This window comes from Bufo gargarizans, chromosome 8 (genome assembly GCF_014858855.1).
Source record: "Bufo gargarizans isolate SCDJY-AF-19 chromosome 8, ASM1485885v1, whole genome shotgun sequence".
NCBI lineage: Eukaryota > Metazoa > Chordata > Amphibia > Anura > Bufonidae > Bufo > Bufo gargarizans.
This window is the reverse complement of record NC_058087.1, coordinates 168,485,713-168,629,891: the sequence shown is the minus strand read 5'-3', so window position 1 is coordinate 168,629,891 and position 144,179 is coordinate 168,485,713. Positions and strand designations below refer to the sequence as shown.

Genomic DNA, 144,179 nt, shown 5'->3' with positions numbered 1-144,179 from the left:
CATTTTGGGGGGCACTAGGGGGGAGAGGAGCACTATGGGGGCATTTACTGGGGTCACTATAGAGGGGTATTTTATACTGGCACATTATGGGGACATTAGCTCAACTGGGGGCATTACAGGGGGGTATTTTTTGCACTGACACATTATAAGGAGAATTATTTCTACTGGGGGGGGGACATTATGGTGGGCTTTATTACCCCCCCCCCCCCCCCCATGGTATGACCCCCTAGTAGCAGCACCGGCCTCTCCCTGCTCTGCTCTCCCTCTGCCCCTTCTCCAAATCCTTATTATGAAATCTTTCTCATTAGGATAAAACACAACATCAGCTCCGCCGAGCCCCCGGCCAAAGTGTGGAAGTGGCGTCCGAGATCCCCAAGGGCCAAGCCAAGTAATTGTAAGTTTTCATGTGAAATATGTTTGTTATACAGTATACCGCTACACCGTGCCACACAATATACAGTATACCTCTACACTGTGCCCCACAATGTACAGTATACCGCTACACCGTGCCACACAATATACAGTATGCCTCTACACTGTGCCCCACAATGTACAGTATACCGCTACACTGTGCCACACAATATACAGTATACCTCTACACTGTGCCACACAATATACAGTATACCGCTATACTGTGCCACACAATATACAGTATACCGCTACACTGTGCCACACAATATACAGTATACCTCTACACTGTGCCACACAATATACAGTATACCTCTACACTGTGCCACACAATATACAGTATACCTCTACGATGTGCCACACAATATACAGTATACCTCTACACTGTGCCACACAATGTACAGTATACCGCTACACTGTGCCACACAATATACAGTATACCTCTACACTGTGCCACACAATATACAGTATACCGCTACACTGTGCCCCACAATATACAGTATACCTCTACACTGTGCCCCACAATATACAGTATACCTCTACACTGTGCCCCACAATATACAGTATACCTCTACATTGTGCCCCACAATATACAGTATACCGCTACACTGTGCCCCACAATATACAGTATACCTCTACACTGTGCCCCACAATGTACAGTATACCTCTACACTGTGCCCCACAATATACAGTATACCTCTACACTGTGCCCCACAATGTACAGTATACCTCTACACTGTGCCCCACAATGTACAGTATACCTCTACACTGTGCCCCAAAATATACAGTTTCTTCTGTAAAAATCATCAAGTGTCATGGGGGGGGGCCCCCTTATTGTTTTTCGCCCCAGGGCCCCATTTCACCTAGAACCGGCCCTGACAATACGTTCGTATTGGAACAAAGATATTTTATATCACACCTCTCTTCACTGTCTTGCCATGCCCCGGGCCCGTTTCAAAGCTCTTCTAAGATTCCTACACTTCAGCAAAAATAATGAATGCCCACCCCCAAGCGACCCCAGTTATGACAGACTCTTTAAAATTAGGCCAGTGGTTGACCACTACAATTCCGAATTTGGTCAATTATATACCCCCCAAAAATGTCTCTCAGTGGATGAATCATTGGTCCACTTCAAAGGCCGATTACATTTCCACCAGTACCTGCCCAATAAAAGGGCTAGGTATGGTGTGAAGTTGTATAAGGCCTGTGAAAGTGTATCCGGGTATACACTACGCTTTCGTATTTACGAGGGAAAGATTCCAAAATTGAGCCACCCGATTGTCCCCCGATTCTGGGTATAAGTGGGAAGATATTATGGGATTTAGTCCACCCCCTGCTGGATCACGGATACCATCTGTATTTGGACAACTTTTACATTGTGTCCCTCTCCTGAAGTGCCTTGCTGCCAGAGGCCTAGGCACATGTGGCACCATTAGAAGAAATCAAAAAGGCTCCCTAAATCCTTTATAGATCAGACAGTGCGTCGTGGGGAAAGCAGGGCTGTTTGCTCAGAAAATTTAATGCTGCTGAAATACAAGGACAAACGGGATGTTCTTGTGTTGACTACCATCCATGCAGATCAGTCCACCCCAGTCCCAGTCCGAGGAACCACAGAGCAGAACATCAAGCCTGTGTGTATCCAGGATTACAACAAGTTCATGGGTGGAGTGGATTTTTCAGACCAGGTACTACAGCCCTACAGTGCCTTAAGAGAATCTAAGGTGTGGTACAAAAAATTAGCTGTGTACCTAACCCAAGTGTCACTATATAATGCCTTCGTCATCCACAGAACAGCTGGTCATAGGGGGACCTTTTTGGAATTTTAGGACAAAATAATAAAAAAAATAATAGATTTTTAGCGTTCAGGAAGGAGAGGGCAGTTTTTCATCCAGCAGTGCTTCTGGGGTATCAAGAATAATACGTGGGCAGCATTTCCCTGGAGTACTTCCCCCCACAGAAAAAAAAAGGCGACCCCAAAAAAGGTGTAGAGTTTGCTCAGTTAAAGGGATTAGGAAAGACAGCACTCACTACTGTCAGACCTGCCCCTCTAAACAGGGCCTCTGCATTGGAGAGTGCTTTCAAGTTTATCACACCTCCACTGATATCTATTCAGTCCATTTCACTAATTTCTTAATTAATCCATGGCAAGACATTTTCAGTTGAGCATTTTTCCATTTGGCAATTCAATTATAGCTCCCCCAAAAAATAAAAATAAAATAAAAACCTTAAAAATTCCCATTATACCCCTAGATGAATACATTGAAAGGTGTCATTTTATTAAATGAGGCAATTCTTCAATTTCCTTTTATGTTCTAGCACCCCTAGAGCCTCGTTTTGCAGTTTTTTACTGTTGGGTGCCTCAGAGTGTCTTCAAATGCAACATGGTGCCTCCCATTCTGAGCCCCGCTGTGTGCTCATACAGCACTTTACAACCACATATGGGGTGTTGACGTACTCAGAAGAAAATGGGTAACAGATTATGGGGTGCATTTTCTCCTGATACCCCTTGTTAAAATGAAAAATATGGGCCTAAAGCGAGATATTCTTGTAAAATATGAAATTTTTCATTTTCACTGCCAAGTCTTTCTAAATTCTATGAAACTGCTATTGGGCCAAAATGCTCACTGCACCCCTTAAAAAATCCCTTGGGGGGTGTATTTTCCATAATGGGGTCACTTTGGGGCTTCTTTCACTGTTGGGGTGCCTCAGGGTTTCTTCAAATACGACATGGTGTCTGAAAATTATTCCAGCGAAATCTGCCTTCCAAAAGCCACACGGTGTTCCTCCCATTCTGAGCCCCGCTGTGTGCTCATACAGCACTTTATGACCACATATGGGGTCTTTCTGTAAACTTAAGAATCAGGGTAACAAATATTGAGGTTTATTTTGCTGTTAACCCATGCTGGGTAGCAGGAGAAATGGATCTAAATGGAAAAATCTGCAAAAAAAGTTAAATTTTAAAAATTCACCTCCATTTTCCATTAATTCTGGTGGAACACTTAAAGGGTTAACAATGTTTGTAAAATTCGTTTTGAATACCTTGAGGGGTGTAGTTTCTAAAATGGGGTCATTTTTGGGTGGTTTCTATTATATAAGCCTCACAAAGTGACTTCAGACACAAACTGGTCCTTAAAAAGTGGGTTTTGGAAATGTTCTGAACAAACTTTAAAATTTGCTTCTAAACTTCTAAGCCTTGTAACTTCCCCAAAAAATAAAATAACATTTACAAAATGATGCAAACATGAAGTAGACATATGGGGAATGTAAAGTAATAACTATTTTGTAAGTTACCACAGAATTTTTCCAAATTTTCAGTACATTTTAGAATTTTTTATAAATAAAGGTGAAACATATTGACTCAAATTTACCACTAACATGAAGTACAATGCGTCACGAGAAAACAATCTCAGAGTCGCTCATATAAGTAAAAGCGTTCCAGAGTTATTACCACATAAAGTGAAACATGTCAGATTTGCAAAATGTGGCTTGGTCCTTATGGTGAAAACTAGCTTGGTCTTGAAGGGGTTAATAACCGATCAACCAGTTCCATTTTTCATCCTCCAGTTTCAAAAGCCAGAACTTTTTATTTATTCACCATCGTAGTTATATGAAGGTACATCTACTGTGTATAATAAAAATCAATGGTTGTCTATTTGTCCTCTGCCGGCATCCAAACTCCTGAACCGTTGGACACCAGATGTGGCACATAGGTACGTTGGGTGTCTAGGAAGATATTCATAAAGGTCTCAGCTCTCCAGGTTGTGCAGTTTTTGATATATTCCACAAAAATGCAAATATGGCACCATCACATGACAAATATTAGCCAATTGGTTGCTATGGGCAACTGAGCCAGTTCTACTTTACACCAGTTTTGATCAATCTTCCCCTGTATTTAAAAAAAATCCTATGTCTTTGTGTCACTAATATCCTCAGAGCCATAATGTTTTTATTTTTCCCCCAACACAGCCACGTGAGGGTTTTTTTTTTTTTGGGGGGGGGGGGGGGGGATTAATGGACGTTATCATTGGTACCATTTTGGGGTACATATTATTTTTTGGATTGCTTTCTTTTCTGCTTTTACAGAATTTTTTATGGAATTTTCCAGTACATATAAAAAATTAGATAATTTAATAGGTCTCTACTACTGCTGCGCACTCTGCATTTTGATTTTCAGGACCAGGCAGTGTAAATGTGATCACGTCTTGCCCTGTCAATCAAAGTGGAGAGGGTGCAGAGACAGCAGAGCCTCTAGGTGTAATGTAACGCCCCCATTGCTCCTAGAGGCTCATTTGCATATAATAAAACATCATTTTTCTCAGTAATGCGGGCACATATGAACATGGGGCCAACACAGATGCCTTCAGCTGCCAAGTGCACATGTAACAGGTCAGACAGTGTCATAGGCACAAAACTGCTGACAGATGCCCTTTAACCACTTCAACCCCCCTAGCTGAAACACCCTTAATGACCAGGCCACTTTTTACACTTCTGCACTACACTACTTTCACCGTTTATTGCTCGGTCATGCAACTTACCACCCAAATGAATTTTACCTCCTGTTCTTCTCACTAATAGAGCTTTCATTTGGTGGTATTTCATTGCTGCTGACATTTTTACTTTTTTTGTTATTAATCAAAATGTAACGATTTTTTAGCAAAAAAATGACATTTTTCACTTTCAGCTGTAAAATTTTGCAAAAAAAACGACATCCATATATAAATTTTTCGCTAAATTTATTGTTCTACATGTCTTTGATAAAAAAAAAATGTTTGGGTAAAAAAAAAATGGTTTGGGTAAAAGTTATAGAGTTTACAAACTATGGTACAAAAATGTGAATTTCCGCTTTTTGAAGCAGCTCTGACTTTCTGAGCATCTGTCATGTTTCCTGAGGTTCTACAATGCCCAGACAGTAGAAACACCCCACAAATGACCCCATTTCGGAAAGTAGACACCCTAAGGTATTCGCTGATGGGCATAGTGAGTTCATAGAACTTTTTATTTTTTGTCACAAGTTAGAGGAAAATGATGATTTTTTTTTTGATTTTTTTTTCCTTACAAAGTCTCATATTCCACTAACTTGTGCAAAAAAATAAAAACTTCCATGAACTCACTATGCCCATCATGAAATACCTTGGGGTGTCTTCTTTACAAAATGGGGTCACTTGTGGGGTAGTTATACTGCCCTGGCATTCTAGGGGCCCAAATGTGTGGGAAGTAGTTTGAAATCAAAATCTGTAAAAAATGGCCTGTGAAATCCGAAAGGTGCTCTTTGGAATATGTGCCCCTTTGCCCACCTAGGCGGCAAAAAAGTGTCACACATGTGGTATCGCCGTACTCAGGAGAAGTTGGGGAATGTGTTTTGGGGTGTCATTTTACATATACCCATGCTGGGTGAGATAAATATCTTGGCAAAAGACAACTTTTCCCATTTTTTTATACAAAGTTGGCATTTGACCAAGATATTTATCTCACCCAGCATGGGTATATGTAAAAAGACACCCCAAAACACATTGCCCAACTTCTCCTGAGTACGGTGATACCACATGTGTGACACTTTTTTGCAGCCTAGATGCACAAAGGTGCCCAAATTCCTTTTAGGAGGGCATTTTTAGACATTTGGATCCCAGACTTCTTCTCACGCTTTAGGGCCCCTAAAAAGCCAGGGCAGTATAAATACCCCACATGTGACCCCACTTTGGAAAGAAGACACCCCAAGGTATTCAATGAGGGGCCTGGCGAGTTCATAGAATTTTTTTTTGGCATAAGTTAGCGGAAATTGATATATTTTTTTTTTTCTCACAAAGTCTCAATTTCCGCTAACTTGGGACAAAAATGTCAATCTTTCATGGACTCAATATGCCCCTCAGCGAATACCTTGGGGTGTCTTCTTTCCAAAATGGGGTCATTTGTGGGGTGTTTGTACTGCCCTGGCATTTGAGGGTCTCCGCAATCATTACATGTATGGCCAGCATTAGGAGTTTCTGCTATTCTCCTTATATTGAGCATACGGGTAATGAGATTTTTTTTTTTCGTTCAGCCTCTGGGCTGAAAGAAAAAATGAACGGCACAGATTTCTTCATTCGCATCGATCAATGTGGATATAAAAAAACTCTGCCAAAAAAAAAAAAGAGGGGAAAGGCATCTGCCAGGACATAGGAGCTCCGCCCTACATCCATACCCACTTAGCTCGTATGCCCTGGCAAACCAGATTTCTCCATTCATATCAATCGATGTGGATGAATAAATCATTGCCGGGATTTTTTATATTTTTTATATATACAAAGTGTTTGCCAAAGCATATGAACACCACCGCCCCCTCAGCTCATATGCCTCGGCAAACGTATCTTTTACTGCAAAGGAGAAATCTCGTCTTGCAGCGCCGCATACACCGACTTGCGTGTAATCTGACAGCAGCGCAATGCTTCTGTCAGAATGCACATCGGTGCTGCAGCTAGTAGATCGGTTGGTCCACCTGGAAGGTAAAAAAAACAAAACAAAAAAGAAAAAACTAGGCCGCAACGCAACAATTTTATTAACTTTATAATAACTTTAGAACAGAACATATAAACTTTATTTAACTTTTGAAACTGAACGTTAACTTTTTTGCTTACTGGTGTTTTTTTTTGTTGTTGTTTTTTTTACCTGTTTTTATAGGACAAACCTCTCCTTCCCCATGGGACAATGTGCAAAGCGCAAATCGCCCAAAGATGTGGCGAAGTACATTATGCACTTTATCCCAGGTGAAAGGAGAGGTTTGCAGCAGCAGTGAGTGAATGGGCCCTAATAGGCCTGTGTGCCTGTCCTGGTGAGATGTAATCCCTATGCTAGGTGTACCTGTGTGTGGTACTTCCGGAAACACTCTCCAAAGCATAGGGCAGGGTGGTCAGGGCAGTCAGGACAGAAATAGCGGGTGTCACGCCTTATTCCACTCCTGCTACAGACACGACATCTTTTTCGGGGTGACGGTTGGGTTGAGGTACCAGGAACGACACAGGGGAAATGTCGCTCGTGTAGACGGCTAACTACACTGGTGGATGAGGCCACGGAACCTCCTGGGTACAGGAGGTTCTCGATGATCTCTTCCTGCTCTTCCTGAAATTTGAGGAAGGATCCTGTTCTCCCGGCCTTACTGTAGAGAACAAAACTATTGTACAGAGCCAATTGAATTAAATATACAGACACCTTCTTATACCAGCGTCTGGTGCGTCGGGAAACTAAATACGGAGACAACATCTGGTCATTGAAGTCCACCCCTCCCATGTGAAGGTTATAGTCGTGGACTGAGAGGGGCTTTTCAATGACACGGGTTGCTCGCTCAATTTGTATTGTCGTGTCTGCGTGAATGGAGGAGAGCATGTAAACGTCACGCTTGTCTCTCCATTTCACCGCGAGCAGTTCTTCGTTACACAGTGCGGCCCTCTGCCCCCTTGCAAGACGGGTGGTAACGAGCCGTTGGGGGAAGCCCGCGCTACAGCAGCCAATCTGTTCTAGAAACAAATGCCTGAAGAGGGCCACACTTGTGTAGAAATTCTCCACATAAAGATGGTACCCCTTGCCGAATAAGGGTGACACCAAGTCCCAGACTGTCTTCCCACTGCTCCCCAGGTAGTCAGGGCAACCGACCGGCTCCAGGGTCTGATCTTTTCCCTCATAGATCTGAAATTTGTGCGTATAGCCTGTGGCCCTTTCACATAGCTTATACAATTTGACCCCATACCGGGCGCGCTTGCTTGGGATTAGGGATGAGCGAACTCGAACTGTATAGTTCGGGTTCGTACCGAATTTTGGGGTGTCCGTGTTTCGTAAAAGTCCGGGTTCGGGTTCGGTGTTCGTCGCTTTCTTGGCGCTTTTTGACGCTTTCTTGGCGCTTTTTGAATGGCTGCAAAGCAGCCAATCAACAAGCGTCATACTACTTGCCCCAAGAGGCCGTCACAGCCATGCCTACTATCGGCATGGCTGTGATTGGCCAGAGCACCATGTGACCCAGCCTCTATTTAAGCTGGAGTCACATAGCGCCGCCCGTCACTCTGCTCTGATTAGCGTAGGGAGAGGTTGCGGCTGCGACAGTAGGGCGAGATTAGGCAGATTAACTCCTCCAAAGGACTTGATTATTGATCGATCTGCAGCTGTGGGTCATTGAGCTGCTGATACTCAATTGCTCACTGTTTTTAGGCTGCCCAGACCGTTTGTCAGTCACTTTTTTCTGGGGTGATCGGCGGCCATTTTGAGTCTTGTGGTGCGCCAGCACAAGCTGCGACCAAGTGCATTTAACCCTCAATGGTGTGGTTGTTTTTTGGCTAAAGCCTACATCAGGGTGAAGCTGTCACACCAAGTGCATTTAACCAGCAATAGTCTGTTTATTTTTTGGCCATATACTACATCAGGGGCAAGCTGCGCCTGTCACCAAGTGCATTTAACCCTCAATGGTGTGGTTGTTTTTTGGCTAAAGCCTACATCAGGGTGAAGCTGTCACACCAAGTGCATTTAACCAGCAATAGTCTGTTTATTTTTTGGCCATATACTACATCAGGAGCAAGCTGCGCCCGTCACCAAGTGCATTTAACCCTCAGTAGTGTGGTTGGTCAAGCTGTCACACCAAGTGCATTTAACCAGCAATAGTGTGGTTATTTTTTGGCCATATCCCAGTCTAATTCTGTCAGTAAATCTATACCGGTCACCCAGCGCCTAAATACTAGGCCTCAAATTTATATCCTGCTAAATCTGTCGTTACTGCTGTACTGTTCTGGCTGGGCAAGTTATTTAGTGTCCGTCAAAGCACATTTTTTGTTCTGGGTTGAAATACAATTCCCAATTTAGCAATTTCATAATTTAGTGGTTTCTGCTGTATCAGAGCTATTTGAAATCTATCCCTAAAAGGATATATAATATTCAAGGTGCACATAGGGACATTCAGAATAACTTCACACACACGCTACTGTGCATTTCCAAGTCTAATTCTGTCAGTAAATCCATACCGGTCACCCAGCGCCTAAATACTAGGCCTCAAATTGATATCCTGCTAAATCTGTCGTTACCGCTGTCCTGTTGTGGATGGGCAAGTTATTTAGTGTCCGTCAAAGCACATTTTTTGTTCTGGGTTGAAATACAATTCCCAATTTAGCAATTTCATAATTTAGTGGTTTCTGCTGTATCAGAGCTATTTGAAATCTATCCCTAAAAGGGTATATAATATTCAAGGTGCACATAGGGTCATTCTGAATAACTTCACACACACACTACTGTGCATTTCCAAGTATAATTCTGTCAGTAAATCTATACCGGTCACCCAGCGCCTAAATACTAGGCCTCAAATTTATATTCAGCTGAATTTGAATACAATACATTGGGCCAAATAATATTTTTGTTGTTGTGGTGAACGATAACAATGAGGAAAACATCTAGTAAGGGACGCGGACGTGGACATGGTCGTGGTGGTGTTAGTGGACCCTCTGGTGCTGGGAGAGGACGTGGCCGTTCTGCCACATCCACACGTCCTAGTGTACCAACTACCTCAGGTCCCAGTAGCCGCCAGAATTTACAGCGATATATGGTGGGGCCCAATGCCGTTCTAAGGATGGTAAGGCCTGAGCAGGTACAGGCATTAGTCAATTGGGTGGCCGACAGTGGATCCAGCACGTTCACATTATCTCCCACCCAGTCTTCTGCAGAAAGCGCACAGATGGCGCCTGAAAACCAAGCCCATCAGTCTGTCACATCACCCCCATGCATACCAGGGAAACTGTCTCAGCCTCAAGTTATGCAGCAGTCTCTTATGCTGTTTGAAGACTCCGCTGGCAGGGTTTCCCAAGGGCATCCACCTAGCCCTTCCCCAGCGGTGAAAGACATAGAATGCACTGACGCACAACCACTTATGTTTCCTGATGATGAGGACATGGGAATACCACCTCAGCATGTCTCTGATGATGACGAAACACAGGTGCCAACTGCTGCGTCTTTCTGCAGTGTGCAGACCGAACAGGAGGTCAGGGATCAAGACTGGGTGGAAGACGATGCAGGGGACGATGAGGTCCTAGACCCCACATGGAATGAAGGTCGTGCCACTGACTTTCACAGTTCGGAGGAAGAGGCAGTGGTGAGACCGAGCCAACAGCGTAGCAAAAGAGGGAGCAGTGGGCAAAAGCAGAACACCCGCCGCCAAGATACTCCGCCTGCTACTGACCGCCGCCATCTTGGACCGAGCACCCCAAAGGCAGCTTCAAGGAGTTCCCTGGCATGGCACTTCTTCAAACAATGTGCTGACGACAAGACCCGAGTGGTTTGCACGCTGTGCCATCAGAGCCTGAAGCGAGGCATTAACGTTCTGAACCTTAGCACAACCTGCATGACCAGGCACCTGCATGCAAAGCATGAACTGCAGTGGAGTAAACACCTTAAAACCAAGGAAGTCACTCAGGCTCCCCCTGCTACCTCTTCTGCTGCTGCCGCCTCGGCCTCTTCTGCTGCTGTCGCCTCGGCCTCTTCTGCTGCTGCTGCCTCGGCCTCTTCTGCTGCTGCCGCCTCGGCCTCTTCCTCCGCCTCTGGAGGAACGTTGGCACCTGCCGCCCAGCAAACAGGGGATGTACCACCAACACCACCACCACCTCCGTCACCAAGCATATCAACCATGTCACACGGCAGCGTTCAGCTCTCCATCTCACAAACATTTGAGAGAAAGCGTAAATTCCCACCTAGCCACCCTCGATCCCTGGCTCTGAATGCCAGCATTTCTAAACTACTGGCCTATGAAATGCTGTCATTTAGGCTGGTGGACACAGACAGCTTCAAACAGCTCATGTCGCTTGCTGTCCCACAGTATGTTGTTCCCATCCGGCACTACTTCTCCAGGAGAGCCGTGCCTTCCCTGCACAACCAAGTATCCGATAAAATCAAGTGTGCACTGCGCAACGCCATCTGTGGCAAGGTCCACCTAACCACAGATACGTGGACCAGTAAACACGGCCAGGGACGCTATATCTCCCTAACTGCACACTGGGTAAATGTAGTGGCAGCTGGGCCCCAGGCGGAGAGCTGTTTGGCGCACGTCCTTCCGCCGCCAAGGATCACAGGGCAACATTCTTTGCCTCCTGTTGCCACCTCCTCCTACTCGGCTTCCTCCTCCTCTTCTTCCACCTGCTCATCCAGTCAGCCACACACCTTCACCACCAACTTCAGCACAGCCCGGGGTAAACGTCAGCAGGCCATTCTGAAACTCATATGTTTGGGGAACAGGCCCCACACCGCACAGGAGTTGTGGCGGGGTATAGAACAACAGACCGACGAGTGGTTGCTGCCGGTGAGCCTCAAGCCCGGCCTGGTGGTGTGTGATAATGGGCGAAATCTCGTTGCAGCTCTGGGACTAGCCGGTTTGACGCACATCCCTTGCTTGGCGCATGTGCTGAATTTGGTGGTGCAGAAGTTCATTCACAACTACCCCGACATGTCAGAGCTGCTGCATAAAGTGCGGGCCGTCTGTTCGCGCTTCCGGCGTTCACATCCTGCTGCTGCTCGCCTGTCTGCGCTACAGCGTAACTTCGGCCTTCCCGCTCACCGCCTCATATGCGACATGCCCACCAGGTGGAACTCCACCTTGCACATGCTGGACAGACTGTGCGAGCAGCAGCAGGCCATAGTGGAGTTTCAGCTGCAGCACGCACGGGTCAGTCGCACTACAGAACAGCACCACTTCACCACCAATGACTGGGCCTCCATGCGAGACCTGTGTGCCCTGTTGCGCTGTTTCGAGTACTCCACCAACATGGCCAGTGGCGATGACGCCGTTATCAGCGTTACAATACTACTTCTATGTCTCCTTGAGAAAACACTTAGGGCGATGATGGAAGAGGAGCTGGCCCAGGAGGAGGAGGAGGAGGAGGAAGAGGGGTCATTTTTAGCACTTTCAGGCCAGTCTCTTCGAAGTGACTCAGAGGGAGGTTTTTGGCAACAGCAGAGGCCAGGTACAAATGTGGCCAGCCAGGGCCCACTACTGGAGGACGAGGAGGACGAGGATGAGGAGGAGGTGGAGGAGGATGAGGATGAAGCATGGTCACAGCGGGGTGGCACCCAACGCAGCTCGGGTCCATCACTGGTGCGTGGCTGGGGGGAAAGGCAGGACGATGACGATACGCCTCCCACAGAGGACAGCTTGTCCTTACCCCTGGGCAGCCTGGCACACATGAGCGACTACATGCTGCAGTGCCTGCGCAACGACAGCAGAGTTGCCCACATTTTAACGTGTGCGGACTACTTGGTTGCCACCCTGCTGGATCCACGCTACAAAGACAATGTGCCCACCTTACTTCCTGCACTGGAGCGTGATAGGAAGATGCGCGAGTACAAGCGCACGTTGGTAGACGCGCTACTGAGAGCATTCCCAAATGTCACAGGGGAACAAGTGGAAGCCCAAGGCCAAGGCAGAGGAGGAGCAAGAGGTCGCCAAGGCAGCTGTGTCACGGCCAGCTCCTCTGAGGGCAGGGTTAGCATGGCAGAGATGTGGAAAACTTTTGTCAACACGCCACAGCTAACTGCACCACCACCTGATACGGAACGTGTTAGCAGGAGGCAACATTTCACTAACATGGTGGAACAGTACGTGTGCACACCCCTCCACGTACTGACTGATGGTTCGGCCCCATTCAACTACTGGGTCTCTAAATTGTCCACGTGGCCAGAGCTAGCCTTTTATGCCTTGGAGGTGCTGGCCTGCCCGGCGGCCAGCGTTTTGTCTGAACGTGTATTCAGCACGGCAGGGGGTGTCATTACAGACAAACGCAGCCGCCTGTCTACAGCCAATGTGGACAAGCTGACGATCATAAAAATGAACCAGGCATGGATCCCACAGGATCTGTCCGTCCCTTGTCCAGATTAGACATTAACTACCTCCCCTTAACCATATATTATTGTACTCCAGGGCACTTCCTCATTCAATCCTATTTTTATTTTCATTTTACCATTATATTGCGAGGCTACCCAAATTTGAATGAACCTCTCCTCTGTCTGGGTGCCGGGGCCTAAATATATGCCAATGGACTGTTCCAATGTTGGGTGACGTGAAGCCTGATTCTCTGCTATGACATGCAGACTGATTCTCTGCTGACATGAAGCCAGATTCTCTGTTACGGGACCTCTCTCCTCTGCCTGGGTGCTGGGCCTAAATATATGACAATGGACTGTTGCACTGGTGGCTGACGTGAAGCCTGATTGTCTGTTACGGGACCTCTCTCCTCTGCCTGGGTGCTGGGCCTAAATATATGACAATGGACTGTTGCACTGGTGGCTGACGTGAAGCCAGATTGTCTGTTATGGGACCTCTCTCCTCTGCCTGGGTGCTGGGCCTAAATATATGCCAATGGACTGTTGCAGTGGTGGCTGACGTGAAGCCTGATTCTCTGCTATGACATGCAGACTGATTCTCTGCTGACATGAAGACAGATTCTCTGTTACGGGACCTCTCTCCTCTGCCTGGGTGCCGGGGCCTAAATATCTGAGAATGGACTGTTCCAGTGGTGGGTGACGTGAAGCTAGATTCTCTGCTATGGGACCTCTCTCCAATTGATTTTGGTTAATTTTTATTTATTTAATTTTTATTTTCATTCATTTCCCTATCCACATTTGTTTGCAGGGGATTTACCTACATGTTGCTGCCTTTTGCAGCCCTCTAGCCCTTTCCTGGGCTGTTTTACAGCCTTTTTAGTACCGAAAAGTTCGGGTCCCCATTGACTTCAATGGGGTTCGGGTTCGGGACGAAGTTCGGATCGGGTTCGGATCCCGAACCCGAACATTTCCGGGAAGTTCGGCCGAACTTCTCGAACCCGAACATCCAGTTGTTCGCTCAACTCTACTTTGGATGTATTGTTTGAAGCCAAGGCGCCCGGTAAAATGTATAAGGGACTCGTCTACGCAGATGTTTTGCTCAGGGGTATACAAATCTGCAAATTTCTGGTTGAAGTGGTCTATGAGGGGCCGAATTTTGTGGAGCCGGTCAAAAGCTGGGTGGCCTCTGGGACGGGAGGTGGTGTTGTCGCTAAAGTGCAGGAAACGCAGGATGGCCTCAAATCGTGTCCTGGACATGGCAGCAGAGAACATGGGCATGTGTTGAATTGGGTTCATGGACCAATATGACCGCAATTCATGCTTTTTGGTTAGACCCATGTTGAGGAGGAGGCCCAGAAAAGTTTTAATTTCGGAAACTTGGACGGGTTTCCACCGGAAAGGCTGGGCATAAAAGCTTCCCGGGTTGGCGGATATAAATTGAGTGGCATACCGATTTGTTTCTGCCACGACTATGTCCAAGAGCGCCGCAGTCAAGAACAGCTCAAAAAATCCCAGGGCCGAACCGATCTGAGCTGTCTCAACCCGAACTCCAGACTGTGCGGTGAAAGGGGGAACTAATGGTGCGGCTGAAGTTGGGGACTGCCAATCAGGATTTGCCAGCACCTCAGGGATTCTAGGGGGTCTACGGGCCCGTCTGTGCAGTGGCTGCGACGGGGTAACTACTGCACGTGCCACCGTACCAGCTTCAACTGCCCTTCTGGTGCTCGCCACTTCACCATGTTGTACGGCAGTGCTGGTACTAGGTCCAGGGAGGGCTGCGCTGCTGGTGTATGCCTCACCACGTAATCCGACAGCGCCAGCCCCACTCTGCTGTCCTTGAAGCGGATCCCGCGCAACCTGCGGTCTAGCGACACGGGGCCGGGTACGCCTAGTGCTATCAGGGACCTCAGCCTCCTCGTCCGAACTTTGGGTCAGAGAGCCACTGCTTTCTACAGGTTCATATTCTGACCCACTGGATTCGTCAGATGAGGGTTCCCATTCCTCATCCGACTGGGTCAGAAGCCTGTAGGCCTCTTCAGAAGAATACCCCCTGTTAGACATTTGGGCTACTAAATTTAGGGGTATTCCCTGAGACTACCCAAGAAAAAAAGCAAGCCTGTCTTACAAATGGGAGGCTAGCGAAGTACCGGAGGCCGCTGCGGTTGATAAAAAAATATCAAAACTGATTTTTTTATCGCCGCAGCGCGTGTAAAGTGATTGTGCAGTGATCAAAAAATATATATTTTTTGTCACTGCGGCGGGGCGGGTGTGGGTGAACGCACGTGTGGGTGACCGATCAGGCCTGATCAGGCAAACACTGCGTTTTGGGTGGAGGGCGAACTAAGGTGATTCTAATACTATTACCCTGGGTTCAGACCTGAGCGTTTTACAGGGCGTTCCTACGCGCTGTAAAACGCACAACAGGCAAGAACCAATGATTCCCTATGGGAATGGTTCTCACCTGGGCATTTTACAGCGCGTACGATCGCGCTGTAAAACGCCCGACGCTCAAACAAGTGCTTGAGCTTTTTTTTGGACGTTTGTCGCGCGTTCCCGCACATAGATATTCGGGAACGCGCGACAATGTGTGCACGCCTGTCTCTGTATGCGCGATTGTAAACGCCCGTACAATCGCGCATACAGAGCGCTCGTTTCAGAACGCTCAGGTGTGAACCCCCTGTTATAGATCTGACTGTGATCAGTTTTGATCACTTCCAGATACTATAAAAGTACAAATGCTGATTAGCGATACGCTAATCAGCGAATAACGGACTGCGGTGCGGTGGGCTGGGCGCTAACCGATCACTAAACTACCTAACCAAGGGGCCTAAACTATCCTAAAACCTAACGGTCAATACCAGTGAAAAAAAAAAGTGACAGTTTACACTGATCACTTTTTTCACTTTCACTAGTGATTGACAGGGGCAAGAAGGGGTGATCAAGGGGTTAAATGGGGTGCAGGGGGGTGATCTGGGGCTATGTGTAGTGTTTGGTGCTACTCACTGTGAAGCCTGCTCCTCTGCTGGATCCAACCGACGAAAAGAACCAGCAGAGGAGCAGGGAAGCCATATAACAGATCATATTTACTAATATGATGTGTTAGATGGCTTCTGATTTTTGATTTTAAAAATCGCCAGCCACGGTCATTGGCTGGCAGGCTGGTGATGTGACCCCCCTCTAACTTTTGCCGGCCCGCGATGCGCATGCGTCTCGCGAGATGACGCGTATATGCGTGACTGCGCAGCGCTGCCGCCTCCGGACCGCGATCCTGCGTTAGGCGGTCTGAGACAATTATTTTAAGGAAACCCATGGGGTTAAATTGTACTGACGGTGATGTAAATGTAGAAATACCCAACACATTGATCCAATATATTCATACTGAAATCTATGTAATGAGCCTCATATATACGACTGTATTTTCGGGCCGTGTCTGATCCACATTATTTACGGATCCCACATGGACTTATTAATTTCTATGGGGCTTAAAAAAATGGATGTCCTCTGCGTGGCCTTTTCTCGAATTATAGAACATGGCCTATTCTTGGCCTAAGAGGTGATATTTTTGAGGGATGTCATTGATGTTAATAGACCACGAGTCTATGGATCTATAGCTTTATATCATTTAGCTCAGGATTAACAAAAATGCAAAAATAACCCTATTCCTAAAACATAAATGAAAAATGGTGTGTTTTGTCTGCCATCTAGTGGTAGAATCCATTATTGTCTCTGGTCTGACGCTGATTTTTGCTCTCTGAGTAAAGAGTTTTTTCTGTGCCATGGACTGCCTCTTTCTTAACCCGGAGATTTTTTTGACTTTGGAGTTTTCGTTTTTCGCTCCTGAAACTGCTATTGGGCCAAAGTGCTCAGTGCACCCCTTGAAAAATTCCTTATATTTTCCATAATGGGGTCACTTTGGGGCTTCTTTCACTGTTGGGGTGCCTCAGGGTGTCTTCAAATACGACACGGTGCCTGAAAATTATTCCAGCGAAATCTGCCTTCCAAAAGCCACACGGTGTTCCTCCCATTCTGAGCCCCGCTGTGTGCTCATACAGCACTTTATGACCACATATGGGGTGTTTCTGTAAACTTAAGAATCAGGGTAACAAATATTGAGGTTTATTTTGTTGTTAACCCATGCTGGGTGGCAGGAGAAATGGATCTAAATGGAAAAATCAGCTAAAAAAGTGAAATAATAAAAATTAACCTCCATTTTCCATTAGTTCTGGTGGAACACTAAGGGTACATGCACACGTTCAGGATTCATGTGCGGAGAATCCGCACTGAAATCCGCAGGTGTTCGCAGGCAAATCTGTGCGGTCAATCCGTATTAATTGGTGCGGATTTGCATGCGGATTTGCGTGCGGATTTGGTGCGGATTTTCCGCCTGCGGATTTCACTAAGTGAATGAAGAAAATCCGGTCAGGAAAAATAAAATAAATTGACATGCTGCGGATTTTAAAATCCCCACCGCCGGTCAAAATCCGCGCAGAAAAAATCAGCATCATGTGCATTGAGAATTTCAAATTCTCATAGAATACAATGTACATGACCTACGGTGCGGATATTCCGCACGCAAATCCGCGCGGAAAATCCGCACGCAATCCTGATCGTGTGCATGTAGCCTTAAAGAGGATCTTTCACTAGAAAAAATTATCTAAACTGACTATACAGACGTGTAGAGCGGCGCCCAGGGATCCCCCTGCACTTACTGTTATCCCCGGGCGCTGCTCCGTTCTCCGGTTATAGCCTCCGGTATGTTCATAGTTAGGCTCCACCCAGGGGAACCTGCCGCGGTCTCCTTCTCCTATGCTGTAGCGCTGGCCAATCGCAGCGCTCAGCTCATAGCCTGGATATGAGCTGAGCGCTGCGATTGGCCAGCACTACAGCATAGGAGAAAGAGACGCTGTTTTTATTTAATTTTATTAACTCTTTCTAGGGGGGACGTAAAAGGAAAAAAAAACTGCAATTTGCCACATTGGAGATTGATCAAAGCTGATGTAAAGGAAAACTGGCTTAGTTGCCTATAGCAACCAATCAGATTCCACCTTTCATTTTCAAAAGGCGCTCTTAAAAATGAAAGCTGTAATCTGATTGGTTGCTATGGGCAACTAAGCCAGTTCTACTTTATGCCAGTTTTGATCAATCTTCCCCTCTATTTAAAAAAAAATCCTATGTCTTTTATCCTCAGAGCCATAACATTTTTAGAGCCCAACACAGCCACGTGAGGGCTTGTTTTTTTTGGGGGGGGGGGGGGGGGATTAATGGACGTTATCATTGGTACCATTTTGGGGTACGTATTATTTTTGGGATCGCTTTCTATTCTGCTTTTACAGAATTTTTTATGGAATTTTCCAGTACATATTAAAAATTAGATAACTTAATAGGTCTCTACAACTGCTGCGCCCTCTGCATTTTGTCATAGGTACAAAACTGCTGACAGATGCCCTTTAAATGGGTTGTCTATGCTGAGACAATTATTTTAAGGAAAGACATGGGGTTAAATTGTACTGACGGTGATGTAAATGTAGAAATGTCCAACACATTGATCCAATATATTCATACTGAAATCTATGTAATGAGCCTCATATATACGACTGTATTTTCGGGCCGTGTCTGATCCTCATTATTTACGGATCCCACATGGACTTATTAATTTCTATGGGGCTTAAAAACATGGATGTCCTCTGCATGGCCATTCCTCGAATTATAGAACATGCCCTATTCTTGGCCTAAGAGGTGATATTTTTGAGGGATGTCATTGATTTTAATAGACCACGAGTCTATGGATCTATAGCTTTATATCATTTAGGTCGGGATTAACAAAAATGTGAAAATAACCCTATTTCTAAAACATAAATGAAAAATTGTGTGTTTTGTCTGCCATCTAGTGGTAGAATCCATTATTGTCTCTGGTCTGACGCTGATTTTTGCTCTCTGAGTAAAGAGTTTTTTTTCTGTGCCATGGACTGCCTTTTTCTTAACCCGGAGAATTTTTTGACTTTTTGGAGTTTTCGTTTTTCACTCCTCGCCTTTCCAGAACCATAACTTTTTTTTAAATATTTCCATTCACATAGTTGTATGAGGACAAGTTGTACTTTCCAACGCCACCATTTAATATTGCATAGATTGTAGTGGGAATTGGGAAAAAAATTCTAAAGGTGGTGGAATTTTTTTTTTACGGCGTTCATTCTGTGGTAAAATGACTAGTGAAATTCATTCTCTAGGTCATTACGACTCCGGCAATACCACATATGTGTACTTTTCCTTGCATTTTGATGCTGAGAAAAAATAAATAAAAGACTTGAAAAAAAATTTATTTATTTTTTTGCTGTCATATTCTGACCCCTATAACTTTTTTGTAGTTAGGTGTGCGGAGCTGTATGAGGGCTAATTTTTTTCGGGGTGATCTGTACTTTTCATTGATACTATTCTGAGGCGTGTACAACTTTTTTATCTTTTTTTATTTAATTTTTTGGCAAATTGACCATTTTGACCCCTTTTTTTAAAAGTTTTTGGCCCCCTTTTTTTCCATATGGGATTAATACTTTTTTCCATATGGGATTTAATATTTTGATAGTGCAGGTGTTTTCACACACGGCGATACCCTTGATGTGTATTTGAGCTTTTTTTATTATTTTTATTATTTGTAAAAACTTTATTTATTTTTTTACCCTTTTTTATAGTTCCCATAGGGAACTATAACAAGCAATCATTTGATTGCTGTTATCATAGACTTCAATGCACTTGCATTGAAGTCTATGATGATTTTTCAACTTTCCAATGGAGCCCATAGGAAACACTGTGCAGTAGCCCCTGTCATACAAGCTCCGGCTACTCCGATCACTGCACGGGGGAGCCGGAGCATCACCGGAAGCGCGTGTTTTCAGCGCGCTCAGATGACGTAGTCAAGTTTGACCAAGGCATCCGAGGGGTTAAATGTCCGCGATCTGCATTACCGCCAGTCGCGGACATTAGCTGCGTGTGTCTGCTGTAAGAAACATAGCAGGCATCTGGTTGCTATGGCACCCGCTCTGCTCAGGAGAGGGCACCATCTTTAAAGACCTAACATGGGATGTAATAGTACGTCACATATCAGGAAATGGTTAAAATAATTGGGCCTCATTTATAGTAAAACTGTCTGTCGCCCATAGCAACCAATCAGAGTTCAGCTTTCATTTCTTAAACTGCTCTGAAAAAATAAAGGCTGATCTCTGATTGGTTGCTATAGGCAACAAAGACAGTCTTAGTTTTGATAAACGAGGCCCGATAAACCACCGGACAGGAGGGAGCAGAGGAGAGCCGATAACTGGGGGAGGTTTGGTGCTATTGGTACGGTTAGACTGTGGGCCTGGTTTCCGATAGGAGAAAGCTTGTTCCCCTGTGGAGAGGCAGGAAAGACTGGAGGTGGTGGATGGGAGGTCGGTCGGGGCTTGTGAAGGAGGTCTCCTATAGACAATTCTGAGGGGGGAGCAGTATGGCTACTTTGCCAAGTGGGGCCTGGTGTGTGGATCATAGAGTAGACTGGGGAATCTCCCAAGGGAGGAAATCCTATGTCACCACCTGGTATCTTTTAAGGCCTCATGCACATGACCATATTTTGTATCAGTGCCCAGGGGTGCACCACCAATGAGGCCAGGTGAGGCAATCGCCTCAGGCAGCACCAGGTAGGGAAACCTATAAACGGACACTGAGAAATGCTAAGCTATAAAAATATTATTTTATTGAATGCATAATTAAAACATACAAAGGAGCCGACAGACAAATGCAAACAGTGCGGTACAGTCCTGGGAGAATTTTGCAGAGTACAAGAGTATAATGAAGCAAGTGACCTAAACACAAGAGCCTGTAAACGAAAAAACTGCTATATAAGATATATATAAATAGATGTCCACAATCCATGAGAGTGCAGATAATGTCACCAAGTATAAAGTGCCTGTGCAAACTGCGGGATAAGCAGAAAAACAATGGCAACTCTCAGGTGGGAGTCTTTAATTAGATATATATCTATTCAATCAGATGGTAAAGTGCATGTGCAAGCCACATAAAATTGGCAAAGAAATATGGTAAACGTTTGTTCAGGAGGCTCAAACCGCAATAAAATACATCCAATAAGCGGGAAAAAAGGTAACAAGTCCACAGGAAGACCGCACACCCCGACGCGCGTTTCGATTGAAATAAATGGGGCATCCCAATCTCCACCCCTGGGAATGCCTGGAAACACCCATGTGTGGGTGGGGTTAAAGTTAGCCCCACCCATGTTCACCCAGAGACTGCCTGAATTTGCCAGGACTGACTCTGAAATTCAGTAACAATCCCTGCAAATTTAGGACAGTTGGCTACTATGCAAGACCATACTTATCGGCATTGTATTTGTTATATTTGAGGCATGTAAGCCCCGCCCCTGGGAATGCACCGGAACCAACCCAGGACTGCCCAATTATGGGTGGGGCTTACATAGGCACCACAGATTTTCAACCCAGGATAGCCCAAAATTCCTGTAACAGTCCCTGCAAATTTGGGACTTTTTGGCAACTAGGCAAGACCCACTTTTGTGTCATAAAAAAGTTTATAATTTGAAACTTTTTGTGCTTTTCAAACGTCTTCCTCGGCCTGGTGGATTTTCTATATTTTATGCCAAAAACTGGAGTAAATTACGGCTCAGATAGATGTCAAATTCTGGCGCACAAACTGCAGGAAGATGTGTAATAAATTTGGCGCATTGGGCTATGGACTTTAGGCTGGTGTATGTAATGCCAGGCTTAGGCTTAGTATATCTGCCCCCACATCGTCTATGTGTAAGAACCAAAATCTTCACGGCAAGTCCTCTGAATGCATTTATTACACATGATAGAAATAGCCATTAAAAAAAATTATAGAAATAAAATTCTGCAATTCTAACAAATTTCTACAACGGTCATATACATTAACATATAGCACTGGATTAAACGAAAGATCAAATAGAAATTGAAAACATTAAAGAAGTGAAAATTAAAACAACTAAATAATAATCAATGATAATGTTATTCCATCGGTGGCAGCGCCTTGGTCAGAGGCTGGAGAGTTCAGCACTGCCATAGCTGGTTGAAGGGGACCAAACCTCCAGGGAATTCGGACTTGGTTCCGTTTGACCAGCCATAGCAGCCTGTAGGCCACCCCTGGAGAGCTCCACAGATTCCTCCACTCAGACGAGCAACCTGCAAAACACAAAAAACAAAAGTGATACCAATGTGGAGACCTAGGCTGAACGGTGGTGAGAGAGCGGCAAACAGGACACTGACAATGAGAAGAGGGGAAGGAGGAAAAAATACACAAGTTATAAACCATCCAGACATCATTAGTGCATGAGTAATGGTGGAAAAAGTGAAATGGAAGATAAAAAGATAGAGAGATGGATAGATAGATAGATAGATAGATAGATAGATAGATAGATAGATAGATATGAGATAGATGGATAGATAGAAGATAGAGAGATAGATAGAAGATAGAGAGATAGATAGATAGATAGATATGAGATAAATAGATAGATAGATAATAGATAGAGAGATAGATAGATGATGATAGATAGATAGATATGAGATAGATAGATAATAGATAGATAGATAGATAGATAGATAATAAATAGATAGATAGATAGATAGATATGAGATAGATAGATAGATATGAGGTAGGTAGCTGTATAATTGATACATACAGTAGATGTTTGAAATGAACCTCCACATACATATGGTGCTGTCCTCTATTAGCAATATCATGAGAAAGTCTTAAGAAGTGCTGGATTATCACACTTTCTGGACTATCGGATGTTGGATTATTCTAGGCTGCCGGTCACACTCTGCACATACATTAGTGTCTATGTGCGGTATTTCCCGTCCAGCCTCACATGGTGGTCAGTATGTAATTACCTCACAGCGACCTGAGAAAGACAAACCTCCTGTCAGCTGCCGGCAATTAGTCACTGCCAGAGCCTGGCGCTGAAATACCCGGATCTGTCTACCTATCTGTATCTATCTATCTAATATCTATCTATCTATCATCTATCTATCTATCTATCTATCTAATATCTATCTATCTATCATCTATCTATCTATCTATCATCTATCTATCTATCTAATATCTATCTATGTATCTATCTATTATCTATCTATTATCTATCTATCTATCTATTATCTATCTATCTATCTATTATCTATCTATCTATCTATCTATCTATCTATCTATCTATCTATCTATCATCTATCTATCTGTATCTATCTCCTATCTATCTATCTATCTATCTATCTATCTATCTATCTATCTATCTGTATCTATCTCCTATCTATCTATCTATCTATCTATCTATTATCTATCTATCTATCTATCTATCTATCTATCTATCTATCTATCTATCTATTATCTATCTATCTATTATCTATCTATCTATCTATCTATCTATCTATCTATCTATCTATCTATTATCTATCTATCTATCTCATATCTATCTATCTATCTATCTATCTAATATCTATCTAATTATCTATCTAATATCTATCTATCATTTCTGAGCATTTCTACTTTAAAAATAAATATCGCAAAGTTCTACGTTTCCATCACTTTTTCATTACCCCTCTGGAGCTGCCATCCTTGTGATGACTCCACAGGAGCTTGATAGCAGCCATATTAGCGGTTACCCAACTTTCCCAGGATCCTGAATGGCAAACCTATCCATGTATATACTGATACATCCTCCACTGCTGTAGACGCTGTTAGGGACCCTTGTAGGAACCCCATAGGAGGTTCACAGCGGCCATATTGGTGGTCACCCAACTCTCCCATAGCCCTGAATGACACCCTCCGCTGCTGCTGTATCACTCTGTAACCAGCAGGAGGAGCTGTTCAGGACTGTAAGGACTCACCAAGCTTTCCCAGAGCCCTGAGCGGTAGGAAGTGCAATGCTACATAACATAGGAAATGTGTAGGTAATCTGGTTGACAATGTCATCTGTAGCGGCCATATTGGTGGTCACCCAGCTTTCCCAGACCCCCGAAAAGTAAATCTGTCCACTACTGCAACCTACCGTACCATATCACTGGAGGATGTGCCGCTCAGGACTGTTGGAAAGTTTGAAGATGGCCCTCATACTGGCCATAGGGGGGGGGTCACCCAGCTTTCCCAGTATCAGATAGGACTAAATAGAACTCAACAGGTGGAGACGACTCAAGGCCTTTGATCTGCTAGCGGTGTGATTGACGGCAGATCTCCAGGGATGTGTCAAGTGACCTTCTGCGGGCGTCCGTCAGCGAGGAGCGCCGATCTCAGGCCGCACATTCCAAGTAGAACTAAGGGGATCATGTTTGGATATTGGAGCAGCGCAGAAGAGGAGACAGCTGGACCACTGACCTTTAACTACGTCCACGCTGACACACAAACTATTTACCGCGCCAAGTGGGGGCGGGAGGGGGGGGGCCGCGCATCGTGTCCGACGTCTAAATAATCACCATGTGCTCAGACCAATATAACCTCCGGAGTACAGGGAAAGCTGGGCGAAATCCAAACTGACCACCATGGCGGCTCCACGGTGGTCGTCACCCAGCTTTCCGCGGTTCCTGAGTGCCCGGTTACACAATGACACAGACAGATCTGACCTTCAGGAGTTCGGGAAAGCAAAAGTCCTCAAGGTGAGCCCACACGCTGCCGATTTGCGCAGTGGATGACATTTTACGGATCTGCATAAACTGACTTTGATTCTGAAATCTGAAGCACATCAACATATATGGCGGATATATTGTGAAGGGGGGGGGGGGGATGCACAGAGATAGGCTACATGTACACGACCGTATGTGTTTTGCGGTCCGTAAAAAAAACCCGGATGACATCCATATGCCATCCGTTTTTTTGGGGGCGGATCCATTGTAACAATGCCTAAAACGGACAAGAATAGAAATTGTTCTATTTTTTTTGCGCGGGGCTACGGAACGGACATACGGATGCGGAGAGAAAAAAAAACTAAAAACGGAAAGGACACGGAAACAAAATACGTTCGTGTGCATGAGGCCATACAGCGTCACATTCCGCAGAAAAATCCGCACTGGACACATGCGGCTTCGTAGAGGATTTCCTGCGAAAGCTGCGATGGAAAAAAAAAATTGCCCATAGGCTCCATGCACGCAACTGTATCCGTTTTGCAGTCCGTGTGGCGTCCGCATTGTATTTGGGGACCCATTGTCTTCGATGGGTCCGTGATCCACATTTTGCGGAACAGACATAAGGATGCGGAAAGCACATGGATGATCCGTGTGCTTTCTACATTCTGTATGTCCGTTTCGTAAAAAGATAGAACGCGTCCTCTACTTATCCCAAAAATGCGATGAAGCCAATGGGTCTGCCAAAAATGCGGTTGCAACACAGACCACACGTGTATTTTGCGGAACGCAAAATGGACAAGGTCATGCCCATGGAGCCATAAAGGGGTATTCTGGCAGTTACAAGTTATCCCCTATCCACAGAATAGGTGATAACTATTAGATCGGTGGGAGTCCTACCGCGGAGGCTCCCACCGGTCACAAGAACCTGGGCCCTTTACCCCTCAGAGCCCCTCGAAATGAACGGAGCGGCAGGTTGGCCATGTGAACTGCCGCTGTATTCATCTCTATGGGCGTTCCAGGAATAACGGAGCACTGTGCTGCTGTAGAGACAGAGGATTGGCAGTACAAGGGGCCTACCAGGGGCCTACGAGGGGTACGGTATACCCACCAACATGGATGCAATAGTATCAATAAAGTTTTTCTTTTTTTCAACAAGCCCCTTTGATAGCACGGCGGGGGGGGGGGGGGGGGGGTCTTAGCATCGCTTGAGATGTGGTGTACCATAAAAACAAGTACTGATATAACGCTTTCCTCACAATAGGAGCCAACACGACCTTGAAGGACTGATTCTGGACACTGACGGGGCGGGGTTCGGGGTCGGTGTGTTAGATCCGTCTGGAGAGGGGCGTCTGCAGCAGCTCTCAGTGAAACCACACACTTCCTTACATTCCATAGCTATGTAATGTCATATGGGCATATAAAGAAGCATGTTCTCTCAAAGAGAAGAGCGCCACCCTCGGCAGTGTAAGGCGTAAAATGACATAAACAATACATAATATGCGGGTGTAATAGATTGTAGCCTCTATGTCCTGGGGGGAGCAGATGGAGCATTGTAAGTACACAGTGGTAGGGAGGTGTTATTACAGTTTGGGACCTGTAGAGGGAGATGGTGAGCACTTTTCTTTATCGACAGGAAGCGCTTTACGACACGCTGGAAAGTCACCTTCACTGAAAAAAGCTAATCTTTTGGCTCCCTGGAGATAAGGGGCGCCATAGATACCTGGCGCATACTCATCTCCATCTAAAAGATGCGCATTTCTCACAACTGGAAATGCGTGGGAGGTGATGGCAGCTGGTCGGCATAGTGTCAGGCCATGTTGGTGAATACCAGCTTGGGTTCATCTGAGATTTTTTTGGGGACTTTTAGAGAATCTATTGAAAAGCATGATCATAGCCCGATTCTGTGATTAAGGCCTCTTGCACACAAACGTTTTTTTTTTATTCTGTTTACGTTCCGTTTTTTTTTGTGTTCCGTATACGGAACCATTCATTTCAATGGGTCCGTAAAAAAAAAAGAAACGGAATGTACTCCGCATGCATTTCGTTTCCGCATTTCCGTTCAAAGATAGAACATGTCCTATTACTGCCTGCAAATCACGCTCCGTAGCTCCATTCAAGTCAACGGGGCTGTAAAAAAAAAAACGGAACAGATACAGAATGCATCTGTCTGTCTTCCGTATCCGTTCCGTTTTTGCGGAACCGTCTATTGAAAATGTTATGCCCAGCCCAATATTTTCTATGTAATTACTGTATACTGTAATGCCATGCTTCCGTTTCTGTTCCACAAAAATGCAAACGGAAACGGAAAAACGGAACGGAAACACTACTGTAACAAAAAAACGGAAAAACTGATCTATTTAAAACGGACTGCAAAACACTGAAAAAGCCATACGGTCGTGTGCAGGAGACCTAGGGGGGTTAATTAGGGAAAATAACAAAAATATCTGATAATCGGAAGCAAATCAAATGGGATTTTTTTTTCACTTCCCCATAGGAAAGGATGAGGAAGGATCACCAGCAGGGGGCGCTGATATCTGGCTGGTTGCTCTTGGTTACGGCAGTGCTACAATGTATCAATTTAAACTAGCCTATCCTTATGATTGATGCTTTGTCATTATTTTTTATACTTTTTTTTCTCCATGCACAGGACCTAACATGGCAGATAAATGTTACCCAGGACGTCAGATTCCAAAAATGTATAGAATTATCTCTAGATTAAAGGAGTTCAGCATGTGGCGTTTATCCTGTAGAGAAAGTGAATACAATGTACTTACTAATATATTGTGATTGTCCATATTGCTTGTTTCCATGGTTATGACCACCCTGCAATCCAGCAGTGGTGGTCGTGCTTGGAAACTTTAGAAAGTGTCGGCAGATAAGAACCATTTGGCCCATCTAGTCTGCCCAATAACTATAGGAAAAGGCGCTCGCAAGGTCACGGCCACCAGAGAGGTCGGCGCTTTTTTTCCTGTAGTGTGCAAGCGCGACCACCGCTGCATGGTCATAACCATGGAAACGAGCAGTGTATAATGCGATGGAAAAATGAATCCAGCCAGAAAAGGAAGCAATATGGACAATCACAATACATTAGTAAGTGGCTTGTATTAAAGGGAACCTGTCACCGGGATTTTGTGTATAGAGCTGAGGACATGGGTTGCTAGATGGCCGCTAGCACATCCGCAATACCCAGTCCCCATAGCTCTGTGTGCTTTTATTGCTTAAAAAAATCAATTTGATACATATGCAAATTAACCTGAGATGAGTCCTGTACGTGAGATGAGTCAGACACAGGACTCATCTCAGGGTAATTTCCATATGTATCAAATCTGTTTTCTTACACAATAAAAGCACACAGAGCTATGGGGACTGGGTATTGAGGATGTGCTAGCGGCCATCTATCAGCCCATGCCCTCAGCTCTATACACAAAATCCTGGTGACAGGTTCCCTTTAACTTCCTCTACATGATAAGTGCCATTGGCTGAAGTGAGAGGACCCCTTTAAGCATCAGCTTTAGGGCTCATGCACGCGAACCGCGTCCAATACGCGTTTTTTTACGGATTGCAAGCGGACCCCTTTCATTTCTACGGATTTCTGCAGACGTCATCCGTGTGCTGTCTGCAATCATCTATCACAGAACACGTCCATATAGTCAGTTCTAGAAACAAGAGCGAGTAAAACGCGGATCGCACACGGAAGACGTCCGTATTTTTGCAGATCCGTGGTTTGCGCACCGCAGCCGCAGCGCGCACGGGGCCTTAACCTACGCCTCTACAGGCAAATACCCTGCATGGAAAGTAGTCGACTAAAAAAAGCAAACGGTACATTGTAACAACGCGACCTTCTAAACACAAACAAGACATAAAATGTAGAAAAGGAAAAATTCTAAAAACGGGTAGAAATTGACAGAGCGGATAATTACCTTCAGCACCCGGTGTCTGCGTCCTCCTCTCACCCAGTTTCGACAGACTGACGCCTGTAGGGTGGCAGCGCGCCGTGCGTATATTCTCTAGCATGAGCCCCTGTCATATTTTCTTACCTAGCTGCTGTCTAAAAACAATTAAAAATAAATAAAAAAATTCTCAAAAACAGCAAAAAAAAAGAGAGTAGAATTGTTCCCACTCTTGCTGTCTACGACACTAGGCTGAGGAGCGTCCCCCTCCCTGGCTCGCCCTGTGCTGGAGTCCTGGGCTATGCCCCTCTAAGGCCTGCATCCTCCCTTTTGTATTACCAGCGACCCCCCAGCCTGGCCTCACACCTGTCTGTGTCACTTACGGTCTCAGGCCATTCTTGCGCCTCCTGTCTATCTCAATCAGCCAGCGAGTGCTGCTGTAAAATGACACCCCCTCAGCTGTCTCCCCGTATGACGGAATAGCTCTGCCTTTTGCAGAGGGTGAGGGACAGCCGAGCTTTTGCCATTTATAGGAATAAAAAAAAAAAGGGGCAACTGAGGAGAGATTATATAAAAAAGCGCAAATATCGCGTCGTGTCCGATAGGCTTCCAGAACACGAGCCTGAAATGACGATAAAAACATGGAATAAAAATAATTTTAATATATTTTTATATTATTGGATATATTATTTTTTACGATACTATTGGGTTGATCTGAGACTGTTTGCTAATTTGCATATAATTTTTCCCATGATGCATTGTCTGTAATCTCTTCAATGAGAATCAGTACCACTGAGAGACAAATCAAATTAAGGCCTCATGCACACGAACATTGTTTGTTTCCGTGTCCGTTCCGTTTTTTTTTTTGCGGATAGGATGCAGACCCATGGGTCCGCAAAAAATGTGTGCTGTCTGCATCCGTATGTCCGTTCCATAGCCCCGCAAAAAAATTAGAACATGTCCAATTCTTGTCCGTTTTAAGCATTGTTATAATGGGTCCGCATAAGGCCTCATGCACACGACAGTATTTTTTCACTGTCCGCAAAACAGGATTCCGTTGGTCCGTGCTCTGTGACCGTTTTTTCGTCCGTGGGTCTTCCTTGTTTTTTGGAGGATCCACGGACATGAAAAATGAAAAAAAAATCTAAGTCAAGTTTGCCATTGAAATGATAGGAAAAAACGGACACGGATCACGGACACGGATCACGGACACGGATGACAATCTTGTGTGCATCCATGATTTTCACGGACCCATTGACTTGAATGGGTCCGTGAACCGTTGGCCGTGAAAAAAATAGGACAGGTCATATTTTTTTCACGGCCAGGAAAAACGGATCACGGATGCGGCTGCCAAACGGTGCAGTTTCCGATTTTTCCACGGACCCATTGAAAGTCAATGGGTCCGCAAAAAAAAACTGAAAATGGCACAACGGCCACGGATGCACACAACGGTCGTGTGCATGAGGCCTAAAAAAAAAAAAAAAAGGATGGCATACGCTTTTTTTTTTTTCCGGTTCCGCAATTTGCGGACCGCAAAACACATACGGTCGTGTGCATGCAGGCTAAAGGAGTAGTACACTCGTTAGGTCCCTATACATTTGCTTAGGTCACATGGGTCAGGGCCCCCATCTAGAAGCTAGAACCTGGGAGCCACTTGAATAAAGAAAAGGCTACAGATGGTTTTCAACTGGGCGTCACGTGGCAAATCGATCTGGCAAACTGGGCGATTTTCAAGGGCTTCGTTTTCCTAATATAATTGGACATCAAATGTCAATGTTGTGTGGAAAACTGTTATGTGAGCACTATTGTTTGGGCACTGGATGACAGTATTGTATGGGTACTGTATGGAAGTATTATTTTAGTATTGTATTTCAGTATTGTATTATATATTTATGGCTTTTGTATGTGAGTACTATATGGCAGTATTATTTGAATAATATAGGGGGTAGTATTTAGCATTGTGTATCAGTACTGTATCATAAATGTATGATTTTGTTATATAAGCGCTATATTGGAGTATTATTTAGATACTATATGGAGGTATTATTTAGCATAGTAGAGCATTACTGTATGATTAGTTTTAGAAGCACTATATTGTAGTATCATTTGGATACTGTATGGAGGCATTTTTTAGCATTGTATATCAGTACTGTATGATGAATATATGATTTTGTTACAGGACCACTATATTGCAGTCTTATTTGGCTACTGTAAGGAGGTAATATTTAGGCATTGCATTGTGGTGTTATTCAGGCACTTAATGGCAGTATGGAGGTATTGTACAGTATTTTATGAGAGTATTTATAGTGGAGTTATGTATTATTTAGCCATCGCATTGTAGTATTATTTCGGCAATGAATGGCGGTATTGTGCGTAAGTATTATTTAGCACTACATGACAGTATTGTGTGAGAAATGTATGGCTGTATGTGAGCTCTCTGTGGTAGCATTATTTAGATTCTCTATAGAGGTACTGTATTATTTAGTCATCACATTGAAGTAATATTTGTTGGGAAATGAATGGCAGTATTGTGTGTATACTGTATAGAAGTATTATTTAGAACTACATGGCAGTATCATGTGGTACTATTAGAGCTATTATTTAGGCATCATATTGCGCTATTATTTTGTAGCCAATACATGGTCAGGAAGACCTCAAACTAAATACAGGCAACAGTATCTGGTCACTGGGAAGAGCTGTTGTAATTACTGACAATATGGCGGCACACTCATGACATGTAGTCAGCTAATGGCGCTGTCAGGAGGTAGGCACCTAGTGGCGCTGTCAGAAGGTAGGCACCTAATGGCGCTCTCAGGAGGTAGAAAACCTAATGGTGCTGTCAGGAGGTAGAAAACCTAATGGTGCTGTCAGGAGGTAGGCACGGTGCTGTCAGGAGGTAGGCACCTAATGGCGCTGTCAGGAGGTAGGCACCTAGTGACGCTGTCAGGAGGTAGACACATAGTGGCGCTGTCAGGAGGTAGGCACCTAGTGACGCTGTCAGGAGGTAGAAAACCTAATGGTGCTGTCAGGAGGTAGGCACGGTGCTGTCAGGAGGTAGGCACCTAATGGCGCTGTCAGGAGGTGGGCACCTAATTGCGCTGTCAGGAGGTAGGCACCTAGTGGCGCTGTCAGGAGGTAGGCACCTAGTGGCGCTGTCAGAAGGTAGGCACCTAGTGGCGCTGTCAGGAGGTAGGCACCTAATGGCGCTGTCAGGAGGTAGGCACAGCAGATATATATATATATTTTTTCCTTGATACTGCCCTCCTTGATACTCAAATTACCCCATGCTCTTAAAGTTAAAGCCGAAGGATGATTTGTACCAGTGCTGCCCTCTTGTGTGGGCCATTTGAGCCCCTCAAAAACCAGCGTCTGGCCACCAATGCCATAAAGTCTGCTAAGGAGTGCACTACAGGTGCCAGCATAAGACTTAATTGACCGTCAACCCCAAACAGCCACCCTATCCCAGCACACAGACGTCTGTCATGGCCGTGTCCAATGATCTCTCGCTTCACCTTGTGAAAAAAACGTGACTGCTATAAATACGGGCACCCTGTTCCTTCCACTGGGCTTCGGTCATGCCGCTCTAAAAATAGAGTCCCAAAAAAAAGTGAGTGGAGCGGAGGGCTGCGGGCTCGCCCTCGGTTAAATATAGTTATGCTGGATCATGTCCAAACAACTTCTTAGCTGTTCAGGGACAAGTCAAACCTGGAGGCCCCAAAGGTCAGGAAGCAAAGGGTTAAAGCAAATATCGAGCCAGAATGTGCACTAAATGTTGGCACTGGGTGCTGAATACACCCCCAAGAAGCAGGGCATCTGCAAAGGCTTCATACCTATGGTAGGCACCACTCATCCACTCCATGAGCTGGATCATTGTAGACTATGTTGTGTCTTCTTTCCATGGTCAGGAGATGTTTGCATACATGCTCTCATTGGGTTAGTCTATGGTCTTCACTTGAGGGTATCTACCAACACATCAATGGAGGAATCGGCTAAATTCAAGAGAATGAGCAGTGGGTAAGCTCAGGAGTGGAGCTGGGGTGAAGGGGGCAGGTGGGGTACTTGACCTGGTCAATTAGGTAGAGATGTGGACGGGGTGCAGGATGATGGTGTCTAGGAATCCAGCATCTCCCTACATCTCCCGCGTGTATTCTTTGACATTACAGCAGCCAGAGCTACTGACCAGCTGTTGTAACCTGCTCCAGGCAGAAGTTCTTCTGGATAAACAGAAGAAGGAGGGCAGGAGAACCCTGTCCCGGGATGTGGAGTTATGGGGGCACAAACTGATTCCAAGTGAAGAGAAGGGGTCCATGTAGGGTTCACTTGATCTCATCAACTCCCTTTATTACAATCTGACACTTCCAGTGTATTCATGTGATGTCATTACTGTGAGAGTCACATCAGATGTCTCTGCAGCCTGGGCTGACCTACCTTCTGTTCATGGTAGCACTGCAATCATTTAGAGAGAAGATGGGAAGTGTGGTACAGTCATGTCAGTCCTTACAGTGATACTGTAGAAATATCTACTACAATATCCATACTCAAAATCCGTAAGCTACAATTGTACAGTATGTGATTTTCCTTAGTTTTTATTTTTTTTTTTTTACCATTTTTTAGGACGTCATGTTGCAGATTTCCGTGCAGAAGTACAAAAAACAAACAAACAAAAACCCACCAAAGTCTTCAAAGGAATTCTGTATCCAAAATCTGGGGCCCTTTAAATGTATGTGAAGCTCTGCTGTATGGGCCGTATATATATCTTCTCCTTCGGGAGGCTTTACAAGGAGAAGGCTCAGTCCACCCCATTTGTTGTCTGCAGGAATGTGAGACGGCTCATTCCATACATGATACATGTGTGCAGTTGTAGGTGACACACATCCTGTCACTCACTGCAACAGACGCACAACTCACACAATGCTATAGTCCCAGTCCCCCCCCCCCCCCCCCACACATAGGGCCTCCTCTATTGTTACAGCTCCCTGTCCAGGCCGGGGGTGGAGCAGTGGCATCATACCTGGGGGCTGGGGGTATCAGAGACCCTTCTACCACAGAGGAAAAACCCATTATTATTAGGCCCCCGTCTATGTGCAGTCTACGGCAAGTGTCACAGATTGTAGGCGCTGCATAAATCTACAATGTTTAAAAGGATCCAGTTTCCCCCATAAAAGAGCCATCCACAGTGACCCCATAACAGAGCCATCCACAGTGACCCCATAACAGAGCCAGTCATAAGTGACCCCATAACAGAGCCAGACACAGTGACCTCATAACAGAGCCATCCACAGTGACCCCATAACAGAGCCAGCCACAGTGACCCCATAACAGAGCCAGACACAGTGACCTCATAACAGAGCCATCCACAGTGACCCCATACCAGAGCCATCCACAGTGACCCCATAACAGAGCCAGCCACAGTGACTCTATAACAAAGCCAGCCACAGTGACCCCATAACAGAGCCAGCCACAGTGACCCCATAACAGAGCCAGCCACAGTGACCCCATAATAAAGCCATCCACAGGCCGAACTGGATGGACAAATTTTTTTTTCCGGCCTTATGTACTATGTTACTATGTCACAGTGACCCCATAACAGAGCCATTCACAGTGACTCTATAACACAGCCAGCCATAGTGACCCCATAACAGAGCAAGCCACAGTGACACCATAACAGAGCCATCCACAGTGACTCTATAACAGAGCCAGCCACAGTGACCCCATAACAGAGCCAGCCACAGTGACCCCATAACAGAGCCATCCACAGTGACCCCATAACAGAGCCATTCACAGTGACTCTATAACAGAGCCAGCCACAGTGACCCCATAACAGAGCCAGCCGGAGTGACACAATAACAGAGCCAGCCACAGTGACCCCATAACAGAGCCATCCACAGTGACTCTATAACAGAGCCAGCCACAGTGACCCCATAACAGAGCCAGCCACAGTGACCCCATAACAGAGCCATCCACAGTGACCCCAGAACAGAGCCAGCCACAGTGACCCTATAATAGAGCCAGCCACAGTGACCCCATAACAGAGCCATCCACAGTGACCCCAGAACAGAGCCAGCCACAGTGACCCTATAATAGAGCCAGCCACAGTGACCCTATAATAGAGCCATCCACAGTGACCCCATAACAGAGCCATCCACAGTGACCCCAGAACAGAGCCAGCCACAGTGACCCTATAATAGAGCCATCCACAGTGACCCCATAACAGAGCCAGCCACAGTGACCCCATAACAGAGCCATTCACAGTGACCCCATAACAGAGCTATCCACAGTGACCCCATAACAGAGCCAGCCACAGTGACCCCATAACAGAGCCATTCACAGTGACCCCATAACAGAGCCATTCACAGTGACCCCATAACAGAGCCAGCCACAGTGACCCCATAACAGAGCCAGCCACAGTGACCCCATAACAGAGCTATCCACAGTGACCCCATAACAGAGCCAGCCACAGTGACCCCATAACAGAGCCAGCCACAGTGACCCCATAACAGAGCCATCCACAGTGACCCCATAACAGAGCCATTCACAGTGACCCCATAACAGAGCTATCCACAGTGACCCCATAACAGAGCCAGCCACAGTGACCCCATAACAGAGCCATTCACAGTGACCCCATAACAGAGCCATTCACAGTGACCCCATAACAGAGCCAGCCACAGTGACCCCATAACAGAGCCAGCCACAGTGACCCGATAACAGAGCCAGCCACAGTGACCCCAGAACAGAGCCAGCCACAGTGACCCTATAATAGAGCTATCCACAGTGACCCCATAACAGAGCCATCCACAGTGACCCCAGAACAGAGCCAGCCACAATGACCCTATAATAGAGCTATCCACAGTGACCCCATAACAGAGCCATCCACGGTGACTCTATAGCAGAGCCAGCCACAGTGACCACATAATAGAGCCATCCATAGTGACCCCATAACAGAGCCATCCACAGTGACCCCATAACAGAGCCATCCACAGTGACCCCAGAACAGAGCCATCCACAGTGACCCCAGAACAGAGCCATCCACAGTGACCCCATAACAGAGCCAGCCACAGTGACCCCATAACAGAGCCAGACACAGTGACCCCAGAACAGAGCTATCCACAGTGACCCCATAACAAAGCCATCCACGGTGACTCTATAACAGAGCTATCCACAGTGACCCCAGAACAGAGCCATCCACAGTGACCCCATAACAAAGCCATCCACGGTGACTCTATAACAGAGCTATCCACAGTGACCCCATAACAGAGCCAGCCACAGTGACCCCATAACAGAGCCAGCCACAGTGACCCCATAACAGAGCCATCCACAGTGACCCCATAACAGAGCCATCCACAGTGACCCCATAACAGAGCCAGCAACAGTGACCCCAGAACAGAGCCAGCCACAGTGACCCCAGAACAGAGCCAGCCACAGTGACCCCATAACAGAGCCAGCCACAGTGACCCCATAACAGAGCCATCCACGGTGACTCTATAACAGAGCTATCCACAGTGACCCCAGAACAAAGCCATCCACGGTGACTCTATAACAGAGCTATCCACAGTGACCCCATAACAGAGCCAGCCACAGTGACCCCATAACAGAGCCAGCCACAGTGACCCCATAACAGAGCCATCCACAGTGACCCCATAACAGAGCCATCCACAGTGACCCCATAACAGAGCCAGCAACAGTGACCCCAGAACAGAGCCAGCCACAGTGACCCCAGAACAGAGCCAGCCACAGTGACCCCATAACAGAGCCAGCCACAGTGACCCCATAACAGAGCCATCCACAGTGACCCCATAACAGAGCCAGCCACACGTGTCCCCATAACAGAGCCAGCCACACGTGTCCCCATAACAGAACCAGCTACAGTGCTCCCATAACATTTCTTCCTTGCACTTCCTTCCTCAGCCCATAGGTGACAGCATCACAATCACTTCTATGAGGTGACATTTCGGCAGGATATCTTTTTGCTGCTCCCAGTTGTTCCTCTAGAGGTTTAGACAGCTGCTGGTGAGTCAGGAACACGTCGAGGGGAGGGGGTGTTATGGAGACACTGCACATCCCTCAGAATCCAATCTCTTGGGACTCAGCACAGGGGTCGGAGGTCACTCTAGGCGCAAAACAGGTGCACAGGAAGACAAAAAGGAACAGTAACGCTTATTGTGGGGTAGCTTTGGTCTTGTCCTGGCTTAAGCAAAAAGTTTGTAACATCTGTACTCCACTGGCAGCTAGATGGAAAGCAGAATATTATATCTAATTCTCCTGTAACGTCTGGGAAGGTAAATCTCCTGGGCACCGCAAAAGCCTCCCAACATCTCCCAAAAAAAGAAGCCTTAATTGTGTGTGGCACCATCAGTTTCAGCCTTACCTCCAAACAAACATTTAGGAATGAAAGCTATGTTAAAAAAACAGGACGTGCCCCATAATAGAAGGGCATGAGAAAATGGGTGTGCCATGCCCACGGGTCTCCAGGTTGCCACTTTAGAAATTTGCATTAGGTCATATCATAATGATGTAAGAGTCAAATATGGCTCCTTTGTGACCTTGTAAGGTAGTTAGTGATGCAGATAATCCTCGTGTGCAGTGCTCCTCCTCCATGGTGCTCAATTCTTTTCTAAGGCTCCTGGTATAGTTTCGGCAGACTGCTCCGGCAGAGAGCTCTGGCAGGCTATTCCCTGCCGGACGGAACTATATCACAAGTGTGAAACTAGCCTAATGGGAACATCTATATCAGCAGCCAATCAGCAGTCTCCTCCGTGTACTCATCACTTCCTGCGCCAGTGTCGGCATTCAGAGATCTACACTGGAGAGGCCAGGTCTTGCAGAAAGTATGTGCCACTGTGCCAGGACTATGAGAACAATTCTCCACAGGATATGGCGTAATTGATAAGAGGGGAAACCCCAAGATGGGGCCTTCTCCATTCAAGATAATTAAAGTTACAGAAACATCTCAAACAAGTGCCAAGAGCATGGCCACTCCACATAGATTCAACCATGTCCAGCCTGCTTAACAAAATTAGTGGACTTCTGTGCTCTCCAAAGTTAGAAAATCGAGAAATTGGACTCTACCTATCAGGAATGTGTTTATGCCTTTTAAGAGGTTGTCCATTCCTTGATGTCCTATCCCAGGCATGGACAACCTGCGGCTCTCCAGCTGTTGTAAAACTACAACTCCCACCATGCCCTGCTGTAGACTGTCTGGGCATGATGGGAGTTGTAGTTTTGCAACAGCTGGAGAGCCTCAGGTTGGCCATCCCTGGCCTATCCTATTGAAGAGTATCGGATCAGTGCTGCAGTTACCAGCTCCATCCACTGTACAGTGTAAGGAGCAGTGTAGTTGTGGTGCCAGAGCTATTGCACAATAGCTAATTGGTGGGGATGCAGGGTGTTGGAACGCCACTGATAAGATATGAATTGCCTATCTTGAGGATAGGCCATCACTTGTGAAGGAGTGGACAACCCTTTTAAGAGGGAAACCCTCTCCCCTAGCCAGTACCCTCACAGTAAAAATGATCACAATACCGTGCGATGAGAGGAAAAATGAGTTCTTTGCAATGGGTATCATCTAATGTATTTGGACCCAAGTTTTACATATGTTTTAGCTATGTTTCTTGGCAAGGGCCAAAAATGAAAGTCCATTATCAGTGGTGACAAAGATTCAGTTTTGGGACTATATTGCTCTACTTTCACAAAAATTCATCCGCCAAACTAATCCAAAGTTTTTGCAATGCTTGTGAGGAATTGCGCCATTTTACTGTGAATATTGGTGGGGAAAACATGAGGGAAGAAGAAGATGGAGGATCAGATGACAATGGGAGGATGTGGTGGGAGGACTTGCCCTGACTGGCTCACCAGCAGGTCCTTATGCTGGGACAGAAGAATCGCCATTCTGTGTTCAGCTTGTGACCTGGAAGGATGTCTTCTGGTTGTGTCTGACAAAAAGTTATTAGAGACACAAGGAACTACAGTAGTGTGATACGAACACTATAAGGCGATATAGGGAGAGGATAGTGAGATTGGGTATATTTTAGGAAAGTTTATCAGGGGAAAGCATATAGAGGGAATGAGGGGTAGAGTTGTGTGTTTAAACGCTTACTGACAAGACAATTTTCCATTTTTGCGTTTTCGGGCCATAACTTTAAAACTTTTTTTATTCACAAAACTGTATGAGGGCTTGTTTTTTTGCGGAACAAGTTGTACTTTCTAATGGTGCCATACGATGTAGTGGGAAGCTGAGCCAATGTACAGACAGAACCTCTGAAAAACTGCCAGGACCAGATCTGTTTCTATTATGGTTAGCCCGGGAACTGGTGACACTGCTGAGACTGTGGGTGCAGGCTCAAAATGTGCCAGCCCTAGGCCAAGCTTGAATGCTGCTAGCTCTGTCTGAGTATCTCCCGTCTGGCAGTTTTTCTCCACAGTACCGGAAGACAAAGGCACTGCCCTGTGCAATATCTGCGGGATTAAAATTATCCATGGGCACTGAAACACAGACATAGGCACCACGGCTCTGCTGCAGCACATGAAGCAGCTCGCAAGTTATTGCGGGAAAATAGAAATGGCCATCAGCTAGCACAACAAGAGTTTCCTCTTCCTCCCAGTCTCCTTTGCGGCACCCAGGCAGCATCCATGTGCAGTACAGTGTCCTTATCATCGTCATCATCAGTTACTGCTTCTCCCACTCAGACTACTCCTCCTACTCTGCTCCATTTTCAGCCATTGATAACAGAGTGTCGGGCCAAGAAACAACTCTACATACCCATCAATCCACTGGTGTGCAGACTTAACTCCCGCCTGGCCAAGTTGCTGGCGGTGCAGTTGCTGCTGTACCATTTAGTCAAGTCTGCTGCCTTTAGGCAGCTGATGGGTACAGCCTTACTGGAAGATACCTAGCCACCATTATTTCTTCAAAAAAGCCATCCCTGCCTTGTATTGTCAAGTGGTGGCGAATGTGGCTCCTTGCAATTCTCACTGTGCGGCAAAGTGCAGGCCACTGTGGACACCTGGAGTCACTGTTACAGGCAGGGACAATACATGTCAATACATGGCCTAGTGGGACAATGTTTTTGGCTGCAATGATGAGGAAGCACCCCAGCAGCAAGGCCAGGTCCTATTGACACATTCACTTTTGTATTGGTCTAGTTCTGATGGGAGGATGTCTATGGAGGTGGAAGAGGGGGATGAGGAGCTACCACTGGAGGAAAAGAATGAGGAGCAGATGGAGGAGTTGCTTGGACAGGCTGAGGTCGAGGCAAGCAGTGTATGTGTGATCCGATAAACCAGCTGAGGTTTGGGCAGGCATCTCAGGATTCTTACAGAGAACAAGCAGAGGTCAGGTACATGAAATAGGTTCTAGTTCACTAGTTTCCTGCTAAGGTGTGCCATGTTCAGGCACACCTTAGCAGGAAACTAGTGAACTAGAACCTATTACTCAGGCACCTTCCCACAGGGAAAGGTGCCTAAAGTACCCCAGGTAACCAGCCATTGGCTGGGGAAAATTAGGGTGTGGATTGGCCATTAAAGAGCTGGAGGGAGCACATGTACGCTCCCTGTGGGCAGAGAGTGGCATTGCCCGATGAAAGCTGACTTCCTTCTGCATGGAAGGAGCACAACGACTCGGAAGAGATAGACGTCAACAGGACCAAACTGCCAGAACCCTGTAGCTATGAAACGGGTGAGCAAGGCAGAGGTCATATCCACCAGCAAGAGAGGAGCAGTGTTGGGCACATATCAGTGCTATAGCATTCCCAGCGAACTAAGTCAACCTTCTGATAAGAAAATAATGGAAAAACAAAAGAGTTTAATAAATCACAGCTTATTAATCACTGTAATCTCCCCTTCTATTTTTCACTTTGTGCCCAAGACTGAATGGGGTTGTTTCAGAACCCATTACGGTACCACATTCTCACTTATAGTCATTTTTGTTATTTTTTTTAAAGAACGTTTTTATAGCATGAGGTTTACAGATCATGTGATTTCAAAAACTCATTCATCAATGTCATATAATTGACCAAAAATGATGTTTCTTGTTCCAGGCTATGAGACGTGAATGATCTGAGACCTCCTTGTGATTAATAACGACAGGTTTCAGACTTTATGCCGCAGTGTAAATTAGAACACAGGAGGTGAATAATTAGCTGACAGCAATCAGACGATCCACCTGTTGCATTGTTTGGGTAGACGGGGGAAGGAGGATGGATGTCAGCACATGTGGTTATACCATAGCACAATGCAGAGATCTTTTTGGAGCTAATGATTAATGATGTTACACTTTCTATCCAAATTGTGTCCAAATAATTAAAAATATTGAATTGGTGGCTGTTTTTTTTGGGAGTAAAAGACTCTGGGAGGGGAGAAAAAAATGCATCTAGAGGTGAAGTAGTGAGTAATCTGTATTAGGCTTTTGCCAGCTTACCTTTTTGGCCACCTGTTTCTAGACAGCAGGGGGCATCACACGTCTCACGCAATGTAATTAGACCATTGATGCTTTGGTGGTCACCAAAAGTTGCAATTGACTGCAAATTTTCACTCAATCCAGTTAATGTAATTGTATCTTCACGTCCCCAATGGCGAGCTGATCACAGGGGTCCGATTTTACATTTCAGTAAGTAATCCAGCATGGGTGCTGATGGGTGCTGGATTGGCAACTATTCTTAATTAGTGGATGGTCATAGAAAAGCCTATGCAATCGATTTACAATAATTTGGGGGAGGGGGGGATAAGTGATGGGGGTAGGGGTAGCTTGGAGTATCTAGTAATGATATGACTCTTGTTTTCCAATTTGACTATAACTGCCAGTGGATTATAATATAATCCTCCCCCCCCCCCCCGGGCGGTTTGATACAAATGATAAGACTCAGTTTATTATTATTGCAGGAAATCTCACCCTGACTAAATGTTCTGAACTAAAAGCATCAGACATCGAAAAATGCCCCCTCATTAGACGGGGTGAAATCGACCCATCTACAGTTATTTTCATCATCAATATCTAAATGGTAGCCATATTGGTTGTCACTAGTGTTGAGCGAATCGAAGCATCCAAAGTGGACTTTTATCCGAATTTCAAGAAAAATTTGAATTGTCACGAAGGCGAATTTCATTGCGCTTTGTGGTAACGAATCAATTTTTCCTAACATTGTGGCTAAAAGTAATAAGAATTATAATCACCTCAACCACGCCGAATTTTACACTACTTACATTTCTTTGTAAGTAGTGGGTACCGATTGCGCCGCTCCCCTTCAGTGTACCCCTTAGATGCCACGTTGATACATAGCAATAATCTGGTGTAAATTTTTTTAAATTAAATCATACTTACCTGATCCATTTGCTCGCAATGGGCACGCCGTCGCCATCTTGATCTGAGATCTGGTGCAAAATCTCGCTCGGCCCCCGATGACATCATCACGTCTGCAGATGTGGTGACGTCATACATCACCATGCACAGGATTTCATGTAAAATCTTCGAACAAGATGGCAGCCAGCCCGTTGCGAGCAAATGGATGAGGTAAGTATGATTTCTTTTTTTTTTTTTTTTTTTTACACCATTTCAGGGAAAATCGATTTAATACCAGGAAACACGAGGAAATTCGCCCTTTGTGGCGAATCAAATTTTCCCTAAAATTCGCTCAACACTAGTCATCACACTCGTCGTAGGACCTTTTGCGGGTTTTCTTCAATCAAGACGAGATTGGTTGGCTTTACCGCGATCAAGTGGATGAGGTGAGTATAATTTTTTCTTTAACCCCTGATTATCCCCTTAGCAGCTGAATGTGAGTCACAGATACCGTGATCAGTAACAAATCGAAATTTCTTGTCAGATTTGGCGAAGCTGCCGAATCAATTTTTTTTTTTCAAAACTTCGCTCATCTTAGTTGTCATTCAAAACTGGTGGAAATGCTCTTCAAAATCCCCTCTATTGTATGGGACATATAAAAAGATATTCTGGTTACTTCCAAATCATGGCCCACTCATCTTGCCCTGACTTCTGGACATGTGGGTGGCTGGAGAAGCTCAGCGGGCAGCGTGGGGAACGTCGTCACAGGACATCCCGGCCATTAAGTGGCCTCGCTCCTGTAACCCAATCACCCTGCAACCTGTTGAAAGCAGCTGGGATCTGCAATAATCTATTTACTGTGCGAAAGAGAAGACAAGTAGTCAGGCCGTGATATCTAACGCTGGGGAGCAGTGAGACACATTGCTGGGGTGGAGTGGTACCCAGTCCTGGGGTGCAGGAATATCAGGTGCTGGGGTGCAGTGATACCTGATGCAGAGTCAACTGATTTTGGTGTACAGTGATAACTTGATGCAGGGATACAGTGATATCTTGTGCGGTGATACCTGATGTTGGGGTACAGTGATATCCAGTAATGGGGTGCAGTGATATCCAGTAATGGGGTGCAGTGAAACACGTTCCCATGGTGCTGTGATATCTGGTGCTATCAGATGCTGGGCTGCATTGATACCTGATGCTGGGGTGCAGGGTCAACTCATTTTAGGGTATTGTGATACCTTGATGCTGGGATGCAATGATATCTAGTACCGGGTGCAGGGATACCTGATATTGGGGTACAGTAATACCTTGATGCAGGGGTGTAGTGATACATGTTCCTGGGGTGCCATGCTGGGACTTAACTACCATAGCGGCAGACCATGCGACTGCTATGGGGCCCAGTCTTAGTTGGGATCATCTCCTCTTCTACTGGAGGTGAAAACTTGGTCAGGACTCTACCCTCTAAAGGGACAACTTTTAGCAAATGAGGCAGTGGGGAAAATGGCCCAAGGGTCATTGAAAAGGGTTTAGGCAAAAACCCTTCTGTCCTGTGTGGAAGGCCTGGTTAGATCCTTGCTATGGGGCCCTTACTACTCTATGTATGCCACTGGTGCCATGATATCTGATGCTAGGGTGCAGTGATTCTTGGGGCTGGGTGGAGTTATACCCAGTGCTGGGGGTGCAGGATAACTGATTTTGGGGTACTGTGATACCTTGATGCATGGGTGCAGGGTTATATGAGTTTGGGGTACAGTGATACCTTTATGCTTGGATGAAGCCATATAATCATATCTGGGGTGCAGGGATTCCTTATATTGGGGTGTAGTGATACCTCAATCCTGGGGTGCAGGGATTCCTTATATTGGGGTGCAGTGATACCTCAATCCTGGGGTGCAGGGATTCCTTATATTGAGGTGCAGTGATACCTCAATCCTGGGGTGCAGGGATTCTTTATATTGGGGTGCAGTGATACCTCAATCCTGGGGTGGAGGGATCCCTTATATTGGGGTGGAGTGATACCTCAATCCTGGGGTGCAGGGATTCCTTATATTGGGGTGGAGTGATACCTCAATCCTGGGGTGCAGGGATTCCTTATATTGGGGTGCAGTGATGCCTCAATCCTGGGGTGCAGGGATTCCTTATATTGGGGTGCAGTGATGCCTCAATCCTGGGGTGCAGGGATTCTTTATATTGGGGTGCAGTGATGCCTCAATCCTGGGGTGCAGGGATTCCTTATATTGGGGTGTAGTGATACCTCAATCCTGGGGTGCAGGGATTCCTTATATTGGGGTGCAGTGATGCCTCAATCCTGGGGTGCATGGATTCCTTATATTGGGGTGCAGTGATGCCTCAATCCTGGGGTGCAGGGATTCCTTATATTGGGGTGCAGTGATGCCTCAATCCTGGGGTGCAGGGATTCTTTATATTGGGGTGCAGTGATGCCTCAATCCTGGGGTGCAGGGATTCTTTATTTTGGGGTGCAGTGATACCTCAATCCTGGGGTGCAGGGACACCTAATTCTGGAGCAGACTAATATTGATGCTATAGTGCAGTGATATCCAATGCTTGGATGTACTGATATGTGATACTGGGAGGTAGTGATACCTGGTGCTCCGGTGTGGGACTATGCCTTTAATGCCTGATTACCTCCTTATCTTAGTAGCATGTGTCTGTTAGTCTAAACCAGTCTGGAATTCATCTCCTTGTCATCACAGACTCACGCTGCTGTTTTATACAGCTCTCATGCATTATGCTGCGGCTCTGCTTGTTCAGATTGGCTCCTGTGCCTAAGCACAAGCTCACCATTTCTGTAGGCAATGATTACAATAAAGAGCTGACTCCGATTGTAGCCAGGGCAAAATGTCTTTAAATGACAAAGAATTAGAGCTGGCGCCCATATACTAAGCAAAGAGCCTCAGATCTGCTTTATGTTGTCTTTGAGGACTCCTCATGTGTTTTACAAAAATATGTTGTGTGAAATGAGGCAGAAAATGTACCTTCATGTGACAATGTCAGTACAGTATTGGATTTACATGTCAGGAGCCTATAGGTATAAAATGCTGGGGGACGGCAGCGGCACAGTTGATGGATCTTATCTAAAGGGGTGGAGCTTAGACTACACAAAATACAATGGAGGAGGGGCTACTGCTGCAGCAAGCTGTCTCCCAGCCAGAGATACAGGAGCTTTAGCCCAGACGTCCTGCTCATATGCATTAGCACTGGAATGGAAAAAAGAAGGATGTCTTCCAATACACATATAGAGGATTCTTTTTTTGCACCACTTTTGTTGTAATATGGAACAAGATATTATTAGTTTCCCACTGTCCCTTTAAATCCACCATATGTTTCCATGAAGCCGAAATAATGTGGGCGTTTGTCTATATGGCTCTAAGTATTTTGCTGTGGTCGATGGTGGGAAAATCTCAGAGGGGTCTCTCTAGAATTCCATGTATTAGATGAATGAAATCCTTTGCATTCCACGCGTCCTTCTGCTCCATCACCTTCCCCGTCCTTTCAACTCTCGACCTACTCAAAAACGTCTATGGTCGCTGGGCGGCATCTAGGAATCTAAGTTGGATGTAACAGTTGTTAATACTTCCATGAAAGACAGAAATGAGATATCGCGACCTGGATTATTGTACTCGGCAGGAATGTTACTCCTGTATGTAGAGTACAATGGATCATCATGGAAAAGAGCTATGTCCACCTGTCTTCTACTCACAGGTGGAAGCAAGAAAGTTCCGCTCTCAACTAATGAATACTTGTTGTTTAACACGCAAATGGTCTCCTCCATTGAGTAACCAATGTGTCATGCATCTTTATACTGGGGTATAATGGTATTTTTGGCCAGGGTCAGTTTTAGATGGTGGAAAACTGGGTAACTGCCCAAGGCCTATATTTCAAAGGATGAAGGGCCTTATATACTGTTAGCTGCCCCTCCCTATTTGTTGGACCCCATCACTCCTGCCTATGTGAAATATGTGCCCCATTGACACCTTCAACGGTTCAAACTAGTTCTTTATTTATGCTCATCTTCCCCAACCAAACTAATTCCTAAAAAATTGTGGTTGACACTTTAGGGGTACATGTCTTCAAAAATAAAAATACAGCCACAAAATTTGATATTTTTAAAACCATCCTAAAATCAAATTGTGAGAGGTACATACCTTATGGGAATAAAATGTTAAGGAACAAGGAAAATGTGGATAAATAGAACGGTAAAGAAAGCAATAAATGACAAAAAGAAAGCATTTAAATCACTAAAACAGGAGGGTGGCGAGGAAGCACTGAAAAAATATATGGAAAAAAATAGAATATGTAAAAGACAAATAAAAGCAGACAAACTAGAGATAGAGAGATCAATTGCCAAAGAGAGTAAAACTAACCCTAAAATGTTCTTCAATTACTGTATTTTTCGCCCTTTAAGATGCATCGGCCCATAAGATGCACCCAGGTTTTAGAGGAGGGCAATAAGAAAAAAATATTTTTCATTAGACCTCAGATCAGATCAGCAATCAGACCCCCAATGTTAATCAGACCTCAGCTCACAGCCCCAATCAGACCCCCAATGTTAAAAAGACCCCCATCAGACCTCAGATCAGAGCCCAATATAAAGAAGACCCCCCAATTCAGACTTCAGATGAGACCCCAACCATGTTTCAGCAGCCCCAACCATGTTTGATCAGCCCCTAGCCATGTTCAGCAGCCCCCAACCATGTTTGATCAGCCCCCAGCCATGTTTCAGCAGCCCCAACCACGTTTTAGCAGCCCCCAACCATGTTTGATCAGCCCCCAGCCATGTTTCAGCAGCCCCCAGCCTCAGATCACAAAATAAATAAACTTCTTACCTCTCCTGCTCCTGGACGCGACTGCTCCTCACTGCCTGCACCCTGTCTTCCTCATCCGTTGGCTGTGCTGTGAACCGTCGAGCACAGTATGAGGTCACAAAGCGCCCTCACGCTGTGTGCAGCCACTGCACAACTGACATCCGAGGACTAGAAAGCGGTGAGTACAGAGCCTTCAGTGCTTCCTGGTCCTCTGGTACTATTGAGCGCTACCATAATGGAAGCGCTCATTAGTATTCATCCAATAAGACGCAGGGGCATTCCCCCCCCCACTTTGGGGGGAAAAAGTGCGTCTTATGGGGCGAAAACTACGGTATATTAATGGTACAAAAGTATAAATCTGAAGGTGTCGGCCCTCTACAGAGTAATGAGGGGGGAGTTGCAGAGAGCGATGAGGAGAAAGCAAAGCTATTTAATATTTTTTTCTCCACTGTCAGATGAAATGCAGAATGTGAAAGTAAATTCCCCATTAAAAGTGTCCTGTCTGACCCAGGAAGAAGTACAGCCCTGTCTTAAAAATATTAAAATAGACAAATCACCAGGACCAGATGGCATACACCCCCGTATCCTAAGAGAATTAAGTAATGTCATAGCCAGACCCTTATTTCTGATATTTGCAGACTCTATACTGACAGGGAGTGTCCCACAGGATTGGCGCATAGCAAATGTGGTGCCAATATTCAAAAAGGGTCCAAAAACAGAGCCCCGAAACTATAGGCCGGTAAGTTTAACATCTGTCGTGGGTAAACTGTTTGAAGGTTTTCTAAGAGATGAAATCTTAGAGCGCCTCAATGAAAATAAGCAAATAATGCCATATCAGCATGGCTTCATGAGGGATCGGTCATGTCAAACTAATTTAATCAGTTCTAGAGGTAGGTTCTAGACTTGACTGCGGTGAATCAATGGATGTCGTATATCTGGACTTCTCCAAAGCATTTGACACTGTACCACATAAAAGGTTAGTATATAAAATGAGAATGCTCGGACTGGGAGAAAACGTCTGTATGTGGGTAAGTAACTGGCTGAGGGATAGAAAACAGAGGGTGGTTATTAATGGTAAATACTCAGATTGGGTCACTGTCACTAGTGGGGTACCTCAGGGGTCAGTATTGGGCCCTATTCTCTTCAATATATTTATTAATGATCTTGTAGAAGGCTTACATAGTAAAGTATACATTTTTGCAGATGACACTAAACTGTGTAAAGTAATTAACACTGAAGAGGACAGTATACTGCTACAGAGCGATCTGGATAGATTGGAGGCTTGGGCAGAGAAGTGGCAGATGAGGTTTAACACTGACAAATGTAAAGTTATGCACATGGGAAGGAATAATGCAAGTCACCCGTACATACTATATGGTAAAACACTCGGTAACACTGACATGGAAAAGGACCTAGGAATTTTAATAAACAGCAAGCTAAGCAGTAAAAACCAGTGTCAGGCAGCTGCTGCCAAGGCCAATAAGATAATGGGTTGCATCAGAAGGGGCATAGATGCCCATGATAAGAACATAGCCCTACCACTTTACAAATCACTAGTCAGACCACAGATGGAGTACTGTGTACAGTTCTGGGCTCCTGTAAACAAGGCAGACATAGCAGAGTTGGAGAGGGTCCAGAGGAGGGCAACCCTATCAAAATTAGGGTTATTCACTTTAGAAAAAAGTCGACTGAGGGGAGATCTAATTAATATGTATAAATATATCAGGGGACAGTACAGAGATCTATCCCATCATCTATTTATCCCCAGGACTGTGACTGTGACGAGGGGACATCTCTGCGTCTGGAGGAAAGAAGGTTTGTACACAAACATAGAAGAGGATTCTTTACGGTAAGAGCAGTGAGACTATGGAACTCTCTGCCTGAGGAGGTGGTGATGGTGAGTACAATAAAGGAATTCAAGAGGGGCCTGGATGTATTTCTGGAGTGTAATAATATTACAGGCTATAGCTACTAGAGAGGGGTCATTGATCCAGGGAGTTATTCTGATTGCCTGATTGGAGTCGGGAAGGAATTTTTTCCCCTAAAGTGAGGAAAATTGGCTTCTACCTCACATGGATTTTTGCCTTCCTCTGGATCAACCTGCAGGATAACAGGCCGAACTGGATGGACGGATGTCTTTTTTCAGCCTTATATACTATGTTACTGGCCCTTAGTGGAGCATCTATGGTTTGCACTTTGGGTTGTCTCCAGGGGCGTAGCTAAAGTCTCATGGGCCCTGGTGCAACAATTCAGCTTGGGCCCCTTTCCTCAGTGCTTTGTGGCCAGGGGCAGGGAAGCACATAGCTTTTGTGCTGCCTGAGGCAAAAATTGAAACGGCACCCCCCCATGCCAAATTCTTGACCTAACCCCTTCCCACCAGCCAGAGGTGTAACTTGACCAGCATGCACTTTCTATAATACAGATGTCTTCTTATGCGGCACAAGGGTCGAAAGTGACTGCTACCTCTGCACCCCCTATAGCTACGCCCCTGGTTGTCTCTATGGGTGACATTCTAGGGTGACTTTTGTGGATGGCATTCTGTGGGGATTCTGGGATTGGCACCATAGATTGTACCATTGGGTGTCAATCTGGGGCATCTGTGGCTGACCCTCTAGTGGGAAACTATGGGTGGTAGTCTGACTGCATCTCTAATTGGCCCTCTGGGTTGCACTTGACACTGGCACTGTATGAGCATTTCTAAGGCTACTTTCACACTTGCGTTCGGAGCGGATCCGTCTGGTATCTGCACAGATGGATCCGCTCCTATAATGCAAACGATGGGATCCGTTCAGAACGGATCCGTCTGCATTATATTTCAGAAAAAATTCTAAGTCTGAAAGTTAGTCAGACGGATCCGTCCTGACTTTACATTGAAAGTCAATGGGGGACGGATCCGTTTGAAATTGAGCCATATAGTGTCAACGTTCTGAGGGGCTTCTTTAGCTGCTACACTTTAGAGATATCTGTGGGTGACACTCTATGGTGGCTTTTGTAGGTGGCATTCTGGGGGGTTTCAGTGGCGTGACCAAGGGGTGGGGGTGCGCGGTCTGCCCCGGGTGCCGGCTCTCAGGGGGTGCCAGAACAGAAGCAATGAGCTCTTCCATCAATACAGATGGAAGTGCTCATTGCTTCTCTTTATATATATATGTATATATACTGAACTGAGCATGCCTTCTTATATTTAAGTTAAGATTTAGCTTTTATTAGTATCTTCTAAAATAAGTGAGACAATAGAGTGTAATGAACTCCTGCGCTATATGGGGAGGGAGGATAGGGTCTATATATGCAGAATAGGCCTAGTTAGGTTCCTAGTGTATAGGGGGGTATTGGGGAGGAGCCTACTGATGAGGCCAGTAACTCACCCTGAGTGCTCACCCTACTTGGCCTAGTCTTATGAGTATGAATGCTTCGGGGCACTCGTCCTTAGAAGGATGACCCCCAGCCTCAGTAACCTCGGGCCTATACTATAATTCCCTATGCTCTTACCTTCCTAGTAGATCTTTTCTGTACCATCATCCAATGTGCTCATTGCTTCTCCCTTTATAAGATGCAGTGCATCTTATAAAGGGAATACTAGTGAGCGCTTCCATATGGAAGCGCTCACTAGTCTGCAGCAGGAGGGGGAGTGAAGCGCTTTGAGCGCTGTCCAGTACTTACCCCTCCTCCTGCTGGCTCTTCTCAGGGTCCGCGCACCCTGACCTGATGCTGCAGGAGGTCAGGTGACTGAAGCGCGGTCCCTGAGAAGAGAATACATCCAGGACAGGGAGAGTGGCAGCAGGAGAGGTAAGTGACTTTATTATTTTACAGTCTGATCTCATGTCTGATATGGAGGTTTAATAGGAGGTCTGGAGCGGTCTAATGGGGGTCTGGAGGTCTGATTGGGGGTCTATAGATCTGATTGGGGGTCTGGAGGTCTTGAGACTGGGGTGGTCTAGAGGTCTAATGGGGGTCTGATTGGGGGTCTGGAGGTCTAATGGGGGTCTGATTGGAGGTCCGGAGGTCTTACTGGCAGGGGATCTAGAGGTCTAATGGGGGTCTGACTGAGGGTCTGATTAGGGGTCTGGAGGTCTAATGGGGGTCTAATTGGGGGTTCGGAGGTCTAATGGTGGTCTGATTGGGGGTCTGGAGGTCTAATGGGGTCTGATTGGGGGTCTGGAGGTCTGATTGGGGGGTCTATAGGTCTAATGGGGTCTGATTGGTGGTCTGGAGGTCTGACTGGGGGGTATTACTAGGGGTCTGGAGGTCTAATGGGGGTCTTATCTGAGGTTTAAAACTGGGGTCTTACAGTATATGGGGTTTGACATAGAGGTCTAAAAGGGTTTGGTCTGAGATTGGGGGATCTCATTTAGGGTTTTATATGGGGGTCTGATCTGAAAGGAAGGTGTTTTTTTTTTAATTACTAGCGCACAATATAAAGGGGTGTGGTACCAGTATTTTCGGGGGACTGTTTCTGCAGGAAACTATTGGGGAGCACAGTGGACACAGTATTGGGGGTGGCAGGATGGGGTGTTGAGAAGGTGGGAGGATGATGGAAAAGTAGGAAAGTAAGATGTCTGTTTGTTAAACTCTGCAGAGACGAGGCGCGGCTGAAAGAAGTCACCATGGCGGTCTGATCTGACAGGAGAAGAAGAGGAAAGAGAATATCTACATCAGAGAAGAGAAGTCACTGAATGTAAGAGGTACATATGTGGCGCTGTATGACCCTGTATGTTCTGTAGCGCTGTATGTAATGTTTTCCAAGTATGTCTTTAAAGGGGTTGTTCCCCTTTTTTTTTTTTTTTGTACGAGCGCTGCCTTCTCTGCTCTGTTTACCTGCTCATCACTGCAAATGCTACGGCGAGCAGGAGAACAGAACAGAGAAAGCAGCTCTCATATGAGCGCTGCCCTCTCTTCAAACACCTGGGGGCACAGAGTGCATTACTACTATGGAGAAAGCACAGAGGGCATTACTAATGTGAAGGGGGCACAATGGGCATTTCTACTATGGAGGGGGCACAGAGCCAGAGGGCATTACTACAATGAAGGGGGCACAGTGGGCATTATTACTGTGAAGGGGGCACAATGGGGATTTCTACTATGGAGGGGGCACAGAGGGCATTACTAGCACAGTGGGCATTATTACTGTGAAGGGGGCACAATAGGAATTATTACTGTGAAGGGGGCACAATGGGAATTATTACTGTGAATGGGGCACAGTGGGCATTATTACTGTGAATGGGGCACAATAGACATTATTACTGTGAAGGGGGCACAATGGGCATTATTACTGTGAAGGGGGCACAATGGGCATTATTACTGTGAAGGGGGCACAGTGGGCATTATTACTGTGAAGGGGGCACAATGGGGATTTCTACTATGGAGAGGGCACAGAGGGCATTACTAGCACAGTGGGCATTATTACTGTGAAGGGGGCACAATAGGAATTATTACTGTGAAGGGGGCACAATGGGAATTATTACTGTGAATGGGGCACAGTGGGCATTATTACTGTGAATGGGGCACAGTGGGCATTATTACTGTGAATGGGGCACAATAGACATTATTACTGTGAAGAGGGCACAATGGGCATTATTACTGTGAAGGGGGCACAATGGGCATTATTACTGTGAAGGGGGCACAATGGGCATTATTACTGTGAAGGGGGCACAATGGGCATTATTACTGTGAAGGGGGCACAGTGGGCATTATTACTGTGAATGGAGCACAGTGGGCATTATTACTGTGAATGGAGCACAGTGGGCATTATTACTATAAAGGGGACACAATGGGCATTATTACTGTGAAGGGGCACAATGGGCATTATTACTGTGAAGGGGCACAATGGGCATTATTACTGTGAAGGGGCACAATGGGCATTATTACTGTGAAGGGGCACAATGGGCATTTTTACTGTGACGGGGCACAATGGGCATTATTACTGTGAAGGGGCACAATGGGCATTATTACTGTGAAGGGGCACAATGGGGATTATTACTATAAAGGGGCACAATGGGCATTATTACTGTGAATGGGGCACAATGGACATTATTACTGTGAATGGGGCAAAGTGGGCATTATTACTGTGAATGGGGCACAATGGGCATTATTACTGTGAAGGGGGCACAGTGGGCATTATTACTATAAAGGGGCACAATATGGATTATTACTATGAAGGGGACACAATGGACATTATTACTGTGAAGGGGGCACAATGGGGATTATTACTGTGAAGGGGGCACACTAGGGATTTCTACTATGGAGGGGGCACAGAGGGCATTACTAGCACAGTGGGCATTATTACTGTGAAGGGGGCACAATGGGCATTATTACTGTGAATGGGGCACAATAGGCATTATTACTGTGAATGGGGCACAGTGGGCATTATTACTGTGAATGGGGCACAATGGGCATTATTACTGTGAAGTGGGCACAATGGGCATTATTACTGTGAAGGGGGCACAGTGTGCATTATTACTATAAAGGGTGCACAATGGGGATTATTACTATGAAGGGGACACAATGGGCATTATTACTGTGAAGGGGGCACAATGGGCATTATTACTTTGAATGGGGCACAGTGGGCATTATTACTTTGAATGGGGCACAGTGGGCATTATTACTGTGAATGGGGCACAATGGGCATTATTACTGTGAAGGGGGCACAATGGGAATTATTACTGTGAAGGGGCACAGTGGGCATTATTACTATAAAGGGGCACAATGGGGATTATTACTGTGAAGGGGACACAATGGGCATTATTACTGTGAAGGGGGCACAATAGGGATTATTACTGTGAATGGGGCACAATGGGGATTTCTACTATGGAGAGGACACAGAGGGCATTACTAGCAAAGTGGGCATTATTACTGTGAAGGGGGAACAATGGGCATTATTACTGTGAAGGGGGCACAATGGGCATTATTACTGCTAAGGGGGCACAGTGGGCATTATTACTATAAAGGGGGCACAATGGGGATTATTACTATGAAGGGGACACAATAGGCATTATTACTGTGAAGGGGGCACGATAGGGATTAGTACTGTGAAGGGTTGCACAAAGAGGGCACTCCAACTGTGAAAGGGGCACAGAGAGGGCATAACTACCATGAGAGGGCACAATGTGGGCATAACTACTGTGAGGGGACACACATCTGTATAAAATTACTGTGAAGGTTGTACAATGAGGGCAATACTACTGTGAGGGGGTACAATTTTTTTAAAGTATTTGGAAAGGGGGGGTTGCCAGAGAAAGGACCTGCACCAGGTGCCAAACACCCTAGGTACACCACTGTGGGGGGATTCTGTGGTTGGCAGACTAAAGTGCATCAGTGAGTGGCAGACTGGGACATCTATGGTTGGCACCCTAATGGGCAACTGTGATTGGTTCATATCATACTGGCAGGAATTCTTGGAGGTACCTGTGGCTGGATGCATCTCTTGTTCGGATGTTTGAGGAATTTGTGCCTACTACTCCTTGGGGCACGTGTGGTATCTGTGAGTGGCCCTTCGGGGGGCTTCTGTGGGTGGCATTCTAATGGTCCCTTATAGAGCTATGACACTGGCTATTTTGATTTTCACCCAGCTTGCTCAGATAGTGAATGGAAATAAATCCTCTCCTTCCTACATAGCTGCATAACTAGCCAGATTAACCATTTCAAATCTTTGCAATTTTTTTTTGTTTTTGATTGAACCAAAAATGAGAAGACACATATACCATACAGTCTATATATAATATACAGTACAAGGGGCCGTAATCGAGGTGACCTTTCTCCCAGTGTGAAGGAATCTAGTGTAAGTCCATCCTGCCGGACAGTTGTTCTGCACTTCTCAGGCGACGTTTAATTGTCAATCTTAGGAAGTGATTGTGAGGTCGAGCAGATGCTCTCTCCTTCCACCGCAGTCCATGCATCTTGGATCAGCTGTTCTGCACCTCTCTGTTTTACGCCCGCTGTAACCCATCCGTAGCCTTAAAGAACAAATCTGAGATGTGCTATAAATAAACGGCCTCCGGCTCAATGTACAGTCCATGGCTTTAAATGGAGACGACCTCTGGATACATAAGTGTAAAGAGGAAATGCATGCTATTTATAAAGGCTGGGAGCACGACCTCCAGCGGGTAAAGACAATCGCTGCAATCTCCAGCCATCGGGGGCACGGCCATAAAACCCTGTCTTTAACCAACACAATGCAAAGCAAAACCCCATATGGACCAGGAGACGGGTGCACATAGAAGAAAGCAGGCCACATCCCATCTCATATTTGTATGCCCTCCATTCCTTGATGTTACAGAAGGTCCCATAACAGATGGTCCCTGCCATAGTCAAGTATCCATAAGTGCCTCAGACTAAAATACCTCCATAAGCTTCACCATCAGATGCACTCATGAATAGTTGCCTCAAAAAGCTTTGTTCACATGGGCATGTTCATAAGAGAAAATACTAAATTGTGACAATACAACCTCTGACAGACCACAATGACTTATGGTAGGGTCTGTAGGAGTTCTGTGATGGCTTCCATCTGTTTGACAACAAGAAATAATAATTGTCATCAAATCTGCCTCCAAGTATGAATGTAGCTGAAGTATCTTCCTCAGGTGTCCTCATAAGAACCTGCCTAGGATGCTCTCAAAAGTCCTAACTTCAGATGACCCCATAAGCACTTGCCTAGGATCTTGCAATAGATGCCACATTGGGGCCTGCCTAAAGTACCCCCACAATGCAACATCTGACAGAACCCAGCGAATTATACTGGGGTCCATAGGAGTTCTGTCACAGTTTCCAGCTATTTGACAAGAAGAAACAATTGCCATCAAATCTGCCTTCAAGTGTGAACATAGCCGGATGCTCCATAGCTACTCTACTAGAGCAACATAAGATAGATGGTGCAGCAGCACTCAGGGTATACCGGCCTTAATGTGGTGGTGCACGCGGTGTTGAACGTCAGTCTGTAGCGTCCCTCCAAGCAAATATCCAAAATGAGGCGACGTTTTGGCCTGGATGGTCTTTTTAAAGCCATGAAAAAGACCATCCAGGTCGAAACTTCGCATGAATTTGATGAAATAAAGAGATTAAAGAGACAAGAGAGTGCTGCGGTCTCACTAATTTTGGATATTTACTCCACTAGAGCCTGACTAAAATGCCCCCATAAGCGCCTGCCTCAGATGTCCCCATAAGGAAGCCATCTTACATTTAGAATCGGCGGTGGATCCGCCGAAGTTATGTAGAAGCCGGCGCCTCTACATAACTCTGGCGGATCCACCACCAGCTATAGGGCATATTAAGACCGCCGTCTAAAGCCCTGGTCTTAATAAATGACCCCCAAAATATTCAACATATCTCAATCTATAAAGTATTGAGTAGGAGCGCCAGAAATGCGGTGGTACAGGCACTTAAAGCCTTGGCACACTATCAGTGAGGTTATTAATGGTTATCTGAGGGATGTTCTGCCACACTGAATGCACTTGGGCACGCAGATCATCAAGATCTGCTGCTGGCAGCTCCCTTTGCAATTGCAATGACGTCCCAGATGTGCTTGATGGGAGACAAGTCTGGAGATGCTGCAGGCCATGGTAGCATGTGTAGGCCACACAGGCTGCTCACAGTAGCACGAGCAACATGCGGCCTGACGTTGTCCTGTTGAAAAACAGCTCCTGGGACACTTTGTAGAAATGGCCGTACCACAGGTTCCACGACCAAATCAATGTAACACTTACGGTAGCTTTTAATGTACCTGAAATGAAGACTAGAGGGGTCCAGCTACTGTACATTATACCACCCAATACCATGATTCTGGGAGCAGGATCGGTGTGGCATCCTCCTGTGAACAGGGCCGGTTTTAGACAAAATATGGCCCTGGGCAAAATCAAAAGAGGGGCCCACATCTTGTAATAATGTGCTAAAAACACAGTCCGACACCCCCCGCCGATCAGCTGTTTGAGGAGACGGCACGTGCTGTTTACTGCTGCTGTCCCATAGACATACAGCAGCAGAGCAGGAAGAGAGAAGGCAGACGGCACGAGCGCACAGCGTCTCCTCATACAGCTGATCGTCGGGAGTGTCAGACCCCCGCTGATCTAATACTGATGACCTATCGTAAGGATAGGTCATCAATATGAAGAAACCTGGAGAACCTCTTGAAGCTACCACCAATACTGTGCCTGTTGTGCTCCCCACCATGTCCACAAACACTATACTATACACCCAGACTGCCCTCATTAGTAATGGTGCCCCCCAATAGTGATAATACTCCCCAAAATAGCCCCCATTAGTAGTAATGCCCTCCATATTGCGTCAATTAATAATAACGCCCCTACAGTACTCTAGTAGTAATAATATAACCATAATGCCCCCAGTGGCTCTAATGTCCCCCTGTAGTGCCCCCCACTAGTTCCAATATATAATGCTCCCCCCAATATATAATGTTCCACCGTAGTGCCAGTATGTAAATAATGCTCCTCCATTCCTCCCCAGTAGTACCAAGTATATATAATGATCTCCTTCCCCCATCCCTGGTGCCCCCAGCAGTGTGGACACAGTATAAAAAAAAAAAAGTCTCCCTCCCGTCCCCCCGCCCCTGTCTGCGATGCAGACCACAGTTTTATCTGTAGCTTGTGTTGCTGCGTCCTGATGCGTGTGGTCCCAATGACATCACCACTCCTGCTCCGGGTCTCACTTGATGAAGTCATCATGCAAGACCCTGCCCAGGAGATTGCAGTGATGTCATTGCGGCTTTTTGCTCTGTTCTAACGCCTCACAGGCTTGAGGCCTAGCGGCCTGAGGCTTGTGAAGTTGGACGGCCATGAGTGCGCCCCCCTTTATGGGTAGTGAAGTGGCGCCCTAGGCAGATGACTACCCTACCATATCCATCGTCCCAGCCCTAATTCAGACCACATTACTGCAGGAGGTATAACCGGAGAGGACTATAACTCCCAGCATGTCTAAGCCATTATTATTTAATATCAGAGCACATTACAGGGGGACGTATAAGAGGATGGGACTACAACTCCCAGCATGTCCAAGCAGTTATTATGTAATATCAGAGTACATTACAAGAGGAGGTATAAGAGAAGACTACAACTCCCAGCATGTCCAAGCAGTTATTATGTAATATCAGAGTACATTACAAGAGTAGGTATAAGAGAAGACTACAACTCCCAGCAGTTATTATGTAATATCAGAGTACATTACAAGAGTAGGTATAAGAGAAGACTACAACTCCCAGCATGTCCAAGCAGTTATTATGTAATATCAGAGTACATTACAAGAGTAGGTATAAGAGAAGACTACAACTCCCAGCAGTTATTATGTAATATCAGAGTACATTACAAGAGTAGGTATAAGAGAAGACTACAACTCCCAGCATGTCCAAGCAGTAATTATGTAATATCAGAGTTCATTATAAGAGGAGGTATACACCTCCCAGCATATCCAGGGTGTTGTAATGAACCCTGATATTATATAATAATGGCCTGGACATGCTGAGAGTTGTAGTCCTCTCCTCTTATACCTTCTCTTGTAATGTACTCATATATTACATAACAAGCTGGACATGCTGAGAGTTGTAGTCCTCTCCTTTTATACCTCCTCTTGTAATGTAATCTGATATTACATAACAAGCTGGACATGCTGAGAGTTGTAGTCCTGTCCTTTTATACCTCCTCTTGTAATGTAATCTATTACATAACAAGCTTGATATGCTGAGAGTTGTAGTCATCTCCTCTTATAATGTACTCTGATATTAAATAACAATCTGAACATGCTGAGAGTTGTAGTTCTCTCCTCTTATAACGTACTCTTATATTACATAACAAGCTGGACATGCTGGGAGTTGTAGTCCTCTCCTCATACATTCTCTTGTAATGTACTCTGATATTACATAACAGGAGGTATAAGAGGACTACAACCCCCCCAGCATTTCCCTGGCCTTTACATTGAATCCATACTTCTTCACATGCATGGCTGGTCTTCTTCATTACTTTACTGCACTGCTGAGTTCAGCCTCCTGTTCTGGTCACATGATGGTGAGGTCATCACAGGTCCTTCAGCCCTTCTTCTCTGCTGAGCTCCGCCTCCTGCATCTGACATTATGGCAGGTCCTGTCAGCACTTGGGTAATGATTTATATGTGAGGGAGGGGGACGTACACTGCATTGTATAGTGCAGCTGTTCAGCTGTCCACCTGTTTGCTTTCTCGGACGTTCAGCTGAACAGCAGCACTGAAGCAGGGGGCCCCTTAGACAATGAAGGCCCTGGGCAATTGCCCAGTTTGCCCCCCCTCCCAATGTCGGCCTTGCTTGTGAAGGCCTCTTCATGGCGTTGCCCACGTGGTCTCCAAACCAATCTCCAGCTATCACTGAGTGGGATAGACTGCTGCAGAGGATAGACTCCATTTCCAGCCTCCATTTCCGTGTTTCTGTACACCGAGATCGTGGCGTGAGGTCTGGCTCATTGCCCAATGTTGTGCAATTACCTTCTGATGGTTTGTGTAGACACTTTTTGCTGCCCTAGGCTTGGGATGTGATGTCCAGCTTCACTTCCAGTACAGAATGGAGCATTTCTTCTAATCAGACGATCTGTCCATGCAGAGGTTCACCTATGTGAACTTCTTCTGGTCATTCCAGTTTATCATTCTTCTCCCAACCACTGGGGCACACAACATTGAACAGTGTCGGCATCTCAGTCCAGTGATAAACCAAGGTCTCTCAGTTCAAGGATTCTGTCCCTCACAGTTTGTGACAAGAGTTGATAACTGACACTTCGACGAACAGGAGGCATCGCACAGTCATCCCACACAAACTGATCCGAGTTTTGTGCTTTCTTGTGGCTAAAAAACTTTTCTTTCAATCTGGCTTTTATGTCCCTCTCACATGCCACAGATTGGAGCTAGGTGCTTGAAAATGTCATCGTCTGCAGATCTTAGTGCAGTATGCCAGACCCACAGGGGAAAAGTCTCTGTGAGGTCACGGTGTGAGTGTAAATAGGCCGAGGGTGAAAATACAGTTTTTGGTTTACTCACAGTTTAGTCGTCCCTGGGCAGGACTGCATAGAGTGAAGAGGAGAACAGCACAGGAATTCCCCGGGGAACACTCCGATATAAGGGACACAGGCCACATGGTGGCTGAGGTGCCCTTGGTGGTAACTTGGCTTTATGTGCTTATGGCTAGGTCACTTTAGTCATGACGCCAGCACCGTTGTGGTACAACAATGGTGAGAGTAGTAGTTGAATTAAGGAGTAAGATAGCAGTTGAATCTAACTCACAACTTTTACTGTTTTGCTGGTTCTAAGTAGCAATGACATTCACAGATAACACAGTCTCTTTCTAGTAGGCAGAGGTAATAAATTGTAATCCCAGGCTTCTTGTAGATAAAACTTCAGATTAAAGTTCAGTTACGTTAGTGGAAATCCAACTGGCTGGTATCTAGCTCCTTGCCTTATTCTAATCCCAATAACGGTGGTTTCTGATCCTTTCTTCCACTTAAGTGACATAACAGATTGGCCTTTCTGTCTTCTATATACCGGTGAGGCTGCCTGTAGCTAGATTGTCCTACAACGAATTCAAAGGAGCCCATAAGCCTGATAAGATATCTGTTATCTTCCTTTATCTTTTCTGTAGTCAAAACACAATTTTCCACTTGTCCTCCCAGAGGGATAGACTGCAGAAGGAGGTCTCACCTCATCCTTGCTTCTTGGCCTAAAACTTGGGAAAAGAACACTTGGCTCCTCTTGACCGTAGGGCCTCAGAGAGGGAGCTAAGAGGAGGGGGGCCTCTGTCCTTCCCCCTGATCCTCACTCCAGCTACTCCATGTCTCCTCTCCTCTCTACTAACTTCTTCTCTCCTAACAATAGGCCTGAACTTTATTATATAACCTATGGTGCTATCCCCATCTATTATTATTATTATTATTATTAAAGCGCCATTCATTCCATAGCGCTGTACATATAAGAAGAGGTATATATATATATAATACAGACAATTGCACTAATCATAAACAAGACGAGTTACAAACTGGTACAGAAGGAGAGAGGGCCCTACCCGTGAGGGCTTACAATCTACATGGTAAGGACACAGTAGGTGCGGGTGAAGTTGGTCATGACGGTATAGAGGCAGCAGGGTCACTGGTTGTAGGCTTGTCTGAAGAGGTGGGTTTTCAGGTTTCTGTTGAAGGATTCCACTGTAGGTGAGAGTCTGATATGTTGGGGCAGCGAGTTCCAGAGTATGGAGGATGCACGGGAGAAATCCTGGAGTCGATTGTGGGAAGAGGCAATAAGAGGAGAGGAGAGAAGGAGGTCTTGTGAGGATCGGAGAGTGCGTGTGGGGGTGTATCGGGAAAAGTAGCTCAGAGATGTAGTGGTGGATGTGATGTAGTGCACCCTACCAGCCTGTTAACAGGGATTAAGAAGAAAATATATAAAACTCAGCATAACATGTAATGCAAAATACAATACAACAATTTGGCAGTGCCCACGGTCACTGGTGGAACGCTGCATACCCCCCTAGTTTAACCTGTGTCGCCCTCGACACATTCAGGGCATGATGAAGTCTCCTGAAAAATACAAAAGAGCAGGCAGACATATATGTAAACTGACATAACTATCAAATATGCAAAACAGTATAAAAATATAAATCAATCACAACATTATATATATTATTGCACAGAATTCTCGACGCGGTAAAGAGGGTATTGGGCGCTGTACCTTCGGTGCTTGACGGTGACAAAAGGGCGTTGATCACAAGTAAGGGTAATAAAGTCCATAACCCATTGGCTTTGCTAAAGAAAGTCCCAATAGATAATGGCAGATCTAAAACTTTTTTTTTTTTAAGTGCAAATGTTCAGTAACATGTAAAACTGTTACTTCCTTGATTTGCATAACCTTACAGCTTGTCCTTCTTGGTGTTGTTGAGGAATGTATATGATGGTCTGTTGTCACATTTTATTGCAATACAAAACAACAGAAGTATATTACCTCCGATAACTAGTAATCAACCCTTGTCTTACCGGACGGTGTTGTGTCAAGCACGTGTCCCTCTTAGGTAGAAGAGAACCAGATCCTGAAGTTACATTTTGCATTTAGTAAAAAGACCGTTCTACGTTTACTTCAGGCCTCATTCTTCCAAACTACCTTTTCACTGCACCGATCCCGAGGGATCAATGGCCTGAGGGAGTACACCATGACACAACACTTCATCAGTGCCACTACAACTCCCATCCTCTGCACCAGTTTTTCAGGAGCTCACTGCAGGTGCAGCACGCCAGACCTGCAGGGTATAGCGATAGTGAGGTCACGGTTATGGGCAATCGAGGGTTACTCACTTTTTAGAAGGGGAACCCTGGGCAGGCATGCGGCAGTGAAGGAGAGGTGGACACTAGTTCCTCTGGGGCACACTCTGTAGATAGGGACCAGGCCTGATGGTGTACGAGGTGCCCTGGATGTTGCAGGTATTTTGAGTGCCTGAGGTAAGGTCCCTTTAAGGATCGTGACGCCAGTGCCTGTAACGGTGGCACACCGATTTGCAGGAGGATTAATGGAGTACACAGGTGGTAAACCAAATGTTGCTTTACTTTGTGAAACAGTCCAACTTTATACAAGCAGTTGCAGTAATGGATAATGCAGTCCTTTACAGTATAAATGCACAGCAGGTTTACTTCACAGCAGGTTTACTTCACAGCAGGTTTCAATCTTGCAAGATACTTGGAGGGTAAACAGTTAATGCTTCGCAGTACTATGCTGCTCTATCCCCACAGCTATTCTAGCTGGCTGGATCCCAAGGCCCGGATGCCTAATTGCTGGCTTGAATCCTTGGTATATATAATCTTCCTCCAGTATTGGCACTTGCTCTATATATTACAGTACCTCTGCCTCTCAGCTGAACTCTCTGCTGGGTTGGAAGGTGGCTGCAGGTTTCTCCCAGGAGGTCCACTCCTACTACTGGGGTGTCTCATCTGTGTTGGTTGGATTACTGGTCTCCAGGCAGGCTGTACTCCTTCTAGCCTCCTGGTGCAACTAGGAACCAGGACTATCTAGCTGCATGTCAGGAGGAGGCCCTCAGCATATCCTGGGCTGGTGCCTTCTCACTTCTGTCTCCACAGACTCCTGACTATGACCTCCCCCTCCCTGTCTGGGCCTGGACCTTTATACTAAGGGCTCCCTATCTCCCTCTAGTGTCTAGGATGTCTAATTACACCCAACTAGGCCTGCTAAGCATTAACAGGGGAAACATACAAATGTAAGAACACACAGAAAATACATTACAATGCATGGATAAATATAATGTCACTGTCCCTTGTCAGCAGAAGTAACACGTTACCCAATTGACCCTTGTGCAGTGCCCACTCCTACCTAGTGGGACACTACACAGGTAAACTGACCATTAGGCCTCACCAGTGTTCTGCAACTGTTCGAGTAAGGCCTCTTTCACACTTGCGTTGTCCGGATCCGTCGTGTACTCTATTTGCCGGAATTACACGCCGGATCCGGAAAATTGCAAGTGAACTGAAAGCATTTGAAGACGGGTCCGTCTTCAAAATGCTTTCAGTGTTACTATGGCAGCCAGGATGCTATTAAAGTCCTGGTTGCCATAGTAGGAGCGGGGAGCGGGGGAGCGGTATACTTACCGTCCGTGCGGCTCCCGGGGCGCTCCAGAATGACGTCAGAGCGCCCCATGCGCATGGATGACGTGCCATGCGATCACGTCATCCATGCGCGTGGGGCGCCCTGACGTCACTCTGGAGCGCCCCGGGAGCGGACGGTAAGTATACTGCTCCCCACTACACTTTACCATGGCTGCCAGGACTTTAGCGTCCTGGCAGCCATGGTAACCATTCAGAAAAAGCTAAACGTCGGATCCGGCAATGCGCCGAAACGACGTTTAGCTTAAGGCCGGATCCGGATTAATGCCTTTCAATGGGCATTAATTCCGGATCCGGCCTTGCGACAAGTGTTCAGGATTTTTGGCCGGAGGAAAAAGCGCAGCATGCTGCGGTATTTGCTCCGGCCAAAAAACGTTCCGGTCCGGAACTGAAGACATCCTGATGCATCCTGAACGGATTTCTCTCCATTCAGAATGCATTAGGATAAAACTGTTCCGGATTCTTCCGGCATAGAGCCCTGGCGACGGAACTCTATGCCGGAAGAAAAGAACGCAAGTGTGAAAGAGCCCTTACTGTGGCCACCCAGCAGGAGAGTAACTGCTAAGCTTTGCACCAAAGCTGGAGACCGTAACAATTACGCTTGTGTACTACTTCAAAGGAACAGTAACGACCAAGCATAGTGTGTCTCTGAGCAAGAAGATAAATTGTTTCTGTGTGCACCAAAAAATCCAGAGGGATACAGTGCACCCCTTTCATGTGGAGGGGTTAAAGTCAGAGGCGGCTCTTCCATTAGGCCAGTTCGGCCGCCGCCTAAGGCCTCGCACTGGTGGGGGCCTTGCTCTGGCTCCCACCAGACACCGCCACAAGTACAAATTGTACTTGTGGCAGTGTCGGGTGGGAGAGTCCTTAGGTCAAAACATTCAGGGCTTGAGCTCCAGTGCCCCGAATGCTTTTCTCCTCTCCCCCCCGGGTCTTGCTGATCTGCTAGACTGCTGCGCCGCGCGGTCATGAATTCAGTCACTTCAGAACGCTGCGCAACCCCGCCCTGCGGCGCGTAATCCCGCGAGACCCGCCGCGGGAGGTCACGGGTCTCGCGGGATTACGCGCCGCAGGACGGGGTTGCGTTCTAAAGTAACTGAATTCATGCCTGCTCAGCAGCCTAGCAGATCAGCAGACAAGTACAAGGTGGAGGGCAAATTACATAATATGAGGCACTAGTGTGTGGGCAAATTTGTGAGGCAGTGTGGGGGGCAAATTACTTAATGGGGGCAGTGTGGCGGGCAAATTACTTAATGGGGGCAGTGTGGCGGACAAATCACTTAATGAGGGCAGTGTGGGGGGCAAATTACTTAATGGGGGCAGTGTGGGTGGCAAATTACATAGTGTGGGGTAGTGTGGCGGACAAATCACTTAATGGGGGCAGTGTGGGTGGCAAATTACTTAATGGGGCAGTGTGGCGGGCAAATTACTTAATGGGGGCAGTGTGGCGGACAAATTACTTAATGGGGGCAGTGTGGTGGGCAAATTACTTAATGGGGGGCAGTGTGGGGGACAAATTACATAGTGTGGGGCAGTGTGGCGGACAAATTACTTAATGGGGCAGTGTGGGGGGCAAATTACATAGTGTGGGGCAGTGTGGCGGACAAACTACTTAATGGGGGCAGTGTGGTGGGCAAATTACTTAATGGGGGCAGTGTGGGGGGCAAATTACATAGTGTGGGGCAGTGTGGCGGACAAATTACTTAATGGGGGCAGTGTGGGGGCAAATTACTTAATGGGTCAGTGTGGGGGGCAAATTACATAATGGGGTCAGTGTGGGGGGCAAATTACATAATGGGGTCAGTGTGGGGGGCAAATTACATAATGGGGTCAGTGTGGGGGGCAAATTACATAATGGGGTCAGTGTGGGGGGCAAATTACTTAATGGGGGCAGTGTGGGTGGCAAATTACTTAATGAGGGCAGTGTGGGTGGCAAATTACTTAATAGGGGGCAGTGTGGCGGGCAAATTACTTAATGGGGCAGTGTGGCGGGCAAATTACTTAATGGGGCAGTGTGGGGGGCAAATTACATAGTGTGGGGCAGTGTGGCGGACAAATTACTTAATGGGTGCAGTGTGGTGGGCAAATTACTTAATGGGGGCAGTGTGGGGGGCAAATTACATAGTGTGGGGCAGTGTGGGGGCAAATTACTTAATGGGGTAGTGTGGCGGACAAATTACTTAATGGGTGCAGTGTGGTGGGCAAATTACTTAATGGGGGCAGTGTGGGGGCAAATTACTTAATGGGGCAGTGTGGGGGGCAAATTACATAATGGGGTCAGTGTGGGGGGCAAATTACATAATGGGGTCAGTGTGGGGGGAAAATTACATAATGGGGTCAGTGTGGGGGGCAAATTACATAATGGGGTCAGTGTGGGGGGGCAAATTACTTAATGGGGGCAGTGTGGGTGGCAAATTACTTAATGAGGGCAGTGTGGGTGGCAAATTACTTAATACGGGGCAGTGTGGCGGGCAAATTATTTAATGGGGCAGTGTGGCGGACAAATTACTTAATGGGGCAGTGTGGTGGGCAAATTACTTAATGGGGGGCAGTGTGGGGGGCAAATTACATAGTGTGGGGCAGTGTGGCGGACAAATTACTTAATGGGTGCAGTGTGGTGGGCAAATTACTTAATGGGGGCAGTGTGGGGGGCAAATTACATAGTGTGGGGCAGTGTGGCGGCAAATTACTTAATGGGGTAGTGTGGCGGACAAATTACTTAATGGGTGCAGTGTGGTGGGCAAATTACTTAATGGGGGCAGTGTGGGGGGCAAATTACATAGTGTGGGGCAGTGTGGGTGGCAAATTACATAGTGTGGGGCAGTGTGGCGGACAAATTACTTAATGGGTGCAGTGTGGTGGGCAAATTACTTAATGGGGGCAGTGTGGGGGGCAAATTACATAGTGTGGGGGCAAATTACTTAATGGGGCAGTGTGGCGGACAAATTACTTAATGGGTGCAGTGTGTTGGCAAATTACTTAATGGGGGCAGTGTGGGGGGCAAATTACTTAATGGGGGCAGTGTGGGGGGCAAATTACATAGTGTGGGGCAGTGTGGCGGACAAATTACTTAATGGGGCAGTGTGGGGGCAAATTACTTAATGGGGCAGTGTGGGGGGCAAATTACATAATGGGGTCAGTGTGGGGGGCAAATTACATAATGGGGTCAGTGTGGGGGGCAAATTAGTTAATAGAGCAGTGTGGGGGCAAAATACATAGTGTGGGGCAGTATTACTAATGAGGGCATTCTAGAAGGAATTACTATTGGTGGGACTATGAGGATCCCCCACGATCTCCTGTATGGTACTCCGGATCTCCTTGTGCCCGGAGCGGTGGTCAACACTCCCCCTCCATGTATCTATGGGAGAGCCGCAGATACAGCACTTGTGTATCTCCGCGTCTTCCATAGAGATACATGGAGGGGGAGTGTTGACCACACCACCGCTCCGTGCAGTGGTTGACACAGCTTATTTCTTGAGGACTGAGCCGGGGCGCCGTACGGGAGATCACGAGCATCCCAACGATCTTCGTGGGGGCCTCATGTTCGAGTTTCGCCTAAGGCCTCACAAAGTCTAGAGCCGCCTCTGGTTAAAGTGTATGAGAGGGCTGCTGGATCCATATTGGGCCTATAGTGTAAAATGGTGCCACTCAATAGATGAGGCCTCTGTATGAGTAACGTGAAATAAGATGCATATCACCCCATATCTACACTACAAGCTGGATTTTTCTTGCTGAGTACAGGGATCACATCATTACTGACATTCCTGATGATTAATCATTACTGTGCCGCACACTTGTCGGAGATCTCAGACACACAACTTCTTTGTGCTACGCTCCACCAGCAACAGGTGTGGACAGTGTGTAATGCTGCGGGGGTAATGGGGTGTCACTCACATGCAATAGTTGTATCTGCAGCACGTGTCCACTTATGGTCAGGTTTTCTGATATCTGTAGACGGGTTACACATGATCCATCTGTAGATGGTCTCATAGATCCCTGCTCCAGCAGAATTAATTTAAAGGGGTATTTTCACCATCACAACTGATAGCATATTACTAGGATTGTGGGGGTCTGACTGTGTGATCATGTGATGACTTCTTTACGCTCGCAGGTCCTTTGGTGGGTTTTCTTCAATCAAGACGGGAGCAGACGGCCTCTACACGATCAAGTGGAAGAGGTAAGTATGTTCTTTTTTTTATTGTCACAGTACAGAGATAATAAACACAGTGATGTCATAGTACAGAGATAATAAACACAGTGATGTCACAGTACAGGGAAAATAAACACAGTGATGTCACAGTACAGGGATAATAAACACAGTGATGTCACAGTACAGGGATAATAAACACAGTGATGTCACAGTACAGAGATAATACACACAGTGATGTCACAGTACAGAGATAATAAACACAGTGATGTCACAGTACAGGGAAAATAAACACAGTGATGTCACAGTACAGGGATAATAAGCACAGTGATGTCACAGTACAGGGATAATAAACACAGTGATGTCACAGTACAGGGATAATAAACAGTGATGTCACAGTACAGGGATAATACACACAGTGATGTCACACTACAGGGATAATACACACAGTGATGTCACAGTACAGGGAAAATACACACAGTGATGTCACAGTACAGGGATAATAAACACAGTGATGTCACAGTACAGGGATAATAAACACAGTGATGACACAGTACAGGGATAATAAACACAGTGATGTCACAGTACAGGGATAATAAAACACAGTGATGTCACAGTACAGGGATAATAAACACAGTGATGTCACAGTACAGGATAATAAACACAGTGATGTCACAGTACAGGGATAATAACACAGTGATGTCACAGTACAGGGATAATAATCACAGTGATGTCACAGTACAGGGATAATAAACACAGTGATGTCACAGTGCAGGGATAATAAACATAGTGATGTCACAGTGCAGGGATAATACACACAGTGATGTCATAGTACAGGATAATAAACAACAGTGATGTCACAGTACAGGGATAATAAACACAGTGATGTCACAGTTCATAGATAATAAACACAGTGATGTCACAGTTCATAGATAATAAACACAGTGATGTCACAGTACAGGAATAATAAACACAGTGAGGTCACAGTACAGGGATAATAAACACAGTGATGTCACAGTACAGAGATAATACACACAGTGATGTCACAGTACAGAGATAATAAACACAGTGATGTCACAGTACAGGGAAAATAAACACAGTGATGTCACAGTACAGGGATAATAAGCACAGTGATGTCACAGTACAGGGATAATAAACACAGTGATGTCACAGTACAGGGATAATAAACACAGTGATGTCACAGTACAGGGATAATACACACAGTGATGTCACACTACAGGGATAATACACACAGTGATGTCACAGTACAGGGAAAATACACACAGTGATGTCACAGTACAGGGATAATAAACACAGTGATGTCACAGTACAGGGATAATAAACACAGTGATGTCACAGTACAGGGATAATAAACACAGTGATGTCACAGTACAGGGATAATAAACACAGTGATGTCACAGTATAGAGATAATAAACACAGTGATGTCACAGTACAGGGATAATAAACACAGTGATGACACAGTACAGGGATAATAAACACAGTGATGTCACAGTACAGGGATAATAAACACAGTGATGTCACAGTACAGGGATAATAAACACAGTGATGTCACAGTGCAGGGATAATAAACACAGTGATGTCACAGTACAGGGATAATAATCACAGTGATGTCACAGTACAGGGATAATAAACACAGTGATGTCACAGTGCAGGGATAATAAACATAGTGATGTCACAGTGCAGGGATAATACACACAGTGATGTCATAGTACAGGATAATAAACAACAGTGATGTCACAGTACAGGGATAATAAACACAGTGATGTCACAGTTCATAGATAATAAACACAGTGATGTCACAGTTCATAGATAATAAACACAGTGATGTCACAGTACAGGAATAATAAACACAGTGAGGTCACAGTACAGGGATAATAAACACAGTGATGTCACAGTACAGAGATAATAAACACAGTGATGTCACAGTACAGGGATAGTAAACACAGTGATGTCACAGTACAGAGATAATAAACACAGTGATGTCACAGTTCAGAGATAATAAACACAGTGATGTCACGGTACAGGGATAATAAACACAGTGATGTCACGGTATAGGGATAATAAACACAGTGATGTCACAGTACAGAGATAATGAACACAGTGATGTCACAGTACAGGTTAATAAACACAGTGATGTCACAGTACAGAGATAATAAACACAGTGATGTCACAGTACAGAGATAATAAACACAGTGATGTCACAGTACAGGGATAATAAACACAGTGATGTCACAGTACAGAGATAATAAACACAGTGATGTCACAGTACAGAGATAATGAACACAGTGATGTCACTGTACAGGTTAATAAACACAGTGATGTCACAGTACAGAGATAATAAACACAGTGATGTCACAGTACAGAGAAAATAAACACAGTGATGTCACAGTACAGAGATAATAAACACAGTGATGTCACAGTATAGGGATAATAAACACAGTGATGTCACAGTACAGAGATAATAAACACAGTGATGTCACAGTACAGAGATAATAAACACAGTGATGTCACAGTACAGGGATAATAAACACAGTGATGTCACAGTACAGAGATAGTAAACACAGCGATGTCACAGTATAGAGATAATAACCACGGTCATCGAGAAACTGTCACAACCAGACAGCTGAGAAGCTCTGACAGAGGCCTTTCAGAACCTCCCCCTTGAGTTCTGTGTTGTGGTATTCAGCTCCTCCTCTCGTTAGTCTCTCTCAGCTGTCATGTGTTGGACTAATTGTTTCCCTTTAAATTCTTCCCCAGAATGCTTTTCTGGGCGGCTTATATTTCTTCCTGGAGTGTGTGTGCTTGCCCATCTGGTTCTCCTCTCCTCCACAAAGTTAAGTGTTACACTGTTGTAAGAAGCAGTCATGTAATGTGTCTAAGTTTCATTATCCTGGTAAACTGTGTTAAAATTTAATGTATATAATGTATAATGCTATTCTAGTAATACAGATAAATGTAAATGCCTGCAGTATTCGTTTGGTCAGTAGATGGCAGCATAGGACCAATTTGCATTGAAGTTTGCCATAGAGAAAGTGTATTAATGTCGTAGTGGCTCTTTAAAACAGCAGTTAAGTGTTGAAGTGACACGCCCCTTATGATGTCAGCCTGCCTCAGTGTGAGCAGGAAGAATGAGGAAGAGGGACTGAAACTATAACGGCTGCCATCTTGACTAGATAGAAAGCAAGTTCTGTGCTGTGTAAGACGTGTGTGGAGATACTAAAGGACGTTCCTGTGCAGCCAAGCTGTGTGAACTTCAGTCTAGAGACGGATGGAGTATAAAGAGACCGTGGATTTAGTGAAGCCAAGTTAAAAAGGACTGTGTGCAGCAGCTAACCTGTGGAGCTGGCATTGGGCTGAGTGGATTGCCCCAAACAGTAAAGAGACTCACAGTGCTGTCGAGGTACCGGACAGTCACTGTAAAATTCTGGATTATATCCATCTGGTTTTCCGGCCTGCTGAGGAGGACTTCTTTGTTGCGGATCCTGCGCTGGTTATAAAGGAAAAGGACGACATCGGGCCCCACCGTGCACTTCCACAAACTGTAAGAGGTCCACTTGGACCACTGGGATAAGGGGGGTGCGCACCCGCTTGAAAGTTAGGGTCAGTTAGGGATAGTTCCGGGGACTGTTATTTCTTAGTGTCCGCACTGCGAATACGGACATAGCAAAGGTGGAAATTGTTGCAGTATCTGACTTGAATTGTTTATACTGTTTTGAATATTTTACTTGTCTTTATCTCTGTGATTTCACTGTTAACCTGCTTTTATTAATTTGTAGTAAATGCAATTTTCTTAATCTTGACTTCTGTGTACGCACTCTTTTCTGGTTGCGGAGTCAAACCACCTGCCTTGCTCTCGGTTCACACTGTTATCTGTTATTTTCTGTTTGCTGGATCCCAGGTGACCCTGACTTCCTCCGTGTCTGGTGTAGGGAGCCGGTGGTCGTGTCCCCTCACTATTGTAGGGTGCTCAGGGCTTTATAGTCAAGGTTCGTGGATATGCATACCTCCACCATTCGGATCTATGCATAGGCTGAGCAGCCAGGGAAAGTGCCAGGTCTTCTACAGGGGTCTCCCTTTCGTTCCTTAGCTTTTGGATCCAGCGAGACATCTATGCATGTTGTTTTGCCTTGTTACCTGTACACATTCCGTGACATTATAAGCCGCCAAAACCGTCTTAAGCATGGATCCGGTTTCACTTTTGGCTGAACGCTTCCAGGGTCTTTCATTGGAGGTAGCTGACCTCCGTAAGACTTTTTCTCAGCTTCAAGTGACCGGTTCAGCTTGCGTTCATGGAGCTTGTTCTGAGCCTAAGATCTCGCTCCCGGATACGTTCTCCGGGGGTAGTGAGAATTTTGTGCGTTTTAGAGAGGCTTGCAAACTCCATTTTCGCCTTCTTCCCCATTCTTCTGGTGATGAGGAACGGAGGGTGGGGATCATTATATCGCTGCTCAGGGGTAACGCTCAGTCCTGGGCCTTTTCGCTGCCGGAGGGGGCATGGCCCCTCCGTTCAGTGGATGAATTCTTTTTAGCCCTGGGTCAGATATATGATGATCCGGATCGTATTGCTCTGGCGGAGTCTAGACTACGTCTCCTATGCCAGGGTAAACAATCCGCAGAAATATACTGCTCAGAATTTCGGAGTTGGGCAGCTGATACTGGTTGGAATGATGCTGCACTCCGAAGTCAATTTTGCCATGGTCTTTCAGAGGGATTGAAAGATGCATTTGCCTTTCATGAGAGGCCTATTTCTTTGGACTCTGCTATGTCTCAGGCCGTTCGTATTGACAGGCGTCTTAGAGAGAGAGGAGAGATCTCTCCTTCCTGTCATACTCGGTCCCAGGACTGTGCAGCGGTCCCATTCTCTGCGCAGGGGTCTCAGTCGCTGTCAGCCCCTTCTGAGCAGGAGCCCATGCAGCTGGGGTTGATTGCTTCTGACAATAGAAGATTCAGCCCGCATGGGAGGGTTTGTTTTTGTTGTGGAGGTATTAATCATTTGGCAAATATTTGTCCCTCTAGGAGATTCAGGCAGTTCTCTGGGTATAATAAAGAAACAAAGAGGAAAAAATCTTTGAAAAATGTTCCGTCTGTTACTATTGGCAGGATTGAGGCGGAGATTGAAGATTTTCCGTTTGCTTGTAGTTCCCGTTTTGTCCTGCCGGCTAGGGTGGCGCTAGAGAGCAAGAACATTTTTTGTGAGATTTTTGTGGATAGTGGAGCAGCGGTCAATCTCATTGATAATCACTTTGCGATAACTCATGGTTTCCAGGTGTGCGCTTTGAGAAAGGATATTCCTGTATTTGCTATCGATTCCGCTCCACTTTCTCAGAAATCATTAAAGGGCATAGTTCACAATATCCGTTTAACTGTGAGTGATGCTCATGTTGAGGATGTGTCATGTTTCGTCCTTAGCGGTTTGCCCACCCCGCTGGTGTTGGGGCTGCCCTGGCTCACTAAGCATAACCCCACCATTGATTGGCAAGCGAAGCAAATAAATGGTTGGAGTGACTTTTGCAGAGAGAATTGCCTCATGACATCTGTTTCTGAGGTTGCTACTAAGACTGTACCATCTTTTCTCTCTGAATTTTCGGATGTCTTCTCTGAGAGTGGAGTTCAGGATTTGCCCCCGCACAGGGAGTACGATTGCCCTATTAATCTCATCCCAGACGCCAAGCTGCCTAAATCTCGTTTATACAATCTTTCCCAACCTGAGAGGATCGCTATGCGTGCTTATATCTCTGAGAGTCTGAGAAAGGGACACATACGACCCTCGAAGTCACCTGTTGCCGCTGGTTTTTTCTTTGTTAAGAAAAAAGATGGTTCTTTAAGACCTTGTCTGGATTTCAGGGAGCTGAACAATATCACAATTCGTGACCCTTATCCGCTTCCTCTGATCCCGGACCTATTTAACCAGGTTGTTGGGGCTAAAGTCTTTTCCAAATTAGATTTAAGAGGGGCATACAACCTAGTCAGGGTCAGAGAAGGGGACGAATGGAAGACGGCCTTCAATACCCCTGAGGGCCATTTTGAAAACTTGGTTATGCCTTTTGGTTTGATGAATGCCCCAGCCGTTTTCCAGCATTTCGTGAACAGCATTTTTTATCATTTGATGGGAAAATTTGTATTGGTGTATTTGGATGACATTTTGATTTTTTCTCCCGATTTCAAAACTCATAAGGAACATTTACGTCAGGTCTTGCTCATCCTGCGGGAGAATAAATTATATGCGAAACTGGAAAAATGTGTGTTTGCGGTTCCAGAAATTCAATTTCTGGGGTTTCTTCTCTCCGCTTCTGGTTTTCGCATGGACCCAGAGAAGGTCCGCGCTGTGCTTGAGTGGGAGCTTCCTGAGAATCAAAAGGCGCTGATGCGTTTTTTGGGCTTTGCCAATTATTACAGGAAGTTCATCTTGAATTATTCTTCTATTGTTAAACCACTCACTGATATGACCAGAAAGGGGGTAGATTTTTCTTCTTGGTCAGTAGAGGCGCGTAAGGCTTTTTCTGATATCAAGGAGAGTTTTGCTTCCGCTCCCATCTTGGTGCAACCTGATGTTTCGTTACCCTTCATAGTTGAGGTTGATGCTTCTGAGGTGGGTGTGGGGGCGGTCTTGTCTCAGGGTTCCTCTCCTGCCAATTGGCGACCGTGTGCCTTTTTCTCAAGAAAACTCTCCTCCGCAGAGAGAAATTACGATGTGGGAGATAGGGAATTGTTGGCCATCAAGTTGGCTTTTGAGGAATGGCGCCATTGGCTAGAGGGAGCCAGACACCCTATTACCGTATTTACTGACCATAAAAATCTGGCCTACTTGGAGTCAGCCAAGCGTCTGAACCCGAGACAGGCCAGATGGTCGTTGTTCTTTTCTAGGTTTAATTTTGTTGTCACGTTCCGCCCTGGAGTTAAGAATGTGAAGGCAGATGCCCTGTCACGTTGTTTTCCGGGAGGCGGGAATTTTGAAGACCCGGGTCCCATTTTGGCTGAAGGTGTGGTGGTCTCTGCTCTTTTTCCTGAATTGGAGGCAGAGGTGCAGGCAGCCCAGTCAGAGGCTCCTGATCTTTGTCCTCCTGGGAGGTTGTTTGTGCCTCTCGCTTTAAGACACAAGATTTTTAAAGAACACCACGATACGGTCCTTGCTGGGCACCCGGGGGTAAGAGCCACACTGGATCTCATCGCTCGGAGATTCTGGTGGCCTGCGCTTCGTAAGTCGGTTGAGGGTTTTGTGGCAGCCTGCGAGACTTGCGCTCGTGCCAAAGTCCCTCATTCACGGCCATCAGGTCCTCTCCTTCCCTTACCCATTCCTTCCCGTCCTTGGACACATCTGTCCATGGACTTTATCACGGACCTGCCTCGTTCCTCGGGGAAGACTGTGATTCTGGTGGTGGTGGACCGTTTTAGCAAAATGGTGCATTTCATCCCTTTTCCTGGTTTGCCCAATGCTAAGACGCTGGCGCAGGCATTTGTTGATCACATTGTCAAATTGCACGGTATTCCTTCAGACATAGTCTCTGATAGGGGCACGCAGTTTGTTTCCAGATTCTGGAAGGCTTTCTGTTCTCGCTTGGGGGTTCGGTTGTCATTCTCTTCTGCTTTCCACCCGCAGTCGAATGGCCAGACAGAGCGCGTCAATCAGAATCTGGAGACATATCTGCGCTGTTTTGTGGCAGAGAATCAAGAGGATTGGTGTTCTTTTTTGTCCCTTGCTGAGTTTGCTTTAAATAACCGTCGTCAGGAGTCCTCTGATAAGTCACCATTTTTTGGTGCATATGGGTTTCATCCACAGTTTGGGACTTTCTCGTGAGAGGGGTCTTCTGGTTTACCTGATGAGGACAGATTCTCCTCGTCTTTGTCATCTATTTGGCAAAAGATTCAAGATAATCTAAAGAGCATGACTGAGAGATATAAGCGTGTGGCTGATAAGAGACGTGTGCTTGGTCCGGACCTGAATGTTGGTGATTTGGTGTGGTTGTCTACCAAGAATATCAAATTGAAGGTTCCCTCCTGGAAGTTGGGTCCTAGGTTTATTGGGCCTTACAAAATCCTGTCTGTCATCAATCCTGTTGCATACCGTCTTGATCTTCCTCAGACTTGGAAGATCCATAATGTTTTTCATAAGTCCTTATTGAAACCTTATGTTCAACCCATTGTACCCTCGCCTTTGCCTCCTCCTCCGATTATGGTTGATGGGAATCTTGAATTTCAGGTCTCTAGGATTGTGGATTCTCGTCTTGTCCGCGGTTCTCTTCAGTACCTTGTTCACTGGGAGGGGTATGGTCCTGAGGAGAGGATGTGGGTCTCAGTGACGGACATTAAAGCCTCTTGTCTCATCAAGGCTTTCCATAGGTCCCATCCTGAGAAGGTGGGTTCTGAGTGTCCGGAGTCCACTCGTAGAGGGAGGGGTACTGTCACAACCAGACAGCTGAGAAGCTCTGACAGAGGCCTTTCAGAACCTCCCCCTTGAGTTCTGTGTTGTGGTATTCAGCTCCTCCTCTCATTAGCGTCTCTCAGCTGTTATGTGTTGGACTAATTGTTTCCCTTTAAATTCTTCCCCAGAATGCTTTTCTGGGCGGCTTATATTTCTTCCTGGAGTGTGTGTGCTTGCCCATCTGGTTCTCCTCTCCTCCACAAAGTTAAGTGTTACACTGTTATCTGTTATTTTCTGTTTGCTGGATCCCAGGTGACCCTGACTCCCTCCGTGTCTGGTGTAGGGAGCCGGTGGTCGTGTCCCCTCACTATTGTAGGGTGCTCAGGGCTTTATAGTCAAGGTTCGTGGATATGCATACCTCCACCATTCGGATCTATGCATAGGCTGAGCAGCCAGGGAAAGTGCCAGGTCTTCTACAGGGGTCTCCCTTTCGTTCCTTAGCTTTTGGATCCAGCGAGACATCTATGCATGTTGTTTTGCCTTGTTACCTGTACACATTCCGTGACAGAAACATAGAGAGAGCCCTCCCAGGTGTAATACCTTAATGACGAGGGATGAGGGTGATAGCACCTTACCAAATGATGTTGTGCGTCCTAGGCACTCCACTAGAAGAAGGCAGAATTGCTCCCATACGGGAGATCCCAGGCTGCTGCACTTGTGTGCCGGACGGACCTCTCAGGACGATTAACCATGTGAATGCAAGTCTTTTCTCTTTTTCTGTGGGGAGCAGAAAATAGAAAAGAAAAGAAAAGCGCCCTGCATCGGAGGATTCTACCAAAATTATTTGCTAAAACAATAAAAACTGTAAAACATGACAGGCAAAAAGCTTCGCCTTTTGGTGATGGTCCATCACCTTCATCAGGCTCCTACTCAAGGATCTCTGACTGACATGATATATCATCTATCTGCCCTCATTTATGGAAAATTAGGAGCCTTATACACACTAGGCCTCCAGGGATGTTATCTCAAATACTTGTTCACTGGACTTTTGGAAAATGTCCAGAATATTGACTGTTGTCTGTTATGACTTTTGGGCTCAGTGGGATGGTGTCCTGTCGTCCATGCTGTCATTGTGTGCGTTGAGCTCTAAGTGTCCAGTAGCACTACACCTGTTCTGAGCAGCTGGCACCCAAAATGTTGTGTTTGTCACAGTGTATTGTGAATGTGGCTGCAATCGTTTGTACAGGAGTTGTCATTGCGGCTTCACCTGCTCACGTGAAGAACAACTGTCTGCATAGCACAATCCCCTTGGTATTACTAGAACAATACTCTGCTCTAATGCGGCTGAGGGTTAAGACCTATAAACCCGACTGTATGCAAAATCACATGAATGGGGTTCTCGGCTGTGACAAACCGTTCTTGTTAGAAAGGGTCTACTAAAAAATTCTGTTAATAGACGCCTTGCAGCTGGAACCACCATCGATCAGCTGAAATCTGCAGAGGAACATAGCAACAAGGTTCAAATTTCTTCCAACACCCTCAAAGGAGAAATAATAATAGATTGTGTCCTCCTGTTGCATGATCAGCCTCTCCCCAACCTGACAGAGCTGATAACAGTGAACAATAGATTGCATTCCAGTACTCAAGAAAGTAAGGCCGGACTGGAGGCACAGCCATAGAGGGAGGCCGACATGACAGGGATTTGGTTATGTGAGGCCTGGTTTCCTTTGGTTGTTGGGTTTGTAGGTCATGGCAGAGAGTAGAACAGTTGTGGTGGTGGTGGGAGGTCCTCGAAGTTGGTGAAATGGCAGGTTCCGCCCCATGGCTGGGGCTAGACTTCCTTTGTTGGCGGTTTTGTGGTGGTTTGAAGGGTTCCATCCACCGGTGCTTCCGAGCTGGCGATAATTGGCTGGAGGCAAGCTAGAGTGCCTCTGATGGGGCTAAACAAATATTTTGGGCTTCGAGGGCCTTCTTAATCATTAGTTATGTGTAAAGATGTTATATATATATATAAATACTAGCAGAAGGACCCGTCTTCGCATGGGTATATTTCATTTATTTCATTTTATGTTTCTGTGTGTCGTAAAAAGATATTAACAGTTTCCCCCATAATGGTGACCTCTACAGTACCCGCCCCTTTATCAATGACCTCCACAGTGCCCGCCCCTTTAACAGTGATCTCCACAGTGCCTGTCCATTTAACAGTGACCTCCATAGTGGCCGCCCCTTTAACAGTGACCTCCACAGTCCCTGCCCCTTTAACCACTACAGGACCGCCGTACGCAGGATTGCGTCCTGGCGGCGGCCCTGTTATTCCTCCTGGACGCGCCGGCGCGTCCTCTCGCGAGAGGCGAGATTTCCTGTAAACGCGCGCACACAAGCGCGCGCGTTCACAGGATCGGAAGGTAAGCGAGTGGATCTCCAGCCTGACAGCGGCGATCGTTCGCTGGCAGGCTGTAGATGCGATTTTTTTAACCCCTAACAGGTATATTAGACGCTGTTTTGATAACAGCGTCTAATATACCTGCTACCTGGTCCTCTGGTGGTCCCTTTTGCTTGGATCGACCACCAGAGGACACAGGCAGCTCTGTAATAAGTAGCACCAAACACCACTACACTACACCCCCCCCCTGTCACTTATTAACCCCTTATGAACCCCTGATCACCCCATATACACTCCCTGATCACCCCCTGTCATTGATCACCCCCCTGTAAGGCTCCATTCAGACGCCCGTATGTGTTTTACGGATCCACGGATACATGGATCGGATCCGCAAAACACATACGGACGTCTGAATGGAGCCTTACAGGGGGGTGATCAATGACAGGGGGGTGATCAGGGAGTCTGTATGGGGTGATCACCACCCTGTCATTGATCACCCCCCTGTAAGGCTCTATTCAGACGTCCGTATGTGTTTTGCGGATCCGTGGATCCGCAAAACACGACACCGCGGATCCGCAAAACACATACGGACGTCTGAATGGAGCCTTACAGAGGGGTGATCAATGACAGGGGGGTGATCACCCCATAAAGACTTTTATTTTTTGTCACAAGTTAGTGGAATATGAGACTTTGTAAGGAAAAAAAAAATGAAAAAAAAAATTCATCATTTTCCGCTAACTTGTGACAAAAAATAAAAAGTTCTATGAACTCACTATGCCCATCAGCGAATACCTTTGGGTGTCTACTTTCCGAAATGGGGTAATTTGTGGGGTTTTTCTACTGTTTGGGCATTGTAGAACCTCAGGAAACATGACAGGTGCTCAGAAAGTCAGAGCTGCTTCAAAAAACGGAAATTCACATTTTTGTACCATAGTTTGTAAACGCTATAACTTTTACCCAAACCATTTTTTTTTTTACCCAAACATTTTTTTTTTTTAATCAAACACATGTAGAACAATACATTTAGAGAAAAATTTATATATAGAAGTTGTTTTTTTTTGAAAAATTTTACAACTGAAAGTGAAAAATGTCATTTTTTTGCAAAATTTTTGTTAAATTTCGATTAATAACAAAAAAAGTTAAAATGTCAGCAGCAATGAAATACCACCAAATGAAAGCTCTATTAGTGAGAAGAAAAAGAGGTAAAATTCATTTGGGTGGTAAGTTGCATGACCGAGCGATAAACGGTGAAAGTAGTGTAGTGCCGAAGTGTAAAAAGTGCTCTGGTCATTAAGGGGGTTTAAGCTAGCGGGGCTGATGTGGTTAACAGTGACCACATCTTTAACAGCGACCTGCACAGTGCCTGCCCCTTTAACATTGACCACATCTTTAACAGCGACCTGCACAGTGCCCGCCCCTTTAACAGTGACCTCCACAGTGCCCGCCCCTTTAACATTGACCACATCTTTAACAGTGACCTCCACAGTGCCTGCCCCTTTAACAGTGACCTCCACAGTGCCTGCCCCTTTAACAGTGACTTCCACAGTGCCGCCCCTTTAACAGTGACCTTCACAGTGCCTGCCTCTTTAACAGTGAACTCAACAGCGCCTGTCCGTTTAATTGTGGCCCCTGCCCCCATGCATGTAGCAGTGTAGTTGTGCCGTCATACTTTATATGACTGGATATTTAAGGACCTGCGAACTGCTAAAACTTTTGATCAGTTGTTATGGCAACCTGGAGTAGGACCTGCGAGCTTCTATTGGCTGATAAGGGACATGTGACCGTGTGTATGGCAGTTGGGATATGAAGAGAAAGACTTGCAGGCTTGTATTGACTAATGCAGGTTGTTTTTTGGGAATATCTCAGGAACGGTACGTCCTTCCAGGACACCTGATGTACCTGTGTGCCAAATTTGCTGAAGATCGGTCCAGTCGTTTGGTCGTGCATAAAGAACGTCTAGACACACAGACCGACAGAAACTCATTTATATATATATATATATATATATAAGAGACTAGGAGAAGGATCCGGCTTCGCACGGGTATATTTCATCTATTTCATTTTATGTTTCTGTGTGTCGCAAAAAGATATTGACAGTTTCCCCCATAACAGTGACCTCTACAGCAACCCGCCCCTGTAACAATGACCTCCACAGTGCCCGCCCCTGTAACAATGACCTCCACAGTGCCTGCCCCTGTAACAATGACCTCCACAGTGCCCGCCCCTGTAACAATGACCTCCACAGTGCCCGCCCCTGTAACAATGACCTCCACAGTGCCTGCCCCTGTAACAATGACCTCCACAGTGCCCGCCCCTGTAACAATGACCTCCACAGTGCCTGCCCCTTTAACAGTGACCTCCACAGTGACCTCCCCTTTAACAATGACCTTCACAGTGCCTGCCTCTTTAACAGTGCCTAACCCTTTAACAGTGACCGCCCCTTTGGCATTGACCATCCCTTTAACAGTGACCTTCATAGTAGTAGCCCCTTTAACAGTGACTTCCACAGTGCCTTCCCCTTTAACAGAGACCTCCACTGTGCCCACCCCTTTAAAAGTAACTTTCACAGTGACCGCCCCTTTAACAGTGACTTTCACAGTGACCACCCCGTTAACAGGGACTGCACCTTTAACAGCGACTTTAACAGTGCCTACCCCTTTAACAGTGACTTTCACAGTGACCGCCCCTTTAACAGTGACTTTCACAGTGGCAGCCCCTTTAACAGTGACTTTCACAGTAGCCACCCCTTTAACACTGACTTTCACAGTGGCTGCCCCTTTAACAGTGACTTTCACAGTGACCGTCCTTTTAACAGTGACTTTGACAGTGACCGCCCCTTTAACATTGACTTTGACAGTGGCTGCCCCTTTAACATTGACTTTGACAGTGGCTGCCCCTTTAACATTGACTTTGACAGTGGCTGCCCCTTTAACATTGACTTTGACAGTGGCTGCCCCTTTAACAGTGACTTTCACAGTGGCTGCCCCTTTAACAGTGACTTTCACAGAAGCCACCCCTTTAACAGTGACTTTCACAGTGACCGCCCCTTTAACAGTGACTTTCACAGTGACTGTCCCTTTAACAGTAACATTCACAGTGACCGCCCCTTTAACAGTTATCCCCCTTTAACTGTGACTTTCACAGTGACCGCCCCTTTAACAGTGACTTTCACAGTGACCGCCCCTTTAACAGTGACTTTCACAGTGACCGCCCCTTTAACAGTGACTTTCACAGTGACCGCCCCTTTAACAGTGACTTTCACAGTGACCGCCCCTTTAACAGTGACTTTCACAGTGAACGCCCCTTTAACAGTGACTTTCACAGTGACCGCCCCTTTAACAGTGACTTTCTGTGTTTATGGAGGTTGGGATTTGAAGGGAAAGGCTTGCAGGCTTGTATTGGCTAATGCAGGTCCTGTTTAGGGAATATCTCAGGAACGGTACGTCCTAGAGAGCTGTGACCCGATCGAAAACCTTCCCGGACAACTGATGAACCTGTGTGCCAAATTTGGATTCATTTCCTTCATACTCGGGGATATCAGGTTCACCGTGATCACGTGATACATCACGTGACCAACCAGCACTTCCTGCCGACACATCACGTGACAAGCCAGCACTATCCACCTTCGTTTGGTGTGGCTTTTGCTTGAGCCGGTAACAGCAGGACATACTAATTGCTTACTAGGAGGACGGTATTTCCATCTGAAGACCTCGGGACAGCTAACAAGCGGTGTTGGTCTCGCACAGCCGTGGGACGCCTTGCCTTGCGGGTCATCATTACCACACCACATTTACCAAACTCTGTTTGGATTTAACTATTGCTGTGGGTCCTCGTGACTGGCAGGTTTTATCAGAATCTATTTGTTCTATATGCATCAGCCTGTTCGAAGTTACATTGACTTTATACATCGTCTTCAGGGCGTTTTACTCCTTTAAGAAATACGCTTTTAAGCACAAGAACTTTATATAGAGTTTATCTCCAACTAAGCCCCTCCCCCAACTCAAGTCTTATTATCCGGATATTTATATTTCCATCTTTATTTTTAGTTTTATTTGCATTCTGATGTTTTTACTGTATTGCATTTAGATGTTTATTAAATGTTTTATTAACGATTTTCATTCCATATGCCCGTATGTGAGGGCTAGGACTATATTACATTTATAACTACTATAATACTGCTCCTATGTACAAGAATATAACTACTATAATACTGCTCCTATGTACAAGAATATAACTACTATAATACTGCTACTATGTACAAGAATATAACTACTGTAATACTGCTCCTATGTACAAGAATATAACTACTATAATACTGCCTCCTATGTACAAGAATATAACTACTATAATACTGCCTCCTATGTACAAGAATATAACTACTATAATGCTGCCTCCTATGTACAAGAATATAACTACTATAATACTGCTCCTATGTACAAGAATATAACTACTATAATGCTGCCTCCTATGTACAACAATATAACTACTATAATACTGCTCCTATGTACAAGAATATAACTACTATAATAATGCCTCCTATGTACAAGAATATAACTACTATAATACTGCTCCTATGTACAAGAATATAACTACTATAATACTGCTCCTATGTACAAGAATATAACTACTATAATACTGCCTCCTATGTACAGGAATATAACTACTATAATACTGCTCCTGTGTACAAGAATATAACTACTATAATACTGCTCCTATGTACAAGAATGTAACTACTATAATACTGCCTCCTATGTACAAGAATATAACTACTATAATACTGCCTCCTATGTACAAGAATATAACTACTATAATACTGCTCCTATGTACAATAATATAACTACTATAATACTGCTCCTATGTACAAGAATATAACTACTATAATACTGCCTCCTATGTACAAGAATATAACTACTATAATACTGCTCCTATGTACAAGAATATAACTACTATAATACTGCCTCCTATGTACAAGAATATAACTACTATAATACTGCTCCTATGTACAAGAATATAACTACTATAATACTGCTCCTATGTACAAGAATATAACTACTATAATACTGCCTCTTATGTACAAGAATACAACTACTATAATACTACCTCCTATGTACAAGAATACAACTACTATAATACTGCTCCTATGTACAAGAATACAACTACTATAACACTTCAGAATTGAATAGGATGAATGTGCAGACGACTTTCTTCAGTTTATCCCTTCGTTGTATTGCTGTACTGTTGAATCTCTGTATTTCAGTTTTCTATGACAGGTGCGTTTCTCTGTAGTTGTAGAATCGGAGTAAATCCATTGTTAATGTCTCCACCAGTGGATATGACTGCAGCACTTTTCGTATTCGTGACCAGGCGGAGGTCGTGTGAGGTGACAGTGTCACCATCAGGCGTAACACACTTACTTATAGATCATATTACAGGGATTACCATCTTACAAGACATGTGCCGCACACTGGCGGGGGCCTGACACCGAACCTGCTCCGCACTTGAAGACGCTGGATCTACAGCTCCTTATTAATGCCCCCCCCCCCCCCCCATTGAAGTCATTTCAGAAAAAGACTTGTGAATTACTCATCACAATACATGGAGAGGAGGAATAACTATCACCCAGAATAATCGAAAATATTGCCCCCCTTTGCATGAGCGTCAGTGCTGCGGTACCTTTTGAGAATGTTTACTAATATTTTATCTGTGAAAAAAAAAAAATATGGTGTATTGCTGCCACCCGGTGGTTAGAATTGAGAATTGCATTTTTTAAAGGGACAGTAACCTAAAATGTCTCTGATCTTGTGTTGTGAAACATATTCTATTGCTTCCCGTTATCAGACATTACAGAAACGCTACTTCTGTGGTTATTACCCTAGTTTTGGGGTCTAGTAACACTCCCCTATCTAGTTCTGCAAATGGGTCCAAAATGCGTCAGCGTCATATATCACATGTCCTAAAAGGAGATTTTTTTGGCTCATTTTTTTTCTTTTCACTAAAGCAAATGTTGCTAAGAGTTTTCTATTGTGACAGAAATCAGTTCAAGTTTACACAAAAGGGAAACCATCAGTAGGAAGGTAGTAACTGGTGAAATAAATCTCGAACTGACTGCAGATGTGTAGAGATGTGTCTAGCTTGACTTCAGAGTCCTTTACAGGTCTCCAAAGACATATGGTGCACTCCGGTTCTTTCCATATAAGGGACCTCCATCCTAAAACGTGGTCCGTTGATGAACTAAAAGGAGAAATCCTCCCCATTAGAGAAAGTGAGGAGGACCTTTGATTGGAGCTGGGCCATTTAAGTAAGTGCTCACCCCTTGTGAGGAGACCAAACTGGGTCGCAAGTGGTTACGAGACTGGAAACTATGACCAGTCCAAAGCCTGATACTTGGAAGGTAACCAGAGAATGTGACCCTGCCATCCCACTGTGCCCGCTGAGTGTGTGACACCAACTGGGTGATGGGGTCCTGGTTAGTGAACGGTGAGAATCATGGAAAGTATGGTGACCACTGGAGAGCAAGTTATTATCACTTCCTGGCATTGTAGAAAGAGTCTGTCCTGGTGGTAGGGGCAACTGCCTGGTGCAAGTGCCCTGTGTGTGGAGTATATAGACCGGCCTGCCTATAGAGTACAAGGATTGTCAAGCTACCGATACCCAACTCTTGTGGAAACTATAGACTGTCCTACTACCAGTGACCACCTCCTGGGGAGTCTAGAGACTGTCCTACTACTAGTGACCACTCCATGTGGAGACTATAGACTGTCCTACTACCAGTGACCACCCCATATGAACTCTAAAGAATGTTCTACTACCAGCGACCACCCCATGTGGAGACTACAGACCGTTTTACTACCAGTGACCATGCCATGTGGAGTCTAGAGACTGTCCTACTGCCAGTGACCACCCTGCGAGTATACTAGAGACTGTCCTACTACCAATGACCACTCCCTGAGGGGTCTAGAGACTGTCCTACTACTAAGGACCACGCCCCTGTGGAGTCTAGAGACTGTCCTACTACCAATGACCACCCGCTGTGGAGTCTAGAGACTGTCCTACTACCAATGACCACTCCCTGTGGAGTATAGAGACTGTCCTACTGCCAGTGACCACCCTCTGAGTATACTAGAGACTGTCCTACTACCAATGACCACTCCCTGAGGGGTCTAGAGACTGTCCTACTACCAATGACCACCCCCTGTGGAGACTAGAGACTGTCCTACTACCAATGACCACTCCCTGTGGAGTCTAGAGACTGTCCTACTACGAATGACCACCCTCTGTGGAGTCTAGAGACTGTCCTACTACCAATGACCACTCCCTGAGGGGTCTAGAGACTGTCCTACTACCAATGACCACCCCCTGTGGAGACTAGAGACTGTCCTACTACCAATGACCACTCCCTGAGGGGTCTAGAGACTGTCCTACTACCAGTGACCATACCCTGTGGAGTATAAACTGTCCTACTGGAACTTGTCACAGTGGCTCCATAATGGTACCATCATGGAATGGTGCCTCACATAATGAAATCAGCGCCTGCTTCATAGACTCTGCTTGCAGTAGTGTCCCCATAACAGGTGAAGCTAGCAACAGGGCCTCCATAACGGCATCAATACCTGTATAATAGACTCAGCCAATAACAGTGCCCCTATCACAGTGTCAGCCTGGAACAGTGGGCATATAACACAGGTAAACTGTGAAAATGGCCCCCATAATAGTGTCAGCATGGAACGGTGCCTCCATAATGGAATCACTGCCCATTTAATACTCTCGGCTTGCTATAGTGCCCCCATAACAGGTAAAGCCAGCAACAGGGCATCCATAGCTAAATCAATACTTGTGTAATGGACTTAGCTTGCAACATGACCAAACTGTAACAGTGGCCCCATAATGATGTCAGCATGGAACAGTGCCCCCATAATGATGTCAGCATGGAACAGCGCCCCCATAATGATGTCAGCATGGAACAGCGCCCCCATAATGATGTCAGCATGGAACAGTGGCCCCATAATGATGTCAACATGGAACAGTGGCCCCATAATGATGTCAGCATGGAACAGTGGCCCCATAATGATGTCAGCATGGAACAGTGGCCCCATAATGATGTCAGCATGGAACAGCGCCCCCATAATGATGTCAGCATGGAACAGCGCCCCCATAATGATGTCAACATGGAACAGTGGCCCCATAATGATGTCAGCATGGAACAGTGGCCCCATAATGATGTCAGCATGGAACAGTGCCCCCATAATGATGTCAGCATAGAACAGTGCCCCCATAATGATGTCAGCATGGAACAGTGCCCCCATAATGATGTCAGCATGGAACAGTGCCCCCATAATGATGTCAGCATGGAACAGTGCCCCCATAATGATGTCAGCATGGAACAGTGCCCCCATAATGATGTCAGCATGGAACAGTGCCCCGATAATGATGTCAGCATGGAACAGTGCCCCCATAATGATGTCAGCATGGAACAGTGGTCCCATAATGATGTCAGCATGGAACAGTGCCCCCATAATGATGTCAGCATGGAACAGCGCCCCCATAATGATGTCAGCATGGAACAGCGCCCCCATAATGATGTCAGCATGGAACAGCGCCCCCATAATGATGTCAGCATGAAACAGCGGCCCCATAATGATGTCAGCATGGAACAGTGTCCCCATAATGATGTCAGCATGGAACAGTGTCCCCATAATGATGTCAGCATGAAACAGCGGCCCCATAATGATGTCAGCATGGAACAGTGTCCCCATAATGATGTCAGCATGGAACAGCGGCCCCATAATGATGTCAGCATGGAACAGCGGCCCCATAATGATGTCAGCATGGAACAGCGGCCCCATAATGATGTCAGCATGGAACAGTGCCCCCATAATGATGTCAGTATGGAACAGTGCTCCCATAATGATGTCAGCATGGAACAGTGCCCCCATAATGATGTCAGCATGGAACAGTGCCCCCATAATTATGTCAGCATGGAACAGCGCCCCTATAATGATGTCAGCATGGAACAGTGCTCCCATAATGATGTCAGCATGGAACAGTGCCCCCATAATGATGTCAGCATGGAACAGCGCCCCCATAATGATGTCAACATGGAACAGCGCCCCCATAATGGAATCAGTCATCCATAACAGATAAAACCTGGAACAGTGACCATGTAACACAGCCAACCGGTGACATTTACCCCCGTAAGGATGTCATCCTGTAACAGTGCCCCATCACAGAGTCAACCTGGAACAGTGCCCCCATAATGCTATCAGTCATCCATAACAGATATAGCCTGCAGCAGTGGCGATATAAAAGAGACAGCCTGCGACGATCAGCCCCATAAGGGCGCCAGCCTGCAACAGTAACCCCATAACAAAGCCAACCTACTACAGTACCCTCATTACAGAAGTAGCCTGTAACAGAGCCCCCGTAACAGAACAGGCCTGCAACAGTGCCCCTCAAAACACATAAACCTGCAACAGCGCCATCCACCAGGGCCCCCATGATAGACTCAACCCGCAACTGTGGCCATATAACTGACCGAACCTGTGATAGTGGCCCCCATAACAGTGCCATCTTACACCAGTGCCCCCATAACCCTGGTTCACAGTCCTATCTGAAAATCTAAGCTCAGGATTCTCTGAGTTATCGACTCTCTAATCTGGTGCTCAGCAGCCGCCTGCTCGTGAATGTGTAATCAGCTTCTGCAGGACGGAGTCACCGGCTTCCTGAACAGAACTGACCAGAGAGGTTCAGGTCAATGATTAAGCCCTGGGTGCAGGTGAGAACATCGAAACTGCCACCAGCAGCGAGATCCAGACACAGTGCGCCAGGCTGCCACCATGAGAAGACCCCACCCGGCCTAGAATGAGGACCCACAACACCTCCAGTTCTCCATCTTCTTTGTGCTGTTTCCTGTAAGTATTCATTACAGATGCATTCTATCCATGAACCAGCAAGGTCAGGATGAGCAGGAGAAGAACAGGTTGGTAAAGCTCTCGCGCACACAGCCTGTTTTATAATGAGAATGAGGCCGTGGCAAGAAGCAACGTTGAGCCTTTCTACGCTCGTAAATCCAGAGGCTGCCGTAATACCGCCATACAGTATCCGAATAATAGTACTACCATATTGTGCCCTTATAACGCTACCATATACAGCCTTACAGTGTAAAAAATAAAACTGGCATGTATCACCCTAATTAATGATTCCAGATACTGCATTTATGTATACCTATTGTTTACTGCCATACACTGCTTTAAATAATACTCCTATATGGAGTCCAATATGTTCTTCAGTATGGAGCAGGACACGGAGAAGGGCGTCTGCTTTTGAGCATTTATGTTGGCTAAATAAGTGTCCCTAAGGTTGCTTTTTAGGGATCCGTCCTGGAAAAAGAGCCCCCCTGCCAATGCCTAGTTTGTCAACCCCTAAAAATGTGGCCCTTGTAGCAGGACAGTGAAAAATAGACTTTATACTTATAGACTGCTATGTGGCCCCTATAGTATTGTCCATAGGAGATAATAGGGGTCCATGTTACTGCTAAGGCTCTGTTCACACTCACGGAGCATGCACAGAACGCATCCATAGAGCCTGATACGCCTGAGGTACGACCGCCAAATACTGTTTGTAGAGGAAATCGTAGTCCGCGGCCCCTGCCTAAAGTTACTGACATACATGTGCTGGATTTTAGGAGCGCCATTGGAGGACTTCCCCTTTAAATAAACCCATATTGTGCTCATTTATTAAATCATTTCAGGCAAAATAAATATGAAGGACCCAGAGAAGGGCTCCCTGTGCTCAGGCCTGATGTGCGGCCTCGTCTGCCAGCTGCTATTCACTATCGGTAAGTAATATATATATATATGGCCGAGGTGGAGAACAGGACCAGGAGAGCTCAGTGAGATAGATAGATATGGGATAGATAGATAGATAGATAGATAGATAGATATGGGATAGATAGATAGATAGATAGATAGATATGAGAGATAGATAGATAGTTTAGAACTGCCTATAAAGCTTTTTGATTTGATTGGATAGATATGAGATAGATAATTGATAATATAGGTCAATGACCATAAGAGCTTGTATTGATTAGCTCCGTATTTCCTGACAAAGGACGGGTTATGCTGAAATCCAACATGTCTGACCCTTCTTTCCCGGACATCTGCTTGAGGTGAGAGTCTTTGGCTCCCCTTATGACTGTGCAGTTCCAGCAGACATGGCGGTCTCATCTGATGCGTGCGGCACATTAGAGAGGAGAGGTGAGGCAGCAGACGGCTCATGTGGACCTCTGTGCAGACTGCAGACTAGATCCGAGGACGGGGGGTGGGTGAGACATAGGGGTCAAAGAGGCATTCAGATATCATTACGTAATAAATTTATAATAATAGTATTAATGATAAATAATAATTTTACTTTTTCTTAAAGTTTCAGGTGTGACCTACATGGCATATCCGCTGGCTGGCAGCACCGCCGGGGGCACATTAATAACCATCCTGTTTAATGGTAAGATGGGGGTTGTAGTTAAATGGGCGATGTTTCCATGATACGCAGTAGGTAGGCTGCCAATAGCCCCAGGGGTAACTGGCGACTCTTGGTACTAATTCAAAATGTCAAACAGGGCCTTGTAGAATACCAGCTATGCCAAGGGCTTTCGCCAACTTCCATTTTCTTAAAGGGTTTGTCCATTTTTGTGTAAATAAGGCTCAGTCATGAGTAATGGAAAGTTCTACAATTTGCTAATATACTTTGTCTTTGTGTAGTTTCAAGTCTGTGGCTTGCTTTCTGTGAATGGGACCATTCTTGCTTATATCCATAGTTAGACAATTGCATGTATCTAATGCTTGTCGGGTGTCACAGCTGAAGGTTTGCTACACTTTTCCGCTCTAGGCATTCCGAACTCTTTATGTTTGCTACAATGTATCAGTCTGGAATCCAGAGGATTGTCCAGTCTGAGTACAATCATAAAAAAAAACTAAGTGTGAGACACAAGTATCTATTCACTGACAGCAAACAGGGATCCTGAAAATTGTAGAACTTTTCATTCTAATATTAAAATGAGTAAAACTTTAATAAAATGGATGCGTTGGACTAAAACGTGCCAGGAGTGGTAATTAACTTTGATCCTTCAAAAGCAAGTATTCAAGGTCCACTGCACACTTTACGTCCTTAAAGGGCTTTTCCAGCTTTGGGGGTCCCTACACTGTGCTATACCTGTTGAAAGCTCATGTTAATCTGCTCTCTGCCGATCCGTTCCAGCTCCCTGTATCTTTTCAGTGGTCTACTAGCCCCTGTCCTGTAAACTTCCTGATGGACTGGGTCACATGTCCTGCTGCAGCCAATGACTGGCCTCGGTAGTGACGTGCCCCCAAGCAGTGCGTCACTGCTCGGTCATGTGTGCTTGGGGACAGTCATTGGTTGCAGTGGGGCACATGATCTTTTCTGTCCGGACTGCTGAAAGGAGCCAGAATGAAGAGGTGGGGAGCAATACAGTATACGTTTTTCAACAGGCACGGTCCAGGGGTCTGTTAAAAATGTCCCTGAAGCTGGACAACCCCTTTAACATCACAAGAAGTAAAAAAAATGGCTGCTGCTACTGGACTGTACAGGAAAAGTTGTGAAAATAACGCCCCTTCTGTGACATCACTTCCTGATCTCCAGCTATTGGCCAAGGCTGCATCTCATGGACAAGCAGGAAGTCAGGTGGTTACAGCTTCAGCCAATAGCTGGAGATCAGGAAGTGATGTCATTTTCACAACTTTTCCTGTACAGTCCAGCAGCCATTTTATTGCTTTCTGTGGTGTAGGAATCTACGGACATGTACAGAGAAGCGCGGAAACTTGTTTTTAGATGACTGGTGTCAGAAAACTTTAGTGGCCCTGGTCAGTTATATGACCCTCATATCTAAATTTTACTAATTAAGAGAATATAAAGCTTCACTTTAAGGTGGATCCGTCCGCAGTTTTTGGGGTGTGATCAGCCTTAGGTTATGATATATTGCATCTCTTACCTTGTTATTGGCTGACTGATGATCTATCCTCTGGACAAGTCATCAGTATCTCATTGCTGGGGGTCCAACACCCAGGACCCCCGCCGATCAGCTGTATGAGAAGGCACTGGAGCTCCTGTGAGCGCCGCTGCTTTCTCTCGGCTTACTAAGCACAGCGCCGTACATTGTATAGTGGCTGTGCTTGGTATTGCAGCTCAGCCCTATTCAGTTCTATGGGGCTGAGTTGTACCTAGGCCATGTGACTGATGTACGGTGATGTCATATGGCCTAGGGAAAGATGCGAGATGGTCGCAACGCTACCTGGGTGTCAGACCAGCACCGATCAGACACTGATGACCTATCCTGAGGGGAGGTCATCAGTTCAAAAATCTCTTTTAATGTTGCCCATTTTTCTGCTTCCAACAAATCAACTTCTGCGAGCATCGGTACCTTCTCAAACAACTGATCAGCGGGGGTCGCGGATGTCGGACCTTTCAGCGATCAGATACTGATGACCTATCCAGAGAATAGGTCATCATTATGAAAGTCTCAAAAAAAACCTTTAAGGCCCCATTCACACGTCCGCAAAAGGGTCCGCACCTGTTCCGCAATTTTGCGGAAAGGGTGCGGACCCATTCATTCTCTATGGGACCGGACATGAAGCGGAGAGCACACTATGTGCTCTCCGCTTCCGCATTTGCGGAGTGCGGCCCCGAACTTCCGGGTTTCGGCCCTGAACTTCCAGTCCGCAGCTCCGCAAAAGATAGAATATGTCCTATTCTTGTCCGCAGCTGCGGACAAGAATAGGCTTTTCTATAGGGGGTGCCGGCCGGGTGTGTTGCGGATCCGCAATTTGCAGGTCCGCAACACACCACGGACGTGTGAATGGACCCTAAGCCTTGCCCGAGACTGTCTCCAAAACACCCACAAGTCACTCTCTTTGGGGTAAATATATCCAAACCCTGCTCTCTTCCTGCCCCTTTGCAGCTGACCACTCCCTGCCCATTTTCCCAGTCGTTTTCTGGGATTGTTGACAGCTATGACCTCTGGTGGATGCCTCTGTGACATCACTTCCTGATCTCCAGCTATTGGCCAAGGCTGCATCTCACGGACAAGCAGGAAGTCAGGTGGTTACAGCTTCAGCCAATAGCTGGAGATCAGGAAGTGATGTCAGAAGAGGGGGGCGTCATTTTCACAACTTTTCCTGTACAGTCCAGTAAAAGCAGCCATTTTATTGCTTTCTGTGGCGTAAGAATCTACGGACATGTACAGAGAAGCCTCTGACTTAGAATACTTTCACATCTGCGTTTTTGCTGGATCCGTCTGCATCTGGGTCCAGTTGTATTATCTCTAAAATGACAGATCCGGCACTAAAACCATTGTAAGTCAATGGGGGACGGATCGGTTTTGTTTTGTGTCCGTCTTGCTCCTCATCCCAGGACGCACTCAAAAACGCTGCTTGCAGCTCTTTTGTGTGTGTCATGGGAACGCAACCAAACGGAACGGAATGCATTCTGGTGCACATCGTTCAGTTTTGCCCCCATTGACAATGAATGGGGACAAAATTGAAGCGTTTTCTTCCGCTTTTGAGATCCTTTGACTAGAGATGGCCAGTTCGCCCGCGAACACATGCGATCTGCTATCTTAACTGACAAGTCCGGCGAGGCACAGGTAAGTCCTTACCCGTGCCTTTGCATGAGCCGGTCTGAAATGAACACTGCAAACTGGCCATCACTGCCTATGACGGATCTCAATAGCAGAAAGGGAAAACGCAGATGTGAAAGTAGCCTTACAGTGCATTCGGAAAGTCTTCAGACCCTTTCACCTTTTTTCACATTTTGTTATATTGCGGCCTTAAAAAAAATCATATTTTCTCCCATCATTCTACACTCAATACCCCAGAAAACATAATTTTAGAAATGTTAGCAAATTTATTAAAGTTTTGTCTGGGCAGAAGAAGTATTTAGATGCTTTGCTATAACACTTGAAATGTAGCTCGGAGTCCTCTCATGTCTCTTGATCATCGTTGAGATGTTTTTCACCTTCATTGGACTTCACCTGTGGTAAATTCAGTTGATTGGACATGATCTAGAAAGACACAGCCCTGTTTATAGAAGGTATCTCAGCTGACAATGCACATCAGAGCATGAGGAGGAAAGAACTTCCTGTAGAGCTCTAAGACAGGATTGTGCGGAGGCACAGTTCTGGAGAAGGGTACGAAAACATTTCTGCTGCACTGAAAGTTCTCAAGAACACGGGGCCTCCATAATTATTAAATGGAAAAAATTTGGAACAACCAGGACTCTTCCTAGAGCTGGCTGCCCCACCAAACTACGTGTTCGGGGGAGAAGGTCCTTGGACAGAGAGGTTACTAAGAACCCAATAGTCACTCTGACTGGGCTCCAAAGATTCTTTGTGCAGATGGGAGAAACCTCCAGTAGGTCAGACATCACTACAACAATCCTCCATTCTGGTGTTTTATGGCAATGCCAGAGTGGTGTAATGACCTATAATGTCTCTGTAGGGTGATGATAATTGTGTCACGGTGTCTCCTACCTGGGTACGGCTGGACTCCTGGCTGACTTGCAATAAATTTGAGTGTAGTAATTGTAGGAGTAATAGAGGAATTTTGCAGCAGACCTTTAGATGAAGTTCAAACTTTTCTTTACTGAAGGTAACTTGTATCCAAACAGTATACAGCTTTGGTCTTTGGTCCCAGCAGGTTTTGGCAATCATTGGCAGGAATAGAGGCTTCTGCTTTAATGTGAGCTTGCAGGATAATTTGTCTGCTTGTAGCACTGTGACCGTGGCAGGAACCAATCTTCTGCTTTGAACTGTACCTTCTGCTTTGTGGGGACAGACTAGCTGAGGAGGAATGGCTTCTCCTAGGTCTCTGGACTTGACTCACAGATATATTCTCAGGGGATGCTTTCTTCCTGGAACTGGAGGTTGTCTGCAACTTTCTGCTTTCTTTTCACCCAGTTGAGCTGCAGGGCTCTGACTGGGAATTTTATCAAGTCTCAGACCGAGACTTGGTCCTTGCTGTCTTCCCTATACAGGGGGCAAACTAAAAGTGGTTCTAACAGTTTCATTCCTCACTTGCTGCGGGAAGATGGAATCCTCCACTTCTCCTCAGCAGGGGGGCAGAATAGAACAGGATCGTTCCACTCTGAACGGCCATAACATTAAAACTATCTCTCCCAATGATGCTGCCACCTGCTGGTGGACCTGTAAAATTACAAGGAAAAAATTACATTTAACATGGTTTTACATGCACATTTCTGGAGACATAATACAAATTATATCAGATGACAATATAAAAGCTCCTAAAGGACAGTAGCGGAGTAGAGTAGTGCAGTAACACAACTCTGGGGTATTACACAATGACCCTAAGCACACAGCCAATACAAGACAGGAGTGGCTTAGGGACAATTCTATAAATGTCCATGAGTGGCCCAGCAGCCAGAACTCTGAAATGAACCCAATCGGACATTTGTGTAGACACCTGGAAAAGGCTGTTCATTGATGGTCCCCATCCAACCTGTCAGAGCTTGAGAGGATCTGCAGAGAGGAATGGCAGGAAATCCCCAAATCCAGGTGTGCAAACTTTGTGGCATCATACCCAAGAATACTGGAGACTGTAATAGCTGCCAAAGGGGCTTCAACTAAGTCCTGAGTAAAGGGTGTGAATACTTAAGTCAATGCAAGAGTTTAGATATTTCCTTTTCAAAATATTAGCAAAGATTTTGAACATTCTGTTTTCACTTTCTGATTATGGAGTATTGAGTGCAGAATGATGAGGGATAATTTTTATTTGAGCACAAGACAACAACATTAAATGTGAAGAAGGTTAAAGGGTTCGAATGTACAATACAGTAAGCCACTGTATTGTTATTGTGTTCTATATCGTCACCAAGGGGAAATATAGCATTTTGATTGCAATGGGGCCTTTGGAGAAGGTTGGCCGAGGCAAGGTTAATCCCACTCTCTTTGTATTTAGGTGTGAATCGCCACAATCCAGAAAATATAGCATTGTACCTGGGTATGGTCATTTCATTAGCTATGGAGGTAAAGGTGATGGGCAGGGATGAACAATGCATGAGAAGCATTTGGGGATAGAGCCCCTACACCTAAAAATGATAGGTTCATGACGAGATCTCATCATGTTTCATGCACCATTTTCCTCTCTTACAACAACCAGACAGCACCATGGACAACCAGCATCTGGTCTGTTTTGGAAATGGACCCCATCTTGAGGTGCACATGACAAGTCCACAGAGGCCTCCAGTAATTTGTGACCTTCTCCTGTCTTACACATCCTCTATCCAATGTAAAACAAGGTATGCTACTTGAATGTGTGAAATTAAGCTGCCTAAAAATTTGTTGAGTGGTGTAAAGTAGTAGATCCCACTTATAAAACATCAAGAAGTTATGATATCATCAGGTACAGGAGATATTGAGAAGCCTGTTTTTCAACAATCCACCATGACAACTCTACAAACAAAATTAAGTCTGATGAGTCTAACATCCTTGATACATGTTTGCTATACATATACTCAGATTATTTACACAAGGTGGCTACTATCATAGCAGAAAATTAGCTCAGATGGTTGCCTTATTATGTCATTGCCACCACCGCCATCATGAGAGAAAAGTCTATAGATCTGTTAACTATTTGTACTTAAACGAGAACCAAGCAGATCATTAACTTCTATAAAGGAGAAGTGTCTACTAACCAAGGTGGGCACCATGAAAGAAGGTCCTCTGGGTGTGTTTCATGTACAGTAGGGGTTTGTCCATAGCATTTTTAATGCATGGATAGACAACCATGGGTCAGGAGATATGCAATAGATCCTTGACCTCTATAACAGAGCAGATATTAATTGTCCAACGTGCCTAGTGTAAAAGTAGATCACCACCACCATCATGATGGAAAGTTTGATGGTTGCATTAGTGTTTAGTAGCGGTGGTCTATACTATTTTTGATGTATGAGTGGACAACCACTGGTAAAGAGATGTTGGCATTAAATAGAGAGAAATATAGGGGGCAGTATACTCAATAAAACTTGACTTTTAATAGCGTATAGGAGATAAAAAACTGCCCCTACTGACATACTACGAGTAAGACGTGTGTGCCCTCAACCTATTAAGGTGATGGAGCATGAACAGTTACAAAACAAACAAAAAATTTATACGATGGACTGGACAAATACATATGTTGGAAAGCAAGACAGTGTTGGTATGTGTAACCCACTGGCCCTACTGCCTCCCTACTTGTCCTAGTCCACCCTATAAGGTGTGTCCAAGGTACGGGGTCCAAAAAGCCCCGCAAGGGGTGGCCCAGACTGGAACTCTGTTCCTGTATAGGAAGCCCTAATGAGGCCCTAACACGAGATTACCGTCCAATAGAACAATACACATATAGAAATTAGTAGAGATATTACCCCACCAAAAACCCAAAGAAAAAAGGGGGGGTTAGGCGGGGGTATACTCAAGTGTCCCGAGATGTTTCTTCAATGGATGCCCCAGGATTCTTTAAGGGACACGGGGCAAAGGTGATGGTTATCCCTCCCGGCTGGTTGACCAAAAGTTTAGGAGATAGCCTGTGTATTAACTGCAGTCAATATGTGGCTGAGTCTAGGGGTAACAGCAAGAAATAAACAAACAAAAGTAAGTAGAGTAACTTATGAACCTCCATCAATCGTCCCATGTGGGCAGTGGAGGGAAATCACTTACTTGCTGGTGGCTGCGGTCAGCGTATGGCTGTAGATCCACCTCCAAGCAGGACCCAGGTTGGTGGTGTCTGCAGTGGTGGGGTGACCGGCCGGTCACCCCACCACTGCAGACACCACCACCCTGGGTCCTGCTTGGAGGTGGATCTACAGCCATACGGGTCTGGCTGTAGTTCAGACCTGAGCGTTTTACAGCGCGTTCCTACGCTCTGTAAAATGCTCAACAGGCAAGAACCAGTGATTCCCTATGGGAATGGTTCTCACCTGAGCGTTTTACAGCGGGTACGATCGCGCTGTAAAACGCCCGACGCCCCAAGAAGTACAGGAGCTTCTTTGGGGCGTCTTGTCGCGCGTTCCCGTACATAGACTTCAGCGGGAATGCGCGACAATGGGCGTTCGCTTGTCTCTGTATGCGCGATTGCAAACGCCCGTACAATCGCGCATACAGAGCGTACGTTCAAGTACGCTCAGGTCTGAACCCAGCGTAAAACCCATGGTGGCTTCAATCCAGGTTGCCTCGTTGTGACACCACCATGAAGAAAGCAACTGGTTGTTCCGAGTAGAAGGGTTTACTTAAACCATACGTGTCCTTAGATGTCAATGACCTCCTGGATACTGAAGTTTCCTGCTTGGTAGTTGTTCACCTTGGCCAGGAATATATGACCAAACAGAACAAATATTCCTTACTGTGCACCTAATTTAAACCAATTTCCAGACACCTGGTGGAACATTGAGGGTAATTTATATACGAGGCTGGGGATATTTCTTTAATAATGAACATATATACAAACCTGATGTCAATTAACTGTTCCTGACAGACCGATGAGACATCAAGAAAACACCTATGAGCTACAAGTGTACTACGATGGACAACCAGTCATGCAGACGACAGTGGTCAGGTATCAGGTAAGAAATATTTTATCTGGTGATGATTACACCGCATGAGGATTGCCGGATACAAGTGAGTTAATTTTTGATAGTTTGATGCTCCTAATGATTGCCCAGGGTGAAAATACTGTATGTTAATCCATCCATCCACGTGGCAGTTATAACACTCAGGTTCTCTGGTGGGACAAGCCCTTTTGGCACCTAATGTTGCTGTATATGCAACTCAAGGCCCAAGTCATAGATGCCTATAAGTAATCAACAAGTCCATGGTGTCCAGTGTTTTGGTTCATACTATGCATACTGTAGGTGTAGTACAGTATTTGATTCCCCAGTTGTCATGTAAATGACTCAAGTCTTCTGGTGCTACAGTATCACATTTCCTTGTGTCCCATAGTTCTGTACATATGTCCATGATATACAGTGGTTTAATACTGCAATTTTTAGTATTGTACTCTAGTCTCTAGTGTCCAGTAGATATTGGATATAGGGGGCAGTATTCTAATGGTAATAATTTTCTTGTACATAGTAGCAGTATTATATCAGTTATATTCTTGTACATAGGAGGCAGTATTATAGTAGTTATATTCTTGTACATAGGAGCAGTATTATAGTAGTTATATTGTTGTACATAGGAGCAGTATTATAGTAGTTATATTGTTGTACATAGGAGCAGTATTATAGTAGTTATATTCTTGTACATAGGAGCAGTATTATAGTAGTTATATTCTTGTACATAGGAGGCAGTATTATAGTAGTTATATTCTTGTACATAGGAGCAGTATTATAGTAGTTATATTCTTGTACATAGGAGGCAGTATTATAGTAGTTATATTCTTGTACATAGGAGACAGTATTATAGTAGTTATATTCTTGTACATAGGAGCAGTATTATAGTAGTTATATTCTTGTACATAGGAGGCAGTATTATAGTAGTTATATTCTTGTACACAGGAGGCAGTATTATAGTAGTTATATTCTTGTACATAGGAGCAGTATTATAGTAGTTATATTCTCGTACATAGAAGCAGTATTATAGTAGTTATATTCTTGTACATAGGGGCAGTATTATAGTAGTTATATTCTTGTACATAGGAGCAGTATTATAGTAGTTATATTCTTGTACATAGGAGGCAGTATTATAGTAGATATATTCTTGTACATAGGAGGCAGTATTATAGTAGTTACATTCTTGTACATAGGAGCAGTATTATAGTAGTTATATTCTTGTACATAGGAGCAGTATTATGGTAGTTATATTCTAGTACAGAGAAGCAGTATTATAGTATTTATATTCTTGTACATAGGAGGCAGTATTATAGTAGTTATATTCTTGTATATAGTGTAAGAAGGTACCTGGAATCATCGTGGATGGAAGGTATGTGTCACCGAGGTTCCTGGCCTCAGTGAAGTAAGAGTCAGTATTTTATGTGTCAGCAGCAGCTATTGCTAATTGACACCTTGAGATTTAGCATGGCTGTCATAGCTGATCCGGGACGGCTCTTACTGGGAGTAGTCAAAGTGCTGGGTGGGTGACTACTCCACATGTTCCAGGCTGCATTTGCCAGGCATAAAAACCAGCCAGCACTGCTAGGTGTGTGGATTTACCTCCCTCTGACAGTGGACCTCAGGAGTCTGTGTGCTGTGAACTGAGGGCTGTGCTGGGATTTGAGGTTTGAGCCGGGCTGGAGGACTAAGGCCCCACTAAAGACGAACAGGCCGCCTATGGACTTGATGAGGCTGAACTGCTAACAGGGTGTGAATTAACACCCGGGAGAAAAGGTGACTTTTATTGTTTATGGACTTTCCTTGTGTGTGCACAAAAACCAAGCCACCTGCATTTTGTGATACACCTTATCTGCATTTTGTTATTCACCAATGTGTGAATAAACACCGCTGTTTGATTCAAGAACTGTGTACTTTGCCTCTATACTGCATCTGCTAGTCCTAACTACCAGAGTGAATCCCCACAATAGAAACAGTATTATAGTAGTTATGTTTATGTACATAGGAGCAGTATTATAGTAGTTATATTCTTGTACATAGGAGGCAGTATTATAGTAGTTATATTCTTGTACATAGGAGCATTATTATAGTAGTTATATTCTTGTACATAGGAGCAGTATTATAGTAGGTATATTCTTGTACATAGGAGCAGTATTATAGTAGTTATATTCTTGTACATAAGAGCAGTATTATAGTACTTATATTCTTGTACATAGGAGCAGTAGTATAGTAATAATACTCTTGTACATATGAGTCAGTATTATATTGTTTATATTCTTGCACATAGGAGCAGTATTATAGTAGTTATATTCTTGTACATAGGAGCAGTATTATAGTGGTTGTATTTTGTGTATAGGTTGCAGAAAACAGAAATGTTCATAAATTGTTTTATATTTAATGTAGAAGCTTTTACTATCATGAATGCTAATATGCTGTCACGGTCCCTCAGGTGACTGATGTCAGGAAATCAAAGAGATTGGCTGAGCGTGGAGGAATCGAACAGCCTCCTTGATTTCTCTTGATTCAGTGTTGATAGGGTTAATAACCACTTCCCTTTTCTCAGCTGTTGCTCAGTGGTCATCACTTGTACCCTTTATAGTCTTACCCCACCCTTCTGACTAGGCGGTTGATAGCTTCATTTGGGTTTGGTTGAGCTGGTGTGAGATCCTCTCTGGTGTTTCTGTTCTTCCATCTCTACAGAAGCTAAGTGTCGCGTTTGTTTGCATTTGTTATATTCCCTGTTGTCGTATCTAGGCCTGAGATAGAAACTTCCATTCGTCCATCTGGGGAGGAATGGGTTGTCTCTGGTCCTATACTTATTCCAGGGTCTTATAGGGAAATCAGGGCCTAGGTATCCTGCTTAATAATATTCCTACCTTCCAGGTCTATTCATATTGATAGGTAGTCAGGGCCCGGATTAGGGTTGTCTAGGAGGTGACCTGTTTTTTCCCTAGTTTCCAGGCCCAGTTACTGTTCCCCTTCCTTTCTGTGTTCAGTGTGGAGTTCCCCCCCCCCCCACACTGATCGTGACATATACATAGTGAAGGGATTTGCCCTTTAAGAGCTCACCTTCGTAGCCTTACTTCCACATGTGTTGTTATCATTATAATGGATTAACTCTCTGAACAAGTGAGTCCCAAGTAATTAAAGTCCTTGACTCTCTCCTAGCGTTAAGCAGATTGCCATTCACTCGCTATACGGCAGGCTCGTAGCAGCAGCGAAGCTTCCAGCCTAAACAACATTAGAGTCACTTTTGTTTAATGTGAAAAGTATTTGCATGCCATAAAGATCTTCTCAGAGCTCTGATTAAATATCGCCAGGGAATAAAGTTAATGAGTCACATTCCAGACTAAAAAGAGCACAATGTGCGGCTTTGTTTCGGCGCTCGGCTCCTGCCAGCAGTTTGCAGTTTGCTGTAGGCATTGACAAGTTTAAACAGCTCACAGAAAGTTTACCTGTCAGCTGGTGGTCACTGCTTATCTCCCTAATGCCTCCCCGTTCTCCTGGATGCCACTGACCTCCCTCTTGCATAATTAGCGGCAGCAATGTGGAAGGTTTCAGGCACATTTCACTTTACCGCTGTAAATGAATCTGTTTAATTCAGCCTTAGAAAAAAAAACTAGAAAAAAAAAAAAACACAAGCCGCTTTAAGGGCAAAAGCAGTTTGATGCATATCACAAAGCAAATAGGAAAATGTAATCCAATCAAATTTCGAGTATCACATTGAGAGGGAGGCTGAAAATGTGAGCAAACATCCGACTGGTTGTCACCTTCACTTTACTATCATTTTAGTTTGGTAATATCCCTGGTGGTTTAGGGCAGTGAAGGGGTTCATGCTGACATCCTTGGTGATCTAGGGCAGTGAAGGGTTACTAATAACACAGCTGTTGTTTAAAAGCAGTAAAAGAACTAAATCTCTATAGGTTAAACAGGACCTTTCAGCTGGGTTGGGGTTGATCCTGCTGATTAAAATTTTACCTGTTTTGTGAAAATCTCTTGCGGTGTTTCTGCAAATGAGGTCTTCAATGCACCCTGCGCATGGCTAGCACTGGAAAAATGAGGTGTACAGGGGGGAAAGGCCTCGCCCCTCGGTTCACTAAAGTCTTAATTTGCATTTAGAATAAAAGTAATTTTTTCTTGGGAACGGGGAAATCGATTTTCAGAAGACAGATATCAGTTTCGTCAGCAGGATCAACCCTTTCCAGTTAGATAGACTGGGCTGCCATATATACGCCTAGAGATAATCTGTATCATCATATGTGGCCTCAGAGATATAATGTGCTGCTATATGTTCATCCATAGATATACTGTGCTGCTATATATACCTTCAGAAATAAGCTGTACCAGCATATGTGGCCCCAGAGATATACTGTGCTGCTATAAGTGTATCCAGAGATATACTGTGCTGCTATAAGTGTATCCAGAGATATACTGTGCTGCTATATGTGCAACGTGCGCCACCCCCGGGGCCCCTATAGCATCCCAGGTGTAGTAGGAAATGCCGAGTGGTGTAGTGTGGCCTAAATGTCTCTTTATGTGTCACGGTGCTCCTACCTGGATACTGCTGAACTCTGGACTTTGGCTCCGAAACAATAAAAAGGAGAAGATAATTGAGGGATAAAAGAAGGGGCCTTCATGCTCCAGTGTTTGAAGAGCGACCCCCGTATAAAAAGCATAAAGGTCAAGGACCTGTACTGGGTGGCAGCGTACTTAGACCACCGGTACAAACAAAAAATGGCAGACATGTTACCAATATCACAGATCGCTGGCAGAATGTAGCATTTCCAGGCCTTGCTGCGAGAGATGCTGCATTCTGCTGTTGCGGGCACTGGCAGAGGAATTTCCACCCACAGTGAAAAAGGTGTGGGTACCAATCCTACCGCAACTGCAAAAAGAGGGCGGTTTGAAGATGTGTTGGTCACTCCAGATATGAGATCATTCTTGCAGCCAACCCATCGACAGCCGCCCTCCGGATCCAGCCTCAGGGAACGCCTAGACCGACAGGTTTCCGACTACTTCGGTTTAACAGCCGATGTGGACGCTCTGAGAGGCGAGGAACCTTTTGACTACTGGGTGTGCAGGCCTGAATTGTGGCGAGAGCTGGCACAATTTGCCATGGAACTCTTGGCTTGCCCCTCGTCCAGTGTCCTGTCTGAAAGGACGTTCAGCACAGCAGGGGGGATTGTGACCGATAAGCACACTCGCCTAGCTCACCTTTTTAAAAATGAGTGAGGCATGGATCATGGAGGAATTCAACACCTGTGATGACCACGTGTAATTGAATTTCCTCATGCCAGCCCACACATATCCGCCACCACCCAGAACAAAGAATGGTCCTTGTCTTATGTATATACAGTGGCATAAAAGGCCTTTTATGTCAGGTGAATTCCTAATTTTTGGGGCCTGTACTGGCCAACAGTTACATTTTTATCCTGTGACTAATGTACCTCCAGCCACAGAATCCAAAGTTCTTTGCCATCAGGTGAATGCCTATTGCCTAATTTTTGGGGCCTGTACTGGCCGACAGTTACATTTTTTATGTTTAGCAACATAATCACACCCCTGTCTCACTCCTCTGCCTCTCATTATGGTGGCGTATGAACCGCATTCACCATAAGGACCTTCTAATGTCACAGGGTCATGTGACTGTGCCCCCCACCCCGTACTGTGCCACTCACCCCGTACTGTGCCCCCTCATACCCTGCATTGTGCCCTCTTACCACACCCTGTGCAGTGCCCCTAGTCATTCCCTGTACTGTGCCCTCTTATACCCTTTTATCCGGTCACGGTATGGCGGTGTTATCCGGTCACTGTGCAGAGGTGTTATCCGGTCAATGTATGGCGGCGGTATCCAATAACTGGATGGCCATAACTGTATCCCTTTCCCTGCCCATGCCATCCTTTTTTAGACCTGGCATGAGCGGGAAAAATATGCAGATTGCGGTGCTAAGGACCTTTGCGCCACAATCTGTGTCAGAAATACGCCTAACATAGACATATTTCTATATAATAAATGATCACCTAATTGTATTATTATTCGGGGGTAGGGCTAATATCTTTAGATTATATAGATTCTAGTGTATTATACTGTGCCCTGTATTTCCCAGTAGAAAATTATCCTTGGGAAGCACAGTCCTCATCCCTGACCACCAGGACCAGGTAGCGCTCTATCAGTACATGGCGGCCTCCCATCTCCGCCACACTGCTCCGCTGTGTATGGTGCTTATTCTGACACTAGGGCTGGGTTCACATCCTATTTTTGCCATCCATTTAATGCATACCAAAAATGTATGCGTTAACAGATGCCTCCGACTGATGCCGTACAGTGGCGTCCGTTCACCATACAGTTCCATGGTAGAAAAAGAAATGATGTTAACGTAGGCATTTTTTTTATGGACTCTGCAGGATACAAAAACGTGGAGTGCTGCACATTAGTATACATCAAACCAATAGGAAATACAAATTTTCTAGGCTCCAGCAGGGCACATTTTTGAGAGTTTTCCTTTAAGACACATAAAAATAGCCCCTGATTAAAATACATATTTTTTGTGTGGGAATTTTTGCCATTGATCCCCCTCTGGTATATCACTGTCCATGTTGTGGGACTATTTGTGTACTTCTAGTAAGTTTTTGCTGGCTGCAAATATGACCTGAAGGTTTTTCAGGTTCACCTGCCATTAAAGTGAATAGGGCCCGCCGCGAACACGTGGTTCGCGAACATTCGATTGCGAACGCGCGTTCGCGAATCGTCCTGGCCGATGTTCGTCTATCACTATTCCTGTTTACCAGAGTGAGTCCCCGCAATTGGTGGAGGATGTGGGCAAGAGCAGTGAGGCTGGCGTGAACGCCGATATTTTTGGTTTCTGCATTTTTAAGTCGTAGATTAAACCAGCTGTATTACAACCAGTGCCCCACGACAAAATGGAGGCTGTTGTGAAAGCCCTCATGGAGGCTAATCTGCAGCAGCGAGAGACAAACCTGCAGCAACGTGAGGCTAATAAGCAGCAGCAGGAGACTAACCAGTTGCTGCTGCCATGTGATGGCTTTTCAGACAGCAGGAGCAGCCCCGTGTCGCGATTCCTAAGATAACCCCGCAGACGACATTGAAACCTACCTGGCGATGTACGAGAAAGTGGCCATTTGGGAAAAGCTACCCCGTGACCAATGGGCTGAGGTCGTCGCTTCATTCCTGGCATCCAATTCCCAACGGGTGTATTTCGACTTGCCGGACGATCAAGCAGCCGACTACCAAAAAGTAAAGGGTGAGATTTTTGCAAGATTGGTGGTGAATGCGTTGATCCGGGCCCAGCGAGTACATCAGTGGGGGTTTAGGCCGGCTGAGCCTGCGAGGACACAGTATTATGACTTACTCCACCTCTTGCAAAAGTGGCTACAGCCTGATGTGCTGAGTCCCCCGACTATGCTGGATAGACTATTAGCCAATATGTTCTGGAGGGCTTTGCCATACCCTCTCCAGCACTGGATCGGTCAGGTGTCTCCTGGCAATGCCCTTGAGATGGTAGACCTGGTGGAACGCTATGAAGCTACCAGGAATCTAAAGTAGGGTTCTGTTGGGAAGGGGGTCAGCAAACCCCGGAAATCTCCACCCCAGACCCGGAGATTTGAGCCGATAAAACCCACCCGGGATGTACCCACGGCGGACCTGGCTCCGATAGTCTGCTGGCAGTGTGAGGAGCCTGGCCATGTAAGGGCTGACTGTCCCCATTGGGTTGAGCCCATGGACACTAACTATGGCTAAAATCAGTCACTATATGCCAGGAGGCTGTGTGCAACAGGTACCCCAGAGTCTCTAGATCACTTGTGACAGGTGGAAGTGGGAGACACTCTGGCAGAGGCTATGCTGGACTCAGGGAATCTGGTGACCCTAGTAAGGGCTACCCTGGTACGGTCCACTGAGTATACTGGCCGGAAAGTCGGGGTGATGTGCATCCACGGAGACTTAAAAGAACACCCCACCGCGCTGGTGTCTCTAACCACGGTGGCCGGTAGATGGACCCACAAAGTGGCTGTCGCCACAAATCTACCATTATGAACTCATAATAGGAAGAGACTTTCCAACACTGTGGCCTGCTATGAGAGTGACTGATACCCATGAGACAGGGGTAACCCTAGCAGAGTGGCCCAGCTCAGGGGGGAGACCAGAACTCTGGGAACCTGAGACCGAAAGTCCAGCGGTAGGGGTGACCGCCACTTTAGTGGAATAGGGGGAAACAACCCCGCTAAGTGTGATGGTGGGAGACGTGGAGTACTTGGTGCCGGTCCTGAATTGGCAGACCTCAATGTCTCTGGGGATAATTTTGGTACCGCACAACGTCTGGACCCAACCCAATCCCGCGCCTGGGAAAACGTGCTAATAGTAGATGGTGAACCACAACAACCTGGGGCAGAGTTAGTGTTTCCCCGTTTTGTGGTTCATCAGAATATGTTGTGTCGGGTAAACCCACTACGGGGTGAGCCTATTGAACAGTTGGTGATCCCCCAAAGCCTTATCGAAAGCTTGTGTTAGATCTAGCCCACCAACACATTTTCAGGGGTTACCTGGGGCTGCAGAAAATTCAGGATCGTATTCTACAGTGGTTTTACTGGCTCAGCATATTTAAAGAAGTGGAAGAGTTTTGTAAGTCTTGCCCGACCTGCAAGATAACTAGCCCCCAGCCACATTTCGAAGTACCATTTGACCGAAAAGCTATGGACCTCATAGTCCCAGTATCGAAGTCCGCCAGAGTGTATCAACACATCTTAGTCATTCTAGACTACACCACTCAGTACCCGGAGGCGGTGCCACTGCGACATACCTCGGCCAAACTCATAGCTAAGTAGTTAATGGAGATGTTTTCCCGAGTAGGACTACATAAGGAGGTTCTGACCGACCAAGGGACCCCTTTTATGTCCAAGCTGATGAGGGAACTCTGTAAGTTGCTGCACATAAAACAACTACGGACTTCCGTTTACCATCCGCAAATGAACGGTCTGGTAGAACGGTTTAACCAAACATTAAAAATATGTTGAAAAAGGTAGTGTCTAAAGATGGGAAGGACTGGGACCTCCTTCTGCCCTACCTCATGTTCGCAGTGCGAGAGGTACCCCAGGTCTCTATTGGGTTCTCGTCCTTCAAACTGCTATATGGCAGACATCCTCGCGATATCTTGGACCAAAGAGGCGTGGGAACAACAACCCACTTCACATAAAAGTGTCATTGAGTATGTCACCCAGATGTAAGAATGGATAGAGACAGTGTTGCCTCTTGTTAGGGAGCCTATGGAGGCAGCTCAGCGAGCCCACAGTTGTGTCTATAATCGGTAGGCTCGGGTCCGGATCTTTAACCCGGGTGATCGGGTTTAGGATCTGGTGCCGACCGTGGACAGTAAGTTCCTGGCTAGGTGGCAGGGGCCCTACGAGGTACTCGAGAAAATTTTAACTATAAGGTACACCAGCCAGGGCGGCGAAAGCCAGAGCAGGTTTACTATGTGAATTTTCTCAAACCGTGGAAAAGATAGGAAAACCTGTACAGAAGACAACCCGCAGCCGGGTTTTCTAGGAGAAGAGGTACCGGCCCCTCTGTCTGATGCAAGAGAGGCGGCTGCCACAGTAAAATCTGCTGACAGCCTCTCCTCTAAACAGACTCAGGAGGCCAGGGAGTTAGTTAGTCGGAACACGGATGTGTTCTCGGACCTCCCTGGACGCACTTACATAATCCAGCATGACATTGTCATTGAGCCTCATGCAAAAGTCTGATTAAAACCATACCGGGTGCCCGAGGCTCGGCGACAAGCCATGTCGGAGGAGGTGCAGCTAATGTTGCAGCTAGACGTCATTGAGGAGTCAGAAAGTGAGTGGGCCAGTCCTATAGTATTGATACCCAAGCCGGACGGGACGTTGCGGTTTTGTAATGACTTTCGAAAACTTAGCGAGGTTTCCAAATTCGATGCGCATCCCATGCCCCGGGTGGGTGAGCTCATCGAGAGGTTAGGACAAGCCCGGTATTTTTCTGTTTTGGACCTCACAAAAGGGTACTGGCAGGTGCCCTTAATGGAGGCTGCCAAAGAGAAAACTGCCTTCATCACGCCTGAGGGGCTGTATCAATACAAGGTCTTACCCTTTGGTCTGCATGGCGCCCCTGCCACTTTTCAGCGACTAATGGACATTGTACTTCGTCCACATCGTCGGTACGCTTCGCCCTACCTGGACGATATTGTCATCCACAGTACTGACTGGGAAAGTCACCTACCCAAAGTGCAGGCTGTAGTGCACTCCCTTCGGAAAGCTGGCCTAACCACTAACCCAAAAATATGTGCGATAGGGTTAGAAGAGACTAAGTATGTCATAGGGCGCGGAGTCATCAAACCCCAAGTGAACAAAATAGAGGCCATACGGAATTGGCTATTACATGATGTTTGTTCCCCACTTTGCTACTCTAGCCACACCCTTGACAGGACTCTTGAAGGGACTCAAGTCAACGATGGTTCGCTGGGATGATCGGGTGGAAGAGGCTTTCTCCACTTTGAAGTGGGCCCTGTGCGGGTCCCCGGTTTTGGTGATGCCCGACTTCAAAAGGGAGTTTATAGTACAGACCAATGCCTCCAAAGTAGGCCTCAGTGCTGTACTGTCTCAGGAAGTCAACAAGGAGGAGCATCCCATTGTCTTCCTCAGCCGTAAGCTCACCCCAGCCAAGACCCGGTATAGTATAGTGGAGAGAGAGTGCCTGGCTATCAAGTGGGCACTCGAGTCTCTCTGCTATTATTTATTGGGGAGAAAATTCCGCCTGGTGACTGACCACTCCCCTCTCAAGTGGATGAATCAGGCCAAGGACAGAAATGCCTGGGTCACCCGATGGTTTCTCTCTACAAAACGTACGTTTTCGGTGGCACACAGGGCAGGCCGGTTACAGGGAAACGCGGATGTCCTGTCCCGGGTATACTGTTTGGCGTGTGTTCACCCCCTCAGGGTTGAACAAAGGGAGGGGGGGTATGTGACACAGTGAGAGGTTTGGTCTGGGAAAACAGGTATTTTCCTCTCAGCATGTGCTGCTGGGCTGATTTACAGCCAGGTGAGGTCAAATATCGGACCGGATTCCAAATGCCGGTCGGGTTTTGGCAGCACCTGCTGTCCTTAAATAGGCAGCTGGGCTCAGAAGCCATGTCTCTGTGTTGGGATCTGGGAGCCTTGTGCCTGGATGAAGGCTTGCTACCTGTTTGGCGTAACAAGTTGGTGCTGCTATCAGCAAGGACTCTTTGAGGCAGAATTGCTGCATGGTGTGAATTACCACCAACACCACAAGGTGACTTTTTGTTTGAATATGACTGCTTGTTTTGTCACTTGCCTAAAGTGTGAATAAAACACTGAACTGTTTGATCCAAAGAACTTGTTGTTGCCTCTGTACTGCATCCGCTAATCCTGTCTGCCAGAGCGAAACCCCACAACACCTAAAGATAAACTGTACCATCATATGTGTATCCAGAGATAGACTGTGCTGTTATATTTGCGCCCAGAGATTAGTGTTGATCACGAATATTCGAATTTCGAGTTTTTATAGCGAATATAGGTACTTCGAAAATTCGCGAATATTTCGAATATAGTGATATATATTCGTAATTTCGAATATTGATTTTTTTTTTTATCAATACACATGATCCCTCCCTGCTTCTAGCTTGTGGGCCAATGGGAAGGCTGCAGTATATTTGACTTTAGGAGTAGTGTTGTTTGCGAATTTTCGTAATGCAAATTTTCGTAATGCTACTTTTTTATTGCGAATTTTTCAACTTTTACAACTATTAGACAAAAGATTATAGCACTATATTAGCTAAATTGCTATATATTCTTTTTTTTTTTCAAATATTCGCTATATTGCTATAACTTCGTTTTTTCGAATATTCGTAATATTCTAAAACAAGAATATATAGCAATATAGCGAATATTCGAAAAAAAAAAAAAGAATATAGAGCAATTTAGCTAATATAGTGCTATAATCTCCTTTGTCTAATAGTTGTAATTTTTTTCTCATCTGAAGTTCAGATTGGAAAAAAATTACAACTATAAAAAAAAGATTATAGCACTATATTAGCTAAATTGCTCTATATTCGTTTTTTTCTGAATATTCGCTATATTGCGATATATTCTTGTTTTAGAATATTACAAATATTCGAAAAAACAAGGTTATAGCAATATAGCGAATATTCAAAAAAAAACAAATATAGAGCAATTTAGCTAATAAATTAATAGTTGTCATTTTTTTCCAATCTGAACTTCAGATGAGAAAAAAATTACAACTATTAGACAAAAAAGATTATAGCACTATATTAGCTAAATTACTCTATATTAGTTTTTTTTTCGAATATTCGCTATATTGCTATATATTCTTGTTTTAGAATATTACGAATATAGGAAAAATTTGCATATTACACGATCATTACCTTGCCGATTTTTCTCTACCAGAGATATACCGTGCTGCTATATGTGTACTCAAAGATATACCGTGCTGCTATATGTGTACTCAAAGATATACCGTGCTGCTATATGTGTACTCAAAGATATACCGTGCTGCTATATGTGTACTCAGAGATAGTGATGAGCGGCAGAGGCTATATTCGAATTCGCGATATTTCACGAATATTTTGTAGAATATTCGTCATATATTCGCGAATTTTGAGGATTCAAGATTATTTTATAAAATGCGATAAATCGGCAATGTAAAAATTGCGTAATGCAAATTCGTAACGCGAAATACAGGCGTGGGTCACTTTGGCTACATTTTTCAAGCTACTAGAAGTTTCCTGAGACTGGAGAAAATGGTTGGCACGGCAGAACATTACAATAGCTTTATATGCAGATAGAGTCAAGTTCTTCAATATATTCGTGATTGCGCTAATTGGCAGTGATTAAAATATTTTACACACTAAGTTTAACTTCACATTTTAGCAGGTCTGACTACAGAATACTGATTTGTGCACTAAGTATTGTTGTGAACTTTACATTGCTTCCTTCTCGTTGGCCCTCAAGCAAGAAGCAGAGAGGAATCATGTGTTCAGATGGAAAAAAAAATGCCGTATATTTAATATAACGAATATATAGCACTATATTCTAAATATTTGCGAATTCTCAAAGTGGTGATATTCGCGATAAAAATTTGCTATTCGAATATTCGTGCTCAACGCTACTCAGAGATATATTGTGCTGCTATATGTGTACTGTGGGGATTCGCTCTGGTAGACAGGGTGTGCGGACGCAGTGCAGAGGCAAATTACCAGTTCTTAAATCAAACTTCTGTGTTTATTCACACATAAAGCAAAAACAAAACATCACTTTGCGGTCTTGGTGTTTGTTCACACACAATGGAAAGTCCACAAAAATCACCTTGTTGGCAGTTCTGCCTCCAGCAGTCCATAGCAGGCTTTTAGGGGGCCCGTTTCCCTTACAGACGGGTCTCAGCCCTCTAAGCCTCAGATCCCAGCACACACACCTCCAGAGCTCCACTGTCAGACTGAGGTAATCCTCCTCACCTGGCAGTACTGGCTCGTTTTTAGGCCTGGCATAACCTGGCCTGGAACATGGGGAGTAGTCACCCACCCAGCACTTTGACTACTCCCAGTAAGAGCCATCCCGGATCAGCTATACAGCCATACTAAGTATTAAGGTGTCAAACAGCAACTGCTGCTGACACATAAAAACCTGCTCTTACTCCACCAAGGCCAGGAACCTCGGTGACACGTACCTATCATCCATGATGATTCCTTGTACCTTCTTACAATACTCAGAGATATACTGTTCTGCTATATGTGTGCTCAGAGAAACTGTGCTGCCATATAATTATACTACTTTTATTTGATACTTGAATACAGTTCTCAACAGCAGAGACTCCGGAGATTCATGACGTTGGCCCATCAGGTGGAGTTCCTGGTAAGGATGGTCGCATTACGGTAGATTTTGTGACTGACATTTAGCAATAATTGCTTCTTTATGACCGCCGAAAGCTAATATTATCAAAAGCTGAATGTTCAGAGGTGCTCAGGCCTCCTGCACACTAGAGGTATGTACACAGAGCTTGTACAGCACAGGGTGTAATATGCACAGTATGTATGCAGATATGCTCGGAGGACAAACCTAGGTATAGCTGAGGGCCTTCACACCCCTATGGGATACCGTGATGAGATTTGGCGGTGTGTGACGGGCCTAAGACAAGTTTCCTTGACTGTTTCCCAGTAAGAATCTTGAACTGTGAATGAATGACCTCCCACTAAAGGTGTCCCCAGTCCAGAGCCCTAAACTGAGAGAATGTGGCCACTAAACATAAGGTGGAAAATACCCCATATACCCCAGCCCTTCCCATAATCTCCTCATATTACAATTAAAGAGCTAAAATACTTAAAAAAAAAAAAATCATCTCTCTGTGTCGCAGCAGGTCAGCCATGTCTTCCTGTTCCTTGGAAGAAAGGGATGCAAATGAACTCTTAACAAGCTCATGCCAGCAGATGTAAGACAGCTCTCCTATAAGTCAGTGTTCGACCCTTTAACGGGGTATACCCATTGGAGACAATGGGTGCATATTGCTAGGATATGTCCCGATTGTCTGATAGGTGCTGCACCTATATCTAGAATGTAGCAGGGAAGGTGGTGGTTGGAGGACCCCCGGTTTCTCCTTGTCCAGCCACCGCCAAGTGCTCTCCCCATAGATGTGAATGAAAGCTCTCAGCTATTTTTAGCAGCCCCATAGAAATGAATTGAGGGTGGCTGTGCATGCGCAGTGTGCCTTCCACAACTTGCAGGGCTCTGTTCTCGGTGTAGGAGGTGGAACCCGCACCTATCAGACAATGGGGGCATATCCTAGCGATATACTCCCTGTTGTCTGAGAGGTGAAAACCCTTTTAAATAGGCTTTGAGACCCAAATAAGCCAGCAACTCATCTGCAGTAAGCTCTTTTGGGACAAGATTTATACGTTCTGAAGGTAAGCTCTTTCGGGGTCATTGGACCTCATCAGTGCAGAGCAGAGAGCACTGGCTTAACTGGGTGGGAGACCTAGGTCACGATTTGGGTGGAGCACCTTAATCGGCGTGAGGAGACTTATAGGCCATACATGCTGAGGGCAATCACCCCGAAACAGATGTCTGCAGATGAGGTGCTGGCTTATTTAATATCCGAGTCATGTCTCAAGGCCTATTTAAAGGGTCGAACATTGACTTATAGGATAGCTGCCTTACGTCTGGTGGCATTAGAGGCGGAGCTTGTTAAGAGCTCATTTGCATACCAGAGGATCATGTATGGCCTATAAGACTCCTCACACCGATTAAGAAACTCTCTCTCCAAGGAGAGATAGTACCCCCCAATTTCTATTTCTTCTCACTGTCCTTTGTCTGGATGTAGGACAACGGGCTGCAGCAGGAGCCTCCCCTCTTCTGTTCTGTCTGCAGCTGGCTTATTTCTCCTCAACTGTTCCTTAGCTTCAAATTATGTCCTGTGCTCCCCGCAAGATTTCTACAGGAAATTTTCTACAAGAAAATCCTGCAGACTGTCAAACAGCGGAGGCAAATAATATCTCCAGTTTGCTTTCATCATTTGGTTCTAGGATTAGTGTTCCAGTCCATTATAGCTCTTCAGCCCTGACATTACATCCAGAATCATAAGTACATATTAGGCTAGAATTAACAAATATGGAATATAGCAGTGCTGTTGAAATCGCAATGCGATGACTTCAAGTTATATTAATCGATTTGCGATTTCAACTTAGCCCTGCTATATTCCATATTCGTTAACTTCGTTAATTCTAGCAAGCTGACCCATTAGAAACACAGCTCTAAGTTGAAATCGCAATGCGATTAATATAACTTGAAGTAATCGCATTGCGATTTCAACTTAGACCTGGTTTACTATGCTTGGCTTCTTAGAATTAGCGAGGATGACGAATGTATTCGTCATATTCCTCCAAACGAAGATAACGAAATATTCTCCATCTTCGTTTTAGCTCCATATTCGTCAACTTCGCTAATTCTAGCAGTCATATAGGAAAGTTGACTATAGAGACAGCTAAGTATAATTCGCTATGCGATTATATTACTTTGCTTTTTTTTTCAAATAAATAGAATAATTATAATACTTTATTACAATTATTCTATTTATAAAAAAATATATAATATAATCGCATAGCGAATTATACTTAGCTGTCTCTATAGTCAACTTTCCTATATGACTGCTAGAATTAGCGAAGTTGACGAATATGGAGCTAAAACAAAGATGGAGAATATTTCGTTATCTTCGTTTTGAGGAATAAGACGAATACATTCGTCATATTCCTCATCTTCGCTAATTCTAGATATAAAACCAATAGGAAAGTAGCCTTAAGTTACAATGGCAATACGCGATTATTTAAATCGCATATTAATCGCGATAACTAGAATAATGACGAATATTCAATTTTGACGAATATGAAACGAATATTCTATCGAATATTCGCGAATTTCATCGAAATCGAATATGGCACCTGCCGCTCATCACTAATAAGCAGCTGACAACCATTATTATTTTTGATGCTGATTGATGCCAGGGTGTCGCAGCCCCCGAGTTTTGCTTTCCAGTAACTGAACCATACAGAATTATTGACACGCACCTTAGGCTGTTTGCTGCTATTATGATGGTTTATGTCTGTTTGTTTTCCTTACTCCTTGTGCTGTAGGGGGCATCATTGAGCTGTCTGGGAAGATTATGACCAGCAACTACGAAGACTACGATTTCAATGTTGAGTATATTGAAGGGTATGTAGTCATTGTTGCGGTAGAAAGTTGAACATTGCCTTGGGTAGACAATATGTTCTATCCTCTCACCGTATCGAGTTATGAAATTTGATATAATATGGCTCAAAGCCAGTGATGTCATTTGGAGGCATGACATCACACATGGCACATTATTGATGGCATCTAAAGAGACAATGGCTGTTGTTCTTTGGAAAGCAACAGTTGCACCAAAGCCCTGGAGATTGAAGGGGTTATGCCATCATTAATGTAAAAAATGAAAATCATACATCATCCAGGACGTGACAATGTACTGCAGCTCTTTCCCTGTAACTTGTCACGGCTTCTAACGGTAGATATGGCTGGTGGCAGTTGAAAGACAGAACTGAACATGTGCAAGATGGACATGAACAAACAGCAGGTGGCGCTATACAGATACCATTTATTCAATAACTTAGAGGCTATATACAATTTTTTATTAAATCTAGTGATGAGCGAAGTCGACTTCTATACGAATTTCAGGATAAGGCCTCCTGCACACGACCGTATGTATTTTGCGGTCCACAAAAAACAGAATACGCAAAAAATACGGATGACATCCGTGTGCATTTCTTATTTCGCGGAACGGAACAGCTGGCCCCTAATAGAACAGTCCTATCCTTGTCCGTAATGCGGACAATAATAGAGCATGTTCTTTGCGTAACGGACATACGGAAATGGAATGCACACGTTGTACCTTCCGTTTTTTTGGGCGGACCCATTGAAATGAATGGTTCCATATGAAAACAGTACGGACACGGAAATAAAATACGTTCGTGTGCAAGAGGCCTAAATCTGAGTAGTAGCGAATCGATTTATCCAGAAATAGTGTAAAAAAAAAAGAAATCATACTGACCTGCTCCATTTACTCGCGACAGGCTGCCCTCCGCCATCTTTCTTGAAGATCTTGGTCGAAATCCCGTGCACAGTGATGTATGATGTCACCACACTGGCGTGATGAGGTCACCTAGGCCCATGCAAGATTTCGTGCCAGACCTTCAAGCAAGATGGTGGCGGCTGGCCCGTTGCGAGCAAAAGGATAGGGTAAGCATTATTTTTTTTAAATTTGACACTGTTATTAATATCAGATGCCGCAATCAAATATGAACGCGGCATCTAAGGGGTACAATGACGGGGGGGCGGTGCAATCGCCCCTCCCTGTCATTGCACCCGCTACTTACAAAGAAATGAGCTTGGCGACAAAGTAATTCGTCATGAAACAGATTTATTTTTTTTTTTTTATTCAGTGAAGCAGGACAATGTTCACATTTGTTCAGAACTTTAGTTTTATTTTAGATTTATGTTATTTTTAATGTGGTTTTTTTTCCATTCATTTTTCACAAAGTCCTATAATTATGACATCTGAGCAGGATGGATGGACCTCTGTTTGCACATTGGTGGACAGGATCTCTAAAAGCACGTAAGTTAAAGCAGCACAAATCACTGGAGCTTGTAAAATTCAGACCCCTAGACCTGGTCGTAGAATGCATCACATTTTTGTGCAACTTGGTGTGTCTATAGTTTTGGCTAAAATCTACAGGAAGTAGCCTATGAAGGGGAGTGGCTTATCAGGAAGGGGGTGTGACTTAGTGGGATTCAACATTTTGAGCCTCAATTGTGATGAAATTTTGCCGCAAAATTCTTGCCAAAGTAAGCCAACCAATAGTTGGTATGAAATTAGACAGAAGTGTCTGCACCAGATTTATCAACCAGCCTGAGGCAATGTGATAAATCTGGCGCATGTGTAGACTGTCTACAAGATTTGTAAATCTGCCCCAGTATCTCCTGAATGTATGTTTCATTATATCTTACCATTCATAATGCAGAAGATTTGGAAAATGATGAAGGAATTAAGCCGCTCCAAAACTTCAATGTCGACCTCCTCTCCTATCTAGGCCCTGAATTCTGGGCTTTTTTTCTATTTGCTTCCACCACTAGAGGGAGCTGAGGAGCTCACTGCATTCTATTCATTCTAAAATCCAAATCTGTCCACGCCATCCTGATGATCTGCCCTGTTGTCTCTTCACAGCTACCCCATAGAGGTGAAGGGTGAGATTGGAAGTCTCCGATGCAGGACTGCGGGCAGTTACATTGGTAAGTAGTTACATAGTTAATACAGTTGAAAAAAAAAAAACATAAGTCCATCAAGTTCAGCCAAGGGATAGGTGGGGACGCAAATCCCAGAAGGAAGTGAGACTCAGATTTCTACACGTTTCCATAAGGATTAATGTAATTTACTTTTAAGAATTCATCTAAACCCTTTTAAAAACTGTCCACTGTTCCTGCTGTGACCACGTCCTGAGGAAGTCTATTCCACAGATTCACAGTTCTTACAGTAAAGAAGCTTAGATGCTTCTGGAGACTGAACTTTTTCCTCCACAGTCGGAGTCAGTGCCCCCTTGTCTTTTGAGGGCATTTTATGTGGAACTGTTTTTCACCGTACTTTTTGTATGGCCCATTTATATACTTGTACAGGTTAATCATGTCCCCCCTTAGACGTCTCTTCTCAAGACTAAATAAATTCAATTATTTTAATCTTTCTTCATAACTAAGACCCTCCATGCCGCTTATAAGTTTAGTTGCTCTCCTCTGTACTTTTTCCAGCTGCAGGGCATCCTTTCTATGGACTGGTGCCCAGAACTGGACTGCGTATTCCAGATCAGGCCGCACCAGCGCTTTGTAAAATGGTAATATTACATCCCTGCCCCGTGAGTCCATGCCTTGTTTAATGCATGACAATATCCTGGTGGCCTTAGAAGCAGCTGATTGACATCTATAAGGACACCCAAATCCTTCTCTATAAGTGACTCTCCCAGTGTTACATCACCTAGGACATATGAAGCACTGAGATTATTACTACCAAAATGCATAACTTTACATTTGTCCACATTGAACCTCATTTGCCAAGTTGATGCCCAATCACTCAGAGTGTTCAAGTCAGCTTGTAGTTTGTGGACATCTTCCATAGACCGTACAGTTCTACACAGCTTAGTGTCATCTGCAAAAATAGAAATGGTGCTATTAATCCCGTCCTCAATATCATTAATAAATAAATTAAATAATAAAGGGCCCAGCACTAAACCTTGGGGTACACCACTTATAACCCGGGACCATTCTGAATAGGAATCATTGACCAAAAACTCTCTGGACAAGGTCCTTCAGCCAGTTTTCAATCCAATTACAAACTATACTTTCCAAGCCAATAGGTCGATAATTACCTGTGAAGGACCTAGATCCTTTTTTTAATAATGAATTATTTGACTTGCGCCAATAACTTGGCACTGTACCAGTACCTAGAGAATCTTTAAACATTATAAACAGAGGTGCAAAAGCTCTTTAAGAAATCTTGGGTGTAATTTATCTGGACCCGGATTTTTGTTCACATTTACCTTATTTAACTTCTCTTGGACCATATCTACAGTTAGCCAATTGAGTATATTACTGGATGTACTAACAGCCCCAGCACCACAGATATTTACATACATGTGCATCAAAAATACATAAAAAAACTCTCACTGTTCTCCTAGCCATCTTGAATCTTACTATCCCACTAGTTCCTAAGGGCATATGTAAGTAACATTCACCGAAGTTTTTGCTAGCTGATATGGATATCCTCAAGTCAAGTCCTGGAAATTCTCCATAGAGTAGGGCCTAATTTCACATTTGCAGAACGAATACGAGAAGCATTATGCTCAATTGCCCTGACGTAGACCATAGTTCCCCAATTTGTTAACCCTTTTCCACCTTTTTTCTTACTTATTATTGACACTTTGATTCTTCCTCCATTTTGTCTTGTAGTCTTCTCCCTTACTTTATTATTTTTTTGTACTTCTTCCCCTACAATATTGGTGATTAGCATGTTGCACCTTATGGATGGTGGCTGGGATAAAATGCTGGAGTATTTTATTTTAAAAATGTTTTACTAAAGGAAAGTCCCATACCCAATTCAGATTTTAAAGGTCCTTTCAGTAGTACAATACTGATGGCCTATCCTCAGGATAAGTTATTATGTGATTGGTGGGGATCTGACTCCCGAAACCCTCACCGATGAGGTGCTTGTGGAGGCTGCAGTTCTCCAGTGAGTACCTCAGCCTCCTTACAACTTAACAAGCACAGCGGCGTACATTGTATAGAGGCTGTGCTTGGTATTGCAGCTCAGGCCCATTCACTTGAATAAGACTGAGCTGCGCTTGGTCCATGTGATTGATGTATGTGACATCATAGGCCAAATAAATGGCCACTGTGCTCACCTGAGGGTTGTGGCCTCTTCAAACAACTGATCGTTGGGGGTGCCAGGACTCATCCCATACACATCCTCTGATCAGATATTGATGACCTATCCTGAGGATAATCCATCAATATCAAAATCTTGGATGATACCTTTAATGAGGACTACTTGATAATCTGACATCTGTCAGGAGTCTGCTGAGACTACTCTACCCACCATAATCAGTAGTACTCTGTGGAGAACCTGGCAACAAGTTCTCCTGCAGCGTCACCACAAGGTAACATAAGCATTACATTGTACTAACTAAAGTCATCGTGCTGTCTGATTATTCTTGGCAATTCTGCATGCCTCCTCCAGAGCTAGAGAGACTCTTGTAGCCACGCACCACTCTGTATGATAGATATGGCTCCTAAACACAAGAACCATCCACATTCCCTAATAGAGGAACCTCATAGGTGGGGCTAATGGGATTGCTCTTTATCTACAGGATTGTCCAGGCTTAAAATAATAGATCTTCTTTCTCTAGAAACAGTGCCTCTCTTGCCTGCAGTTGGCATTGTAGCTTATGTCCTTTCACATGAATGGGGGATTTATGCAGTACCAAACACAGCCTGTGATGGAGAGTGGCACTGTTGCTGGAAAAAAAAATCTTCATCTAATCCAAGGTTTCTCAACTCAGGTCCTCGGGACCCACCTACCAGTCAGGATTTAAGAATATCCCACAGAATGAACACCTGTGGTAAGTCCTGATGCAAGGACACTAATTATATCACCTGCTCAATACTAAGGAAATCCTGAAAACAGGACTGGTAGGTCAGTCCCGAGGATCAGAGTTGAGAAACCCTGATCTAATCCAGGACCACAGCTGTAATAATGTTTCCTGTTTCCCTCCATACAGGTACACAGAACCTCACATTTTCCATATTCAACAAAGGAAAGTATGTTTATCCGTTATAATATGGAGGTTTCTTCTCAAAAAGGGGGGGAGGGGGGTCTTAAAAAAATAGATTTTTAATGAATTGTCAGACATCTGCGAGCACTAGCAGTCTCGAGAAAGAGTAGGCTCGTTTTGTTCTTTTGTCTGATTGTCAATCACATATATGAATTTTAGAATGTCAGAAAAGTCTTTCATACGCTACATGAATCTGAAGGGGTTGTCCTTGATTACAAAATGAGTCATTTCCTTCCCAACTTTGCCACTTTTGTTCATCGCCTGTGTCTTCAGTTAAATAAGACTGAGCTGCAATACCAAACACAGCCATGCATACAAGTGGCGCTGTTTCTGAAAACAAGCAGTCCTTTTTAGTGAGTTTTCTTGAGCCCACTATATTCATTTTTGCATACACACATCATGTCATCAATATTCTCTAATATTCTATTTATTGTTGCTGTTGACGGATCCTGTGACATAATTTCTTTCTCATTATGGCTTTTGTGAATACTCAAGTCACATGACCCTGTGAAAATCCACAGCAACCAAACATTATGGACTCAAATGGTTGAACAAAGACACAGGATAAGAATAACAGATCAGTCAACAGCAGCTTGGTGGTGGTTTCCAGAATCTGAACAAACTGAAATATTTTGAAGGTTGCAAAAAAAAAATGTTCTGCATAGCTAGATGGAGGGATAGGTCTCAGACTCAGATTCTTTGTCCACTCAACCCTCTCTATATATTATCCCGATCTTGCTATTGCCATTTGCACAAATATTTTCCATGCTCCAATAGAAATTTCCCTAAAGCTTGGAAATGTTTCAGTTTCTTATTGTCGCTGAGTGATCTCTGTGTGAACAGGTCCATAGTGAGCAGAGACGCCTGGAGCATCAGTGCAAAACAAGAACTATTTCTATATCAAACATTCTCAGGTACAGTCCAACTTTTTGGTTTTATTCCTATTACTTATGGTCTAGGCAGGTTTTTAGCATGGCGTTTCAGTTGTTGAGTCGTGGAGGCCAAATGAATGAAGACAAAACTCAAGAAGGGTTGTATGGTGAGGTCAGGCAGCACTGCGCGTTAGTCGGCGGGTGCTCGGATGTAATCCTGAAGTCTGCACAACGAAGAAAAACCGGCACTCCAATTTTCTTTGCTCAAAAGGATTTATTGGTCAATCATGTGACGCGCGTTTCGACACTCACAGGTGTCTTTTTCAAAAAGTGCTGCTCACTTTCTGTTTGAAAAAGACACCTGAGAGTGTCGAAACGCGCGTCACATGAGTGACCAATAAATCTTTTTGAGCAAAGAAAATTGGAGTGCCGGTTTTTCTTCATTGTGCAAAGCTCAAGAAGGTTGATAATTAATCTGATGATACAAACTTGACTTTATCAAGTCCCTGCATAGGCCTGCCTGTGGTCACCACTAGAGGGAGCTTACAGCATACTGAATTATTACACCGCGCAACAATGATTCTGCTACTGAGACAAAAACGTGATTTATACTAAAATAAGCGCGCTGATTCCAAATATGAACTCGGAATTTGCCTGACACGTCTAGATTTTAAGTTATACATGCCTATTCAGTTATAATATTAATGCATTATTACCTGTCCGGACGCACTCAGGCTGATGTCAGTAGTAAGTATATAAGGCAAGCTGGACAGATTTTGATAAAGTGATCTGTTATAGTGCTATCAGTTTTGAAACTTAAGATGGATAAACGCAAATGTGTGTCACGGCGGACGTGCACTCAGTACAAAAGATAACACACCAACCAGGCTCTGGATGAGAGACGGGGGAAGGGTCACCTCCTAGCTTATTCCTGACCTCTTTCCCTGCACTGCTCAGCCCACAAGCAGACCTTGAAGGTAGGTGTGCTGTGTCCTCCAGCCTGGGCTGACAAAACCCTGAACTCCCTAAGATGGTGAAGTGGGGACATAGGAGCAGTCTGCTCGCACAGAACCTGGATGGAATAGATGACACAAACAACCAAATTAGAAACGACACTTATCTCTGAGAGCAGGAACTGACAGCCAACCTTCCCTCCAAGCTTCCCAGACCAAAATGAACAGTATAATCCGCTCAGGGTGCTGGGCAGTGTGCTATTTAAACTAATGACTCCACCCAGTGCACCTGATGAGAGGCGGATCCAGCACGGCTCCAAAGCAACCACTAACTTCGTGCTGCTATCCTGGCCGACCTCCGCACATCGTCAGAGTGGGGCATGACAATGTGTTAACAGTCCAGACAATTTCTGCTACATATGTGGCAAATACACTACTTATGATCAGTGAGTGTGTCTTGCTTACAAGTATTAGGGCCCTTTCACACCTGCGTTATAGTCTTCCGGCATAGAGTTCCGTCGTCGGGGCTCTATGCCGGAAGAATCCTGATCAGGATTATCCTAATGCATTCTGAATGGACAGTCCGTCCTTCAGGATGCATCAGGATGTCGTCCGTTCCGGAACGGAACGTTTTTTGGCCGCAGCAAATGGCGCAGCATGCTGCGCTTTTTGCTCCGGCCAAAAATCCGGAACACTTGCCGCAAGGCCGGATCCGGAATGAATGCCCATTGAAAGGCATTGATCCGGATCCGGCCTTAAGCTAAACGTCGTTTCGGCGCATTGCCGGATGCGACGTTTAGCTTTTTCTCAATGGTTACCATGGCTGCCGGGACACTAAAGTCCTGGCAGCCATGGTAAACTGTAGTGGGGAGCGGGGAGCAGCATACTTACCATCCGTGCGGCTCCCGGGGCGCTCCAGAGTGACGTCAGGGCGCCCCAGGCGCATGGATGACGTGATCGCATGGATCACATGATCCATGCGCATGGGGCGCTCTGACGTCATTCTGGAGCGCCCCGGGAGCCGCACGGATGGTAAGTATACCGCTCCCCCGCTCCCCACTACTACTATGGCAACCAGGACTTTAATAGCGTCCTGGCTGCCATAGTAACACTGAAAGCATTTTGAAGACGGATCCGTCTTCAAATGCTTTCAGTACACTTGCGTTTTTCCGGATCCGGCGTGTAATTCCGGCAAGTGGAGTACACGCCGGATCCGGACAACGCAAGTGTGAAAGAGGCCTTACTTTGACTGTAAAATTGGAGATCAAGATAAAAGCTGGGCACCTCATGTTTGCTGCACTGTGTCTTACTCTGGGCTATCGCAGTGGTTGAATGGTAAAAGGAAAGGAATGGCTTTTGCAGTGCCTATGGTTTGGCGTGAGCAGAAAAATCACCATTCAGACTGTTACTTTTGCATGACTAAAATCGCCGGATATTCAAAGAGAAACAAGTCACAAATTGTGTATCCTGACTGTGAGTCTGCTCCTAAACCAGTACCACACGATGTAGAGAATCCAGTGCCTGCCCCTCCCACAGCAGGAACGGCAATTGAAATAGACGGTTCTGATCCTGATGAAGAAGAAGATATTGATTGTCACAATGTATTTCCTGATCCAGAACAACTGCAGGGTCAGCCGCACTTGCTGAGCCAATCAGATTTAGATGATCTTCTAAGAGATGTGTCATTATCTAAAGAAAAGTCAGAACTGCTAGCTTCTAGACTTCAGGAATGGAATTTGCTACAACGAGGCACCACAACTTCACACTTTCATCATCTACACACCAAGTTAGCTCCATACTATGCAATGGAAAGCGATATCTGCTTCTGTACTGGTGTAAATGGTCTTATGATGGAGTTAGATGGTACACATGTTCCCGATGAATGGAGGCTATTCATAGACTCTAGCAAAACAAGTTTGAAAGGTGTCTTGTTGCACAATGGTAATGAAAAACCATCTGTTCCATTGGCTCATGCGGTTGGAGGGAAAGAGACCCATGCTTCTATGGAGTTAAATTTGAAAATGATCAAATACTCAGAACATAAATGGAACATTTGTGCTGACCTGAAAGTGGTAGCACTGCTGCTTGGCCTACAGTTAGGGAACACAAAGCATCTGTGTTTCTTTTGCCTATGGAACAGTCGTGATGACAACAATCATTAAAAAATGAGACAGCGGCCTCTCAGAGTCGAGCACACAGTTGGTCAGTACAATGTACAACACAAATCACTGGTCGATCCACTTCAAGTTTATCTTCCACCACTTCACATTAAACTTGGTCGAATGTCATTGAAAGTGCATTTCTTACATTCCCTTCTTGACTTTTTCCCACCCAAATTGGGACATGTAAGTGACGAAAATGGAGAGCGGTTCCATAAAGATATTTCTACAATGGAGAACAGGTATCCCAACATGATGGGGGACTACTGCTGGTTTTTGCAACAGGAAAATCTGACCGTTCACAAACGCAAAAGTACTTTTAACAGTACTGGGCCTTGCTCAAGTAAGACTTTTAAACAAAAAAATGAGACTTTTTGAAATTTTGTTATTCCGTTACATTTTTATTCACTATTTACTACGCAAACTTTGAGGTAGATCAGGTAATTGTTGGAGTAAAACTCGTTCAGTTCAAAATTATTCAATGCTTTCCAAGTGCTTAATTCATTTAGGCATACTTCTGCATAGCAAAATTTCGTGACATATTACAACAATTCTGACTTCGGATTTTTAAATCCGCACCCTCGATCTAGTATAGGACAAATGTTTTTTGCCCAGTAGCAGCCGAAACGTTTTTTTGTTGCGTCGTGTTATTGAGTTCAATGTGTAACAGTATGCACTTAGCTCCTAAGCTCCCCCTAGTGGTGACTGTGTGCAGTTAGAATTCTGTTCTCCTCTAATTCTATGTCTATAGAGGGGATTTGGAGCGCTGACCCCCTAGATAGATGTATTATAAAGAATGATATGGATAAAAATAAATGAAAAAATAATGTTAAAGGTCAGATATTTGTGTTTTAATTAGTTCAGAGCTAAAGGGAATGTGCCATAAGACAATTACAAATAGTTGAAAACATTTGAAGCATAATTTTTAAGAATTGGTGCTTTTTTTTTTTTTTTCTATGTCACTAATTAGTTAAAAAAATCCTATATTTTTGCAGTATAACACAGGATCTATAATTCACAATAGATGATAGACACATATACTCCCCCTCCCTGCACAATTACCACTGCAATGGTTGCTTAGCATGTCCACAACACTCTCCCATAAAAGTATAATCTCCAGACTATATACATGACCCAATTCTGACAGATTGAATTCGATCAAGAATTGGACCAAGTCTTTCACTATTATCACAAAAAGTTTTTCCAAATGTTTTTGAAAACCTTTATGTAATACTGTCAATCTGATGTTGATCTAAGAGAATGAGTCACCAAAGAATGGAAACATGTCCCTCCTGACCTTGGTATTGGTGAGACATTTCCCACGGGGCAATAGATTAGATATTATACATGTCACATGGTGGTCATGTACCCATTATTGCTATGGTATTTCTCTTTTTCTGTTATGGGGTCCATTAAGGCTACTTTCACATTAGCGTTTTTTGTGGATCCGTCATGAATCTGCAAAAACGCTTCCGTTACAATAATACAACCGCATGCACCCGCATACAATGCAACCGCATGTCTTTTATAGCCATGACGGATCAGTCTTGAGCACCATTGAAAGTCAATGAGGGACGGATCCGTTTTCTATCGTATCAGAGAAATCGGATCCGTCCCCATTGACTTACATTGTGTGTCAGGATGGATCAGTCTTGCATTGTTATACTGTCTGCGATGGGAGCACAACCAAACGGAACGAATGCATTTTTTAGAGCACTCTGTTTCGTTCAGTTCAGTTTTGTCCCCATTGACAATGAATTGGGACAAAACTGAAGCGTTTTCTTCAGCTATTGAGATCCTATGACGGATCTCAATAGCGGAATTGAAAATGTGAAAGTAGCCTAAAAAGGGAGCCCACCTCAGACTAGTCCAATCTGCTATACAGGGAAAACAGGCAGAGGTTCCCACATTCTTACCAGTTATGAAACTGTTCTGGGGACGGGATAGAATAGTGCCTCCTACATTTCATTTTTACCTCTCTTCCCTATGTATACCACTGGTAACAATTTAAGTCATTTTATGTTTCTTCTGGTAGAAATACGCTCCATATTTCCAGATGTAGGCAGTGTAGGAGGAGGAACGGAGGTCACCATCAAAGGAGACTTCTTTATGGATCCGGTTAAAGTCAGCATTGCAGGTAAATACATTTTTCATACTTTTTTCTATAAAATGGAAATTAAATTCTGGGTGGTCGGTGCTATGCTGAATGTTTTCAGTGTTACACAGGCATTGTTTTTTATGGGGTAAGGTGGCAGCAAAGGGTTATCACCAGTGGCTTCCATATATTTCAATTACTAGTTAAATTGCATATAGCAGGAGTGTCTTAAAGGGGTTGAACAGTGGAGTATATGCCATATGTATGTGCAGTTAGCTCCCTCTAGTGGTGACAGCAGGTAGCCAGAATTTTATCATTAAAGGGGTTGTCCAAGTTATATTTATTGATGACCTATCCTCAGGATAGGTCATCAATATCAGATCGGAGGGGGTCCGACACCCGGCACCCCCTCCGATCAGCTGTTTGAAGAGAAGGCGTGCGCGGTGTCAGCGCTGCCTCCTCTTCACTGTTTACCTTCTAGCCGTTGCATCTGCAGTGGTGAGCAGGTGTAATTACACCTAACCGTCCCATTCATTTCAATAAGAAGGCTTGGGTGTAATTACACCTGCTCACCACTGCAGATGCAACGGCTAGAAGGTAAACAGTGAAGAGGAGGCAGCGTTGGCACGGAGCGCGCCTTCTCTTCAAACAGCTGATCGGAGGGGGTGCCGGGTGTCGGACCCCCTCCGATCTGATATTGATGACCTATCCTGAGGATAGGTCATCAATAAATATAACTTGGACAACCCCTTTAAAGTGAATTTGTCACCTAAATCTGTGGCCCCATGCAAGGGCAACGTATGATACAACAGGGGTATACATAAATCTCATAAAGCGCAATAGCTTGTTATGGTCCCCCCATAAAGTTTTCTAACAAATTTACATTTTTTTTAAAGAAGTGGAGAGATTTTATAATAAAAATGAAAAAATTGTGCTCTACCTCATCCATTTTACTTTACTTCTGTGTCGGAACAGGTGCCTCATAAGTATGGCGTTCTTTCTGAACACATTTCTCAATTTATTTAGCATATATACAGTGATCCCTACAATATCCCCCATACAGGTCTAAATCTTCAGTTTTCCCTCACGTAATATATAACAAAAATTGACTGTCAGCAGCCACCACTAGAGGGAGCTCAGTGCCTAGGACTTTACAGTGACTACTGCACTCAATGGAAGCTATCACATTTCTATACACCAGCTCCCCTTAGTGGAGGCTGCAGGAAAATGTCATGAATCTGTGTCGGGAAGCAGAAGAAGGTGTCCAACACAGGCCCCTGTAAGTCCTCTAAAATGGGAGGGACTAAAACAGGGTCCATAGTGTGAGACCACCTAATGATGCCCATGAGCCCCAACAGGTCATGTTATCTTCTTGATGGTCATATTCATTAAACTAACGGCTATTTCCTCCAATGTAACAGGAAACGTCTGCAGGATCAAATCCTTGTCACCACAAGCCGTCATATGTACAACTGGCCCGACTGGACAATATGTAAAAGCTCCATATCCAGGTACCGCACTGCTATATGTCTATTACTTATTATTGTTTTTTTATTTTTCACTAGCAGAAGGACCCGGCTTCCCACGGGTATATTTTATGTGCTTCATTTAATGTTTGTGTGTGTCGTTAAAAGATATCGACAGTATCCCCCATAACTGTGACCTCTACAGCACCCCGCCCCTTTAACAGTGAACTCCACAGTCCCCCACCCCTTAACACTGACCCCCCACTTTAAAATGGGACCTCCACAGCAGCCCATCCCCTTAACTTTGACCTTCAGAGCAGCCCGCCCCTTTAACAGTGAGTTTAACTGCACCCCACTCCCTTGACAGTGACCTCCTTAGGGGCCCGCCCCCTTAACAGTGACCTCACAGTACCCTGCTGCCTTAACAGCGACCTCCACAGTGTCCACCCCTTTAACAGTGACCCCCACAGCGGCCTGCCCACTTAACAGTAATATCCACAGTGAATGCCTCTTTAACAGTGACCTCCACAGTGCCCTGTCCCTTTAATGCTAGGGCTACATGACGACATGTGTCGCACAACATTTTGTCTCAATAATTTTTAATGATAAGCTATGGTGTCGCACTGCGACATGTGACATGCTGCGACTGCGACATGACAGTTGCAAAAAATCCATCCAAAATTGTTGCTCTACATCAATGTCGTGCGACACATGCAGCAGTGTACAGGGAGTGCAGAATTATTAGGCAAATGAGTATTTTGACCACATCATCCTCTTTATGCATGTTGTCTTACTCCAAGCTGTATAGGCTCGAAAGCCTACTACCAATTAAGCATATTAGGTGATGTGCATCTCTGTAATGAGAAGGGGTGTGGTCTAATGACATCAACACCCTATATCAGGTGTGCATAATTATTAGGCAACTTCCTTTCCTTTGGCAAAATGGGTCAAAAGAAGGACTTGACAGGCTCAGAAAAGTCAAAAATAGTGAGATATCTTGCAGAGGGATGCAGCACTCTTAAAATTGCAAAGCTTCTGAAGCGTGATCATCGAACAATCAAGCGTTTCATTCAAAATAGTCAACAGGGTCGCAAGAAGCGTGTGGAAAAACCAAGGCGCAAAATAACTGCCCATGAACTGAGAAAAGTCAAGCGTGCAGCTGCCAAGATGCCACTTGCCACCAGTTTGGCCATATTTCAGAGCTGCAACATCACTGGAGTGCCCAAAAGCACAAGGTGTGCAATACTCAGAGACATGGCCAAGGTAAGAAAGGCTGAAAGACGACCACCACTGAACAAGACACACAAGCTGAAACGTCAAGACTGGGCCAAGAAATATCTCAAGACTGATTTTTCTAAGGTTTTATGGACTGATGAAATGAGAGTGAGTCTTGATGGGCCAGATGGATGGGCCCGTGGCTGGATTGGTAAAGGGCAGAGAGCTCCAGTCCGACTCAGACGCCAGCAAGGTGGAGGTGGAGTACTGGTTTGGGCTGGTATCATCAAAGATGAGCTTGTGGGGCCTTTTCGGGTTGAGGATGGAGTCAAGCTCAACTCCCAGTCCTACTGCCAGTTTCTGGAAGACACCTTCTTCAAGCAGTGGTACAGGAAGAAGTCTGCATCCTTCAAGAAAAACATGATTTTCATGCAGGACAATGCTCCATCACACGCGTCCAAGTACTCCACAGCGTGGCTGGCAAGAAAGGGTATAAAAGAAGAAAATCTAATGACATGGCCTCCTTGTTCACCTGATCTGAACCCCATTGAGAACCTGTGGTCCATCATCAAATGTGAGATTTACAAGGAGGGAAAACAGTACACCTCTCTGAACAGTGTCTGGGAGGCTGTGGTTGCTGCTGCACACAATGTTGATGGTGAACAGATCAAAACACTGACAGAATCCATGGATGGCAGGCTTTTGAGGGTCCTTGCAAAGAAAGGTGGCTATATTGGTCACTGATTTGTTTTTGTTTTGTTTTTGAATGTCAGAAATGTATATTTGTGAATGTTGAGATGTTATATTGGTTTCACTGGTAAAAATAAATAATTGAAATGGGTATATATTTGTTTTTTGTTAAGTTGCCTAATAATTATGCACAGTAATAGTCACCTGCACACACAGATATCCCCCTAAAATAGCTATAACTAAAAACAAACTAAAAACTACTTCCAAAAATATTCAGCTTTGATATTAATGAGTTTTTTGGGTTCATTGAGAACATGGTTGTTGTTCAATAATTAAATTAATCCTCAAAAATACAACTTGCCTAATAATTCTGCACTCCCTGTAGTTGTGCCCTATGTGTTGTGCGACTTATTGTCGCGCAACACATGTCGTCGTGTAGCCCTAGCCTAAAGTTGACCGACAGCAGTGAAGAAAAATGGCTGGAATCTGGAGCAAATCCACAGCAAAATCCCTAACAAACCCACATGTAGCACAGATGCTGCAGATCTGATGCTGGTTTTGCACATATTGAGGCTCAGTCCCCTCAGTATATGTATGGTATAAGCTTTATCTGATAATTTCCTTTCCTCTGTGGTGGTCTATGTGTAGTTGCTTGGCATTTATTATAATCCTATTTGTAATCGCTGCTGCCTATAAGAGCAAACCCAGCAGGAAGTCAGCACATAGTGAGCTGCGGAGTCGCAGTTTAAAGCATAGAGGGCAGAGCAGCAGCAGCTCTCAGAATGTCGTAATAGAGTCAACACATGATGTATTTTAATTTATTATGTGTCTTACTGCAGGTAACAGAGGTCTTCTGTATGAGATGTGGGCTGGAGCACGAGTTACAGAAATGGACAAGCTTTCACTTCAGCTACGTTCAGTGGTCCTGAGCGCAAGTTCCCCACCAGATGTCTTTTTAGGTCCAGGGCAACCTATCAGGTATCAGAAAGATCTGAACAGAACCAGATATTATCACATTAAATTAAATCAAAGAAGGGCCTGGTAGCACTCGTATCAGTGGTGAGGTAGGGTCTGTGTAATGGGGTAATGTACCAACGGTGAAATGTAAGAAGTTGCTTAAAGGGTTTACCTTAGCTGCACAACTTCTGTAAAGCCAGCCACCCTGCTGATCAGTTGATCGTCTCAAGTTGAGCTGCTGAAATCCTTGGTAGCAGCAGCCACTACAGGGTAAATGAGGTATTACAGGATATCAATTTAAATTAATTGCCAACCATGTTATATATGAGTGGGCCAAGTCTTACACAGCAGGAGCCCCTCTGTGAGAACCTAGCTCTATGACATCCATAAGCTTCAACAGGTTCTTCCAGCATAACTAAAATCTACCCTCTCCATTGTTATTTTATAGAGAGTGAAAATCTGTCCTGGTCATGTGATGAATAGTGTTAATCGCGAATATTCTAATCGCGACATTTTATCGCGAATATTGGCACTTTGAAAATTCGCGAATATCTAGAATATAGTGCTATATCTTCATAATCGCAAATATTGCATATTTGTTTTCATCAGTACCCATGATCCCTCACTGCTTCTTGCTTGTGGGCCAATGAGAAGGCTGCAATATCTTTTACTTTAGGAGTAGTGTTGATCGCAAATTTTCGTATCGTGAATTTTTATCGCAAATTTTCCGATTGCTGATTTTCGCAATCAAGAAAATAATGACGAGATCACGAATTCTTGAATATATGACGAATATTCGCCCAAATATTCGCCAAATATCGCGAATTTGAATATTGCCCCTGCGGCTCATCACTGGTGATGGACACACAGGTACACAGCTCATTACAAGAAACAACTCTGATATCTGTAGTGTAACAAGCCTGACACGTGTAGTCATTACATGAGCAGGACAGATTTTCATCCTATGGAACTAATCAAAAGTGGTTCCCATGCAATGACTATAAGCAGGGATCTTGGAAATCAGGAGAAATTGGTACACTAAATATAGAAAAGTGAATTTTTTTCATAATACAATAAAAACGTTTTCTACCCTGAAAATGAATGACCCTGGTTGATCCAGAGGAAGATGAAAAGCCCGTCCAGTGCGTGGCCCAATTTGCCCAAAAATGGGCAAAATGTCTTTCCTGAGCACTGGTGGTGATCAGGTATTTCATGCAATTTTTTTAAATTACGCATACACTTTTAGTAAAACCTGTCTTGATTAGCGCTTTCTGCTAAGACCAGATGTTTTGGTGACTATTTCACAGCCTTAGGGCTCATACACACGACTGTATGTATTTTTTGGTCCGCAAACCACGGATCTGCAGAAAATATGGATGACATCCGTGTGCATTCGGTATTTTGCAGTACGGAACGGCCGCCCCCTAATAGAGCAGTTCTATCCTTGTCCATTATGCGGACTTAGGACATATTCTATTTTTTTGCAGAACGGATATACGGAAATGGAATGCGCACGTAATGTCCGTTTTTTTGCGGACCCATTGAAATGAATAGAAACATAGAAACATAGAATGTGTCGGCAGATAAGAACCATTTGGCCCATCTAGTCTGCCCAATATACTAAATACTATGGATAGCCCCGGCCCTATCTTATATGAAGGATGGCCTTATGCCTATCCCATGCATGCTTAAACTCCTTCACTGTATTTGCAGCTACCACTTCTGCAGGAAGGCTCTTCCGTGCATCCACTACTCTCTCAGTAAAGTAATACTTCCTTATATTACTTTTAAACCTTTGCCCCTCTAATTTAAAACTGTGTCCTCTTGTGGTAGTTTTTCTTCTTTTAAATATGCTCTCCTCCTTTACCGAGTTGATTCCCTTTATGTATTTAAAAGTTTCTATCATATCCCCTCTGTCTCGTCTTTCTTCCAAGCTATACATACTAAGGTCCTTTAACCTTTCCTGGTAAGTTTTATCCTGCAATCCATGTACTAGTTTAGTAGCTCTTCTCTGAACTCTCTCTAGAGTATCTACAGGTCCTTCTCAAAAAATTAGCATATTGTGATAAAGTTCATTATTTTCTGTAATGTACTGATAAACATTAGACTTTCATATATTTTAGATTCATTACACACCAACTGAAGTAGTTCAAGCCTTTTATTGTTTTAATATTGATGATTTTGGCATACAGCTCATGAAAACCCAAAATTCCTATCTAAAAAAATTAGCATATTTCATCCGACCAATAAAAGAAAAGTGTTTTTAATACAAAAAAAGTCAACCTTCAAATAATGATGTTCAGTTCTGCACTCAATACTTGGTCGGGAATCTTTGGCAGAAATGACTGCTTCAATGCGGCGTGGCATGGAGGCAATCAGCCTGTGGCACTGCTGAGGTGTTATGGAGGCCCAGGATGCTTCGATAGCGGCCTTAAGCTCATCCAGAGTGTTGGGTCTTGCGTCTCTCAACTTTCTCTTCCCAATATCTCACAGATTCTCTATGGGGTTCAGGTCAGGAGAGTTGGCAGGCCAATTGAGCACAGTAATACCATGGTCAGTAAACCATTTACCAGTGGTTTTTGCACTGTGAGCAGGTGCCAGGTCGTGCTGAAAAATGAAATCTTCATCTCCATAAAGCTTTTCAGCAGATGGAAGCATGAAGTGCTCCAAAATCTCCTGATAGCTAGCTGCATTGACCCTGCCCTTGATAAAACACAGTGGACCAACACCAGCAGCTGACATGGCACCCCAGACCATCACTGACTGTGGGTACTTGACACTGGACTTCAGGCATTTTGGCATTTCCCTCTCCCCAGTCTTCCTCCAGACTCTGGCACCTTGATTTCCGAATGACATGCAACAGTCCAGTGCTGCTTCTCTGTAGCCCAGGTCAGGCGCTTCTGCCGCTGTTCCTGGGGAATGCGGCACCTGTAGCCCATTTCCTGCACACGCCTGTACACGGTGGCTCTGGATGTTTCTACTCCACACTCAGTCCACTGCTTCCGCAGGTCCCCCAAGGTCTGGAATCGGTCCTTCTCCACAATCTTCCTCAGGGTCCGGTCACCTCTTCTCGTTGTGCAGCGTTTTCTGCCACACTTTTTCCTTCCCACAGACTTCCCACTGAGGTGCCTTGATACAGCACTCTGGGAACAGCCTATTCGTTCAGAAATGTCTTTCTGTGTCTTACCCTCTTGCTTGAGGGTGTCAATGATGGCCTTCTGGACAGCAGTCAGGTTGGCAGTCTTACCCATGATTGCGGTTTTGAGTAATGAACCAGGCTGGGAGTTTTTAAAAGCCTCAGGAATCTTTTGCAGGTGTTTAGAGTTAATTAGTTGATTCAGATGATTAGGTTAATAGCTCGTTTAGAGAACCTTTTCATGATATGCTAATTTTTTGAGATAGCAATTTTGGGTTTTCATGAGCTGTATGCCAAAATCATCAATATTAAAACAATAAAAGGCTTGAACTACTTCAGTTGGTGTGTAATGAATCTAAAATATATGAAAGTCTAATGTTTATCAGTACATTACAGAAAATAATGAACTTTATCACAATATGCTAATTTTTTTAGAAGGACTTTCTAGAATATCTTTGTGTCATCAGCAAAAAGACACACCTTACCATCGAGGCCTTTTGCAATATCACTTATGAAGATATTAAACAAAATTGGTCCCAGTACAGATCCCTCTGGAACCCCACTGGTAACATGACCTTGTTTTGAATGTTCTCCATTGACTACAACCCTCTGTTGTCTGTCACTCAGCCACTGCCTAATCCACTCAACAATATGGGAGTCCATGCTCAATGACTGCAGTTTATTGATAAGTCTTCTATGTGGGACAGTGTCAAAAGCCTTACTAAAATCTAGATATGCGATGTCTACTGCACCTCCACCGTCTATTATTTTAGTCACCCAGTCAAAAAAATCTATAAGATTTGTTTGACATGATCTCCCTGAAGTAAACCCATGTTGTTTTTCATCTTGCAATCCATGGGATTTTAGATGTTCCACAATCCTATCCTTTAATAGGGTTTCCATTGGGGGGGCGTGGCTAGCAGCCGGCATGGACGGTCGCACTTAATCTGAGCTCCAGCTCCCGACCTTAATCCTGAGCCATCCTTAGTGCCATTGCAGCCATTCAACCTGATCCAGAGACATACGGTCGACTGATCCTTCATAGCTACCGGCGATGGGGCCCAGCAAAGCACAAGCGGCCGCTGACCGGCTGAAAGAGTTCGCGCGCCAAGAACACCATAATGGCGCCGCGGCAGCCGGCTCACCACGCACGCAGCACACCCGCGGCCAAGCGGCACAACAGGCAGCTGCTGAGGAACCGGAGGCGGCTGATCTCTCCCTGAAGGAGGCTCATGAGCAGCTGATGACAGCGATACTGGCCTGCCAAACGTCCCTTACCACCAAGATAGAGGAGGTACGTGTGGATGTCGGCCTCCTGAGACATGATGTGCAACAACTCAGAGAAAGGGTGCGGGGGACGGAGGAGAGGATCTCTGAGCTGGAGGACCTTACTCGCCCCATTCCTGCTAAAATACAGGCCCTAGAAGGTTCGGTATCCTTATGGCAACAGAAGTGCGATGATTTGGAGAACAGGGCCAGGAGAAATAACGTGCGTATTCTGGGCCTACCTGAAAGAACAGAGGGGCGAGATCCTGCGGCTTTCTTGGAGGCCTGGTTCAGGTCGACTTTCCCTGAGGCGTCTTTCTCTATGGCGTATGCAGTGGAGCGGGCCCATAGGGTCCCGGCCCGACCGCCACCACCGGGGGCACCGCCCAGGCCGCTCCTAGCCCGCATGTTAAACTGGAAGGACCGCGACATAATCCTCACCCAAGCAAGAAAGATGCAGACCGTCATGCATGAAAACGCCAAGGTGTCCTTGTTCCCTGATTTCTCCGCCGAGCTTCAGAAGAAACGGGCGACTTTTGTGGCCGTCAAAAAGAGACTCAGGGACATGAACTTACCGTATTCCATGGCCTATCCGGCCAGGCTGAGAGTGGTGGATGGAGAGAGATCTCATTTCTTCACGGATCCCAGAGAAGCGGATGAGTGGGCCGCAAGAAAATCGCGGAGATTGCCGCCACCTCCGTGAAGTATATTAATGTGCCAGCAATCTGGCTCTCATTTTTGTCCGGACCCGGGCGGTTGATCCGAGCTGGTGGCGATATCAGCGCGGCGTTTTTTCTTGTTTTTTTTTTTGTTTTTTTTTTTCACTTGCACCGGACCCCTGTTTGCTGCTCTGGACTTGGCGTGAGTTTTGCCGTTTATATTGTACACTGAAGAATTGCTGCAGGCACGACGTGTATCGTGCTAAGGGAGCTGGTCGGATACCGGCATATTCTTTTTACATCTAGTGATATGCTGGTCCCTGACTATTTAGCCACTGAGACATTTTTGCCTGATTTTTGGCGTTGTGATATATGTCTTTATGTTGTTTCACAGCATAACTGGTTCAGATTTCAATGTTTGTATTATGTTTTGGCACTGTATGGTATAGCAATGCATGCAGACAGCAGCGTATATGTACTGGGGAAGATGGGGGGTTGCAGAGAGTGGGGGAGACGGAGGGAGAATGGCTTTGTGCATAGATCAATGTTATGGGTCAAATGGCTGCCATAGTGTTGATGTCATGGAATGTGAGGGGACTGGGAGATCCGGGTAAAAGAATATCTGTCTTTGCTCATGTCCGCAGATATAACCCGCACATACTTAGCCTGCAGGAGACCCATCTCACAGCCGAAACTGCGGGGAGGTTACAGAAACCATGGGTACCATATTTGTGCATGCACATGTGAATAATGTCCCGTTTGTGATTCTTAACATTTACTGTCCCCCCCCTGCCAATATGTCAGTCCTTCAAACTGCAGCCACGTTTGCAGCCCAGTATCCACATGCTAGGCTGCTGTGAATAGGGGATTTGAATATGACTATGAACCCACAGATGGATCGTTTCCATGCTAATCCTGCACCCCCGGTTTCTAGTCCGCCCAGCTTATTAGCGGCGTGGATCGGGGAGATGGGATGGTTGGATTTGTGGAGGGAAAAGCACCCAGACTCTATTGAGTACTCCTGTTTTACTCCCTCTTCAGGAGCAATGTCTAGAATTGACTACATGTTTGGTTCCCCTGAAATATACCTTGAGCTGGCAGATATTGCGCATGGCCCTCAGAGTGTCTCGGACCATGCGCCTTTGATAGCGAGGTTCAATTCAACACAGGGATGTAGCCCCAGCGCCAGGACGAGAATACACCCATTTTGGCTTACCCTCCTGAAAGAACAAGATAGGATCCCTGATCAATTGCAGGTGTTTCTGGAAGTGCAGGACGCAGACACTAACCCTCTGCTGTTGTGGGATACGCTGAAGGCTTATCTTAGGGGGTGTCTTAAGTCATCCATCTCCTTTATTAAAAGGGACACTAGAAGGAAGGAGGATTCTCTCAATGCATGTGTTAGGGAGGCGGAGGCAAGGTTTGCGTTGGACCCTTCTGACGCAAATCGGCAGGATTGGATGCGGAAAGGCAGGATGTATTTGGTTCACCTCAAGGAAAAAAGCAACCGCAAAGTGTTCTTTTACAAACAGCAGGCTTTTGAGATGGGGGACAAGGCAGGGCGAGTACTGGCGCATATTGTCCATAAGAATTCCTCAGCTCCGCCAGTTTTGAGGCTACGCACCTCGGACGGGGAGATTAGGGATTCTGTGCCAGATATTTTAGCATGCTTCGCTGACTTTTACCAGAGCTTATATCTCACCAGGGTGGAATATACGGAGGTAGACCTAGAGCAGTATCTGAATGAAGTGGAGCACCCGAGTTTATCAATGGCAGATCGCGATAGATTAGAGGAAGATATCACTGTAGAAGAGATTCAGGAGGCTATTGGTGATCTGGCAAATGGGAAGGCTCCTGGTCCGGACGGCCTGCCTCTAGAAATATACTCCAAGTATGCAGATAAGTTAGTGCCTCAGCTTAAGGTGATGTTTCAGGAAGCCTGGCGAGTGGGCAGATTACCGGACTCCCTTTATGAAGCAACCATAGTGGTACTACTGAAGCCGGACAAGGACCCCTTAGATTGTGCATCCTATCGGCCAATTTCTTTGTTAAACCTAGATTACAAGATTCTGGCAAAGATCTTCGCCAATAGGTTGAACAAAATAATTACTAGTATTATACACAGTGATCAGACGGGGTTTATGCCTGGACGCTCAACCTCGGGTAATATTCGTAGGACCCAAGTTATAGCCCAAATTGGTGTTCATCATGATAGACATTGGGCCCTGGCCTCGTTGGATACGGCTAAGGCCTTTGACTCACTGGAGTGGCCGTTTTTGATGAGGGTCATGGGGAGGTTCGGCTTTGGGCCTAGGTTCATGCAGTGGATCCGGATATTATATAGATGCCCTAGAGCTAACATCCTAGTGAATGGCACGACTTCAGCTTACTTTAACTTGCAGAGAGGTACGAGGCAGGGTTGCCCCCTCTCCCCCCTCTTGTTTGCCATTGCCATTGAACACTTGGCCGTTCGGATCCGGCAAGATCTAATATATTCTGGAGTTAGTATGGATGGGAGGGAAGACAGAGTAGGCCTCTATGCGGATGACCTCATTCTATTTCTTGATAGACTGGACATCTCTCTACCACGGGCGATCACTATTATAGAAGTGTTTGGGAAGTATTCAGGGCTACTCATTAATTGGTCCAAGTCAGCACTAATGCATTTGTGGAACTCTGACTGGCCTGATGTCTGGCATAACCTCAAGATAGTGGATCATTTTAAATATTTGGGGGTTTATATTACTAGAGAGCCGAGGGAGGCCTACACTAAAAATATTGCCCCGCTGGAACATGTCTTTTCTGGTAAATTAAAAATTTGGAGAACACTTCCTATATCGATCATGGGAAGAATCAATTTGATAAAGATGATCCTTTTACCTAAGGGGCTATACCTATTGGAACATGCTTGTACTCCAATACCGCGTAGTTTCTTTGACCGTCTTCACTCACTAATGGGTCAGTTCGTTTGGGGCAGAGCTAGACATAAACTTGCCTTGCACACTTTGCAGCGCTCTAATTTGCGGGGCGGTGCAGCGCTGCCAGACTTCCATTTATACTTCCTTGCAGGCCAGTTGAGATTTCTGGTTAACTGGGTGGATGGAAAGCCTCTGTTGAACATGGAATTTTACTTACAACAGTATTTGGTACAGTCGAGTCTATGGCCGGTGCTGGAGGGGGCTGAGTCTGTATCTGGGAAACTGCTGCAGATTCACAAGTTGGCACAGCAGGTCTGGAGAGATGCCAAATTGCGTCAATACCAGGACTGGCCGGATGATATCCCCTTATGGGATAATCCATTATTCCCGCACTTGCAGTCTATAGAAGGCACTCACACTTGGGTGTCTGCAGGTATAACTGCGCTAAGGGACTTGTATAAGGATGGCATCCTCTATTCCTTCTCCCAGGTTCAGGAGAAATTTGGGTTGGAGCGTACTCAATTCTTTAGATATCTGCAGATCAGACATGCCTTGCGCGAGCAATTTAGGGACCGGAACAGGGCCATTTCCTCCTATCCTTTGATCGGAGTCATTAAATCACAGGGACCAAAGGGCATAATCTCAGCTCTGTATACTTACCTGCTGGGGTTGCAGATGGCCTCACAGCCCATACTGGCTGAGACTAGATGGAAAGGGAACATTCCCCACCTCACTGCAGAAGAATGGGTGGATGCACTGAAGGCTGTGATTCGTGTGTCACCCTCGGTTAACAATAGGCTCATCCAATTGTTTATGCTGCACCGCAGTTACCTGACTCCTACCAGGCTGCATAAGATGGGGAGAATGTCTCAGCCGGATTGCCTTAGGTGTGCTCATAGCAATGCCGACTTCTGGCATATGATGTGGGAGTGCGGACACATCAGATCATATTGGCGTGATGTGCTTGCAATCTTATCATCCCTAGGAATGGGCCCTATACCTCTGTGTCCCAAGGTTTGCCTGCTGGGTATTTTGGATAATGATGGGTGGACTCACTATAATAAAATACTTCTGAGCGAATCCCTTTTTATGGCCCGCAAAGTGATTGCCATTAAGTGGATGGCGGAGGAATACCCTACAGTAGGCATATGGAAGAAACTTGTCAACCAGATTATACCGTATGAAAAAGTACTTTATGTGAACAGAAAATGTCCTGAGAAATTTCAAAAAGTGTGGGGTCTGTGGTGTGATTCTAACCTGACTACCTCGCCTGGTTCTGCAGTGTCTGTGGATTCTTGAGATGTTGCGCTGGGAATGATATGCGTTTCTCCTGAGCCTCATGGAATGTACTATTTATCAGGAATGTATGCAGGTCCTATATGACAAGTTTAGTACGGAATGATGTGCTCTGTTGTACCTATGCCAGATATAATTGATGTACCTGTCACTGTATGCTGCATGCAACATATTCTGTGTGCGTTTGTCTGTACCGTGTAAGTGCCTTGTTACTCCTTTTCAATAAAACGAGTTTAAAAAAAAAAATAGGGTTTCCATTAATTTGCCTAATATTGATGTCAGACTCTGTCATGGAACCATGAACCAGACGTACAACAAGAGATAAGTGGAAATAAGAAGGCTTTATTGAAAAACAAGCTGTAAGCAAAAGTCCAAACGGATGGCTAAACCGAAGCAGGGTCTTGCGTAGACAGAGGTCAGGAACCAGAAGGGTAGTCAGACGAAGCCTGGATCAGGAACCAGCAGGGTAGTCAGACGAAGCCAGGATCAGGAACCAACGGGGTAGTCAGACGAAGCCTGGATCAGGAACCAGCAGGGTAGTCAGACGAAGCCAGGATCAGGAACCAACGGGGTAGTCAGACGAGGCCAGGATCAGGAACCAGAAGCAGCAGCAGTCTTAGAAGCATGTGAACACAGGAGGACCAAGCAAGGAACTGAAGCCACAGACCTCCTATATATATGAGCTAGGCATCCAGCTCCTCCCAGTGGGAAGGAGAAGCCGCAGGGTGGGAGGCTACAAGAAACCCAGAAACCAAGATGGCCGCCAGCACATGTCAAACGAAGGAGAACAGTAAGAAGGTAAGACCATGACAGTACCTCCCCCTCAAGGGCCCCTCCTCCGCGGAGTAAGGAACGGTTTCTGAGGGAAGCGTGCGTGGAAGGCTCGGAGCAAAGCAGGAGCATGGACATCTGCGGAGGGAACCCAGGAACGCTCCTCTGGACCATAACCACGCCAATGGACCAAAAACTGCAACCGGCCGCGGACCAGGCGTGAGTCCAGGATATTGCTCACCTCATATTCCTCACGATTGCCCACTTGGACCGGACGGGGCCGAGGAACCGAGGAAGTGAAACGATTACACACCAATGGCTTCAACAGGGAGACATGAAACACGTTGGAGATCCGCATGCCAGGAGGAAGCACAAGGGCATAGGCTACCGGGTTTACCCTGCGAAGCACTCGGAAGGGACCAACAAAGCGAGGCGCCAGCTTGGGAGTGGGCACTCGAAGGTTGAGGTTGCGGGTGGACAACCATACACGGTCTCCGACCTGGTAGGAAGGAGCGGGCGCTCGTCTGCGATCAGCCTGGAGTCTCTGGCGCTGCGCAGAGACCTCAAGGGACCTCTGGATCTGTACCCAAGAAGCACGTAGGACGGAAAGGTGATCCTCCACAGCCGGAATATCCTGGGGAGAGAATACCTCCGGTAACACGGCAGGTTGGAACCCATAATTGGCCATGAAGGGAGACGTCCCAGAGGAAGAGTTCACCGCCGTGTTCCTGGCAAACTCAGCCCAAGGCAGGAGGTCAACCCAATTGTCTTGGTGATCGGAGACATAGCAACGAAGGAATTGCTCCAAGGCCTGATTGGATCGTTCTGCGGCCCCATTGGACTGAGGGTGGTAGGCCGAGGAGAAAGAGAGATGAATCCCCAACTGGGAGCAAAAGGCGCGCCAGAACCTGGACACAAACTGACTCCCCCGATCCGACACAATCTCCTTGGGCAAACCGTGCAACCGGAAGACCTCCCTGGCGAAAATCGTGGCCAACTCTTGTGCAGAGGGTAACTTCTTGAGAGGAACACAGTGGCACATTTTGGAAAACCGATCCACAATCATGAGAATGACCGTATGGCCTCGGGATGCAGGGAGGTCCACAATGAAATCCATCCCCAGGTATGACCATGGGCGCTCCCCGGTGGCTATGGGTTGCAAAAGGCCCAACGGAAGGTGCCGAGGGGACTTACTCTGGGCACAAACGGAGCATGCCGCTACATATGCGGCGATGTCGGAACGTAGAGAAGGCCACCAGAACAGACGTGAAACAGCCCAGGACAGCTGATTCTTTCCAGGATGCCCCGCGGCCTTGGAGTTATGGTAGGTTCGCAACAACCGAGTGCGCAACTCCTCAGGCACAAAACACCTGCCGTTGGGTCTCCCAGAGGGAGCACCAGATTGAGCCGCCAAAATCTGCTCACCCAGGGGAGAGGTCAGGCTGGTGCGAGTGGCGGCCAGGATCTGATTCGGAGGTATGACCGAAGTCGGAATCGACTCCTCCCCGGACAGCTCGGAGTACTGCCGTGATAAGGCATCCGCTCTGATGTTCTTGGAACCGGGTAGGTAGGAGACCACGTAATTAAAACGTGACAAGAACAGAGCCCATCTGGCCTGGCGTGGTGTCAATCTCTTGGCCTCAGAAAGGTAGGTCAGATTCTTGTGGTCCGTCAGGATGAGAACCGGAACCACCGAACCCTCGAGCAAGTGCCTCCATTCTTTAAGGGCCTGCACGATGGCCAATAACTCCCTGTCACCAATCTGATAGTTGCACTCCGCGGAAGACAGTTTCCGGGAGTAAAACCCACAAGGAAGCAGAGGACCCTCGGGTGTTCTACGCTGAGACAGAAGGGCGCCTACTCCCGTCTCAGACGCGTCCACCTCGAGGACAAAGGGCAACCCAGGGTTGGGATGCGACAGAATCGGAGCCGACACAAGGGCGGACTTTAGAGCCTCAAAAGCTCGGATGGCCTCGAGCGGCCAGACCTGGAAATTACTGCCCTTCCTGGTCAGATCCGTGAGAGGCTTGGCTAGCATAGAAAAGTCCCTGATGAACTTCCGATAATAATTGGCGAAGCCCAAAAAGCGCTGCAGGGCACGGAGACCACTGGGCTGGGGCCACTGTAAGACAGCCGAAACCTTCTCAGGATCCATGGAGAACCCCTCAGCGGAAATGATGTAACCTAAGAAGGTTACCTGGGATCGGTGAAATTCGCATTTCTCAAGCTTACCGAACAGCCTGTTCTCTCGTAACCGTTGCAACACTCGTCTGACATCCATAATGTGGGCCTCCATGGATTCAGAATATACCAAGATGTCATCCAAATAGACCACCACACACTGCTGCAACAGGTCACGGAAAACATCGTTGATGAATTCCTGGAAGACTGCGGGCGCATTGCACAACCCAAAGGGCATAACCAAGGATTCATAATGACCGGTCCTGGTGTTAAACGCGGTCTTCCACTCATCGCCCGCCTTGATCCTTACCAGGTTATATGCCGCCCTCAGGTCGAGTTTGGTAAAGACCGTGGCCCCTTTGAGGCGATCGAACAGCTCGGAAATCAAGGGTATCGGGTAAGCGTTCTTGATCGTGATGCGATTGAGACCCCTGTAATCGATACAAGGCCTCAACTCACCGCCCTTCTTTTTCACAAAGAAAAATCCAGCCCCTGCCGGGGACGAGGATTTGCGAATGTGTCCGCGTGAAAGCGCCTCCCTCACGTACTCCTCCATGGCCTCATTCTCCGCTACCGACAGTGGATAGACTTTGCCACGAGGAGGAACGGCACCAGATTGTAACTCTATGGCACAATCGTATGGGCGGTGCGGAGGTAGGGCAACCGCGCGCACCTTATCGAATACATCCCGGTACTCTTCGTATTCAGGAGGCAACAGAGAGTCCGAGGAAGTACACAGCAACTTGACAGGCCCATGGATGCAACTAGCCCCACACTGCGGTGACCACGAGAGGATCTCGGCCGATCTCCAATCGAAAGTCGGATTATGCTTCTGGAGCCAGGGGTACCCCAAGACCACCGAGTAGTGTGGAGACGAAATCACCTGGAAACAGACCGACTCTCTGTGAACGGCACCAATGGCTATCCCCACTGGAAGGGTCTCATGAGTCACGTGTGGCGGCAGAAGGGGTCTGCCGTCTATCGCCTCAAGAGCCAGTGGGGAACCTCGAGGCTGCAGAGGAATGGAATTGGCGGCAGCGAACACACTATCAATGAACAAACCACCAGCACCAGAGTCCACCAACGCCTGGGTCGTCACCGAGCCCCCGACCCAGGAGAGGACAACAGTGATCAGTTGTTTGTCAACACGGGAAACCGGGGACGAGGAGACTCCACCCAAGATCTGCCCCCGACAGGATCTCAGGTGCGAGCGTTTCCCGGACGGTTCGGACATGCCAACTGAAAATGCCCACCGAGACCACAGTACATGCATCGGCCCTCGCGTCTCCGGAGTACCCTCTCCCCCTCGGACAGGCGAGCAAACCCCAGCTGCATGGGTTCACCCCCAGACAAGTCATCCCCAGGAGGCGTGGGAGGAGAGGAAGGCACGGGTGGGACAGCAAACGTAGGCGCCAATCTGTTAGAAGACCTCCGCAGGCTCTCCTTAAAGGAAGGTCTCTCCCTGAGTCTGGTGTCAATCAAAATCAGGAAAGAAATAAGAGACTCGAGCTCCACCGGTAGGTCCTTAGCTGCAACCTCATCCTTCAAGGCATCCGAGAGACCATGAGAGAAAGCAGCGACCAGAGCCTCATTATTCCAGCCCACCTCTGCTGCCAGGGTACGAAACTCAATGGCATATTCAGCTAC

General features: G+C 45.4%; 1 protein-coding gene and 1 long non-coding RNA gene across 2 annotated transcripts; one reads left to right on the top strand and one right to left on the bottom strand.

Annotated features, from left to right (window-relative positions):
- Positions 1 to 20,916: 20,916 nt before the first annotated feature.
- On the bottom strand, positions 20,917 to 29,064 carry LOC122944559. Its single transcript, XR_006391028.1, has 2 exons — positions 28,760 to 29,064; positions 20,917 to 22,412 (listed from the first exon to the last, which is right to left on the bottom strand). It is a non-coding gene; the product is annotated as an uncharacterized LOC122944559 (long non-coding RNA).
- A 59,056-nt stretch (positions 29,065 to 88,120) lies between these two features.
- Positions 88,121 to 130,393, top strand: LOC122945469 (fibrocystin-like). Its single transcript, XM_044304537.1, has 14 exons — positions 88,121 to 88,248; positions 89,088 to 89,174; positions 89,759 to 89,836; positions 95,521 to 95,659; positions 97,870 to 97,957; positions 111,799 to 111,856; positions 114,625 to 114,703; positions 116,064 to 116,138; positions 116,748 to 116,812; positions 119,845 to 119,884; positions 120,742 to 120,812; positions 125,918 to 126,019; positions 127,399 to 127,488; positions 130,188 to 130,393. The coding sequence occupies exons 2-14, from the start codon at positions 89,099 to 89,101 to the stop codon at positions 130,391 to 130,393; spliced, it is 1,167 nt and encodes a 388-aa protein (XP_044160472.1). The 5' UTR covers positions 88,121 to 88,248; positions 89,088 to 89,098.
- Positions 130,394 to 144,179: the final 13,786 nt, after the last annotated feature.

What these genes read in the sequence shown, in the direction of transcription:
- LOC122945469 (XM_044304537.1), top strand. Translation starts at nt 89,099, where the DNA reads ATGAAGGACCCAGAGAAGGGCTCCCTGTGCTCAGGCCTGATGTGCGGC. An exon ending in CGACAGTGGTCAGGTATCAG is followed by an intron (nt 97,958 to 111,798) that starts GTAAGAAATATT and finishes ACTTGAATACAG; the next exon opens with TTCTCAACAGCAGAGACTCC. An exon ending in TCCATATTCAACAAAGGAAA is followed by an intron (nt 119,885 to 120,741) that starts GTATGTTTATCC and finishes CTGTGTGAACAG; the next exon opens with GTCCATAGTGAGCAGAGACG.